The sequence below is a fragment of the Bicyclus anynana genome, chromosome 11 (genome assembly GCF_947172395.1).
Source record: "Bicyclus anynana chromosome 11, ilBicAnyn1.1, whole genome shotgun sequence".
NCBI classification, from domain to species: domain Eukaryota; kingdom Metazoa; phylum Arthropoda; class Insecta; order Lepidoptera; family Nymphalidae; genus Bicyclus; species Bicyclus anynana.
Window position 1 is genome coordinate 10,815,269 of NC_069093.1, and position 144,179 is coordinate 10,959,447.

Genomic DNA, 144,179 nt, shown 5'->3' on the forward strand with positions numbered 1-144,179 from the left:
GAATATATTGGACTGCAGTTTTGGACCAATGAGTTGTGTGTCATTTAACGAACGCCCATTATAATCCTTGGCCGATGCGTCAAAAACTACGCGCAGGCGTGTACTTTTAGATTCCGGGCGTAAAACGCAGTGATGAGGGATATAGTATTTTCCCATTTCCATTTCGTCTGTGGGAACTAGTGACATATGTCCGCTTTTGATGTAATCTGACATGAACTCGGCATATTGCTTGTGTAAATCAGGATCTTTTGAAAGTCTACGTTCTATTGAGTGAAATCTTCGAAGTGCAATGTCTCGCGAGCCAACAAAAGAGGGTTCCAAATCCTTAAAGGGCAGACGAACTATGTATCGCCCATTGTTATCACGCGTGTGATCTGACATAAACTTTTGTTCACACAATTTTTCATCTGGAGTCATAAGCACTGCTTTGGGCAAATTTTCTATTTCCCAAAAACGCTGTACGAGTGAATTTAGTTTCGCATCTGTTTCTAAGGAAGAATGTAGCATTGTGGTAGATGCCAACCTTGTTTTTCCCAACAGCAGCCAACCAAAAATAGAATTCAGAGCTGTGGGTTGATTTGGACCTCCTTTAATACGTTGATTGAGTAAGGACTCAGCGAATACGTCAGCGGCAAATAAAAGATCAATAGGACCCGGAATGTCGAAACCAGGATCAGCTAAGTTTAATGATTTAACATGAGACCATCCAGATGTATTCAAGCTCGCAATAGGTTGATCACCGCATATTTTTGGTAATACGTGTAAATCTAGCACAAACGCTGGTTTGTTATGAGTTCCAATCTTACAAGTAACGTCCCCTAATATGGAAGTTGCTGTTTCTCCAAGTCCACTAACGCTGGCATTGGTATGAGACCATTTTAAATTTAAGCGATCTACTGCTGTTTGGGTGATGAAATTGCTTTGGCTACCTGTGTCAAATAAAGCACGAAAAGAATGCATTGTTCCTGAAATATCCTGAACTTGCACAATAGCAGTTGCTAGCAGCACAGTTGTATTGACCTGTGACCTTGAAACTAAAGTTGCTGTAGATTGATTAGTTTCAATAGGTGCTTCACGGTGAAGTAAGGAATGATGTTTCCGTTTACAAGTTCGACAACAAAAAATGCTTGTGCAGTGCTTGAGCTGATGGGAACTCTTTAAACAGTTGAAGCACCAGTTTTTGTCAGTGGCAATTTTCATACGTTCGTCGACTGTTTTATTCAAAAATTCTGGACAAGATGAGATGGTATGGGAATCATTACAGAAGGGGCAGATAGCCGGGCGTGGAATTGTAACACTGCTGGCTACTGGGTGCTTTTCTTTAGACGCTATTAGGGTATGGGCGTTAGTCACGTGCTTAGGTTGGACAGGGTTAAAGGACACTTTGTGGAATGACTTGTTTTGTTTGACTTCGAAACTTCGAGACTCCGAAAAATGAGTATCTCGTAACAACGCTTCACATTTAGAGTGCAAAAAATCCTTTAATTGCGCATACGTGGGTAGTTCGGTATTCGAATGTTTTTCCTCGAAATCTCGTCGTATAGTTGTATCTAATTTCGATAAAATATGATAAACTAATATGAAGTCCCACTGATTTACCGGTAAATTCACAGATTTTAAAATACATAAATTTTCATCAAATAAGTCAAGGGACTTACGAAATTCGTGAGCATTTTTAAAATTAAAATTTATATTTAAAATGTCCTTCCAGCAAGTAAAGGCCAAATCACGTTTACCTTTATAACGTGTAACAAGAGCGTCGTATGCATCGCGGTAGTATTCGCTGCTTAACGGAAAAGTTTTTACTACCGTCAATGCATCGCCGCTAAGTGAGGACACCAAATAATGAAATTTCTCAGTATTATTAAGAAATGTGGAATTGTGAATTAATGCATTAAAAGTGTCTAAATATTCAGGAAAACGCTTAAGATCACCAGCAAAGTTAGGTAGCTGTATTTTGGGTAATCGTACATTTGAAAATCCGCTACATTGTGAATGAGAAACAGGTGACTCACTACTGTTTAAGCTACGATAAATCGCTATAATCTTATAATAAATCTCATCGAAACGCTCTTGAAGCTCACAATCATCGCTATCTGAGTCGTCTAAAATTTCTAAAATCATAAAATGTGCGCTTTCGAAATCAGACGAAATTTTTTTTATATCCTGGTGGTAGGAATAAAAAATGTCTTTTTGAGATGGATCGCTAGTCGCCGCGAGACCGATCTCCAATGTTTTACATATCCGCTTATAAGCAATCGTTCGTTGTCTGCGTAAAGATGGCAAGTCCTGGGATGTGTATCCGATATCGACAGACCTTGAACGCGATTTCTTAGAGGTGCTTCCCTTCCGAGCTGAATGTTTTGTTAAAAGAGACATTTTTGTACGTTGGATTGTGTTATGATCTTAAATCAAGCTACAATTTATATCTAATTCGGATATAAAACAAAATAATATTAAATATGCTCGCAAAGGGTGTTTGTGTTTGTTAGTGTTTGCATTCAAATGAACAGTACACCACACAAGTTTTGCTTCATTTGTATGAACAATGTAATTGATTTAGGGACAAACCTTGTGGTGAACTGTACTTACCAGAATAACTGAGACATGTATATAACCGCTATGTTATACACCGTAAAGTTGAATTTCGGCCTATTTAGTGATGAACGATGACGGTATAGACAGGCGGTTCACTACATTCAACTTACCCGATGTTTTTAGTAAAATACCGAATTAATTTCGGCTAAATACCTATGGCGCGTTACCGTGAATTATTATTACGTAAAGTGACTATTATGTTGAAGTTATGTGCCAATTATCGACTAATTACATCAAGATACTGAAAGGTTGATAAAATTAATTATGAATTTTCTTATTGTGACGATTCTGTTTTAGCTTTATGTGAAATAAATCCCTGTTCGATTGCGTTAATTTATGTAGGTACCATCGACGTTTATAGAAACTGAATGGAACAATGTGAGAACAAAATTAATTTGGTTAAACGTAAGTTCCGCGGATACGCTTAGCAGAAAATACCATACACAAACTTTGATAGTGGAGGTCCCGGGTTTCGGCACCATAAAATGTAGCAACTCGCATTAAATGGCCTGCTACTACATTGGGAAAATTCAAACTCCGCCTTGGGTGTTTGACGATATCGATGTTTTGCTGAGTTCTGTACAACAACAATTATAATGCACGTACGTACCTTTAATTGTGATGTACTCGTTGACTTCCACTACGCGTAGGGACAGGGAAATTTCGTAGTATAATTTGTAGTCTCGGTGATTGATGGTGATTTTCAAAGTTCAAAAAGGTCCACGCGACGCGGTCGATCCTTTTTGGCGGTTGATTTCGTTGACAGTATCTGTCACTGCGTTGAGTACCGTTCTTTCAAAAAACTTGAATACGACGCGCATGACAGCTGATTTAAGCTGCGTGTTGCCATTGTACAAAATCAGTGCCAACATCGATCATCGAATTGAGCGGAGATTGAATTTATTCTGACGTAACGAAACAGACTGTGAACACTTTTACTGTATTGTCAATGTTTAATTTGTAGACAATTAGTAGTTTTTCTAATTAATGCGGGTTCTAAAAATTCTGAAAATTATTTTCGCAACAGCAATTTGCATCTTCTATTCGTAAAAAAATACTATCGACCTGCTTTTAAACTGTAAATAATAAAGGCCCATTTTGGGGCAAGTCCTCTTTGATAGGCATTTATTTATACAGAGAACAAAAACTTTTCTGTTCTTAAAAAAAATATTGTTATAATGTTGTTAACACGAAACTGCTTTATGATTGTAAAAATTGTACTTTAGAATGGAAACGATAACGTATCTTGTGTAAGTACTATCTTAACGCAACATGTTAACTGTTGTCACTTCTCGTCGATAGATGTCGCTATGCCACGCTCAAAACGCGCTATTGATTGTTTTCTCGGCAGATATAATACGCACCGAACAGTAGTATGAAGTCAGCTATAGGTAACTGAAAAGTTACCGTGGTGGACTATTGAATTTTTGATACGCATTTGTAATGTTACAAAAGCGGTTATTATATATAAAATTAATCAAATAGAACTGGCTCGTTTCGTTTAAGTTTAATTTAATGATTTTAATAAAACCAAAAAGTAAAAACGAAACGCAACATTGTTTTAAATAGTTAAATACTTTTAAACGTGCAAAACTGTTACGAGAAACGGTTTAAAATATTTTTTTTTCCTTAACCTAAAAAATTCAATATGTTTTTTCATAATACAGAAAATAATCAAATCCATTTTATCAAATTTTATTTTTGTACACGTCTTTAGAGTTAGACAAGTCCTTAATTTTTAACATTTATATATTAATGAAATTATAAATCTATGTCCTTACAAATAAGATTCACTTTGGCTTAACCGCCACTCCAAACCTAAAAAAAACCCGGCCAAGTGCGTGTCGGGCCACGCAGAGTAGGGTTCCGTAGATTAGGTTAGCACTTTAATCCCTTAAGCAATGCACAAAAATACCGATAACCATATCCCACAGGCCCACACTATGGGACGATGGAAAATTCATCCTCAATTTGCATGTAAGGAAGGAACTCCAAAAAGCTTTCTTTTTTTTTCAAATCTTCTTTTTACCATTTAATAGACGAAATAGATACCCATACCAAATTTCATCTTTCTAGTTTTAACAAACCCTGAGTAATCTTACTGACAACTTTATCTTTTTATTTAACAACGGAATTAGTATGATAACCAACAACGTTTTTTAAGTTGGTCGACTATTACTCTATAAATAACAATAGTGAATAAGCCGTTATACCTAGTTTTGCTTGTAATGTTTAACCAGTAGAAGGTAGGGACAAGACTCTAACAAAAATTAGCTCATAAAAACTTAATATCTTACAAACGGATTCCTAAATTGAAATATATTGAAAGAAGACCCATCGTATATTAAAAAAAAACCAGTTGTGGGATGGGAATCGAACTCACGGCCATGGATGCAGACAGCAGGGTCCACTACCCACTTCGCCAAGCGATCGTCATAAATTATTATTATTACGTAATAAGCTCGCGAAGGGACGCTAGAGCACGAAACGTCTACTTTGTTTAGCGTGGCGTGCATACCTTATATGAAAAAACGCCCTGCCTACCCTGAGTACCTAAAAACCTTGTGTACGCCACTGACCCCAACTCTACTATACCCCTACCCCTACCTTCATCAGATCTTGACGTGAAAAAAATGGGACTATCCTGGATGTAGATATACTGTTTCAAACAAAAAAAGAATTTTCAAAATCGGTTCACAAATGACAGAAATATCGCTGGGCATACATAAAAAAACATACATACAGCCGAACGTAGAACCTCTTCCTTTTTGGAAGTCAGTTACTAATGTAATAAGAATACAACCGACTTCAAAACATTAACGAACCCACGAAACTAAAAAGGGACAAAAATAACATTCAAAACGTTAGAAGGAAAAAATCTTCGACCATTAATAACAGGATCTGCCTCGCTAACCGTTACCCCTCTGGCAAAGATCAATTCTGTGGATACTCTAGTGTTTGTGTAAAAAATACGCGTGTGTGTCAAATTTATAGTTGTGTTCAATGTATGGACACAGCACATTTAATGGTGTTAAATAGTTTCGATGTATGAATTTACATCGTCCCCTTCAAAAAACGACAGACTTTTTTGTTGGTGAATTTGGGTGCGAACAGGTTCATATTCTAAATAGTCAAACGAAAACGGACCACTTATTCATCTAATAACTTTGTGTTCCGTCAGTCTGTCTACCAGTCCAGACGAGTAGACGTATCGATATGGTATGGTATGGTTTTAATTTAACTAAAATTAACGTTCCTAATAAAAAAAAAAATTAAAAATATTGATTTATTTAAATTGATTTTTTGATTGATTTAAGATTCATTTAAATTGTCCCTTTTATTAACCGACTTCCAAAAAGGTTCATGTTGGACTTCCAAAGAGTTTATTTTCAAGTTTTTGACGTGACAACGTCTTATAAATTGGTTTGCAAATTAAAATTATTTTACCACTCAAAGTCGTTGTCACGTAAAACTTTCGCCCGTATACCGACTTTACAGGCAACCAATTTTAATTTTTTTTTTTTAAATTTTCCAACGTCAAAAACGCTGTCCTCTATTTTGTGACATAATGCTACTTAATGTTGTACTAAACGTCAAACTTTTTTTTTAAAGAATAATAAATTGTTAACAAATATTTTTGTCAAACGCTCAGTTTCGTAAAGGATTTGTAAACGTGACGTCATAAAACAGTTAACATAAAGATCATCAAGGCCGACAGCGTTTTGGGACGTACTGACAAAAAAAGTTTTAAAAACCAAAATTTTTATGCAACCACGTCACAAAAAATTTACTTAATAATGTTTTAATGTAGTAGAACGATAATTAACAATTTAGGACAATTTAAAAAATGTGTCAACTAGCGTATTTTTGACGCAAAATTTGTTAACAGTTGTCTCACCGCGTCGCTAGATGACGCCACACTACAGTTAGAACGCGCTTCAGAGTATCGCACTCGGAAGCATAATACGCGCCGAACGGATCACGGCGTTTGTCAAGTGGCTATTAAGCTACCATCTTAGATTGCATTAAGTATTTTTGATACGCATTTGTACATAGTACAAAAGCGGTAATTAATAATTATAAGTTAATGTTAATTGGTCTCAGAACTGGATAATGGATTTGATTTGATACTTGATAGTTCCAATTTCAATGTCGAACATTATTTATTGTAATTTGAAAGCTTATAGTATCGGAGTTTGTTACACTTGTATGTTATAAATCTATGCCCGACGACAGACTATACGACGTTTCACGTTTCAAAAGTGCTAATGAATGTGAACTAAGCCTAACTGAAATAAATGGATTTTGACTTTGACTATATGTATAGAGATTTTTAATTTTGTTTTATCATGGAGGATGGTTATTATTACATTATTCACTATTATTAGAAAATTCGCATTAGAAACGACCTTCACTCATCTGTTTAGTGAATGAAAGTGTTGTATATAAAATTTAGTAAGTGCGTTTATATATATTGCAAGTAGGTTGCCTAAAATTCCCAACCACAAGGTAGCTATTGTAAATCGTTGAGATGTTCCTGTACCTGTCTTTTGTCTTCATCATCAAACCCCTGATAACAGTCACAACCCAGCTAGGTGGAATGTCCTCATAAATACAAGTTAATCAAGCCCAGCCACAAGGTAGTTATTGTAAACCGTTGAGAAGTTCCATTGCCTGTCCTTTGTCTTCATCACCAGACCCATAATGACAGTCACAATATCAATACAAAATAATAAAACCCTATCATAAGGTAACTACTGAAAGCGTTGAGGAGTTATATTGTTCTATCTTTCAGCTTCATCATCAGATCGATTAAAACCTTCATTAAGTTTAGTGATTTAAAGTGCTTAATGAAAATGATAACAAACGCCATAGTCGCCCTTACGATTTTAGGAAGTTCCCCTCGATTTCTCCAGGATCCCGTCATCAGACCCTGACATGAAACAAATGGGATCACCTCAGGAGTATACCCAAACAAACAAAGCAAACAAAAAAAAAATATTTAAATTGGTCCAGCAGTCTTCGAGTAATCGAGTAACATACATACAAAAAAAAATTGAATCGAATTGCGAACCTCCTCCTTTTTTTGAAGACGGTTAAAAATTGTAATTATGATGTAATCGAAAACAGCGTAGCTTTGTGTTGTGATAGATCTTGTGTAAGTGCTATCTTGACCGCAACATTGGCAACATGGTAACTGTTGTGACTTGTCGTCGATAGATGTCACTATGCCATGCTCAGAGCGCGCTATGAAGTGTTATTCGCGGTAGTTATATAAGGCACCGAACGATGTGTAAAATCAGCTGCAATCCGCATGCTAGCGTGTTGGACTATTGGAATTTTTGATACGCATTTGTAAATGTTCTATTTACAAAAGCGGTAGTAAAACTAGTAAAGTAAAGTAACTAATTAATAATTATAGTATAGTAACTAATTAATAACTATAAGTTATTATAACTAATAATAAGACAATAAGTAATAATAATAACCTTTATTATCTAATAACCTTATAATAGGGATGTTGACCTAATTTAAAATATCGGATAAATTTTCGATATATCGATATTTTTAAATATATCGATATCGGACTTTGATAATTGATATATCGAAAAAAAAATATCGATATTTCGATATACCGATATTTTTTTAGATTTTTCGGCTCAGTATTAAAAAGTTTTTTAATTCAGTTTATTGAACAAATATCTAAAAAAAAATTTAAACAATTGAGTATTTATTAAATTTCAAAATTTTTCTATGTAACTTGATTTCAAATAAGTAAATTAATATGTTAAAACAAGTGATTTTCCCCTGCACTACATGGATATTAATTTTTCATAACCTTTATTTTTAACTTCGCTCATTGCTAATCAGACTTTCTTGATAGACCATAGCATCTCTTTTGCCGTCTATGGGGTTAGTTTTGCCTGAGAGTAAGGCACATATCTGCATATAGTATTTTGCTTATACAAAAGTACTTTTCATTTTAGTGATGTTAGTGTTATTTTCGATAATATGCAAATAAATAAACTAAAAGATGAAAACCATAATAAACATTCTAAATAAAATACAGTAGAGTATGTTTATGATGTTGTTTTATTTCAAATACTTATCGAAAAATATAAAAAAATTAAATTTGTAAAAAAATATCGATTTTATAGGTAGGTATACCTAACAGCAGTTTGCAAGTAGGTAATCGCTTTGATTAAATGGTAAACAATAAAAAACTTAGTGCATCTCCAACTTTTCAGATCTAACATAACAAAGTGAAAATGAGAAATGAGAATCTAACATAGTGAGGAAACCTGCATACCTGAGAATTTTCTTATTCTACGTGTGTAAAGTCTGTAAATCCGCATTGTGCCAGCGTGTTGGACTATTAACATCCATATCCATCTAAATCTGAGAGGAGACTTGTGCTCAACAGTGAACCGATTCGGGTTGTTAATGATGAAGCTAGATCATCATACTTATGGAGAATATATTCCAGCGTTTACCCATCACTGTCATATAACCATCCACAAAGAAAACATTACGCAATTTCAGCGCAAATTGGATCTACAAACATTTGAAGCAGTAATGACTTCCGAGTTTTTCTAAGCGCTAAGTATAAATTACTTAACGCTCCCTCAAGGCGCCGGCGATCGACAGGCTCATTATTATTTACCCTCAAACTGAGACCGAAGCGGCCGCGACCTCATTTTGAAGTTAATTAAACGGTTCTCGTCACAACATCTTCATTATTGCTTCAGTACTTCAAGGCACTACGTAGATTTACTTACGAACAACTTAGCTAGTCTGCCAGAGGCAGTTTGTATTAACATCCCTACATTCCTGGAATACATGATAGTAGTTTCTGCTCCGTAGTCTGATGTGGATAATACAACCCATTATAATTGGATAAGATAAATCTGTCTAACTAAATACGAGTATTATATAGGAGCGGATTTGTGCCGTGATAGCCCAATGGATCGTAATGTTAAGACATTCAGACAGGAATTACAGTGCTATAGTATCAAATATCAGGAGCAACTATCGATGCATGTCAATGACTTAAAGGAAAAAAAGAAAAAACGCCACACACCACAATGCCGAAGCACCGATGCAGCGTCCGATGCCTCAACCACCTGAGCAAGGCAAAACCAAAACCCAAGTAGTAAAAGCACCAAACACCACACTGTCATGTTTGGCACAACCTTGAAAAAGGTACCAGCTCAGCATTTTGCTGCATGATCCAACTAATTGCTGGAGCATACAGCACTGACTTTCAGTTGATACCCTCATCCAGGTGACACCACGGATAAACACAGCCACTTTGCGAACTTAAAAGTGCGAATATGGGTAATGATGAAAGTTTGATTTGACACCTGATAAATAATGTTAATATTAATAATTTTAACTTTTTATTTCTTAGACACTCGTAGAAAACCAAGACTGCACTTTTTTTGAGTTAAATAACAACCACACGTAGTCATAATAGCAGGTTTAAATAGTTCAAAACTTTAAATATAATCAAATTAAATCTCCATTTGCTTCATGTCCTGATTATCGGAAGCAAGACACCATATAAATGTTTCTTTTCTTCAGGTGTATAGTCCGCAAACTGGTTTATATCGTACGTCGCAGACTGTTGCAAATTTGCCCGATTGATTATAAACAACGTCTTGAAAAACTCTTCGAAATGCCTCTGTTTATCTTCTTCATTGTTATATCGTTTTTTGTAACGTATTATGAACAATTCGAACAATGAACGAGCTTCTTTTAAATTATAATACGGCTTGTTGTAGATATTGTATGCCATAGCGGCTGTAACTAATAAAGTTAAAGTAGTAAGAACACGCATAATGATAGACTTCTTAACACGTATGTAGAAGTCAACCGTCTTACTTTCAATAACGGAATGGTCATAGCTCTGAGATCTTTTTATAAAAACCATGGCAAGTGACAAGCATGTTTAAAATAAATGTAATTAAATAAAAAAAGGTTTTGATTTACTGAGATTAAATTTTAACACGCCAGTCACGTCTGTCGTCGAAAAACTTTACGGCTGTCTAAAAATTTCAATTACTTCCAAGTTTATTGAGAAGTTTCTTTCTGGAATCAGTGGCACTTTGACTCGAGCGAAAAATCCATTTTAGTTTCTGGGGACAAACTCAACCCACAGGGGCACAGGGCCCTATACTTTTACCGTCTTAGGCAAATTCTTAATTGCTCAATATAGACCAGGCTTCTCAGTTTATTTAAAAAGTCATTTAGAACTTAGGTTAGTAGACTTAAGGGCTATGAGTACCTATCAACTTTACAACTCTGTTGAGAATTTCTTGGAAGAAATAAAAACCCAATAGTCTTCCTTTAGACGAGTACGTTACTATCGTCACAAAAAATTAAATCGTCTGTGTGAAATTTGGTACTTATTTTTGCAGCTGACTTATACAACAATAAGATAAATTATTTTATTCGTCGCCACTATCAATTGTGAGTTTACCATTTAAAGTTTCATCACCAACTTCCTTGACCAATCAAGTCAAAGGGTTCAATACCACCAACTTTTCAACTACATGCTAAGTAAAAAGAAAATTTCTTGAAAGGAGAAAGAATTCGAACCGAGAATTTCATGATCCATAGCCGCTAACCGTAACAGAATACGCTAATGATTTGACCAACGAGGGTGTTAGCATTAAATAGATACAGTGTCAGAGACGGGTTGACCACAAAAGCGGATTTAAAGGGCGAAAACAATTATTGGGTCTTACAAGGATGTTACCGATAATCTCTCGAGTGGCATAAAAACCTTCAGCGAAGTCCCGGACTTGTGACCGACGGATGTAGGATTAATATATAATAGCTGAACAAATTTTCTCCAGATACATTCTACTTACAATAGTTAATCTGAACCGATGACGGTAATGCATGACGAGAGTCAAATTCACCGCGCTTGCCAGAATACAACGCATTGCCCAACCGCAGCTAATTACCAGTTAATGTGTGATTTTTTCGTTCGAATTCACCAGTCAGTTGGCCAAAGAGCATCTGAGAGCTAGACCTTCCCATTATAAACACACTTAAAGTTTGTCAGCTCTTGCTACTGCCTTATTTTATATAAGTAGGTTAGGTTATTTGGACAGTGGTGGCTTTGGGAGGTATAGTTTTTAAATAATATACCTTACTAGCAAACAACCGTGTCTGTTATGTTTCTTAAAGAATCCCGCGGAAACTATGGATTTTTCCGAGATAAAAAGTAGCGTTCTGCACCAACGTCAAATTTATGTTTATACCAAAAAACCATGAAAAGGTAATAGATAGACAGACAGACTTACTTTTGTAATTATAATATCAGTGTTATAAGTATTCATAAGTACACTTTGATCATAAAATCCACTATCTTAGTACCCATAACTCAAGTTGTACGTTTACTTTGGAACTAAATAGTAGTGTGTGTATTGTCTAAGTATAAGTAAGGAAAATATGCAAAATAATAGTCATAAACCATAATTTAACACAATGTTACATGCTTACATTGTAATTTTTATGCTACTTGAAGTTTTTAACGTTAAAAAAATATTTTCAATGCATGGATATAAATAATAATTGCCCGACATTTAGGTTATTGGCAAAACGTTTTTTTTAACGGTTAACACGAAGCTAACATTTTGAAATGAATTCCTGTGTTTTTTTTTTATTTTTAATACCAATAATACTAAGAAAATTGCACAAGGAATAGGAAATTTTTAGAAATCTTCACCACTATTTTATTGATATTTTTAATAGTGAAATATTGAAAGACCACCTGTCATTATGACCGCTGCTGTAGAGGAGCCATAAGTGTTTATTATTTCAGCAGAATTTATAAAATTGGTTCAGTAATTAATAAATTAAATCGGACATGTTGCCACCCTCCCATCAAAACAAATTATGCAATTTAGCTGTAAAGAGGTAACAAATTGATAATTAATAAACAATTATTATTGCATGTATGTAGTTTTCGTTAGTTATATAAATTATGTATATTTATATTGGATTAACAATAAATTGGTATACAATTTTCCAGATGAGCAATTGATTGGTTGGTTGGTAGTTGGTTTGCCTTTGTTTCTTTCAGTCGGTAAATCTGCAAAAAAATATGATTATTAAATTAAAAACGTACTCTTGTTTTAATTAATAATTTCAGTTATATATTTCATTTCGCCATAGAATCAACTAGGGTTGACTCTACGCATGTCCTTAACTTGGTCCAGTGAAATTCAGTTTTTCACAAATCCCTGTAGCTTTTAAGTTGCTCAATAACCTCTTCTATCTTCTAGTGAAAATCACATTAAAATCGGTTCAGCCGTTCCAAAGATTAGCCCGGACTAACAGAAAGATAGACAGACAAAAGTTAAAAAAAACATTGTTTGTGTTTTGGTATCGTGTAAAATGTAAATAACTGTAAGCACTTAAACACGGTTATCTATAAATCATAGACGGACACTATAATTTTATTTATATGTATGATGATGATTAATTTATCGGTACTCACAGCAGGCGATCCTACGAAGGTAGAAGGCCACGGTGTTTCTTTTTTTCTTCCTCCGTAAAGTCCGCAAAATTGTTAATATCAAACGTAGCATACTCGTTCGCCGAATTCAGTCTATTTATTTCATTCAACGAGTGCACAAATGCATCATAATGTATTCGTCTATCTTCCTCATTCTTGTAATGTCTCTGGTAATCTCTTATAAACTTTTCAAAGAGTGCCGGAGCATCGTTCACGTCATAAAAAGGCTTCGCCGACATACAAATACATGCCGTTACAAATAACGCTAAACAAATAACTAAACGCATGATGTTTAATAAAAAGCACTAGAAGTTAACCACACGACGTTCAATATTGGAATAGCCGTGACAACTGTTACTAACTCTTATATAAGGTGCATTCTTACTGATAACAGATTGGCTGATTGTTAATTAGTTGCAATACGTTAATATGCTATTGTGTAGATTGGAAATGGCTATTGTTTTTAGCTTAAAGCGTCACGGTGGTAATCTATCACTTTGAGGTTTAATACTGATGATTTATAGCGACCGAAGGAGTTTAAGTTCCGTTACGATTTTTTTTTTTTCGAATTGTAAAAAGAAGCACTTCTAACCTATCAACGTAGATTTTAAAACAATATTTTTGGTGTATTTGGCTAGCATTCCACTGCAGCTGCTAAACAGATTATTGGCTGAAATTTTAAATGGAAATAGATTTTACTCTGGTTTAAGAGTGTGCAATATGTAATTTGGTGGTTACAAATGGTTCTGGATCTCAGATTCTGGAAAAGTTAGGAGCCTGATATTTGGGTAAATGATATTTCAAAGTGTTAGCTTCGTTATGACTATACAAAATACACAATTTGTAAAACTTTACTCGATAGTTTATTTTATTGAAAAATACATGTTTTGCTGACATTTTGCTTTCAATCTCAGGAAAAGCAAACTTATTTTCTTAAATTTTTGTTTTGTATAGAAAATTAGGTATATATCTTGAACATGGCCATTTTGTTTTTCGTTAATTCGTATAATTTACTTGCAATTAGGTAAAAATGGTTTTGGCGCTCACGTCATAAAATTTGCGTCGCGCGTCAATCGCTCCGTGCTTTTCACTCACGTGAAAGTCATAATTCGGCGTCTCGTTTGCGCTTCGAAATTTATCCATATCGTACCGACGCGCTGCGCGCTCTTAACATAAAAGTGAGGAATATTATAAGGTCATTATGGTCTTTAAAAAGCACTGTTTTCAGCAGTGGACGATCATCGGCTGAAAATCATGATGATGAACTTGAAGATACTCATATTATTACTCGACAATACAAATATGTGGGAAGCATATGTATAATCATTTATCCTTAGCAGTATCCAATATTTAGCTGTGACATATTATGGTGGTGTCTATGAGCCATATTTAAAGTTTCTTCAGATTTCATAAAATTGGTTTAGCTAATAGAAATCTATCGGGCTACTACCATCTTACCCAAGATTGTATATATAAAGGTAACAAATAAATCATTAAACAAATAAATTATAATTAAAGGTAACAAATAAATTATTAATCATTTTAATTAATTAAAATATCTTGTCTTAAATTTTTCATTTTGATTAGATTACATATCTATGAATAATTTGGGTAATAACAATATTGAGAATTTCCCGTTAGTGAAATTTCCGCCGTTTTCTTTTTTTTTTCTTTCAAGTGTTCTTCATCATTCAGTTTTGAACTCTGCAATATATAATTTTATTTTCATTAATTTGAAAACGTAATTTTACTATAACTATAATCAGATTATGTTCAACATTGCTAGGAAAACATCGCTACGTAGCGATAAGACCGCCTTTTGTATCCCACTTCTATGCTATACTTTTTTCTATCTTATTATTCGTTTTTTCCTATGTTGTGGTGTATTGAATTTTTTATTTACAAATAAAGTATAAATAAATTATGAAACTGATCATAATTCCTCAATTTAGGTACTACTATTATAAACCACTTTAATGTTATACATTCTTAAATAGACCCATTTTGGGTATCATAACCTGGGTTTCCTAGTTATACCTTAACAAACGCACAATTGAACTAATTAAAAATTTTACTCCTAGCCCTTGACTACAATCTCATAAGTGATGATGCAATCTAAGATGGAAGCGGGCTAAATTGTTAGGAGGAGGATGAAAATCCACACCCCTTTCGGTTTCTACACGGCATCGTACCGGAACGCTAAATCGCTTGGCGGTACGTCTTTGCAGGTAGGGTGGTAACTAGCCACGGCGGAAGCCTCCCACCAGCCAAAATCTTTGAATATTCCAGCTTGAATACTCACTTATGTTGTTCATATCCAGGAGGAATTATAAGGCCTGTGTGGTGTTTAATAAATTCTTCCTTCGTAAGGTCTGCGAATTCTGTAATACCAAGCGTAATAGAATCCTCATCCTCATTTAGTCTATTGATTTCTTTCAATGTCTCAACAAATATTTCGTAACGTTTTTGTTTTTCTTCCTCAGTTTTGTAATCTTTGTGATAATCCCTTACAAACTTATCGAAGAGTTCCGGAGCATCTTCCAAGTCATAATGACGGGTCAACGCCGCACAGACCGCTACAAATAACGCTAAATTAATAAGTATACGCATGGTGACAATGATATTTAATATATACAAGTAGCACTAGAAGTCGACCAGACGACTTTCGGTTTTAGAATAATCGCGACCACTTTTCTAAGCTCATTTATAAAGTGCATTCTTACTGATAACAGATTTGCTATTAATTTGTAATTAGTTGCAATGTATTGTATTGTATTGTGTAGATTTAAAATGGCTGTTGTTTTAAGCTTAATTTTTATGGTCACGGTTGCGATAAATAATGAAAAATATTTAGCGTTCCGGTAGGATTGTATGTTTCTTAAAATTAAACCAAGTAATAAGTAAGGTAAGGTAAGTGGCAATCTACCACTAGAAAGCCACTAAATACGAGCATAACATCTTGAGGTTACAAGAACACAGGTTAGGTACAAAACGTAAAGCCCAAAACATTTTTATTAAGAGCGCGCAGCACGTCGGTACGTTATGGATAAAATTCGAAGCGCAAGCGAGACACCGAATTATGACTTTCACGTGAGTGAAAAGCACGGAGCGATTGACGCGCGACGCAAATTTTATGACGTGAACGCCAAAACCATTTTTACCTAGTTGAAAGTAAATTAAACAACATAAAGAAAAACAAAATGGCCATGTTCAAGATATATACCTAATTTTCTATATAAAACAAAAATTTAAGAAAATAAGTTTGCTTTTTCTGAGATTGAGAGCAAAATGTGAGCAAAACATGTATTTTTCAAAAAAAATAAACTATAGAGAAAAGTTTTACAAATTGTGTATTTTGTATCGTCATAACAAAGCTAACACTGAAATATCATTTACCCAAATATCAGGCTCCTAACTTTTCCAGAATCTGAGATCCAGAACCATTTGTAACCACCAAATTACATATTGCGTACTCTTAAATTATAGACCAAGGAGATGGACCATTTCAGGTCTACTCTTGTACCCCGTATCATTAAAATTAAAAAAAAAAAGGCATCTATCCGCCATTATTACCCTTATTAGTGTTGCATTTCTTGGGAGATAATTAATATTATTTCGAAAGAATTAAAGTAAATTGGTAGATTTGTATAATCAAATATAGTTAAAAAAATATCTTTTATTTCCGCTAGGGATGACAATGGTAGGGATAGGGAGATAATGTCTGATCCTGGGCTCCATACAATTTTGGACCATCACCTTTAATAAAACAGATCTTTTTTAATTTTAATTTAGCAAATACTATTTTTCTATCATCAACCTAAAATAATAATACTAGACGTAGATTAACCTATAATATGACTTTAAGTATAACCTAATAAGTAAAGTGGTTATGGTTTTAAAAGTTCAAGTTCTATAAAAAAGTCTACTTTGATTTACTCTCAGCTCAGTTAGCAAGTTTTATAACGCCAGTCACGTCTTTATCCCAAAAAGTTTAGGGCGTGTAAAAATTTCAATTACTTCTAAGTTGTAGAGAAGTTTGTCTAGTATCAGCCCCCACTTCGATGACACTTCTTAATCGACAAGTTCATTATTGCTTCTGGGAACAAACTCTATTCTCCGCTGCCTTATTTTGAAGCTAATTAAGCGACTCTCACAAGGCCCCCATAATTGCTTTAAGATTTTGCAAGACACTTTTAAGATTTAGGTAAGTTTCGCTTTAGTACAACTTATAAAAAAAAATTATGAAACCCTCCAAAGGTCATGAAATTATTATTATACTCTAAATTAAGTCAACAATGTTCTCTTTTAGTGAGCTTTCATTTAAGATCCCACTCGAGTATATTTGCAGACATTCGGTTTTTCTTCCCCACTTTCACCCACCAGAACTTTTAAACGGCTCAACCGATTTTAATCAAACATGTCTAACAAAACTCGCCCATAATTCACCGTTTATTAAAAAAAAATAATAATGATCGCTTCATCACAGACAGACATACACGTCAAACTTATAACACCCCTCTTTTTGCGTCGTGGGTTAAAAATAGTAATAGGGGGGTAATAAGTACATAACTAGGCGTTGTAGAACTGCTGAATGCCGGCGGCTCCAGACCGTGGTGTTTGGAAGTACATACAAGAGGCCCATGTCTAGCAGTGGACGTTCAACGGCTGATAATGATGATGATAAACGTAAAGATCCGCAAGTCAGTAAAGTCATTGCTCAAATGACGAACCCGCACCTGAAGCGTAGTCTTGGTCGACTCCCAATTGGTTGGATCGACAAAATTAAGAGCGTTGCAGGGAGCCGCTGGATGCAGCGGGTCAAAGACCGTGATCCTTAAAAGGTCCAGGTCCAGCAATGGACGACTCTGGTGATGATGATAATGATGGTGGTAGGTTTAGAAAAAACAGAAGGTGCCACTTATTTTACAGCGTTACGACCGGTCGTATCCTTAGCTGCTTTAGTGCGTTACTATCGCGTCCCAGGCATGACGTCCGGACGTATACGCTCTCTTATTCGATTTACAATTTAAGAAGGGAGCCTGGAACTGATGCCAGTGATTAAATAGTTGCAGAGTATAAAGCGAAAAATAATATCGTATATGTGTTACATTCTGATCAGTTTGAAGGCGGTACCAAGTTAGTGATGTATATTAATTCAAGCCGTTTTTAAATCATAAAGATTTTAACTGGATTTTCAGACAGTTCTTTCAGTTCAATTACGGCTTTAATTAACACAGCACTTTAAGTAACACATAGTACGGTGTTATTTTTCGCTTTTTAATTCAGTAAAAACATTTTTGTGATTTTGAAGTTGGTTGTATTTTTTTATTAAAATTGTTTATAGAAGTCTCTACTGCTTTAAACGCTTGAAATCCACCACAGGTTAGCTTGGGATTGTTTAGATGATTAAACACAATCTGAATTTCGACTGTTAAATTAAATCGAATACGTTTAACATTAAAACAAAGCCAGTGCTCGAGTGGATATACGTATAGAGGTAACCGCGACCGCAACGTCAGATTTCGTACATGTTGACATTGTGGCCTCAGCGCCAACGATTTCCATGTTTACCTTAAATAATACAATTTGGGAATTGGCTGTGATATCACAAAATATTTGCGTTATTAATAAGTTTTAGCCGTGATAGCCCAGTGGATACGACCTTTGCTTCAGATTTGAAGGACACCCTTCAAATCTGAAGCAAAGGTCGTATCCACTTTGTGGGACCGGATTCGGACCCACACGGGTAGGATTGTGTGTTTCTTAAAATTAAACCAATTGGTAAGGAGAGACGTGATAGCCCAGTGGATATGACCTCTGCCTCCAATTCCGGATGGTGTGGGTTCGAATCTGGTCCGGGGCATGCACCTCCAACTTTTCAGTTGTGTGCATTGTAAGAAAAAGAAAATTAAATATCACGTGTCTCAAGCGGTGAAGGAAAACCATCGTGAGAAAACCTGCATACCAGAGAATTTTCTTAATTCTCTGCGTGTGTGAAGTCTGCTAATTGGGCCAGCGTGGTGGACTATTGGCCTAATTAGAGGTCTTGGGTTCGATTTCTAGCTGAGAAGTCAGTTAAGTTAAGAAATTCCCGTGGCTCAGTCATCAGGCGGCGAGTCAAAACCACGGTGTTTTGACTGTCGGTGGGTTTTAGTCGCTTGAAGTCCGACATAACCTTCACATGCCTCCCCATGGCGAGAAGGTATCCATGAAAATTTCCCCACGTTAAATAAAAAAGAGAAGGTAGTCTTTAAGGCGTGGCTAGTTACTATCCTACCGACAAAGACGTACCGCCAAGCTTTTAGGTAATATTTTTAATAACATCAGTCATTAATTTTCCAACATGGCAACCATAGCTGAATGTAATCATTGCAATGAATACCACATGAGACAATGCTGGAATTTCACAAATGTTCCAGAATTCAGCTCCAGAAAATAAATATGATATACGTGACAAAATAACCGAAATAACGACTCGGCTAAATCCCATGGTGGATATTATAAGGCGCACTGAGAACAATGCCTCGGGCGGCGACTCGCTATCGTACGAGTAACATGAGGAGACATAATCGCTCCACAGAGATATGCGCACACTTTCCGATTATGATTCGTTTCTATTCCTTGAGAAATTCAGTAAGTCACATATAAGGTTGAGAGCCGTGATAGCTCAGTGTATATGACCTCTGCCTCCGATTACGGAGGGTGTGGGTTCGAATCCGGTCCGGGCATGCACCTCCAACTTTTCAGTTGTGTGCATTTTACGAAATTAAATATCACGTGTCTCAAACAGTGAAGGATACATCGTGAGGAAACCAGCACACCAGAGAATTTCTTAATTCTCTGAGTGTGTAAAGTCTGCTAATCCGCATTGGGCCAGCAGCGTGGTGGACTATTGGCCCAACCCCTCTCATTCTGAGAGGAGACTCGAGCTCAGCAGTGAGCCGTATATGGGTTGATAACGACATATAAGGTAAGTCCAAATTCACACAGCATTTTCCAGCGCGTTTTTTGACCTATAGGTAGGTGTTAACGAATAAATAAAGGCATTTTTTTAAAAGGATATTTGCTATATTTTTTACCAATATTCTCATTTCCCTCCAACTAGTCGGGAAAGACTCTGCTAGGAGTGGGTACGACAATAGACCAACAGGGTGAGGATTGGTCCAGTACATTAGGAGAAAACAGACAGACCTTAAAATGTGCGCGAAGGGAATTATAAGGGTTCCGTTTTTGTACTATGTATGTCGGAACCCTTAAAAAAAACAAAAAGACTTCTTCAACTTGATGTAAATTTTTTATTAAAATATTAGATATCATATCACAAAATCTCCTATCACTTAAAAAAATATATATTAACTTATAGTTACGTACTTACTTAGGTATAATAAAGACTGGGTACTAGGTACTCGTGAATACGTATATACTATACGAATATACTATACGTATATACTATACGTATATACTAACGCCGTTGCTTTATCACAAACTAGCTAACGCCGCGTGGTTACCCGTAGGATACGGGGATAATATATAGCCTTACTCAATAAATGGCCTATCTAACACTGAAAGAATTTTTCAAATCGGAAGTTCCTGAGATTAGCGCGTTCAATCAAACAAACAAAAAAACATACAAACTCTTCAGCTTTATAATATTATATATCAGAATATACATACATCGATCTCCTAGAACACATTCCTATTTGCGAGATTCAATTTTTTCAGATTCCACTTAAAATAATTTAATTACATTAATTACATTAATTTAATTACATTAATTACATTAATTCCTTTATCCAAAGGTTGTCTGGTAGATATTGCTATAAGCAATAAGACCGCCTTTGCACATACTTGTTTTCTATGTTTTCCTTTGTTATTGTTTTTGTTTTATTTTGTGCAATAAAGTATAAATAAATAAATAAATAAAAATAAATAATAAATAAGTTAAGTGAATCTTATATCAAATCGGAATATACCTAAATACGAAGATGAGGTAACTCAATATCGAAATATTCCTAACTTTGTATACAAAACAACAATAAAATCAAACAATCTACCAGTACAACAATAGCACCATAAAAATGAATAACAATAGGAATGTTACTTACAGTAAATATTTATTACCTTGTTATTTATAAAATTTAAAATTATTGCACCTAAAATCAAAACAATATGGTAACACAAAGAAAAGTACCTACTTATACATAAACTAAAATTTTTATTAAATGGAGTCAAAAATAACGTTTTTTTTTTTCTCAAAAATAATGTTTTAAAATACAATAAGGCAGCTATTTGCAGCCAGTTTAAATTTGTTATTAGTTAAATGCTTAAACAGGATATAAATTTTAACCTTAAACAAAAAAAAACTTAATTGTCTTACTAGAAACAAACAATGGCAAAATCAGCTTACCGTAGTAAAGGGTTTTAGACCTATCAAAGCTTTGCTTAAAAATAATGGCGAAATCTGACAAAAACATTACACTTTTCTAGTCAAGTCATTTATTTTAGAATTTAAACTATTGTGTTATTCATATTAATTTATTATGAAACACGTTACAGTTTAGATAGTGCCGCGTTGCAAGAACCAGCTCATGACTAAGGGTTCGATACTAATCTGGCATAATCCGACGTTGTGTCATTTGAATTTTAACCGTGTTTCATAATAAATTAATTATTATATTTTGTTTACCTAAGACAATTGCGTACTTAAAAATAAATATTACTGGAGATTTTATAATAAAAATCACAGTCTGTTGAATATGTTATGAACACTATAATTAATTACCTGTTTTAAAAAATTATATGTTGTCCTCACAATAATTTAAAATATAAGACACATTAATTTTAACATAAATAATATCTTCATTAGGTAAGTTATAAAGTATATTTAATATAATGTAATTTAGTTATAAGATTCTTTTTTAAAAATTGCATGTTATTTTGTAGCAAATTGTATGCCAATATTTAATATATTATGAAGATCTGTAAGTTAGGTTATGACCTCTGTCTCCGATTACGGAGGGTGTGGGTTCGAATCCGGTCCCGGGCATGCACCTCCAACTTTTCAGTTGTGTGCATTTTAAGAAATTAAATATAACGTGTCTCAAACGGTGAAGGAAAACACCGTGTGGAAACCTGCATACCAGAGAATTTTCTTAATTCTCTGCGTGTGTGAAGTCTGCCAATCCGCATTGGGCCAGCGTGGTGGACTAAGGCCTAATCCCTCTCATTCTGAGAGGAGACTCGAGCTCAGCAGTGAGCCGAATATGGGTTGATAACGACGTAAGTAGTTCACAATTTGCAAATGCAGAATTTTGAATTTGAATAGAAAGAAAAATTAATACAAACCACTAATACAATTTTATGCCGAAAACCACTCAGCCAATGTTCAGTTTTCAAAAGATCAGTACAACACTAGAACAAAAAAATGTAATCCATTTTGTACGTCGTAATCCTAAAGTCTTGTATCACTGGAATTAACCGTTTGCGTGGAGGTTGTTATTTCTGTAACAATTAAACTCAAATGAGCGGATAATATAATACCTATTAATTTTAGCGAAAGTTATTAAAATAATTAATAAACAGTAATTAACGTAAATGTTAATTTTCGAACAATAAACGAGATTTAATATTAGTCTGGTATTCTTGTCGGTATACCTTTCTGAGTTGTATTATTGCGTTTAGGAGTATTTCTGACCAGACCCTAGCCTAGTGGCACGTCGATTCTTTTTCTACGATCGCTAACGCTTCCGAAAACTAGAAAGATGTATGGGAAAGACATTTGCTATCGACAGGTCCACGAAAATTAACCTGGTTTCATACTGAATGGAGCTTTCTTGTGCAGTGAATAGATATCAAAAATTCAAGTTGGCTGAAAAACTTTAACCTGAACAAATTTACTTTTTGGCATCCACTCACAGCATAATCAATAATAAATAATTTAACTAAGTTATCAATGCTATTTTGAAAACTGTTATTTTGTGGTGACTGTTGATTCAGCTGCAACAAAAATTTCAATAGGTGAATCGTATCACATTTTTGTTGAGTTTTGAATAGAAATTTAGCTGGGTGTCCAACAAAACCAGTTAAATTAGAAAGTGGTCTGTGAAAAAAAAAAGTTTGGGAACCTCTGGTATAGATTCTTCTAGAAAGTCCTAGAAAATATCCTTCTTCTTCTTTGTCGTTACACCCTTGACAGAGTGGTCGTGGTCGTCATTTGGGCTCCTCGTAGCGTGGCTCTCCTAGCACATTCGTGGAGCGATCCATGGAGAGCGGTTTTTACTTGATCAGTCCAGCGCATTGGTGACCTGCCACGTGCTCTTGTGCTCTCCACCTTTCCTTGCACCACAAGTCTCTCTATGGACGTGTCATCTCTTCGTGTAATACCACCAAAGAAAGTCAGAATCCGACATTGGACTATGGAAGAAAGACGCTGTTTGATGCTCAGTTCTTGGAGGATTGAAATGTTGGATCGGAACTGTGTCCAGGATATGCCAAGCATTTTTCTCCAGCACCACATTTCTAGAGCCTCCTATCCTATCTAGGAAAATATCCTAAGTATGTGCAGCTCTAAGTCCCCCGACGGACATTACACGCCGAAACGGGATCAGCGCGTCACTTCGTTATTATATACGAACGGAACGTGGAGCGAAATAATCGCCCCGCTGAGATAGCTTGTGAAACTCCTTTATTTCTTTTCTTTTGCAAAATCTTTGTAAACTCCTCTTGAGAATGTTTCAAGTACCCACCCAGCTTCGTAAAGAAGAAGAGTATTTACTCGTACCTGGAGTAAAGGTCCTATGTAAATGAGAGTATACTTTTAAGATATTATTATGAGGCAACTTTCTTACTTTTACTTTTACTTTTAATATAATATTAAATAATGTATTAAATAAAGACATATTTTGTCCCTATGCTTCAAAGACTCGATGATCGCTATGTTCGCATGGCTCACGGAATTGACAGAAGATTATATGAAAACTTGTCAAATATTGCTCCCCACTTTTAGCATTGGGAACAACTATTGTGAGCCGTTTTGACGTGACAACGTCTTATAATTCGATGAAGCCAGCTGCACGCTCGAAAAAAGATGACGTCATGCGTCGTTCCCTCGCTCTAGGGTTGCCAACTTTATTTACAAGAAATAAAGTATATTCTGGTCTATGAAGATTATTAAACAGTATTTTAGAAAAACGAACATTTTCTCTTGAATAATGCAACCATTCCATCAGTATTTTCTTATGACGTAAACTCTCAGTAAAAAGACTTTACAGACTGTCTGTTTGTCTCTGATTACAAATAGGTTTATTACCATTTAAAAAAATACAATATTCTTTACATTACAAGCTGCCAAGGGTGCGAGTCGGTTACGCACTTGCACTTTCCTTAATATTCATTTTAATTTGTCTAGCAGAAACAGAAATGCATCATCTGCGAAAATTTCATCACGGATCCTGAGACAAAGCCTAAAGACAGACGGACGGATGGAAAGTGGAGACTAAATAATTCCCCTTTCCTATTTAGTCTTTTGGAACGGAACCCTAAAAATAGACTAGGTACCTACATAAAATGCAATTTACGATCATGTAGTCGAATTATCTAGATCAATGATTCCCAAAGTGGTAAGTAGGGGGTCTACCCAACACGGAAAAACATGGCAAGGGGTCTACGACACAAAAAAGTTTGGGAAACTCTGACCTAGATAATAGTAGGTACATTAGATCTTCTACACATAGAGTAAATATTTTATGACCATAGTAATCCACTCACCTACTAGGAAGACTGCTAAATCATCAGTATCACAAAACAAAGGGTCCTGTATGACACTTTTCAACTGCTCCTTGATAACAGTATTCGCGTCGCACCAGACCACGCGGCCGCTCTGAGACCACTCTTGCACCAGCATTTTCAAACTCTAGAAAAAATACCCAGTATTAGAAAGTCACACTAACCAGTATTATGTGCATTTTTTTTATTTTCTACAAGTTAGCCCTTGACTACAATTTCACCTGATGGTAAATGATGATGCAATCTAAGATGGAAGCGGGCTAACTTGTTAGGAGAAGGATGAAATCCACACTCCGTTCGATTTCTACACGACATCATGCCAGAACACTAAATCGCTTGGCGGTACGTCTTTATCGGTAGGGTCGTAACTAACAACGGCCGAAGCCTCTCACCAGCCAGACCTGGACCAATTAAGAAAGCCTCAATCGGCCCAGCCGGGGATCGAACCCAGGACCTCCGTCTAGTAAATCCACCGCGCATTCCACTGCGCTACGGAGGCCGTTGTATGTGAATCGTGATGTCTTACTGAAACGTAGCAAAACATTTCATAATTAGCCCGTGACTCCATTCGCGTGAATCTCTGTTTTTTACAAGTCTCGCTGGAAGAATAGATTTTTCCGGGATAAAAAGTGGAGTTCTGCTGCAATGTCTAATTTATATCTATACCAAATATCATCTAAATCGGTCCTGTTGCCGTGAATAGGTAACAGATAGAAAAACAGACTTACTTTCACAACATCCATTATTATCCATTATTATCCTTAGCGATAAGGCCGCCTTTTGTATGCTGATCTCTTCCTAATTTGTTTTTTATTTCACTTGTTTTTGTCTTTGTGGTGTGCAAATAAAGTATATTTATCTTATTTATCTTATCTTATCCATACAATTATCATATCCTATGTGATTGTTGTGTTATTTTTATGAAATGAAAAAATGAGAAAATCGCGAAGTGATTAGGAAATTATTTAATAACGAGTTCCTTATTGATATATGCTAATCGAACAATATTCCATTATTCTATCTATTAGTCTGATATATCATGATACTTTCTATTTCGATATTACTCAGAAATGGGATCTTCGCGAGAGGTGTTTGTGATTTTTAACTGTAAAAAATGCAATATTTCTCCACCACAGGGCCCTGGGCCTGTAGCTTTGTGGCACGTCGATTCTCTTTCTACGATCGCAAACGCTACGAAAATTAAAAATGTTACATGCGAAAATTAAATTTATGTGACATTCGTTATCGACAGGTCACGTAATTAAGTTATGTTATCGATCGGATCCGTCAATCCCATATTTATTTAGTTTTCGAAGCGACGAGATTCGACGTGTTATATGAATACAGGCCCTGGTTACTACATGTTTTTATCTATGAAATGCACGCCATGTGCTTGTGTCACGATGTGTTATGATGGGATATAGAAATGTTGGTAAATGTCTTCGGAATTTCCAATGCATCATTACAGAAGTATTACAATACAATCATTTTCTTGGTATCGATAAGCCGATATCGTAGAATGCTGTAAGTAGAGCCAACACAATTTATTTTTTAAACGTAAAAAGTTGAGTTATTTTCCATAGGTTTACTACGCTTATTAGTTTTCCAGTTTAAATTAACAGTTGGTATGCAGCATAATAAAGTTAAACATTTCGAATTTTTTTTTATGTAAATCGCTGTACGCGGCAAAATATAAATCACAGCTGTGAAATGAGTTCCCGTTTTGGGTTATTTTGTTGTTGTTTATTTTTACTGGCGTTCGTTCAGTGCATAGAGCAATTAACTATGGAGATGCATCGCACCCAAAGTCACCAACAAAATTATCTGTCGTTTTTTAAGGGTCACGAGGTAAACCCATAACATCAAAAATATGTAACACCACAAAACTTATGTATTTTGTATCCTTACACTACATACAACTTTAAATCTGATTCACAATACACACACATGTACCTAATTGTTACACAGAATATTCCATTACTTGATCGATGTTTTGCTGTTGCATCTGGAGACACGATTCTTATAAGATATTGTTCTTATAACTTTGATATAACTAAGTTAAAATTACTTACAATTTAAACATAACTTAGTCCTTTAGGTAACTAGAACCACTCAACTACACAAACCGGCAATTAGCTTGAGCTCTATAAACGACGAAAACAATTACAACAATGAAACATCGATTTTATAAACGCGTTAGATCGTTGATCTTATAGTTTGACAGAGGGCGAGGCATGTCCCTATATAATTCGTCTGAGGTCCACTGGCGTGCACTCCATAGATGAAAAAATACACTGAATACCCTGAGGACAAACCTGTGTTGGAGAAGGATTTTTTTTAAACCTGCACGCTACTACACTGCCTTAAGATTAACTCTAGAGCCATCTAGTTCTAAACTCAGATTTTCAGGACAGTCGGAGGAGAGACTTACAATCGAATGAATGGTTTCATCATCCTATATTACAAACGCAAAAGTTTGTATGAGTATCTGTTACTCTTTAACGCCGCAACGACTAAACCGATTTGGCTAAAATTTAAAATAAAGATAGATAGATAGAATACCCTGGATTAACCCTGGGCTTTTTGTCCCGAAAAATTTCAAGGTTTCCCGAGATTGTTATTATTTGACGCTACGACTACTTACTTAACCGATTTAGCTGAAAATTGGATTGCATCAGCTAGTAATCACCGTACTATAGGGTTCCCTCCTTAAACTCGTAAGAGAGGATATTATAGCGTATCCCCACCATGTTGTTCCAGTGCGGATTGGCAGGATTAGGATGATAAGTAATATTTTTTTTTATTGAAAATTATGTAGGAGAAGTACGAGTATAACAGAAGAAACAAAATTAATGATTTATTGTTCTAAAACAAGAAAAAAACATTCAAAACCAACTTTGATAGAAACCAAGCTATGCTTTTTTTCATTAAAACCAATAAATATTTTTCTACTGTTAATATTTTTTTATTCGAATTTTGAGGGTATTTTGTCATCTTCACAGAGATTAAAATCAGTTTTTCGTTGTGGTTTCGCGTCATATAGCAAAATAATATTGCCATCAATTTTTGAAATAAATTAGCTTTTATTTACCGCCTCTATAATCCAATATCAAAATCACACAATATTTTAATAATATTGCATAAACCAACATATTAATTAAATTATAGCACGGCGTTAAATCTATGAGCTACAATATGGATAGATAATAATTGCAGCGGACGCTCCCATCAGTTTATTTCCAGTGGTTACCACACGTCCGAATATCAGAGAAAATTATTGGATATTACATTATAACAAAACTAACGCAGGGGTGTTAGAATAAGTTTGTTTAGCTGGACAATGACATCCAATCAATAGGGTAATTGGCTCATATCTATTATAAACAATATTAATTTCGTGCAGTATATGGAATAAGGATCCGAAATATATTGATATCAATTAATAATTTAAAACGTATTTTTTTTAGTTTTCCAAACGTCGCTGTGGTCTATTTTTTGACGTCACTTGATGTACTTGGAACTTTATAATTACCTATATAGAGCAGGGCATTTAGAAGTGTTTGTAAAATCGGCTGGGATAGTTGAGCGGCTAAGGCACATCTGTAGGTAAGATACATCTATTTTAATAATCTGCAGATACCTATATTTATATACACTATTTTAGAGTTCTGTATCTAAAATCCTATGCTATTCCTTAAAGGAATCGCTTTGTTGTCCGTCTATCTGTCTGTCTATAAAGACCGTTTTAACAGAATTGCGACGAGGTATCAAGTTGAAATTAATACTGAAGTATCATATGGTATAAGCAGGTCTGCAATATCTTCGAGCTATGAATATTATGGGATTAAAGTTTTTAAACGAAAGCCCGGTAAAAATCTACCTTACAAAATCTATATGAACGCAGAGCTACACGTAAATACACTGCATTACTCCCCACTCAATTTGAACGCTATCATCCTATTCCATAATACACAAACACCGAATTAATAGCGACAATATGACAGGGGTTGTAGAGCAAATTGCAATAAAGCAGATAATAATTAGAGCTCGCTCGCGTCAGTTGTTCGCAGCACGCGACCGCACGCCGCCGCCCGCGTCACATCATATGCATGCTGCGTTACACCGCACCGAGCGCTATAACGATTGCTTTCGTTTCATTATTATCATTAAGTAACTTGACTAATAAATAACTATCAACTCCTTGGCATTAAGCTTCTAAATCATAAAGCCTCATCAAGTCAGACATTTATTACTATCATTAATATATCATATAATAGTACCTAATTATAATTAAGCGCCTACTGTATTAACCACATCTTAATAGGTTAGTTAAAGTATTTTTAAACTCTGTTAAGGGTTTTTGATCTAAAAAACGTAATCCTCAATGGTGATTATATTGTGTCTGTCTGTCTTTCCTTTTGTATGTCTGTTTTTCAAATGTCTGACTGTAATTGTTTATGCAATGACCATTTTCTCAGGAATGCGTGGATGTATCAATTTGAAATGGATATCAAATATACATGCCTGGAATCCCTTGGAGCTGTAAAAAATTCTGTGGAAAATTTTGGACTTTTTTATGTACTACAATGGACAGAATTGACATAACCAAACTTAAACTAGGGGAAAAGCTATATGTTAATACACTGCGTTACTCCCCAGTCAAGCGTTGTTGGGCGTTATAATCCTATTCCATAATACGCAGCTCTTTCTCAGAATTGCGATGAATATGCATGTCTGTAATATCTTCGATCTATAAATATAATCTAATTATATTTTTTAAACGAATTCCGGTATAAAAATAACTAACAAAATCTATACCATGGTCAAAGCTACATTTAAATACACTGCATTACTCCCCACTTAATTTGAACGCTATCATCCTATTCTATAATACACAAACACTGAATTAATAGCGACAATATGACAGGGGTTGTAGAGCAAATAGCAATAAAGCAGATAATAATTAGAGCTCGCTCGCGTCAGTTGTTCGCAGCACGCGACCGCACGCCGCCGCCCGCGTCACATCATATGCATGCTGCGTTACCGCACCGAGCGCTATAACGATTGCTTTCGTTTCATCATCGTTAAGTGAATCGACTAACAAATAACTTTTGAATTTATTGACAGTAAGTTAATTGACAAGGCATACAGCCTTACCAATTTACATCATCATGTACTTTCTTGTAAATATTTCTAACTTTATAAGACACATCTATAGGTATAAATTGGTAAGGCTGTATGTATATCATGTACTTTCTTGTAATTACGAGTATTATTACCTTTATTAGGCACATCTGCAGGTACATTTATTTTCATAGACAACCTGCAGCTACCTGAACATTTTTACACACTATTTTAGAGTTCTGTTTCTAAATTCCTATTGTAATCCTTAATGGAATCGCTTTGTTGTCCAATGTCCATCTATCTGTCTTTCATTTTGTAGGTCTGTAAAGACCATTTTTTTCAGAGTTGCAAAGAGGTATCAAGTTGAAATTAATCCTAAAGTAAATATACAAGTCTGCAATATCTAAGAGATATAAAGATAATGGAGTTACAAGTTTAAGTCGAGTGCCCAGCATAAAACGAACTTACAAAATCTAGATGAACGCATAAAAGCTACATGTAAATACACTGCATTACTCCCCACTTAATTTGAACGCTATCCTATTCTATAATACACAAACACTGAATTAATAGCGACAATATGACAGGGGTTGTAGAGCAAATAGCAATAAAGCAGATAATAATTAGAGCTCGCTCGCGTCAGTTGTTCGCAGCACGCGACCGCACGCCGCCGCCCGCGTCACATCATATGCATGCTGCGTTACACCGCACCGAGCGCTATAACTATTGCTTTCGTTTCATTATCGTTAAGTAACTTAACTAATAAATAACATTAACTCCTCAGGTAGTAAAGTTTTTGTAAAAAAATGCGACTTCGTTCGCATGGAATTTAGTTTTTCACAAATCCCTCCCTCGGGAACCATGGATTTTTCCGGGACAAAAAGTAGTATATGTGTTAATCCAGGCTATAATATATCTTAATACCAAATTTCAGCTAATTCGGTTCAGTAGTTGAGGCATGAAAGAGTAACAAACATTCATATCATCAAAATCATCAGTTTTCGCAAATCTCAGGAAACCATGGATTTTTTCGGGATAAAAAGCCTATGTGTTAATCTAAAGTAAAATCTATTTCCATTCCAAATTTCAGCTAAATCGCTTCAGTATAGAGTGACAAACATCCAAACATCCATACAAACTTTCGCGTTTATAATATTAGTAGGATTATTACTAAAACCTATATTATTGGTGTATTACTATTTACTACACCTGTGTCTCGGAGAGCATGTTAAGCGATTGGCAACGGTCATTATCAACATCTGATAGCGATTGAAAGTCAAACAATATCACCGTCAACTCGCATTGAAGCAAGGTGGTACAGATAGGACTAAGTCCAAATACACGCTCATTTAAAGATAGATAGATAGATAAATAGATAGATATTTATGGGGCTCTAGACGACGCCCCGCGATTTCACAGGCGTAGTGCCCCTTCCACTCACAAATTAAAAACGCTTCCTATTGGTAAGAGAATTTTCAAAATTGGTTTAGTAGATTCAGAGATTACCACCGACAAACTCACAAATTTTAGGTACCTTTTTATAATCCTTATACTAATGTTATAATTGCGATAAGTATGTATCTCTGTCTGTCTTTTTATTTCTTACCTGTTCACTGCTAAAAATAGGAACTTTGGCAGAACATAGTCTACTTATCCTGTAAATTGATTAGTTCCTGAGGGATTTGTAAAATCAGAATTTCACGCAAACAGAGTCATAGTTACAGTGGAGTTATGAGGCTTCATAGGATGTGATAAAGACAGGATGCATAAAAAGAACAACAATAAAACGAACTCACCTGTAGAAAAGTGTAATCTAATCTATAGAGCGATGCACAATGCATAACTAGTACATTCGTATTCACTATCTGAGGTATCGCCCCGTTTCCTACAGCGCCGTTTGGTACCGTCATATTCTCTATCCTCACATCAGGGCTGTTTATTGTATCACTTGGTTTAGAACTTTTCAGCGATGTCAATCTCGATCGAACTTTCTCCGCGCTTGCAAAATGAAGGCCGCCGATCGGACGCACGGAATGATGCGGCAAATGTATTCCATCCTGAAAAGAAGTTTGAGGTAAGAATAAGACTAGCGCCGGTTTCACCACATGAATAAGTCTAACCGTAAGTTCTGTTTTGTTCTCACTTTATGTGAAACTAACCAATAGTTCCCGTTCCGGTGAGAATATGAGGATAAAAAGCCTATGACACTCACAAATAACGTGGCTTTGTAGTAGTTAAAGAATTTTTTAATATCGGTTCAGTACATACAGAGATTACCCCCCTACAATATCACTAACTTTACCTCGTTATCGAACTTATCAGTGTGCCTAGTGGGAGTTTTGAATATTTTCATACTGTTACTATCGTGTTAACGTAAACGCGAATTTATATGGATTGAAACAGTTGTGCAGTAGTGCCAGTAGATGGCGCTGTTTCAATTCCTTCCAAATTCGCGTTTACGTTAACGCGATTATTAAACGATATAGAGTATTAAACTGTCACTAGGCCCACTGTCACGGTATTATATACAAATAAGATCAATTATGTAAAATTGTAACGTTAATAACTTTTGAAAATTCAGTTACAAAGATTAACCTAAACAAATATTGCTATTTAATTAAATAACAGCTTATAAACATTTATAGTTGTGTGACCGAAAACTATAACCGAGCGCACTGCCTCGTGCGATGCATTCACACAAAAGTAGGTACGTAACTTTTTGTTTGGCAACATTTGCTAAATAATAACATGTTACTTGGAATAACAAGCAACACAACGTTAAACAAAACACAGTTAAACCATACAAAGTTTTTGACAGTTTTATTAATGTTGCTCTTCAAAAAGTAACTCTGATGTGGAAGCACTCGAATAACCCTTTAGTTTTTAGTGTGAACAAGTGGTCGTGGTTGCAGCGATGAGCGATCCTTTCTGTGCAATGCTCAGGACTACTTTCGGCGATTGACTACAATAAGGGAACACGTCACCATGGATAATTCGTGGATTGCCTGGTCCTTCTCCATGGCCGGTAACCAATTTCAAATCCTGAGCCCCGGCAAACTCAGGGCGCCTCTCGTTACTTTTGTATCCATATTTGCAACTCTCATGGGATGAAATCGTAGCAGTGATCACTGTTCAGTGTTAAGAAACCAAGGTGCATGGCTATACCGCCGTTAATCGGTCGCCAGAGCCTCATCCATTGTCTACCAGGAAGCAGTAGCTAATTGTCCAATATCGTCATTAGACGCGTGCAGGTGAGGATGACAGTAGAGTCGATGGATCAAAGATGGTAAGCGCCGTTCTCCCCTTTTTTTCAGGAGGAAAAAAATCTTCATGGACATCCTGAACCGGATAGTGCCCGACTCTTACTGGCTAAAAATAACCCTATATCCGTACCTTGTGTAATAAGTTTTCTTTCTTATAGGTAAATAACTGTATAAGAATTGCGTAAATTTGTAAATACCTTTGTATATATGATATAATTATATTTTCTTCTCGCGTTGTTTTTTTTTTTAGTATTAGTTAATTGTAATGTATTATTTTAAGTTTAAGTTATTATTATTGTTCATTTTAGTTAATAAGGTTGTTGTGTGCTGTGTTTGTGGCGGCATCTGGTCAACGGTTCCAACTGAAAACCAGCGCTGCATGCTCTTTTTATTTAAAGAGTATGTAGCATTATGCTGAGTTAGATCCGTTTACTGGGTTGTGCCACACATCGCAGGATATTGTTAAAGAACAAATTGTGTTGTGTGGCATAATTCACTAATAAAGCTTTTTTTTTAATAACCTGATCCCAAGGTGTCCCTTTTCTCCCCTATATCAACATCTAATATAGTAATAGCTTCCCTGTATCATAATCCTTAAGTGTAGGTGTTAAGCCTCATGTGGCATTTAATACACCATACCAATTTAACACTTCTCCAGACTAATTTTATCACATCATGCCCTTTTACTATTAAATGAAAGAAAAAAGAAAATACCGTACACTTACGTCTACATAAGTGACCTCCAAGGGGGGTCGAGATTGGTAATACAGCAGCAACAGAATGTCGATCGCCACTCCACATCCCAGCCCAATCTCCACGCCGAGCACCAAGCAGCACAGGAATGTTCCCACCAATGGAATCAAATCCAATCCTGGAAGTATTTTATATAAATTACGGATCTACGTCTTAAAGGCAGCCTTAAATTTAAAAAGCGGACAACGGTAAGCCACGGCAAACGGGGGATGATTCCGACGAGGAAATAGTATAGTGGCCACGAGTGGGGACCTACTTACATGGTGGCCACTAATATTGATGCTAGGAGACGTGGCTGTCGCCGTACATACTGTCAACAATACTGGGAGCCAGACCACAAACTCTTAAATCCGTAGCTATTCGATAATATTTCGACATTTCGCACCCTGAGGGCCTAATAAGCGTATCACAGGGTCGTTTAGTACAGAAACGTATATTGTGGTAAGGCCAGTTATTTGCCTTATTTGACGCTATAGTTTTAATGTCTGGGCGGCCGAGCGGTGCTCAGCTTAGACCTGGCCCCCCGGTTCGGTCCCCCCACTAGGTGGACCGAAGACATCAAGCAGGTTGCCGGGAGCCGCTGGAAGTCCATAAAAGAGGCCTATGTCCAGCAGTGGACGTCCATCGGCTGACAATGATGAAATAGTGGATAAGTTTTTATAAGCATTTCGATACTAGATAAACAAAATGCAACCTTTAGTAAAACCAAAAAAGCCCACGATTACCTAAGCTAGAATTTTCCCACAAATGGCAAAATAACTTTAAGCCAATATTGCTCTATGGAAAATACCGCGTCGAGCGGCAAAAAGGTTTCGCCTCAGAACCAAAATCGTATTGAATACAGGAAAAGCTTACAAAGGGCTATGATTGGGACCCATAGAATCCGGCGTACAAAACTGTTTGATACCGACATTGATATACAATACATCCTAATCCAAGATATAACAATTATAATAATATATTTAGTCGTCATGAACAAAACCATTTTAATAGTGCCGGAGATGTTTGGCTATTTAATATTCATCAAAATAACTATACAGACAATACCTATCTAATTTAATAACATTAATGTTTACATTTTTTAATCAATTTTATATTTTGCTTTGCAAATTGTATAATTCGCTTACAGGCCTTAACTACATAACTTCTGTCAGGTTATTTAATAATAATTTATGATAATGAATCAGATTTTAGACAGAGTTTTATGTAAAAACAATTAATGTATTTTAGAATTATACTAGCGTAAAAATTTTCTGTAAGAATTTCCGTTAATGTTGAAAATACTGAATAATTTCAAAAGTAATTGGACATACTCTGACAACGCACATAGAACCATTGGACCAACAAGATCAGTTATCTATTTCATTTTAACAGCTATGTTATATTTTAGAATTTAAACTATCTGAGTATTTATTAGAGTACGACTCACGCCGCGTTGCAAGACCCAGCTCATGAGTAAGGGCCGTAGCAATTTTAGCCGTATTTTATAATAGACTAGCCGACGCCTCGTGGTTTCTTCCGCGTAGTTCTCGTTCCCGTGAGAAACATCGTCATCAACCCATATTCGGTTCACTGCTGAACTCGAGTCTCCTCTCAGAATGAGAGGGGTTAGGCCAATAGCCCACCACGCTGGCCCAATGGGGATTGCCAGACTTCACAAACGCAGAGAATTAAGAAAATTCTCTGGTATGCAGGTTTCCTTACGATGTTTTCCTTCACCGTTTGAAACACGTAATATTTAATTTCTTAAAATGCACACAACTGAAAAGTTGGAGGTGCATGGCCTGGACCGAATTCGAACCCACACCCTCCGGAAACGGAGGCAGAGGTCATATCCATTGGGCTATCACGTATTCCGTTACTGGGCTATTCCCGTGACAATAAGGGGATAAAATATAGACTATGACACGCAAAAAAAAGGTAAAATCAGAGTAGTAGTCTCAGAGATTACCCCCTACAATACCAAAAACTTTACCTATTTATAACATAAGTATTAGTTTGAATTAGCAATGTTATATCTTGCGTTTTCTTATATCATCGTCTCCAAACCGTCACTCGCTCAATGAAGTTATCTCTCCAAATCAGCGGGTAAATAGACACTGTTCCGTACATTGTGTCCCTTCTGTCGTCTTAATTTGAATCTCGAGGCATTTTAAAAGGCGGCAGCTAATTTTGTAACGAATTCGTCGTTTAACGCGAGTCTCAATTTCGATACTACAAGTATATCTAATTAAACCTACTTTCTTCTTAAAATCATTAACAACCCATATTCGGCCCAATATTGAGCTCGAGTCTCTCTCTCTATCTCTCGAGTAAGGCCGTCCACCACGCTAGCCCAACGCGGATTGGCAGATTTCAAATACATAGAGAGTTTAGAAAATTCTCAGGCATGCAGGCTCTATTTTTCCTTCACCATTTGACACACATAATATTTGATTTCTTAAAATGTACAAAACTGAAAATTTGGAGGCTTTTAAAATGTTTATGATAATTTATTCTCATGGCCAATTAGGTACGAGTACCTACTTTGTTATATTTACAAATCAGTATTTACTAAAAAAAATAATTGAATATAATAAATAGTACCGTTACCGTTACCGGTATAGTTCCGGTACGATGCCGTGTAAAAACCGAAAGGGGTGTGGATTTTCATCCTCCTCCTAACAAGTTAGCCCGCTTCCATCTTAGACTGCATCATCACCTACCATCAGGTGAGATTGTAGTCAAGGGCTAACTTGTAAAGAATAATAAAAAAAAAAAGCAGTAAATTGAGTACAAATCGAATCCAACCTCTTAATTACAAAACAAGGCATTACGCGTAAAGGCGAAATTATACACAACATCATTATAAAATCCAAAGTCAATCAGGTTAAACCAGAAACATCATCATATTCCTTCTATTTATATCCATTTGCAGATAATTCTTGAAATTGTAAAAGCAGTTACAATATTCTAGGAAAGCAACATGCATTATAAATCAGAATAATGTCAGGTGAAACTATTAAAGAGAGTGCTCGAGTCCATAATAATGAATTATTTATTGGAGGCTGAATATGAGGGTGGATGCGGCATACGCTCGCCGGCGACGCCGGAAGGGTGGGGGTGCATGCACTCGGACCGTTTGGAAATTACTAAATATGTGTTATTATGGTTTCTAGAAATTTGCCACTCACCTTTGATGTTGTGATTTTATTTAAATGAAAGCATTAAACTGTTACATAGTCTGTCCGTCTGTATTTTTTGGCGGCCTCCGTGGCGCAGTGGTACGCGCGGTGGATTTACAAAACGGAGGTCCTGGGTTCGATCCCCGGCTGGGCAGAGATTTTCTGAATTGGTCCATTCGGCCGTGGCTAGTAACCACCCTACCGGCAAAGACGTACCAAGCAATTTAGCTAATATAATTAACATTATTTTACAAGTTAATTATATAAATTTAAAAAGTTATATAATTAACTTGTAAAATAATGAAAAAAAAAGAAAAAAAAACGACTGCAAAATCTTTATCATAGAAAGGAAAATGCTAATAATGTTCCTTTTATATTAATCTATCGGTGTCTACACCTTCTCTGATAGCTCCCGGGGGGATTAGGTTGTACCCGCGGTAATCAAATAAGGCGACGAGACGCCAATCTGCGAGTACTCCGACAGAATTACCTGCTTACTTATGTATGTAGTAAAATTGAAGTCTTTTACACGACTCATTTTATACGGGACTGGTTACAATCCAATTATCTCTGATTGCGGAACACAGATTTTGTGTAAAAATATTTTTATAAAAATCCACGTGTTTTGGTGGTACTACGAAAGAATTTTTTTATAAAGTGTTTGTTACTAAACTCCTCTGAAACGGCTGGACCGATTTTTGTGCATATCAGCTATGTGTGAGAGATAGAGCCGTGATAGCCCAGTGGATATGACCTCTGCCTCCGATTCCGGAGGGTGTGGGTTCGAATCCGGTTCGGGGCATGCACCTCCAACTTTTCAGTTGTGTGCATTTTAAGAAATTAAATATCACGTGTCTCAATCGGTGAAAGAAAACATCGTGAGGAAACCTGCATACCAGAGAATTACCTTAATTCTCTGTGTGTGTGAAGTCTGCCAATCCTCATTGGGCCAGCGTGGTGGACTATTAGCCTAACCCCTCTCATTCTGAGTCTCACTCGAGCTCAGCAGTGAGCCGAATATGGGTTGATGACGAGTACGAGTGAGAATCGGCCAATATTGTATTACGTACTTCTAATTCTAAAAATTTAAAAGGCAAAACAATGTTTGCTGAGTCAGCTAGACCGGGATGCAAACTCTAGATCTCTCGGATGTAGCGAATGCGAAACAACTTCCAATATTATCTTTTCCCCTTTAGCTGATCGTAAAGACCACAAAACAAAGATAAAGCGCTAAATATAGTAAACACTACAGAACATAGACAAAACGCTAAAGCAATAGCTTAGCACTTAAAAAGTCTGTGCTACCCTATAGAGCGGAAGATAGAAGGCTTTAACCGACTTCAAAAAAGGGAGGAGGTTCTCAATTCAGTTTTAAGACTGTGCCAAAAAAAAATTAAATAAACTTCAAGAGCCTATTTGGAATAGAAAGGACATAGGACGATGTTATTTTTTGCTTTTTAGAGTAATGCATCTTTGAAATTGGTTATATTTTTTTGTTAAAAAAGATTTTATTGGAACAAACGGCTCCAAAATTAAATTAATTAATGAAGATACGAACATAAAAAAGATATTTTCATATATTTCGTAAGAAATATCAGATATTCATCAAACTCGGAGATTTGGTATCACACTCACTCCTCAGGGAATTAGATTGTATCCCGCCCGTGTAAATTGTAATCAAGTAAGACGAGGCGACAATATGCGAGGATTTCAGTAATAACTTACATATGCACATACTCATATTGAATTACAAATCCCATATCCGTAGAACTTCGTCAAGTACTGACGATCTTATATTTTTATTTTCGCGACATGAAGTATCTTATGAACTTCTTCTTACTACGAACTCAAATCGTGCCAAGTATTAAGTGAATTCATCGAGTAGTTTCGGAGTGATACATTTTAAAAAAATGCTTTTTTGTGTTTTTTTTTAATAGATTGGCCTGAATTGGAATATCATGATAAAGAAATGGATGTTCTTAATGAAATGAGCTATACAACTAATACTAAGCATTTATTCAGTCCATATCCTCGACTTGACACCAAAGAAGTTTTGTATAACAAAATAATCGACCAACAAACCTCCTGGCTACATGCAGAATCGTAATCTGCATGCTTTTCTGAGTTCGAAACTGTAAACAGAATGCGTCCCTTCAATTATGTACACTCAATATCTCATAGCACCTGGTCTCTATTATCTATCCTTTATGACATTTTTATGTCATAAAGGATCGTGCATTGTTAAATTTTATTAGAATGAAACAGAACCTCGAGAATTTTAAAAAGAGAATGCATTGAATTATAATGTAATATAATTTAAAGAGAAATATGGCAAAAGTTTAAAAAGAAAGCTAATAAATCAACGCCCACTAAAAGGGGAACATAAATTCCGTGGGAAGGCGATGAAGCCAATTACCAAATATAAATCTAATTAATGATCCTTAAGGAAATGAGAATGGTACCCGAAAATTTAAAGCAACTTTGTAAAGCAATTAATAAAACATATACAACCTTCAAAATTACTCGAAACCATTATAATATGCCATATTGATCAATTGATCCAAAATTAAAAGTTTAAGTGTTGTAACGAACTTAATTTTCATATTAAGCTCTCTTTTTAAGTTTCAAAATTGAGTATCTAACAAAAAATTGGTTCAATCTGGAAAAGCAAGCAAGAAAATGCCGGCATAAAATTGTACAATAAAAAACCTCTTCATAACAAAAGTTTTATACCAAAAAGACTTTCACTAAAAAGTTGAGCCCTAAAATCTGCCGTAAGCTAAAGTCCCCTAAAAGAGGTTTCCATTTATTTTTCAGTATGCAAAATTGCAAAATAAGCCGTAGCTAAAGCATCACATGTACTGACGTTATGTATGGCTACATTAAAGGATTCGCTTGCTGCGGAAGTCAACCTCGACAAACTCTAATAGAGTCATACAGCCAAAGTAATCGTCCCCTTCCTGCAGGCACGGAACATACGGCAGCGTAACACGACGAAAACTGCTAGAAAAGTTAATTTTCTATCCTTCAAGTACAATTTTTATCTAGATGAATGGTGCATTATATTTCTGTACCTTATGGAAAAGTTCGTAATAATCAATTGAATGCTTAATACGTATAAACGTAACAAACTAATTCACAATCGCATTTATTCGTCAGGATTTGCCGCGAAAATGTAGTAAATAATTACGTGCTATGAAACTTACATGCATGTAAGTGCATACTTTTGTTGCATGTAAGTTTCATACCCTATACCTTCGTTAATACATTAGAATATTTCATACTCCATACATACATATAAAAAATACAATTTTTCTTTGGCATGAACTTACGTAAAGTAGCGTCTGATTCTTTTTAATAACTACAAAGGCTTTCAGTGGATATCCTAATGATATTCAAAATAAAAAATATTATAAACCAGAAGAAAACTCTCATAGATCTACTAATGATTACATACTACTTACTTACTTAATAATTCTGACAACAGAAGCTTTATAACGGCGCCAATTTATAAATTTAAAAATATTTTCTAATAGGTTGACACTGAATATTATCAATTGAATACAGAAAAACAGTTGTCGTTTTGATTATAATAAAAGAGTGTGAGATTGATTTTGAATTTTCATATCAATAGAACACCTTCAGCCTAGCAAAATCTTTTAATTGTTTATGCACTGACATTGAAAGAGTAGTTCTAGAATAGACTAATTCCTGTATACTACTATATGTATAGTAAATAGTAATATGGACTAGGGCCCAGTAGATATAGTCTAGTCAATAAGTGCATTGCGTTTGCGATGTAGAGCCGCGGTCGATGCAGAATTCCCTGCACGTATGTTTCCATTGACAATCTAGAGGACCACACAAGGCCTCCGGGGGTTTATTCACAATGACAGGCGTCACGCAGACGGCACACTGATGCAAAATGAAACGCGGCACCCCCATGCTCGTCTCCCTTTATGTGCAATTATTTTTACGGAACCGCCATGATGCGAGGAATGACGCGCCCGTAGTTAAAGGAGGCTTTTTTACCCTTGAAAAGACTATAAGGAAATTGAATTGTTGGTAGCAGCATTTACAATTAAACGAAGAGTCTTTATTATTATTGGCGTATCCTTTTTATCTCCAATTAGTCGGTAAGACTGTATTATTAGTGGATATTTCATAATAATCCAGTGGGCAGGAACCAAACTTATATTGGTGTCAAGTAGACTTAATTGACGAGCACTTTAGAAACTTCAAGGATCTCTAATTCTCTCTAAATCAGTAGGTAGTCTTAAATTTACAATCTAAAGTTATATTGAGTAACCAGCTGACGCCGCGCGGTTTCACCCGCGTGGTTCCCGTTCCCGTAGGAATACAGGGATAATATAGCCTTCCTCAGTAAATGGGTATTAACACTGAAAGAAATTTTCAAATCGAACCAGTAGTTCCTGAGATTTGCGAGTACAAGCAAACAAACAAACAAACTCTTCAGCTCTACAATATTAGTATAATTATATGTAAATACTTACTGCTAGTGTTCCATAGTCTTTTTATTATTGCAATATCAACCATATGCAGAACAGCACAAACGATGACAGCTGCCAGCGCTGCACGGGGTATGAAATAGAAATACGGCGTCAGCAAACCCAGGGTCAGCAAAACTATGATTCCTGTTAAAAAAAATTAAAATTAAAGACTTTACATCTATTAGAAAGAAATCTATCAAGTAATTTTTGACGTGACAACGTCTTATAATTCGATGGAGCCGGCTGCACACTCGAAAAAAGATGACGTCATGCGTCGTTCCCACGCTCTAGGGTTGCCAACTTTTTTACAAGGAATAAAGTATATTCTGGTCTATGAAGATTATTACAAGGGCTAACTTGTAAAGAATAAAAAAAACGCCATGTGAAAATTAATTACAAAAATATAGTTAAAAAGAAACCGACCATTTTTCATACAATGCTTGGCTCAAGTATCCATACTTAATATTATAAATGTGAAATTGTGTGTCTGTTTGTTTTTCCGTCTTTCACGGCAAAATGGAGCGACGAATTGACGTGATTTTTTAAAAGGAGATAGCTGAAAGGATGGAGAGTGACATAGGCTACTTTTTGTCTTTTTCTGACCCACCACTTACCTAAAATGTGTGGTGGAAGTTTGTATGGAGTATTCCACAATTTCCAAGACAGAAAGCTAATAATTATTTTTTCACAATTTCCAAAACAGAAGACTAACTAACCATTCTGAGAGGAGACTTGAGCTCAGCAGTGAGCCGAATATAGATTGATATAGATATTGAGTATAAAGAATATATACAATGATAGCCAATATCCTTTTTTTGTTAAAACACTCGAAAGCTAACCATCTGTGAACATGCTAATAATAATAATCTTAACAGAAATGATCAAAACAAAGGATGTCTTTAGGCGTTTGGATCGTGTTTAAACTTATTAATCATCAAACTTGTTCGTAACAGAATGTTGTACAAATTATTACAAAATTAAAACGAAAATTGTAGGATAAGAGTCCACTGATATATCTTTATGACTTCTATACAATGAAATTAAAATTAATATTTAAGTAAATCATAAAATAAAATTCTATGATTGCTAATTTTATGATGATTATTTTCATTTTATTTTCTTAAAAAAAAAAGAAAAATTAAGTGACGTTATAGGTCAACTTCTAAAATGACGGCAGTGTTTTAAAATCGTAAATTTTGACAAATGTCAAATATAGTCAGTCATATTTTATGTGGGTATTATCTATATAATTCTTATTCCTATTCCTTATTACAATTATTAAAAAAAAATTTGTTAAATCAATAAAAAAACCTGTTATACTACTACACTACAGTACAGACTATACCAGATAAAGTTACTTAAGATAGACTTACAATAATCAATGAAAGCAAGCTAACATTTGACACAGTTTATAATAAAAGTGGCAAGTTCAAAAATATTCAAATAGACATAGATTTATACGACTCGACGTTACGTTTAGGAAGGAACACTGCAGTCTATAGATAAACATAATACCTACTGCTTACTTATTACATTTATCCATATTTATGACTTTTGTCAAGTGCTTACCAGTATCTATTATAAAACTATGTGCTCGCCACTACATACGTGAGCTGGCTCTACAATATAGGAAAACTAAGGTTTCCTCGCTACAACCTACGACTCACCACTTCAGTATAAATCGCGTCTCAAGATTTACTGTATGGTCTTCATCTATTATAAATACCCGTATAAAATCCCGCCGCAGGCGTCCTCACACCCGACGCGTCGCTTACAGCGCTTCGCGTGAACGAACCGTTCACTGGGAACGAATGGAAAAAAGCGCCGACAATGTTGCATGCGCCCAATGCTACTATTTCCTGAGTTGCGTCCAACGTTCTGCCTTTAGCTGAAATGTAATAAAGTTCGTTAAGTCATCGAGGTGGGGATTAATGTGTATTTGCCTTAAGGACAAATGGGAAACTATCCCTGAGGCAAATTAATATTTTTAAATTGAATTATGGGGACAAGAAAATACCACGCCAACATTTTAATACTTATTTATTTTTAACCGACTTCCAAAAAGGAGGAGGTTCTACGTTCGGCTGTATGTATGTCTTTTTTTTAAAATAACACTAGTTCATTAATAAAACAGTATAAATATCGTTCAAAAATGTCATAAACTACATTTCTCGTCAAGTACCTTTTCTCTTTTTATTTATTTTTGTTTTTTATTTGTTAGTTAAACTTAGTGTTTTTTTATTGTATTGTAATAGTTTTTTTTTTATTATTGTTTATGTACAGTAGATTTAATACAACATTGTCAACAGCGCAGGGTGCGCAGAGAAACTTTAATAAGTTAATCTATGCACCTTTTACTGTAACATTTAAATAAATTAAATAAATAAAAAAGTATGAAATATTTATTATAAATGGAACTAGAAAATATAAATATCCAGGAAATTTTGACTTAATTTTATTAACATTTCACATGACATTAATTCGAGTACATATTGATATTTCAATTTCGAACTCGTCTTTGAGCCAAATTGAACGAAAGTTGAGACGATACTTTCATAAGCTGTATTTTTTTAAAGATAACTTTGAAAAGGCTTAAGAAAGTGGCGTGTAAAAAACCCTTCAAGTAACTTATATCCAGCAGTGAACGTATTTGGACCATGTAATTTCCCTTACATTTACGTAAACGTCATTAAAATGAATGTTCCAAAATTACTGCAGCTAAGCAATTCTCTAGACGTAAGTAATTTGAAAAGAATTTTAACACGTTCATAGTCTAGTGAGCCCAAAATGGGCTTACATCTATTTCTCTTCACAAGTATGTGAGCCCAATGTGGGTTCATAGTACGAGTGACTATTTGTAGTGATTTCTATTAACCTATTGGGATTATATACGAATCAGCGATGGAGTGATTAGTATATATTTTATTTTTAATCCGCAGACGAACTAAAGTCACTGACATAGCTCAGCGAGTCGCGAAGCTGAAGTGGCCATTGGATGATGGGGTCTCAAGCTGCTAGAATGGCGACCCCGCACCGGAAAACGCAGTGTTGGTCGACCTCCCACTAGGTGGACCGAGGATATCATGCGGGTTGCAGGGAGCCGCTTGATGCTGGCGGCTTTAGACCGATGTTCTTAAAAAGTCCATGCAAAAGGCTTATGTCCTATAGTGGACGTCTACCAATCGTTATGATTATGCAGTGGACGTCTTCCTATCAGCTGATAATGATGATGATGATAATGACCCTATTGTGTTTTGTGGGGTGGTAAGATAACTTTCTACGGAGACTGTGAACGGGTTAAAGACTAAGATATTAAAAAAAACTGCTAACACTGACAAATGGCGTATATACCCATTAACGCGCTCCACACGGAGAGTGTGTAATGCATTTTAACCAAATTATTCCGCGCTCAATTTATGTATCTGGCTGCTGGCAACGTACACGTATAATGACAGTTTCCATAAAAGTAACACAGGTTCGCATAACGACGCTTTGTATGGGAACGGCTTTAATAACACCACACGTAAACGATACGACACCGGTTTCACTGACAAAGCACTTCTTTTAGTTTGGTTACGTCATGATACAAAACAAATTTTACTCGTGTGTAATAAATAAAAGTTAATTTGATTTTTGTAATATATTACGCAATAAAAATAACAATCTGTACCTATTTATTATATCTAACTAAACAATTGCAAAACTTTTATTTTATTCTAAAGCTTAATTTACATGTGATAACCTTCGAAACCAAAGCCAAAGTAATTTACTCAGGTCGATAAAAACCACAAAAAAAATATTGTCATTTCAGAAATTTTTAAAACTTGATTTACTGTTTTCTTTCAGTTACCCTTCTTTGTCTCTTTATTTTTGGGTAAAATTACCTATTCAATGTATTAAGGCAATAGATTACTTACTACTCTTATTAAAATCCATACTAATATTATAAAGCTGAAGAGTTTGTTTGTTTGTTTGATTGAACGCGCTAATCTTAGGAACTACTGGTCGGATTTGAAAAATTGTTTCAGTGTTAGACAGCCCATTTATCGAGGAAGGCTATAGGCTATATATTATCCCCATATTCCGACGGGACGGGAACCACGCGGATAAAACTGCGCCGCGTCAGCTAGTTTTAAATATACATAAATAACCGATGAATACCACATTTATTTGAACAAAATAATGTTACTAATGCAAAAGTTTGGTTGAATATAACAATGTATGAATATTGATCACGCCTGAAAAGCTGAACGAATCATAATAGATCAATTTTGTCTATAATAAAACATAGAGTATTTTTTATTAAAATTTTTTTTTTTATTAATTTCCTAATAGGAACGGGATGGGTATAGCTAATTTAATTGTCGTGTTCAATCGAGTAACTTCTAAGATAAAATGTATAACTGTTAGACACGTCGTGTAGTTCGATGAATCGTTCGTTGTAAACTGGTGTTTGGTGGGATTCTGTTATTTTCAATGAATAATGCACACAGCTTGACAAGACAAAATATAAATCGTACCTATTAACAGATGACACTGACCTGAATTTTCGGCTACATTTTTAGCATTGGAATTGTTGTTAAGTATGTGTGTACCAATGCAAAGAATCTTATTATTCGTGTTCCATTTTTATAATGTGTAGCTTTAGTGTGATATTCTTTTTTGTTACTAATAATAATAATAATAATAAAGCCTCTTTATTTCCCATAAACCTTAAACCTAGTTACAATATATTCTCTAGTTTTTACTTAACATATGTTAGAAATACTAAATAATGTTCATTAATTATTGTGTTAATTTTAATTTTTTTATTATTATAGGAATCCCTTTGATAGGGTATAGGCCTCCTCCAATTTCTTCCATTCATCTCTTTCCTGCGCTATTTTAATCCAGTTTTTCCCTGCTATCGAGATTATGTCATCTGACCATCGCTTCTGTGGTCTGCCCGCGTTTCTTTTTCCTTGTGGACCAGTCCATTTCGTGCTTTTAAGAGTCCAACGCTGGTCTGAACATCTCGCTACATGGCCGGCCCAGCTCCATTTTAGTTTCAGAGCTTGGTGTAATACATCTGTCAATTTTGTCTTTTTTCGTATTTCATGACTTCTTATCTTTTGGATTTTCCTTATATGTAGCATGCTTCTCTCCATTGCTCGCTGACATGTTCTAATTTTGTTACTTATCTTGTTTGTAAACGTCCATGTTTAAGAGCCATAGGTCTTTTTGTTACTATGTTGTGCCTATTTCTTAAGGGAATTGCAAAAGCTGAATCGTTTATATAACTTCTTACTTGAAATCAAAATATTATAAAAAAAAAATGCTGTAAAAACTACGATTTCTGAAGCACAAAGCTGCTATAAAATCTGTAAATTCAATAACTTTTATTTGCAATTAAAAAGTGTTGTTTTTATAATGTTTTAAAATCTTGCTCTAAAACGATTTATCCATTCGATTCTGGTGAGCATTCTAGCGAGCAGCTGCTGTAGCCAAGTGGCACGTCGATTCTATTACTACGATCGCTAACGCTTCAAAACTAGAATAATGTATGGGAATGACATTTGCTATCGACAAGTCACGTGATCAAGATCTGTCATTTCCATACATTTTACTAGTTTTCGAAGCGTTTGCGATTGAAGAAAGAGAATCGACGTGCCACTTGGCTACTTTATTTACTTTATATACACTGAATTTACAGGACGGAGGTCCTGGGTTCGATCCTCAACTAAGCCGATTGAGGTTCCCTTAATTGGTCCAGGTCTGGCTGGTTGGAGGCTTAGGTCGTGGCTAATTATTACCACTCTACAGGCAAAGGCGTACCGCCAAGCGATTTAGCTTTCCGGTATCATGTCGTGTAGAAACTGGAAGGGTGTGGATTTTCGTCCTCCTCCGAACAAGTTAGCCCGTTTCCATCTTAGGTTGCATCATCACTTACCATCAGGTGAGATTGAAGTCAAGGGCTAACATGTGAAGTTGTAGGTCTTTGGATCTACTAAACCTAAAAAATTCTTTTACCAATAAAAATCCACCTTGGTTTTGAATATCATAGGCCATATTTTATCCACGTTTTATGTTTTCTCAAATATACGCGCCATATTTATTTTTAAAAACTAAATTCTGTCACTAATCCAAACCGCAATCTGTGCTCCATTAATTCACGTATTTTTTTATTAAATATTAAAAACCCGCAAATTGGAGTCTTAATTACAAGCAGAATAAAGTCTACATTAGTATAACACGACCAAATGTTTGCTGTACGTCTCATTACTGCTGTTAATTAGTAAGCATAACCAAAGACCACTCAAGTCGTTCTGAGGGTTGCCATTACTACCCGGGACTTTTTAAAATGTTAAGAGTGTGCAATATGTAATTTGGTGGTTACAAATGGTTCTGGATCTCAGATTCTGGAAAAGTTAGGAGCCTGATATTTGGGTAAATGATATTTCAAAGTTAGTTCTTCGTTATGACTATACAAAATACACAATTTGTAAAACTTTTCTCGATAGTTTATTTTTTTGAAAAATACATGTTTTGCTCACATTTTGCTTTCAATCTCAGGAAAAGCAAACTTATTTTCTTAAATGTTTGTTTTGTATAAAAAATTAGGTATATATCTTGAACATGGCCATTTTGTTTTTCGTTATGTTGTTTAATTTACTTTCAATTAGGTAAAAATGGTTTTGGCGCTCACGTCATAAAATTTGCGTCGCGCGTCAATCGCTCCGTGCTTTTCACTCACGTGAAAGTCAAATTTCGGCGTCTCGTTTGCGCTTCGAATTTTATCCATATCGTACCGACGCGCTGCGCGCTTTTAATAGCAAAAAAAACTGACAAAAAAGTTATATATATTAAAACAATTTCTAAAACAAAATTTTGGATTTTATTTTATTATTACATTTATTTATATAATATGTATGGTGGATAATTAAATTTAAAAATTGTTAATTTATTAGTATGGCAACCCTATTCCGTCTTCAGTGTTTACTCTGCATTACGTTACGCTTTACTCTTTCAACCTAAGACGACTTTCATGTTAAAAGTGTTCTATATTCAAATGAAATTAAGAGCTTCGTGAGTTTATTTTGTAAAGGCAAAATTAATGGTGGCAAAGTGTGATTAGAAAGTGCGGTCTACTTTGCGACTTAATTCTGTAGGCACAAAAAAATAGTAAATAACTGGGTATAATTTTTAAAACTATATTATATGTAAATGAAGTTCTTATAAACTACATTTAAATTGAATTTCCCGCGCATTAATCAACGTCAAAGTATTATCTGTGGTGGCAGCACTTTTTTATTCTATGTTTAGTTTATAATTCATCTGTCAGAAAATTCTCGAAGTTATTTTGTACAAGTGAAGCGTTAACGATTTTATTGGAATTAATTCTATTGTAAAAGAATATTTGAAGCAATAGCTTTTAATGTTGTTTCTCTTTACAGGTTTGTAATTATTAGTTGTTTGTACCGTAAAAATAAGTTGTATTTGCAAGAATGACTTGATGTTCAAAACAAATAAATTTCTCTTTACAGAGCAACAACTTTACTTTTGTTTCAATAAGCAGCAATCAGCATATTACAAAACAACATTATTTATAGCTGTTGTAAACTATGGAGAAGTTAAAGTTCGAATTTGTTGTGAAAACTGGTGAAGATCCGAAGACAAATGTCATCTGCATAACCTCAATTATGGACGCAGACAAAAACAGGTTTTTAATTCCGGTAAAATTACAACCGGTAAAACTGCATACTGAGTTGATTAAAACTCAAACTTTTCAAAAAGTAAAGGCTACACTGCAAAAAAGACATGAAGAAAGACAAGTATGGATTTCATTAACACCAGAATTACGCGATACATATGCGGATGAAGATGGAAATATGCAGTTCAACGGATATTTACTAGAGGAGAGTACATCTAAAATTCAACAGGTTTCAACGAATGAAATGTCAACAGAAACTCTTACTAAAATCCTGGAAAGTTTTGCTGAATCAAACAAAGAGTCAAAGCAGTCTAGTTTAAAAAAGTTATCTGAAAAATTTGTAATAGAAAAATTCACAAAAAAAACATCAAGTGTAACACAGTGGATGGATATCTTCGAAGCTGAATGTAATCGTTTAGGTATAAAGGATAGTATTGAAAAGATACAAGTGTTTCGGTTATTTTTAGAGGATTCTTGTCAAGATTGGTATAATTCTATGCTTATAAAATATACAATCAATTCAGAATGGGATAATTGGAAAATTAAATTTTGTAAAACATATGAGGACAAAGGCTGGTCACCAATAAGGTATGCTTTTTTATTTAAATACAGGCAGGGTACATTACTGGAATATGCTTTAAAGAAAGAAAGGCTTTTGTTAGAGGTAAATAAATCTCTTGATACACGTACTTTAATAGATTTAATTGTAATTGGGTTACCTAATTTCATAGCAGATGAAATTGACAGAAATGCATTGAAAGATACTGAGGATTTATTTAGTAGTATCCGGGGCCTAGAACATTTAAGGGATAAAAAGATAGTGGGTAAAAAAGTAGTAGAATGGGAAAATAAGACAAAAGAAAAAAACTTAAATAGCTTGCATGACAAACGACCATGCAGAATCTGTGAAAAAGAAAAGAGAGGGACTCGATATCATTCAGAATCTGTATGTTGGTTTAAAAATAAAGTTGATGATCACTCTAAAAAAGAGCTAATTAGAAGTGTTAATAATTCTGAATTAGAAATGAGTTTAAATGAAATAGATCCAAAAAACTAATTATTCCACCATTAATCAAAACTAAGTTAATTATAAATGATTCCATAGAAACGCTCGGGGTTTATGATTCAGGATCAAATGTAAGCATAATTAATTCAAAATTATTATCCTTAAAAGACAAGCCCAACAACATGAATAGTAATCGAGCAAATTTAAAAACGATTAATGGTGTAAAAAAATCTATGGGAATAGTAACGTTAAAAATAAAGATTTTTGAAATAGAAAAAAAAATGAATATTTTTGTTATAGACAAACAAAATTTTGATTATGATTTTTTAATTGGATTGGATTGCATAAAATCTTTTCAACTGATTCAAAATGAAAACTTAGAGATCACACAAAAACTAGGCAAAGAAATAACACATAATAATGAAAATATACCTGGTTTTACAGTTAAAAATATTGAAAACAAACACTGTTTCATTGATGATAATAATGTTAAAGAATTAACAGTGAAACATAATTTCCATATGAGTGATAAGTTTAAGGTTAACTTTAATGAACACATAGAAGTAACAAACTTCAACATTACAGTAAATCATTTAGACAGTCAGCAACAAAAAAAAATAGGTGAACTAATAAGCAAATATAACTCCCTATTTGCAAAAGATAAATATGATGTAGGCTCAGTGAAAGGCTATGAGGCACATATTGATTTATTAGTAGATACATATTGTAGCAAAAGACCATATCGATGCAATTTTGAAGACAAAAAAGAAATAGAACAGCAAGTTTCAAAATTATTACAAAATAAATTAATTGAAGAATCTTACAGTCCTTTTGCAGCTCCTGTAACTTTAGCCTATAAAAAAGAAGAAGGAAGAAAATGTAGACTATGCATAGATTTCCGTGATTTAAATAAAATAGTGGTTCCTCAGTCGCAACCATTTCCACTTATAGAAGATTTAATGATAAAAACAAGAAATTGTAAATTTTTTTCAACGTTGGACATAAATTCTGCTTTCTGGTCTATACCTTTAAAAGTGGAAGACAGAAAAAAAACAGCTTTTGTTACTCAAGAAAATCATTTTCAGTGGACTTGTCTTCCATTTGGTTTAAAGACATCACCTGCAATATTTCAAAGAATACTAAGTAGCATTATTAGAAAACACAAATTATCCAATTTTACAGTAAATTTCATCGATGATATTTTAGTTTTTTCCCAGACATTCACGGAGCACATTAAACACTTATCTTTGCTATTGGAAGCTATTTCAAAAGAAGGTTTTAGATTGAAATTTTCTAAATGTAAATTTGCACAAGACTCTGTAAAATACTTAGGTCACATCATAAAAAATAATACAGTTACTCCACTAAAGGATAATTTAATAGCCATAAAAGATTTTCCTGTTCCAAAAACAAAGAAAAATGTCAGACAGTTTTTAGGCAAAATAAACTTCTATGGAAAATATATACAAAACATATCAATCATATTAGATCCTCTACACAATCTTTTAAGAAAAGACCAAAAATTTATTTGGACAGTAGAGTGTCAAAAATCTTTTGATAAAATAAAAAAACTACTTTGTTTAAAACCTATTTTAGAAATATTTGATCCAGATCTTCCTATTCATATATATACAGACGCTAGTATACAGGGTTTAGGGGCTATTTTAAAACAACCACAGGAAGACGGAGAAGAAAGGCCATGTGCATATTTTTCGAGAAAATTAAATGACAGTCAAAAAAGAAAAAAAGCTATTTATTTAGAATGTTTAGCGATAAAAGAGGCGGTAAAATACTGGCAACATTGGCTAATAGGAAAAAATTTAAAGTATTTTCAGACCATAAACCCCTAGAAAAACTGAATATTAAGGCTAGAACAGATGAGGAACTAGGAGACCTCACATACTATTTATCTCAATTTAATTTTGAGGTAATTTATTCACCCGGAAAGGACAATTTAGAAGCAGACAGTCTAAGTAGAAACCCAGTATTAGAATCACATATAAATCAGGAAGAAATCTTGAAAGTTGTGAATTTTATCAAACTAGAAGACATTCAAAACGATCAAGAGGAAAATGAGGAAATAAAACTATATAAAAATAAACTAATATTTAAAGATAAAATTTACTTCAAAAGGATAGGAAAGAAAAACAAAATTATACTTACGGAGGAATTTAGTAAAAAATTGATAAAGAATGTACATGATACTTATTGCCATATAGGAGTGATACAAACAGGAAATAAAATCAAACCATTCTTTGTGGCAAAGAATTTAACAATTAATATAAAAAGAATGTGTGAGAATTGTGAAATATGCATAAAAAATAAATCTAGAACTAAATTTAAATATGGTTTGATGTCCCATTTGGGTCCCGCTACTTATCCGTTTGAAATTGTCTCTATAGATACCATTGGTGGGTTTGGTGGCTCCCGCTCTACTAAAACATATCTACATCTTTTGGTAGACCATTTCACCAGATATGCCTACATATTGACATCAAAAACGCAAAACGCAGATGATTTTATAAAACTCATAAAAAAAGTTATTCCTCAAAATAAAATTGGTATGATTCTATCGGATCAATACCCAGGTATAAATTCTAAGGAATTTAAAAGCTTTTTAGGAAAAGAGAACATAAGTCTCATCTTCACTGCGGTAAATGCACCTTTCTCCAATGGATTAAACGAACGATTAAATCAAACATTAGTAAACAAGATAAGATGTACAATTAATGAAAAAAATTATAAAATAGCTTGGACAACTATCGCTCATAAATGTACCCAGAGTTATAACGATACCGAACACTCAGTAACAGGATTTTCCCCAACTTATTTAATGGAAGGAAAAGTTATTGATATCTTACCAGATGAGTTGAAAGAACATAAAACACAAAATGAATTATTAAGAGATAGGAAAATAGCTTTGCAGAGAACTATAAATTCACACAATTATAATAAACAACAGTTTGATAAAAATAGAATAAATAACCAATTAAATGTAGGAGACTTGGTATATGTGGAAAATGGTAACCGATTAAATAGAAAAAAACTAGATGAATTAAAAATTGGACCTTATAAAATATTAGAAAAGTTATCTAACTCAATTTATAAAATTAGTACGGGTTACAAAAAGTTAGAATCAAACTTGTTCCATATTACAAAACTAATACCAGTACCGGAGGAGTTTTGTAAACCTGGGGGAGGGAGATGTAAATGAAGTTCTTATAAACTACATTTAAATTGAATTTCCCGCGCATTAATCAACGTCAAAGTATTATCTGTGGTGGCAGCACTTTTTTATTCTATGTTTAGTTTATAATTCATCTGTCAGAAAATTCTCGAAGTTATTTTGTACAAGTGAAGCGTTAACGATTTTATTGGAATTAATTCTATTGTAAAAGAATATTTGAAGCAATAGCTTTTAATGTTGTTTCTCTTTACAGGTTTGTAATTATTAGTTGTTTGTACCGTAAAAATAAGTTGTATTTGCAAGAATGACTTGATGTTCAAAACAAATAAATTTCTCTTTACAGAGCAACAACTTTACTTTTGTTTCAATAAGCAGCAATCAGCATATTACATATATATAAATATTTAAGTATAATATATTAGTGAACGCCCTCGACTTCGTCCGCGTGGAATTCAGTTTATCACAAATCCCACGGGAAACATGGATTTTTCTGGGATTTTTTAATCCAAAGTAAACTATTTTCATTCCGCTTCTTAATGTCCGCTGTCCACCTAGTAGGGGGTGGACCAACACTGCGTTTTCCGGTGCGGGGTCGTCATTCCAGCACATTGGGTCCCAACGTCCATCGGCTCTTCGAACTATGTGGCCTGCCCATTGTCACTTCAACTTCGCGACCCGGTGAGCTATATCAGTGACTTTGGTTCGTCTGCGGATCTCCTCATTTCTGATTCGATCACGAAAAAGTGTGGCAGAACGAAATTTGTTGGGTCAGCTAGTAAATAAGAAAAAAGACCCGGATCTTAATAGCTACATTATGAGCTATTGTATATTTTCTCAATTCTAAGAGTCAAATCAGTTTGAAGCTATGTATGTAACTCTAATTCTGATGGAAGTATCTAATATAAATTATAATATACTTACAGAACGCCTTAGCAATGGCAACATTAGAAATGACTCCGACTAGAGGCACCACGAGTAGCCCAGAGCCGAGGTGCGCGAACATCTCCCCAGCGTAGTACGTAGTGTTGCCAACCGTCGTCTGGAACGGTGGAGGTTTTGGTGTTGGCAACCCTGGAGTTATGTCACCTGAAATAACAATTATGTTTGTACTCAGACCATTATTACGTACCTATATGGAGTTCTATCGCACCCAAATTCACGAACATAATTATTGTCTATCGTTTTTTGAGGGGGACGAGGTAAACTCACACATCGGAAACAGTTTTTTTTTATCGTTACACTATAAAAACTACAAACACAACAAACAATGCCCAATAAAAGGCATGCTCAGAAGGCAACATAAATGTTTTATTTAGAAACTAGCTGACGCCGCGCGGTTTCACCCGCGTGGTTCCCGTTCTCGTAGGAATATGGGGATAATATATAGCCTATAGCCTTCCTCGATAAATGGGCTATCTAACAGTGAAAGAATTTTTCAAATCGGACCAGTAGTTCCTGAGATTAGCGCGTTCAATCAAACAAACAAACAAACTCTTCAGCTTTATTATATTAGTATAGATTGACTATTTACACGTAAACCGTACAAATTAATTTATTTTCATTTAAACGATTGGCTTATTCTTTCATTAATAAATAATCTATATTTGTATTTTGACATAAGCACTACAGTACATGTGATGTAGCATGGTGCGGGTGACAGTTAGTTTCACTCTTGAAAGCTGGCTGCGAAGCACGGTAATAGTATTATGAACGTCATACAGGAAACTGTCACCCGCACCATACTACAGCGCACGAACTTTATTACGATTATTAATTCCATAATTTAATTTAATCTAATGGTGGTAATAATAGTCGAAAACTTAAAGTTAAAGTTACGAGGGTCCCAAACGCGCCTTCATCCGAGAAGAGCCCACAACAAACTCAGCCAAAAAAATCGATTATTCACGCTTATTCAAAAAATGTATAAAAGTAAAGACAAAATTACACTAACACTAGCATTAGTACATTTTCACAACAATAATATTATGTTCTATAGGGAATATTTCATCATCCCTAATGGAGCAAGGCCACATAAACTTAGTATCCAATCAGTAAGGCAAACACTAAAGCCTCAACTTATTCACTAGGGGACAAAGTCTCGAGACAAGATGAATCCGGCAGTCACTCCACTGTTTTGATTTACGTCAACCCCAATAACATGTAGTTATATTATGTATGTACTAACTCGTATCTAATGTTGTAGAGGTAAAATTTCTTAGTGAGGTTATAGAGGGTATAACCCTACTAACAAAGGAGATGGTCCAAAATTGTATGGAGCCCAGTCATAGTACCCTAGCGGAAATAAAATAAGGATATTTTTTTTTTTTGATTATACAAATCTATGAATTGACTTTAATTCTTTCCAAATTCGCTTGGCGGTACGTCTTTGCCAGTATGATAGTAACTAACCAAGGCCGAAATCTCCCACCAGCCGGAACAATTGAAAAAATCTCAATCGAACCCAGGACCTCCGTCTTGTAAATCCACCGCGCACACACTGCGCCACGGAGGCCGACAAAAGTTGCTCACTCAGTCTACTCCAGATTTCATCAAATTTGCCACAGAAATATACTAGGAATGTGAGAGACTTTAGGCCCATGGTCAACAGGTACTAAAAAAATTCTCAATGCTATATCTGACAAATAGGTCCATGCGTCAGGTAACCCAAGAGCTGGCGCTTATTGGCACAAAGGTTAAGCCTTGCTATCCAGAGGGGTAATACCGCTAGTGTATTGGGTACCTTGCCTCTGGGTGAACAATTAGATGGTGTGTATCTATACTAATATTATAAAGCTGAAGAGTTTGTTTGTTTGTTTGATTGAACGCGCTAATCTCAGGAACTACTGGTCCGATTTGAAAAAATCTTTCAGTGTTAGAGAGCCCATTTATCGAGGAAGGCTATATATTATCCACGTCCGTCCGGTCCGGTTAAACCACGCGGTGTCAGCTAGTTTATTATAATACTGTGTAATTCTTAGTTTTCAATCAATTAATCAATCAATCAATCAATTTATAGTCGGTAGATGTAGATGGTAAATGTATCATGCCAATTTGGCATGCAAATTATTTATTAAGTATTTAATGATTCAAATGACAATTTCACCATTTTAATTTGTATTGATGTTGAAATATGATAATAAAATAAGGTATATCTTCACGGAATGTGAGGAAAAACACAGAAACGTGATCTTTACAGGCGAAACTACGAAGCGAGTTTTTCAAAAAAAAACTTTAAATTGCACATTTTTAGTTTCCATGTGTCTTACCTTTATATTCTTTACTTTTACAGTTTCACGTTACAATTTACAGTTCGCGAAATTCGAGTTCAGTTCGCGTACAGTTCGCGTCATGGAGGCCGTTAAAAGTTGCTCATTCAGTCCCCTCCAGACTTCATCAAATTTGCCACAGAAATAGACTAGGAACGTCAGGAATAGCACAGAATTTACATTTTTACCCAAGGTATTCACACAGAAACAAGATCTACACAGGTGAAAACACAAAGCGAATTTTTCAAAAAAAAAAATTCAAATAGCGAATTTTTATTTTCCAGTTGTGTTACCTTTATATCCTTTACTTTAACAGTTTCACGTTACAATTTACGGTTCGCGAAATTCAAACAGCATAATATAGTCTTAAAGAGACAGCTTGGTGCAGTGCAACACCGTAAATAATACGCCGTATGGTTGCTCCGCGTCACGTATATTTCTCTCTACGCGACAAAAATGTAAACTAAATAAAACCGGCCAAGTGTGTGTCGACCCACGCGCATTAGAAGGTTCCGTAGATTGAATTAGCACTTTTAGCTTAACACAAATGGATCCGTGAGTTGAAAAATGGTGTCACACCCACTGACCCACAATGTTTTTCTGAAGACCTAACCCACATTATTAGATTAATTTCTAAAAAAAGAAAAAGAGGAGGAGTCGCAGGAGTCGAAAGATAAGAGTCGCAAGCCTTACTCTTCACTCGCGTACACACCACTGTACCGTTCAGAAATGACGGCATAGTGTTCAGAGTTATTTTCTGATATAGTAACAGCCTTCTAAGCGTTATTCACGTTGGTTCATTTCACAGGTAATTTTTGTTCAAGGGCTTGTAGTCTATATGTGATAGAGGAGAAAAAAATCACCTTCAATTTACACATAAGGAAGAAACCCCTATTTTTCATCAAATTTTCTTTTCACCACTTTTTAGGCGTGATTAATATAAATATAGACCCGTATAAAATTGTACTTTCTAATTTTAAGGGACTCTGAGCTTTGTTACTAGCTTTATCAAATTAATTTAAACAACGGAATTTATTTGAAATTTTCGTGCTCGCAGTACATTTTATAAGTTGGTCAACTGCAACTCTTTAATTGCATTTGCTACTTGGGTGCTGTAGTTTTCCTTGTAAAATTCCAATAAATAGCCCTCCTAATAGTAATAATCTCTGAGCTAAACTGAAACGGACGGAGAGATGGACAGACAGAGAGACATGGGGAAATTATAAGGTTTCATATTGACTACGGATCCCTAAAAATATAAACTAAGCAACTGCAAGTACTATACAACAAATCTTGTGTAACGCTTGAACAGGCTATACACATGCATGACCGTAAATTAAACACACTATCAAGCGTAGGCTTTTAGACTACATGTGAATAAAATTAAAAGTTATAAAGATCTATGCTTGAAAATACAGTATTTTAAGAAACATTTTTTTTATTCTTTACAAGTTAGCCATTGACTACAATCTCATGATAAGTGATGATGCAGGCTAAGATGGAAGCGAGCTGAGTTGTTAGTAGGATGAAAATCCACACCCCTTTCGATTTCTACACGACACCGTACCGGAACGCTAAATCGCATGGCGGTACGGCTTTGCCGTTTGGGTGGTAGCTAGCCACTTCCGAAGCCTCTCCACCAGCCAGACCTGAACCAATTAAGAAAACCTCAGTCGGCCCTGCTGGGGATCAAACCCAGGGCTGCGCCATAGAGGCGGGATTTTATTGTATTCTACAAGGGTACAAGTACATGCCGGAAAGTGAACTCGGGAACTATTAGATTTCATCCCTCCTTCATCGTTCTACGTTATGACTGCTAGGTGTCGCAGAATCGCACATACTGAGCGGTTTGGTGTCCCATTGCTTCTTCAATGCAAATATATGGAGTACCTACACTTCCAGCTTGTATTTTCCAGAAAAAATACAAAAGTCAAATACAGGGTAAAATCAAATTAAAGTCAAAAACTATTGCTTGGCAACTTTTTTCGTAACACACCCAATGTTCCACGCGGGCCGGGAGGCGTGTAGCGATTAATGAAAACCCCACGACTGATGCACGTCACTTCCCCGCACGCACGATTTCACATCCGCACAGTCTTTCCCCCTGTCACTCGCATATCATAGCTGTGTTATTAACGAACTAACCAGACTATAAACTTCTTTTACCTCACCACCTCACGTCACCACACGTCACCTCACGTGACCTCAACAGGACTAAGACCGAATTAAAAAAAACTGATAAAATAAAATGTTTTGACTTAACACCAAATAATCTTACTACTAACCCAACGAAACTATCACAGAGTCGCTCATGAAATTTTTTACTCATGAAGATTTCATAGATAGGAAATAATAATTTCAAAATGGTGCTGGTTTTTTTAACGGAATGGATTAATTCTTATTTCATCACTTTCTCTGCCTTATCACCTACGTTTTCAGCATTTAGTTCATTCTCTAAACTGTATAATAGTTTGACGGCCTCCGTGGCGCAGTGGTATGCGCGGTGTATTTACAAAACGGAGGTCCTGGCTTCGATCCCCGGCTGGGCCGATTGAGTTTATCTAAATTGGTCCGAGTCTGGCTGGTGGGAGGCTTCGGCCGTGACTAGCTACCACTCTACCGACAAAGACGTGCCCCCAAGCGATTTAGCGTATGAAATGAAGAAACCGAAAGGAGTGTGGATTTCAGCCCACTCCTAACAAGCCCACAACAAAAAAAAGAACCTAGGTTTCGTAACAATTTTATAATTAACTAACTCTGAGTAAGCCAATCTATATAAAGCTCCAATTTTCAACACACTGTCTCGAATAACAATGGTTAAAAACACTACTGCAACGGTGGCTAATAAATAATAATTCACAAATGACAAGTCTTTTTGTTGACAAATTGATATTTCCGTGTTATTATTGCACAAGTCTGTAATCGAGTTTATGTAATCTGCTTTCTTTAGATCGAGTTCATGGACGCTTTTATTAAATTTCCGGCCAAATTCAATACAGAGTTTCATAATGTTTTCGTCGTTTGATTTTGTATATATATCATTAGCAATATTTGAAAATTGTTTATGAAAAAAAGTTGCATTTTTGACATCGAATTTTCATGTTACTCAGCTGTAACTTTGAGCTGAAGCAGCGCCTTATTCAGCTTAATCCTTAGTTAGTTAATCCGTGACGAGAAAGGATCCATGAGGATTTCCCCACGTGAAAAAAAAAGGACGAGAGAGATCTCGTGTGGCCACGAGATCTCTTTCTACTTCCCTCGTTACTTCCCACGTCAATTCAAATGTGTGTAAACTCACCGGTAAGTATTAATGGATCATCCTTGTCTTGGTGCACGAAGTAAGCGATAATAGACGCCAAGACGACTACCACAGCATTTCTTGAGACACCCGCAAACCAGAAGCTCCTCTGTAGTATGACTGTATTGCGTCGTCCCTTTTCATCTTGGGAGTCTTTCAATTGGACGTCCTTTAGAGCCTGCAATGGAATTTCATTTTTTATTCCCACTAGTTATGCTTGACATCCAATCCACGTGACAATAATCTTGTACTAAGCTTAAGTGTTAGCAGTTTATTTAGATTTAGATGGGATGACCCGCTCAATCCATACGCAATTATTAAAATATTTTTCGCTGAGACACTACTCGTGGTAAGAAAATCCATGATTCCTGCGAACATGCTTGGATGGATTTTACGGTGAATTTCGCGCGTGTCTACTAGTAATAAATAAATATAACTTCATAAATTGACCCGAGTTTGAAAACTAATTAGTTGCAAATCTATATTCAGTGTTTTACCCAATGATATTAGATGTGTTACTAGCGCATGAAAAATAAGGCGTTCAAAAAAGGAAATTTATACACAACAACAATGTTAGTTGTGGTCAACAATGAACGTTATTTAAACAAATAATACCTAAATATCATCGACAATGTCGAGTTGTGTATTCAAGAAGTGTAAAAACTATATATACATAAATATATAATGGAATTAAAGACAAAATTGTGCATGTGTACGTTCATAGTTGTAGCCTATTATCCGGATCACTGCTTGCGGTGATTTTGTAGGGACGTAACCGATTTATAGTATAAAATTATCATTGACTAGCTGATGCCGCGCGGTTTCACCCGCGTGGTTCCCGTTCCCGTAGGAATATGGGGATATTATAGCCTTCCTCGTTAAATGAGCTATCTAACACTGTAAGAATTTTTCAAATCGGACCAGTAGTTCCTGAGATTAGCGCGTTCAATCAAACAAACAAACTCTTCAGCTTTATAATATTAGTATAGATTTTACCTATTAACACGTGTGTGTTAATAGGTAAAATACATGTACATAACCTTCATACATGTCTTACAATCTGACTCACAAATATTAAGCCACCATTATTATGCCTGTTCATTTTAAACATAAAACTTTTTCTTAAAGTGACGACTTACTCTTAAATCCTACTTCCTACTTTCAAACATCCATACAAACTTTCGCGTTTATATAGTATAAACGCGAAAGTTTGTATTGATGTTTGGATGTATGTTTGGATGTTTGTTACTCTTTAACGCCGCTACTACTGAAGCGATTTGGCTAAAATTTGGAATGGAAATGGATTTTATTCTGGATTAACACATAGGCTACTTTTTATCCCGAAAAAATCCATGGTTGGCGAGGGATTTGTGAAAAACTGAATTCCACGCGGACAATTGCGCGGACGTCCGCTAGTAAACAATAAATGATGAAAATTTCAATCCATCATTATAAAACAAACTTTTTATTTTTTGCAATTGTAGGTAACTCATAATTTTTCACAAAACTTTTGAATAATACAACTTCATTGCAGTAACACTAAAAGCATAGTTGTTACGTGTTCTCTGTTCAGTCAAAGTTGTAACTGTCGGCAATATAAGTTTCGCAAAGTTCGCCTCATAACAATAATTTGGAAGGAACAGGAGCGCAATTCTAGATACAAAATTGACCAATTGATGAAGTCATCTCAAACACAAAGAATTTCAAGTTGGTACAAGTATATTTTTTTTTGATATTTTTTTTATTCTTTACAAGTTAGCCCTTGACTACAATCTCACCTGATTGTAAGTGAAGATGCAATCTAAGACGGAAGCGGGCTGACTTGTTAGGAGTAGGATGGAAATCCACAGCCCTTTCGGTTTCTACACGACATCGTACCGGAACGCTAAATCGCTTGGCGGTGCGTCTTTGTCGGTAGGGTGGTAACTAGCCATAGCCGAAGCCTCACACCAGCCAGACCTGGACCAATTAAGAAAACGTCAATCGGCCTAGCCGAGGTTCGAACGCAAGACCTCCGTCTTGTAAATCCACCGCGCATACCACTGCGCCACGGTGGCCGTCACCGTCAAAAATAGAAGGAGTTATATAAACTCCGATATTGATTTATTTTCATAATCGCTTTAAGGTTTAGTTAGGCGACTATAGTTCGCTTGGTGTTTTATTCTCTAACCGACGCCCTGCGGTTTCGATAAATACGATAGTGGTCGTTAAAAAACTTAATATTATCACCCAGAGCACGCCAACCCACATTGAAGCAGCGTGGTGAATCTAGAGCTCCCAGAGATTTAGAGACCTACTGGCCATTAGGCTAATAGGCCAGCAGGTCTCTTAATCTCTAACCTGTTGGCCATTAGGCCAGTAGGCCAGCAGGTCTCTTATTCTCTGTATGGAGCTTAGATCCACCACGTTGCTTCAATGTAGGTTGGCGTGCTTTGGGTCTCTAAATCTCAGCAGGTCTCAAAATAGTATACACTATTTTGGTCTTTATTAACAACCTATTAAAATAAACACCAATCAACTGACAAATGTCATCTACCTACTGTATGAGAAAGGGCTGTCAGTAAGCACCGGTTAATATTTGTTACATAGAATCTCAATTTCGTATATGGCAACTAGCATACGTCATAGATATTGAACTATCCTGCTGGGCCTCTAGTGGGCTGTAAAAATAGAATGACAATGATTGTAACAATTAGACGAATGATTCGTTTAATAAATATGAAACAAATTCTTATTCATATTTTAACATTGTTTAACTGTACATGGCATTACAAAGTTGCGATGACGCCAAACTAGTTCAGAAAGTTGTTGATATTACAATATATTACATCCGGAGTAGAGGCAATAGTAGTTACTTTTTATTCGTATTGCAATACTACGAGATACTACAAGATTATCCACTTAGTAAAGTCGACTCAGTTGGAACAAGTTCTGGAACTAGTGTCTCCAAACAATACAACAGGCAATTGGTACGCTTTGACTTTAGTATAGGAACAGTGGGATTACTTTTAGTATATCTGAGACTTATCTATAAACTAGACTTCCGCGACTTCATAAATCCCACGAAAACTATGGATTTTTCCGGGATGAAAAGTAACCAATGTATTAATCCAGAGTAAAATCTATTACCATTTTATAGGAGATGTCCCAAAAATGCCCCAGTTCAAATGAAAAATACCAAGAAATCCAGTGATATAAATGTGCTGAAATGACCTTACAATTTTTATATTGAAAGATATAAACAGAAATCTCGGGAATAGCGGGGACTTTAATATAATTTTAATTATTACCTTCTAGATAGGTATTATGTAAGAAAGAAAGAAGAAAGAGATAAAAATGTGTTTATTTCGAAATTATGCCACACATCACAATATCTCCAGTACACCAGGTCATCCAGGACAATACCCTGCGATGTGTGGCATAACCCAGAAAATGGCCCCAGGAAATATGTGAGAAGTTATGATACTCAATACAAAATAACCAGGATCAAACATAAAATTATAGTTAACCAAGACATTACAATCAACACAAAGGTAAAAGTTTCATTGTGGCACAAAAACTTTTTTTGTCTGGGGCAAACAATGTATAGAGAGTGGGAAATCTCCTTTCAGCCAAATCGCTTCAGTAGCCGCAACGTCCAGGAGGAACAAACAGACAGAAAAACTTTCGCCTTTATAATATTAGTGTGATAGTGTGAAGTGTGGTGAACAATTTTAGAGTTGTTTCAAAACGTGAAGTTTCAATTTTGAGTGAATATTTTTAAATCAATATCACCTGAGAATACTAAAATAAGAATTGGGAATAGGTCAGATTTTCTCTAAAAAAATTACAATTTGTGTTTTAATTAGTTGTCCTTCCGATATAAATACGAGTGAGATTAACAGTCTATTTGATTGTATAGGTATTTGTTACTCTTTCGAGCTGCTATTCATACAATTAGCATACATATTGTCGCGTGTAAAAAACAGGGTTTTAAAAAAATTCCCTAAAAATAGTAATATCCTGAGAAATTGAAGAAAAAGAAAAGTATTTTGTTCCGTGGATACCCAATTAAAACGTATGGGTAATTTATCACATAAAATAAAATAAACTTAAAAATATTAATTGAAAGAGGCAACAGGCGACCCTCGGGCGGGCAGCTTTCTCGCGCAAAGAATTTCAATCGCAATTCAACGCGGGAATGCTGCCTGTGTGATGGGCACCCTACCAAGGGCGGCAAATTTTGATAAATATTTCTAGGTATTTAGTTTTAATTTTAATTTATTTTAATTTTGTAGTTGTAGTTATATTTCCTTATATTTTATTTTTATAATAAGTTTAGCCTATTTAAGTATTATCTTCATTAATAAAATAAATAATTTATTTTAATTGAAACATATCTAAGCATTTAAACATGCGTCAAAACTTTATATTTCAAGTGTAAGCTTACAAAATTACAATCTAAAAAAACCCAGTTCGCCATTTGAGAACTACACGACGTTACAACAGCACCAATTCACGAACTTCTACAACTAAAACTACACTCATAATTCGGAAGGAGGAGCAGTTACTTTTTATTTGAAACACAGAACAGAGGTATAGACTATAAAGATACGTGAGGATAATCTACATAATAAAGTGTTCTGGCACGGAGATCTTGCAAGTTGTGAAACTACTACAAACAATACTACGGGACAATTATATTCCTCAGGGGGTTCATTTGAAATGAGATTACCAGTGTTCTTAACTTAATTAGCTTTGTTCAAGTAGTATTAACTACCGTGGCGTTATCTTATAATTTGTCATCTTTAACGAATGATTTTAAAAAAGAATTGTGAAGGTAGATTGATTCTGCCCATGACGTTAACAACTACTCGCGACAGCCTGGTAGTAGTTTAGTCCGGTCGTCACCACGGTCGATGCCTCTGGATAGAGTAAAAAAGAAAAAAAAGAAGTATACTATATGTAGGAAATAGTAGTCTGAGACGGATATAACGTCACTCGATCTCGTGTTTGCTCGTACCTACGCTAGGTGGCGCGGCTTGTGATGTAAGGCGCTCGCCGTACGGTCATTCTTGTGGCGTTCTTCCACAAGCTTCTAGGACTGCTCAAGGTATTCTCTGTCATTCAATGGTTTTGGTTATATTACGATTTGTTAATTAAGTTGTCCTGACAAATATTGTAATAACCTTTATGTGGCGGCCGCATGGCGCAGTGGGTAGTGACCCTGCTTTCTGCATCCACGGCCGTGGGTTCGATTCCCACAACTGGAAAATATTTGTGTGATGAGCATGGGTGTTTTCCAGTGTCTGTGTGTATTTATACATTATACAAGTATTTATATGTAGTATATAAATGTATATGGATATTATAATATCAACTGTCTTTGTACCCATAACACAAGCTACTCTGCTTACTTTGGGGCTAGATAGTGATGTGTATTGTGTAAGTATATTTATATTTATTTATATTTAAAAAACATTGGTTTTTTTTTATTTTTAAAATCCCACTTGTGAGTTTTTTAAACTTTATTGTTAACATGACATAAAAACCACACAAACTACTGCAACTTTTGATATCGTAACACTGCCAAGTTTAAAATTGTTGATATTAAATGAAATACTCAGAAACTTTAAAAAAGAGATATTTATTAATCCATTTGGAGTAGTGATTTTAATAAATATATTTAAAGAGTCACGGGATTTATGAAAGTTAAAGGTAGATACATAATAAAATATATACATATATGAACGTGAAAAGTTAAAGACCTAAGTTTTAATGGGTAACTGAAAATTTGAATGTATATTCGCCTGCCATAACGATAATGTGCGAAGTTGTTTGAATGGTACCCTTAAACTGGTACTACAAGACTTTGGAAAGTATCGTACGGTAATTGTGATGGTAGATCAAATGAAAAAATATTTTAAACTAATTCTAAGTATAACGCATCTTAAGGTATTTTAACCGACTTCAAAAAAAGAGTTCTCAATTAGAAATGTATGTATTTTTTTAATGTTTTTTAACTCATAATTTCGTCATTTCTTAACCAATTTTAAAAATTCTTTTCTGAAAAAACTTTGAAGGCGGTGCCAACACAGTGATGCATTAACTTAAGCCGATTAAATCATATCGTTTTAGGATTTAATGACAGTTTTTTTTAAAATGGCCCTAATTAATATGTCACTGGCTTGGCCCCGCCTTCAAAGTGATCCATGGGTAGCACATACGATGTTATTTTTCGCTTTTTAGTTTAATTTTGTGACTTTGAAGTCGGTTAATTTTTTTGTTAAAAATATTTTATTTTGAAGTTGGTTCTTTGTATAAATTGGTTACTTTAGTTTTTAAAAATTGTTTATGAGCGTGATTGGGATGCACATATATTAATAGCATAACCAAGCCCAGAAAAATAAAAAACCTCGCAATTTGAAGATTAAAGGAACTAATTTCTTCCATTAGCATACTAAGCACAGACTACTCAAAATATATTCCGCCTCAATATGTTATATATTTCGCCTCAATTTATACCGAAATATATGTGGCGCTTCCAAATTCCAGGTTTGTTATATTTGTGATCGAGCCTCCTCAATGCCTCAGATATTTTCTCAAAAATATCGACCAGGTCTGTGACCATTATTAGTTTAGGTAACTAAAAGTGAAATTGTGGCGGCCTATATGACAGGAAACGAAATGACGTCATATTTGTTACAGTTACGACCATTATTTATATTTTAGGTAACATTGTGTATGACCGAACGCAAACTTTTTTCGTTATAATGCAACTAAAACTACTAGAAGTCAAATTGTGGCGGCCTTTAAGGCAGCAAACGAAATGACGTCATAATTGACCATTATTTATATTTTAGGTAACATTGTGTCAGCCTATGACCGAACGCAAACTTTTATCGTTATAATGCAACTAAAACTACTAGAAGTAAAGTTGTGGCAGCCTTTAAGGCAGCAAACGAAATGTCGTCATAATTATTATAGTTACGACCATTATTTATATTTTAGGTAACATTGTGTCAGCCTATGACCGAACGCGAACTTTTATCGTTATAATGCAACTAAAACTACAAGAAGTAAAATTGTGGCAGCCTTTAAGGCAGCAAACGAAATGACGTCATAATTGACCATTATTTATATTTAGGTAACATTGTGTCAGCCTATGACCGAACGCAAACTTTTATCGTTATAATGCAACTAAAACTACTAGAAGTAAAGTTGTGGCAGCCTTTAAGGCAGCAAACGAAATGTCGTCATAATTATTATAGTTACGACCATTATTTATATTTTAGGTAACATTGTGTCAGCCTATGACCGAACGCAAACTTTTATCGTTATAATGCAACTAAAACTACAAGAAGTAAAATTGTGGCGGCCTTTAAGGCAGCAAACGAAATGTCGTCATAATTATTATAGTTACGACCATTATTTATATTTTAGGTAACACTGTTCAACTAAAACTACTAGAAGTGAAATTGAGGCGGCCTATATGGGCCAGGCCACAACTGTGCGTTGCGGCGTCGCATCGCAAAAATCAACGACGCCGCACAACGCATCGTGGAAATTTCCGATGCGCTGCGCAACGTACAAATCTGCGATGCGACAACGCGTTGCCGTTTAGTCGGTGTCCATACTTTGAACGACCTGCACGTGTTTTTTAAGCGATATGGCGGAGTACGATGTCGACCACCTGATATCTTTAATTTACGAACGTCCCGTCCTTTGGGACAAAACTATATCACAATTCAAAGACAAAAATTTAAAAACAGAAGCATGGAGGGAAGTGTGTACAAGTTTATATTCAAATTTTGAGGAGTTAAATACTGTTGAAAAATCAAAAATCGGTAAGTACTTATAAACATTTATATTTTCGTTAACTGCCAACTTAGAGCTCCAATATTACTATTAAAATAATTACAAAATTCGTTTCTGATTATGTTAGCTTCTGTTCTACTTTCATGTGTTGTTTCGTGTAAAATTTGCAAAGAATCGTCAATAATCATTTCTTCAAACGTTTGTGCGCCATCTCGATTCAATACAAAGTTGTGTAATACACAGCATGCTTTTATAATGTCTATTGTGAAATCGTAAGAAACATTAATGGGTCGGTGAAATATGCGCCATTTATTTGCGAGTATGCCAAAAGCGCTCTCAACATATCGTCTGGCTCGGCTCAAACGATAATTAAAAACTCGTTTTTCTATCGATAAAAACTTCCCAGAATATGGGCGCATTATATTTTTTGTCAGTGGTAATCCTTCATCCGCCACGAAGACAAAAGGAATTTCTTTTTGAAAGCCAGGTAACGGTTTTGGCGGAGGTATAGATAATTGACCTTTTTTTAATAAGTCGTATAGTTTTGAATTTTGAAAAACAGTGGAGTCACATTCCTTACCATATGCACCTATATCGACATATATAAATTTGTAATTCGTATCAACAAGTGCTAATAGAACAATGGAATTATAATTTTTATAATTGAAAAATAGGGATCCACTGTGATCCGGGCTCAATATACGAATGTGTTTTCCATCTAGCGCTCCTATACAATTAGGAAAGTTGGTCTTTTTTTCATACTCTTGAGCAATTTGTTCCATCAGCTCTGTTGTAATTTTTGGTAATTCCAACCTTTTAAGAATGTTCCATAAAATACGACAAACAAATTTTACTATTTCTGTTATTGTAGATTTTCCACGATAATATGTGAAATGCATATCTTTAAAAGTATTTCCCGTCGCCAGGTACCTGAAAAAAAAAAAACAAAATAAATCATTATTCTTCATATTTTTTTAGGTAACGATGTCATAAAAAAATGGAGAGGAATCAAGGATAATTTTACAAAATACGAAAAAAAATTAAACGAGCAATGTAAATCCGGAGCTGGGGCCAAAAAAATTAAACAATATCATCTATACGACCAGCTCCTATTTCTGAAAAAGAATTTTCAAAATAAAACAACATCAAGTCTTGACGATGAAGAAATAAGACCAAGCACCTCAACCCAACAAAGCCAGCAACCTGTCATGCCACGTTACCAGCCTGCATCGCGTAAAAGAAAAATTGACGAAGACGAATTTGAGAAGAATATTATAGCTGCTTTAAAAACACCTGAAAGTAGACATTTATCTTTTTTTAAAGGAATTTTGCCATCATTGGAAAAATTGAATGATAATCAAACAATAATTTTCCAAAGTCGTGTCCTACAGATATTAACTGATTTACACCAACCATCATACTATCCCAGCCACTATCAAACTTCACAAACATCCGTCCAAGCAAACTATCAAACATCTCAAACAACTGTTCAGACTGGCTATCAAACAGCTCAAATGTCTATGCAGAGTGGCTACCAAACATCCATTCAACGCAGTGCCTTCCAAAGCGGATGCGAAACATCACCGGCACCTATGCAATCGTCTCCACAAACGCCAAGGAATGATGATGTAAATGAGCCAGAACAAATTAATTTCGATGAGGAACTAACAAATTTGACGAATGACACACAATCGGAATACGAGTTTTGAATAACACTAAATTGTGAAAATGATTAAACAGTATGATTATAGTATAAATAGTTTATTTTTTTCTTACCTTATAGTTAATCCCAGCATCTCCAGAGGTTCGATGGGTTTTCTAAATATGTATTTCTTTTGTAAATGAGGCTTTATCAAACTAAGAAGCTCTTCAAAACATCCTACACTCATCCTAAAGTAATCGAAAAATTTAACCTCGTCCACTTTTAGCGCCTCATATTTCCTTTTGAAGTGGTTTCCATCTTTATTCATAATTGTCAGTAATGGGTGCACCCAGTACTTTCTTTTCTGTTTCTTTTTCTTAATACGCCTTAACGCAAGCAGAAGTAGAACACGCGCAGTGCGATCCATGTCTCACTAGAAACTGAAACGTTGGTTAGCGTCTTTACGTACGATGTCGTATGCGATGAAATTTTTGCGTTGCGACATCGCATCGCATAGCTGTGCGATGTTGTTTTTACGATGCGACGCCGCAACGCACTGTTGTGGCCTGGCCCTTTAAGGCAGCAAACGAAATGTCGTCATAATTATTATAGTTACGACCATTATTTATATTTTAGGTAACACTGTTCAACTAAAACTACTAGAAGTGAAATTGAGGCGGCCTATATGGCAGCAAACGAAATGTCGTCATTATTATTAAAGTTACGACCATTATTTATATTTTAGGTAACACTGTGTCAGCCTATGACCGAACGCAAACTTTTGTCGTCATAATGCAGTTACGACGAGGTCACTTAGTGGATTGGGAGAGATGTAGCAAGTTGTGGAATTAGCGTCCACAAACAATAGAGCGAGCAATTAGACAGCTCGACAGAGTTTAATGTGCGCTGGGATTGTTCCACGCAAAATTAGTTGGCTACAACTGTGTTACGTGCGAACGTAAAAAATAATTTCTTGTTATCTAATGATTAAGTAATTTGGATGTTTGTAGTGTGGATTTTGACTATTTAATGTAAGTAAAATTCTTAATTTGAAACAGCTATATTATGTGGATATACATTGTTCTATCCATTCGTTGGCTTGTAATCATTCATAAAATTATTATACTTTAAATTATAAAGAAAATACTTCATTATTTTTTAAAATTTTGTGGTAATGGGAACTTGGAATGGTGCTGGGAACTTATTGCAAGATATTAGATAACATAGAGTAACGGCTCATTATATTTTGGTTAAAGCTCACGTGTCACTATAGTAAAACTAACTTTAAACTATTGGTATTTGGTATGGTAATAGTATAAAATACACTCACTAGTCTATTGGTATATATTGGTTAATACACTCACTACAGTCTATTGGTATATGTTGGTATGGTATTGGTATAAAATAAACTATGGTCATTTTATGATCGATTTGTCGTTGTCTATCGCTAATCTCAGGTTAGTTTAGTATGTAACTTTTTAGACCATGGAACATCAAACATTCTCTAAACTGTTGCGCCATCTTAGATCAAATCATCTTAGATTAAGATTCGACGGGTTATCAAACTTTATCACGAAGGTTGTCACAATGTCCTGCATATCCAAATAAATAAATTTCCAAATAAATTTCTGACCACGAAACTGTTACTATGCATTCCACCCTCTTTTATGACCAAGGTTTTACCGTGGCTATATCACAAATAACAGAAACCAGAACACTTCGTAAGGAACAATAACATTTTATTCTTATCCCAGAAGGCGCTAATACCGGAGTTCGTAGAGCCTTGAGTTGTAACAACTTGTGAAACTATAGAGCAAAGCAATAGAGGCAATAGAGTAAGGAAATTGAGCATGTTTTAACGAGCACTGTTATGTTATTAACTGGAGAAGACTCTATATAATTTAATGGGGATGATGACTAGGTTTGAATATATTGATTTTTATGATACATTCGGGTAAATAGGGTCAATGTTAACTAATTTATACATAAAAAGCAAAGATTGTCTGGATATTTGCAAAATAAATGAGATTATAAAATTTCAAAAACTATTAAAAATATTTCATCGTAATTAGATGAAAATTTATACAGTTTTAGCTTCCTTACATTAAATGTGACATTTTTTAATACATGAACTATAAGCATAAACGCACAAATAACAAAGATATTAGTAATTTTGTTTGAACGCGCATACAAATCTAACGATCATTACATTGCCTATGACGTCATTATTTCGAGCCATTTTGTATGGGGCGTTTTTCAGGGATCCGCGGTAGCGCTGGAAATCTGACTCTTTAAATCCCTGTAGCTCCGAAAGTAATGATCGCAGATACCCTGTTCCTTTTACAAAATTGCTTTACTATTAGTATACTCTTAATTTATATACAATTTAAAAAACTGTCATCATCCCTATTGTCTGAACAATAGATGCTATTGTTTACAAATCGGCTTTAATTAATTTACCTTATAGATACCTACATATAACTTACTTAACAAATTAATTCGAAAGCGAGTAAAATACGGAAATGAAATTAGTTCAACACAACATCGATATTCATGTTGACAAGCTTTCTAGACAATGGCCTAAGAATTTCTGTGCAATCGCAATGACCTCCGGCTTGTACATATGCTTTCTGTGCCTCCGGCATCCATGACTGGCAGACAGACAGACTTCAGTCTAGTTCGGTCTGGTACTACCAGTAGAGAATTACCGTCAGAAGGCGTTCCAGTACAATTCCCCATAGACCTCTTAATTAAACACCCACCCAGCGCGCACAGAAAATATTAATTAGATAAATGAGTCAAGCGTCGTTGAGAACCGTGATAACCCTGTGGATATGACCTCTGCCTCCGATTCCAGAGGGTGTGGGTTTGAATCCGGTTCGGTGCATTCACCTCCAACTTTTCAGTTGTTGGCATTTTAAGAAATTAAATATCACGTGTCTCAAACGGTGAAGGAAAAACATCGTGAGGAAACCTGCATACCAGAGAATTTTCCTAATTCTCTGAGTGTGTGAAGTATGCCAATCCGCATTGTGCCAGCGTAGTGGACTATTTGCCTAACCCCTCTCATTCTGAGAGGAGACTCGAGCTTAGCAATAGATTCAAGTGCAGATTTTTGTTCGCAATACAAACTAAAAAGATGTTTTTAGAAAAACGCAAAAATTTAACCTACATGAACATTTTTAGTAGAATTAGTTGCCTTTATGACATAACTCTTTCTAGGAAGTTCAGCCACTGTGGTTATTATATGACGTGTTTCCATAGAATCTCCTGTAAAGTGTTGATCAATATGTTGGCACAATATTTCCAACTTAACATCAAGTTCTTCCGTCAATTATTGTTAACCCAATAAAAAAGGCCTAATGAGTATTTTTAACCGACTTCCAAAAAGGACGAGGTTCTACGTTCGGCTGTATGTATGTTTTTTTTATGTATGTCCAGCGATATTTTCGTCATTTGTGGACGGATTTTAAAAATTATTTTTTTGTTTGAAAGGGTATACTTCCAGTGTGGTCCCAGGCGGTGCCAATCCAGTGCCGTGTTTTAATTAAAGCCGTTTCTGAAGGAACTACAGATACTGTAATTTCAACGGCGTGAATTGAAACATCACTGGCTTGGCACCGCCTTCAAACTGATCAGAAGGTAGCACATAAGTGCGATGTTGTTTTTTGCTTTTTAGTTTAGGTTATATTTTGTTTGTTGTTTTGTTGGAAAACGGTTGAATTTTTTTATTAAAATTTTTACACAAACGTCGTCAAAAACGAGTTACAAGACAATGTGAATCCGTCAAAATAAACAGTAAATGAGAAAAAATACGTCTGAGAAAAACGTTTACTTACTAACAAAGTACCGGTAGTGAACAATTGGTCGCAATTAGAGAGCCCAGCGATCATGAAGATAACGAGACACAAGTTGGAGCTAAGATTATTGTGACGCCATTGTATTATGTCACTTCTCGTATTTACTCAAATACGACTTTTTAGAACAATGTTTCTCCTAGCCACGCGGTATTGGTAACTACTTACTTGTTGGCATGTAAAAAATGCACTAAATAAAGTAGCTTCTTTGAACGTAATAATAGTTAAATACGCACCTAAATGTTCTAAATTGAATGCTCACAAAACCTAAAACTTTAATGAATTCTCTGGCTGAATAAAACTTTTAAGACTTAATTAATATTACTTCCTTTTCAATTTATCAAATATTCTAATCTTGAACTTTATTATTACTACTTTAAGTAGGAACCTACTACCTACTTGTGTTCTGTTTTATTTATTATCTGTTTGTATTTTTACAAACAAAAGTTTATAACTAAAGAATAAGAAATCCCATTTCAGGTAGATTTACAAATATTAATTACCCTGATATTTTAACAAATTATATTAGAAATCTGCCTAATATCCTTAATCTACTCAAAGGCTTTTATGCTCTACTCAAGTATTTCTTTTAGTTATTATAAGTTCATGAACAAAGTCTTCACCATCACGTAAACATCGAGGTAATCCAGCTACTCGACGTTACGAATACAATGAGAAGATTTAAACGGACCAAACCATTTGTTACTGTTTAGTGACTAGTGATAGTGTAGTGTTCATACAGGAAGTTCACGTGAAAAGTGACCTAAAGACGTAATAGTTAGTAAAAGACTAAGATTAAGTTATTGGACATTATCTTAGTATAATAATAATCTATTTTAAGTTTAGGTTGAAGTTAAATTATTAATTAGTCACATAAGTAGGCTAGACCGTAATCCTATGAAGTACCAAATTGGTACTTTAACAGAAAAAAATGCTTTAAAAACTGCATTTGAATATCGAGAACTAAACACATTAGTATTGTAAACACATATAAGCACTTGTAGTAAAAAGATAACTTACTTTCATTCCCATAAGGACGATACAGCAGGACAAACCAAGAAGCGTGTCTTCCAGTCTAGTTTGTCCAATGTGATGGAACACGCCACCCCAAGTGGATATGAAAGTCTCGGCACTAAACTTCAAGCCAAAGAGACCTTTGATCTGGGAAGAGGCGATTGTAATCGCCGCAGCGGATGTGAAACCAGACACCACTGGTAATGATACAAATTCGACGAGAAAACCTGAAATTTAAAACAATTTAGTTACAACATGTGATATAGTTTAAAATACAAGATATATTTCTACACAGAACATTACATAACAAGTCCCATGGCGTTGGGGAAAAGACTGCGCGGGTGTGAAATCGTACGTGCGGGGAAGTGAGGTGCATCAGACGTGGATTTTTCATTCATCGCTACACGCCCCCTGGCTCGCGCGGGCCATCGAGATTGTTACGAACGAAGTTGCCAAGCTATAGCTGTTATAACAAATCACATAAATATCATACTTGCTACCAACTCGTATATTATAAACATTTATTTAGGTAATTGTTATAAAAAAAATGAAACGGATGAAATTTGGGCAACATTTAAATAAAAGCGAAAGGTCTCATCTCGAAATTTCGAAAATCGTTTGACGTACAAAGATGAAATTTGGCAAGGAGATAGTTTAGAGTTAGTTAGGAATAACGAATATTGCGACAGGGCCGGATTAAGGAGGTCAAAGGGCGGACGAAGTCGCAGGCGTCTGCTAATAATTATATAATCATGGTTTACATGTTACCAATTTATATAATATTCTATAAACGTGAAAATTTGTATGGATTTTTGTTTGTTTCACGCAGAAACTACTGAAAGGATTTAAAACGATAAATTATATCCTAGTTTAATACATAGGCTACTTTTTATCTTGGAAAGTCCTTGGTTCACGGACGTAATTCTCATCAATGGTTCTAGTATAAATAATCTTATAAACCTATATAATGTTTTTCAGATAGCATGGGTACGGTGACAGTTCGTTTCACTCTTTTTGTTTGCCGCGATTTACGATAATAGTACGTATTATGAACGTCATAGAGGCGACTGTCACCGTACCCATGCTATACGAAAAACACTTTAGTTAACTATATTATGACCATATCTTAATAGATATAACATACTTTCTAAGATAGGTATTGAGAAGCCATAAGTTTTGGTCCATTTGGTCTTTATAAATAACCTATTAAAAAAACATCCAATCATCTGAGAAATGTCATCTACCTACTATGTAACATCCACGAAGGGATGTCAGTTGGCACCATATCATTAGATACTCAAAATCTCAATTTCGTATATGTCATCTAACTGTCAAAGTTAGTGAACTCAAACAAATTAAACAAATCGCAATACTTACCAAGTTGTACAATTCCAGCAATCAATTGTATAATGCCACCGATGAAACAGAGAAGTATCGCAAAATCAGGATTCGTTCCATTTGTGTACGTGAATGTTAGAAGTGAGAGTAAAGCCGTAGGGCCTATGTTGATTTGCGGGCAGGTTCCCATGACTGCGTAAACGAAACTGCCAGCAAAGGAAGCGTAGAGGCCATACTGAAAAAAAATAAAGGTTATTTAGGAATCGTTCGTTTTTGTTTGCTTTGAATCCTTTTTGATGGTTTTTTTTTCATGTTGAGTAAATGCCGTTTAGCTCCCTGGAACTACTGCGACGTCACCGGGAGGGGGGGGGGGGGGGGGGGCAAGCGCAGAAGCATCGCCTGTGCACGAAGTCTGAAATAAAAACAGAGGACGGAACGACTCTCTAAGGGCGTATTTTAGAAAAAAATATTTCAAACGCTGGAGGTATTTGAGCTTGTACCACCTGCGCACACGTTTATTTTTGTTCTTTGAAAGTTGCCCTTGACTACAATCTCACCTAAGGGCTAATAATTTTGACTGAAAATTTCTTAGAAAAACAATTTAAAAAAAATTCAACCGACTTCAAAAACATACTGACTAAATGAATCTTCTAAACTAATGATCAGTTTGAAGACGGTGCTAGCCCGATAATGTATTAATTCAATCCACGTAAGAATATCATAAATATTTAGGTTTGTAGTGCTTTAATGTTTTAACGGAAAAAATATAAAACGTTATAGTTGCGATTTTTGAAAGTTCCCCTCGATTTCTCCAGGATCCCATCATCAGATCCTGATACAGTGACAATGGGACCACTTCAGGAGTATACATTTTCAAACAAAAAAAATATTCAAATCGGTCCAGGCGTCATCGAGTAATCAGATAACACACACAAACAAAAATAAACATACAGTCGAAATGAGAACCTCCTCCTTTTTTGAAGTCGGTTAAAAAGATACGCTCAATATTACATAGCTGACCCAGGACTTGAACCAAGTTCCTTGAGTTCTGTACAAGGTTAACCACTTGACCAAGAGGCAGAAATTATGATAAAATGTTGGACCTTGACTTAACGTCTAGTGCAAACGCTATTATGCATTTTATCTAATAGAATCGAATAACAGGAAAATTTTGAATGCCACCTGTATAATAATAGTATACCTATCTACTTACATTCCATACAGTTAAAAAAACTAAATTTTATTTCGTAATTAATCTTAGTAAAAAACTGTTAAAATTCTAATCTACTCGCATTAAAAGATCTAATAAATCTACAACTAACTTACCTATATATTTCTGTTTTATTCTAACTCTATATTTCTGTCAAATTTTGACTCAAAGTCTTTAACGTTTTATAATATTTTGTATAAATTATTACAATTATTCTGCAAATTGTTTTACTTTTGTGTTCCTTATAAAACTATCTACCAGAAACAAACTTTTGTTTTAAACTCTATAAACTCATAGACCAGGATCCGTGGGACATTTTTACAATTGATTAATAAGAAGTTAATTTGTGTAGCTTCATCATCATCTAGATGAGACGCTTAACTTTTTTTATTTACTAAAATTCTTGATTCTGGTAGCTAACTGGGTTACCAAGTAATAAAAATTCTGAGCGTCAGAATGAGATAGTGTAATTTGTAGGACATTGTGGCTGTTAATTTGTTTAACTATTAATTAAGCAACAGACAACAAACGACTGCTTAGTAAAAATTTTTAATAAGTCATTGTGATACAAGTTGGGAGGAGTGGAGTTTAACTAACCATATGTTATTTTTTTACTGTTTACTTAATTACTGTTACTTAATTAATAGTTACACACAACTTGACAGCCAGAATGTCTTACAAATTGCGTGATACATTATCTCGTTCCGACGCTCAAAATTTTTTATTACCTAGTAACTCAGCTAGCTACCAGAATTCAGAATTTTCGTAAATAAAAATGTTGTGCGTCTCAAGCTACTCACGGAAAATACACTTGATAGCAATCAATTGTAAAAATATTCCACGGATCCTGGGCTATCATTTGGAAATCTAGAAAAAACAAATAAAGGAAGTGGAGCAACTTTTCTGTATTTCAACTAAGACTCTACACGCCTGATAAAAATCCATTAGAGGAACTTTACTGAAACTAAATGATTCAGCTTTTATAAAAGTTAAGAGTTTCGCATTTTACGTGTTCGTTTTCTTCGACTCACTCCAACTGGCGTTGCTTCATTTCCCATTGAAGTACAGAAAATCTTTTAGATGTTTTAAAAACATTTGAAATTCGAAATGATTTTTAAAATAATAGATTTTTAAAATAATTTTGTTTGAAGAAACTTTTAAGTTAAGTAGGTATAAATTCTTTTTTTGATGGAAAGGAGAACTTCCGAGGGTGGTACCATGAGGAGGAAACCAAGAGCTGATATTGGAATCGTTTTGTGATTGAAAAGTATAATTTTGTCAAATCTAAAGTTAGGTTAGGTTAGAACATTAAAGTTCTGGTAGAATTTTTTTTTATTGATAAGTTAGCCCTTGATTGCTATCTCACCTGATGTTAAGTGACATTGCAGCAGTCTCAGATGGTAGCGGCCTTACTTGAAAGATAGTAAATTAACAAAAAATATTTTACAAAACATCATGTTTTGCGAATTTACCAATTTTTTGTTTCGATTTTGACTGGGTTTTTTTTTGGAAAAAATAAACAAAAGAAGTTTGTCAAACAGTAAGAAACAACTTATTTGCGGCGAAGTTATTTACTTTAATATTATCACAATTCCACGGATTCACGGAAACACCATGTGTCATTAGAGACTGATCAGTATATATTTGCAAGTAAATCTTGTGGTTATAAAAACTTAGAAGCAGTTTCTTGATTTTATAGATAACTTTACACCTATACGCGACATCTGTTATCTTTAAATATATAAATTAATCCATATATCCCTTGGTCACGATATCACGCGTGAACGGCTGGACCGATTTCACAATTTAATTTTGATGTATTTGTTATTGTTAAGAGAAGGTTCTTGTGACAGAAAAAAATTAATGAATTGCGCAGAAAATTAGAAAAAGGGGTAGGGGTAGGGTTAGGATAGGGGTTAGGACGAAGTCGGTAATAAAAGTTATAGAAATACTAAAGAATACTGCCCGAATAACCGTCTTTAGAAATGATCTTATTTCCTTTCCAAGTAAGCGAATAGGCAGTGTTACGAGTGGACAATAGTCCAACGGGTAGGGATCAAATCTCTTGGCAGTGAAATCATTGAGATATAGGTATTCTATTTTCGGAAGAACGTTTAACGTTAGTCGTAGTGACAAAATGTATAGTGAAGACATGGGACAGGCGTGTTTGTGAACAACTAAGAAGCGTCAACAAAGTAGACAGCCAATCCGTGGAGCATTTTTAAGATTGATTACTATCAAGTTAATTTTCCGTGAGTAGCTTCTTCTTGATGAGACGTTAAATTTTTAAATTTACGGAAATTTTTGATTCTGGTAACTAACTGGGTTACTAGGTTATGGAAATTTCTGAGCGTCGTTACAAGATAATGTATGACGAAATTTGTAGGACATTGTGGCTGTTAAGTTGTATAACTATTAATTAAGCAACAGCTGGTTAGTAACAACTATGACGGCCTCCGTGGCGCAGTGGACTTACAAGACGGAGGTCCTGGGGTCGATCCCCGGCTGGGCTGATTGAGGTTTTCTTAATTGGTCCAGGTCTGGCTGGTGGGAGGCTTCGGCTTCGTGGCTAGTTACCACCCTACCGACAAAGACGTACCGCCAAGCGATTTAGCGTTCCGGTACGATGTCGTGTAGAAACTGAAAGGGGTGTGGATTGTCATCCTACTCCTAACAAGTTAGCCCACTTCCATCTTAGATTGTATCATCACTGACATCAGGTGAGATTGTAGTCAAGGGCTAACTTGTACAGAATAAAAAAAATAAAAAAACTTAATAACTGCCAAATTGATACAAGTTGGTAGTTTACCAAAAATTGATGACGAAGAATGATTTGTACAGAACCCTCGATGGGTGAATCCCACTCACACTTGTCCGGTTATTTTTACCTGTGGCTCGAATCCGGCGAGGGATGCGTAGGCGATAGACTGCGGAACCAAAGTAAGTGCCACAGTGATGCCAGCTATCAAATCTCCGACACCGGTCTCGGTGTTGTAGCTTTTAGACCAGTTCAGTATGGGGAAAACCCTCCCGACCAGTTGTCGGGGCTGTACCTTTAACATCATTCTGTAAAAAACACATACTTATTAACAAAACATACTATATTCATTAATATTTACAAACACAAAAACCTCTTTTTTTTAATTCTTTACAAGTTAGCCCTTGACTACAATCTCATGTAATGCGAATTGATGATAAAAATGGACTCGGGCTAACGTGTTAGGAGGAGAATGAAAATCCCCCCTCCTCCCCCCCCCCCCCTTCGGTTTATCTAACTTTTTTTCAGTTTATCTACCTTGTTTTTACCATAGGTCAGGTACTGACGGATTTAAACACTACACGGCATCATACCGGAACGCTAAATCGCTTGTATATGGGTATTTATTACCTCAATGGGTGTGAGTTAACTATATGAATCGAAATCAAAATTTCTAAATATTTTAAGTGGGAAATCGCCCACGCCCAATGAGACATGCTTTCGATTCCGCAATTTTTAATAATTATGTAACTACATAATGTGTTTCTAAAATTTAGAAAGCTTTAGGAAACTTTTAAAATTATACCTTTATAGTTTCTTGCATTTTTACTAAATGGTATGGACTGTATAAGTATAATAAATATAATAAATTGACTGAAAGAACTATGGGCTTTAAATCAGAATATCGGACGCCGCGTGGTTCCCGTTCCCGTAGGAATACGGTGATAAAATATAGCCTATAGCACTCGGGGATAGTATAGCTTCACAACAATGAAAGTCAGTTTAAATCGGTTCAGTAGTTTCAGAGCCTATTCTATTAGTCATCGACCCATATTCGGCTCAGTCTCCTCCGTCTCCTTAGTCAGAGTCTCCTCTAAGAATGAGAGGGGTTAGGCCTAATAGTTCACCACGCTGGCCTAATACGGATTGGCAGACTTCACACAACAAGAGAATTAAGAAAATTCTCTAGTGTGCAGGTTTCCTCTCGATGTTTTTCCTTACCTCTATTTAATTTCTTAAAATGCACACAACTGAAAAGTTGGAGGTGCATGTCCCGGACCGGATTCGAATCTACACCTCACCGGAATCGGAGACAGTTGTAAAGCTTTAATTTAAAATTTTAATTTATTCACCGTCAAAACAGGACTTTTGTATGTACTCATATTATACAAGATATGCTGGTGCAAAATGTTTATATCAGTTCCAGTAAACAATTTTGGTATTTATGTAAATTGTTTGTTTATATTACTATTTTCGTCAATTCCACACCAATTATAAAAACAAAAACAACATTTTATGCAAAAGAATATGCCAATTATCGTGCAAATAAGACGATAATTTGCATGTAATGCATATCATGGATAATTTGCATTTGAGTGCCTTTGTTATGTATTGTTGAATGTTATTGAGTGAATTTTACAAAATGTTCTTATTTTAATTTTAATTTTATATGCATGATTTATTAAGGTGGCCATATACCTACAATATGGTGATCTGCCTCATTCATTTATATATCTATACTTACGAGTAATATTATGTCAGCCACTGACGATCAAGTAATCTCACAAACTTGCAGCGCTAACGGACTGACAACCAACACACAATAACCTCTTTATTTCATCTGGTTATTAATTTGTTTTTTTGCAGTGCATATGTGAACAAATAAATCTATTCTATGTACCTAGTTCTAGATGCACGAAGCGATACGTTGCCTAATATTTATTGAAGAATACTTTTTTTTATATTATTCCTTTTTCTTTCAAATTATTCGTAAAGTTTGTTAGGAGTGACTATTTTGAATGATTACCACAATAGTCCAATGGACTTAAAATGTAGAGTAGTAGAGAAGTTATACTAACGAAAATCCTGTGCGAATCAGTTCAGTTCATTTAAAAAAAAAACCGTACCTACTCATATTATACATTTACAAACGGATCTAAAAAAAGAAGCTTCATATTTTTAATATTACTTTTTATCTACTTAGATAAAAACCGTAATACAGTTTAAATGTTGTTTAGTATAACTATTCTGTAAATTGTACCTCACGTAATAATTCCATGAAACCGATTTAATGGAAATAAAAACTTATAATCAAAAAAATTTTACAAGAATATAAAAAATTTACGTAGATAGCCATTTTTTAACCGCATTGTAATAGACCCAACAAAAAATATCTAAACGATAGGTTCGTTTAGATTTTTTTTGTTATAAGTATTACAAAAACCAATCCAATACAATAAAGTTAAAATACACTATAGACGAGAGCCTTCATGGTCTCAGCCATTTTATCTAAACAAATTCATTACCAGCTTTGTTTTTATTTGAATGTCTCACAAAACCTGCCGGTCAATTCACTAACGGCCTCCGTGGCGCAGTGGTATGCGCAATGGATTTACAAGACGGAGGTCCTGGGTTCGATCCCCGGCTGGGCCGATGGAGGTTTTCTTAATTGGTCTAGGTCTGGATGGTGGGAGGCTTCGGCCGTGGCTACCACCCTTCCGACAAAGACCAAGATTTAGCGTTCCGGTACGATAAAATGTAGAAACTGAAAAGGGTGTGGATTGTCTTCCTACTCCTAACAAGTTAGCCCGCTACCATCTTAGATTACATCATCACTTGCCATCAAGTGAGATTGTGGTCAAGGGCTAACTTGTAAAGAATAAAAAAAAAATTGACGTAAGTTAGCTACCATTTTTTTTTCGCTGGGAAATCAAATCAAAACCGCATTTTCTTATTCCGTAAACAAAATAATAATAATAAAAAATAGTAATATAGTTAACAAAAATCAAAATAAGCTTAATAGTAGACCCAGCCGGGAATCGAACCTAGGACCTCCGTCTTGTAAATCCACCGCGCATACCACTACGCCAAAATTTTGATCAGGTAGTATGAAATTGATGTAGGTAGAATCATTTGATAGGTAGCTATTGTTACTAATACTTAGGTCACGTGATTTCGTATTCACTAATATAAGTACTCATATTATATACAAATGGAAAACGGAAAAAAGAAGCTTTATATTTTTTAAAAACGACTAAAATATTACCCAGAATAAAATAAAATTTATTAAGTATTTCAAAGAATAATAAAAACTCAACTAAGTAGGTACTTCTTATCTGGTATTTTATCGTACATTCTTACTTAAGTAAATTAATTACCATTAAATTAAACATAATTTTCTTCAGGTTAATTTTATACACGTAAATGATAAAACCACGTACTTAGTAAGTATATATACCACCTACATTTTATATTTAGCAAGGCACCCATTCAACTTCCTGCCATTGACAAAACACAATGATTGCCCTTCCACGGTTTGAATGGCTCAATAAACACGAAGGTCCAAAATTCTATTCTCTTCTGGGGTCAAAATTTCTAAATTAATACAGCTGGCCTATTCACTATTTAGTCTTTATTATCAACTGACAAAACAACTGACAAAATGTCATCTACATACTGTATGATATCCACCATTCGGCACCGGATGACATTTGTTACATAGAATCTCAATTTAGTATAATGTGAACTAGCATACGTCAAAATTAGTGAATAGGCTACTCGCCTGCCTAAACTAAAAAGATTTTTTGCATATAGGCAGTTTAGATGCCTAGAAACTCTAATCACATTTTTATTTGTGACAATAATATCGTAATTGTAATATTTTTATAAAACAAAATTGTATTTTTATCACGTCACCACAAACTCCAATCATAAGCTGTGACGTCATTCGCTACAAGCCATCGGTTTGTGATTGGCGCTTGCGGTGACGTGATCTATCACAACACTGCAAATGCCAATCACGCTGTTATATCTATGAATGACGTCACTTGCTAATGTGTTTACGTAGATATTTTTTCATTTCTATTAAATTTTTTACTAGTTATTATTGACAGGACAAAATAAAATATAGCTTATAATACTTCCATAATTCAGTTTAAACAATGTTTACAAAAGAGGCAAGTAGCCTATTGCCTTGTTTTAAGAAAGGCCGATTCAAGATTAACGACTACTATCAGACTGATGTTAATAATAATGACCAGGACCGATTAAACGTGCTCTCTGAGGCACGAGGGTGTAACCAACGATATTTTTACTAGAGACATGGCACTAGCGCGTCGAAACTGAGACGGGCAAATGTGGCTAACTGTTTTATGTTCAAACTAGCGGACACCCGTGACTTCTTCCGCGTGGTATTCAGTTTTTCACAAATCCCGCAGAAACGATGGATTTTTCCGGGATGAAAAGTGTTAATCCAGAGTAAACAATATTTCCATTCCAAATTTCAGACAAATCGCTTCAGTTGCCGCAGCGTAAAAGAGGAACAAACATACTTACACACAAACTTACGCCTTTATAGTAGAGTGTGATAAATAAATATAGTCACAAAGAAAGTTATTTTAACAAATAGTACTGAAATATTGTCTACAATGATGAGTTCTGTGTTGAAGAAGTGTAAAATCTATGTATTATACATAAATATATAATGTAAGTAAACACAAAAATTGTGCGCTCAATGAAATAGCTGATTTCGGATTACTTTTTGGGATAATTTTTGCCTTAACATATCTAAAGTATAAAATATCGTTGGGTGTCACACCATCAATTTACCAACTCGAAGCTGAATAATCGTGCTAAAAAAATTCTTAAAAGAAATAATAGCTCAGGATTCGAACCCAGGACTTCGTTATTCAAAACCACATAGGCTAACCACTGGAGTAATGAGACAATTATACATTTTTCTAACTGCAAAATTCAAATACTACCCAGGCCAATAATATCATTGACCTAACCCGTCTACGGTTCAGGGAGTTGGACACAATCGAGAGGACGTGGGTTCGATTTCCGCCCGTTGGAAAAGTCGAAAAAATGGTCTATGCTTTTCATAGACCAGTTTTTCGACTTCGAATAATTAGAGTTAATAGATGATTTGGTAAAAATTAAAATAATAGTCACGTTTTTCGCTACTTAAATACTGCACAAGAGCAATGTTCACTTATATCATCATGTGTTATATAATTTGCATACAGATACAACAAATCATAATAATATACCCCATAAAGTTACACGTTACTTACTTAGCAAAATTGACGTCAAATAAAAAATAAAGATAAACACATTTAAAAAAAAAATATTACCTATTCAAATATAAACTATTCACAAGTAATTTTGTTCACCACACTTAAACATTTTTTGGCACATCAAAGACGTTTAACTTCCCGCGTTTTATCACCTGTCATTACGCACGCGCCGTTTACACTTTTTAACATGCGCGATAGGCAAAGGCTTAATGTAAACTGCCTGACTTGCACTGTACCAAGTACTTCGAGCATGCTGTAATCTATTTATTTTCCTCACGATTTTTTCATTAACAAATTCGATTATGAGTTAAAAAAGTTGCTTAAAAATTTTTTACTTGCAAAGACAAAGTGAAAAAATATTTTATTCAATTAAAAACTTACAGAATGTTATCAATATATATTTTTTTTCAATTAATTTTTGTTTTTACTAATTTTAATAACTATGGATTATTTAAAATAATAATTAATTAACAATGTTACTTTACACATTTTTTTTTTAACTTTATACATTCCCGTAGGGAACAGGCAAACGTATTATACCGTACAGCCAGTGTCTTCAGTGTTTAATAATTATTTTAATATTCATATTGTCACATTTGAAATTAGCGATTATACTTTTTTCCATTCTGAGCCCAGATGAAAGGGTCAATAGCCATACATAATATCTTACTACATGAGTATTTATAACTCCGAAAAACAGTCCTAAATATTTTACGAATAAACCTACAATTTAATGTATCAAATTTACTAAATTATTAATATTGTCATTGATAAAAAAAAAATCATGATTATTTTTTATCATTGTTAGTTTTATCTTGTCTCTTACAATAATTATTAAGTCAATATTAATTGTTGCTGTATTTTTATTTCAATTTGGCTTAATAAATTAATTTAAAAATGTGCCCTGTATGTCTGATGGACTTTAATCACTGGTATAATATTTTATGGCTATTTTTTGTGAGGAAAGGTGTAAGTAACAAACATTTATTTTACTTTACAAAAAATATCTATAGCACGCCCATATTTTACACCTTCTTAATTCAATTTCCTTAAGGAAAAGTCCTTCGAAATTTAACTTAAACAAGTTAAGGCAGCCAAGACTATAGATAGTATAGATCTCGTATTATTACGTGGCCGTTAAAGGATAATGTATAATGTATTGTAATCTTGTCATCAGAGTGTAATACTTTTCGACGGCCTCAGTCGAGTCGAGTCAGCCACTGCGGTATGCGCGGCGGATTTACAAGACGGAGGTCCCGGGTTCGATCCCCGGCAGAGCCGATTGATGTTTTCTTAATTGGTCCAGGTCTGGCTGGTGGAAGGTTTCGTGACTACTTGCCACCCTACCGGCAAAGACGTACCGCCAAGAGATGTAGCGTTCCGGTACGATGTCGTGTAGAAACCGTAATAAGAGTGAATTTTCATCCTCCTTCAAAGAAGGTATCTCGCTTCCATCTTAGATTGCATCACTTACCATCCGGTGAGATTGTAGTCAAGGACTGACTTGTAAAGAATAAAAAAATACACTGTAGTATTCCGGTACTACCGGAATCAAACTAAATAATTCTAACTATAATAAATGAACTAATCAGAAGTGCCGCCAGCTTGTCATCTATCTCTATCTATCTCTTGGCGGGTAAAAGAGATCACTAACGCTGGCAACATAATTAGGTCGCCAGTCGCGCGCTGACTTATCTTACACAACTCTGGTACAGATAATGTATAGGAAAGGAAAATTCACCCCTGCAGGCTAATTCACTATCTTTTGACTTAGGCCTGTTGGCAATACGAAATTGAAATTCTATGTAACAGATGTCATCCGGTGCCTACTGGTGGATATCATAAAGTGGATGACATTTCTCAATTGATTTGATGTTCATTTAAGCCAGTTGGACCAACTAGGCAGTTAACATTTAATAATTATTATTAACCTTTTAGATAAATTAATAATTTATAGATAGTTATAGTCACAATGAGGAAAATGAACGTGAAGGTTTTAGTACTTACAACCTTTACTATAATCAAGTTGACGGACGCCTTCGACTTCGTTCGAAATTTTGTTTTTACAAATTCCACGGAATTCATGGATATTTCCAACCTAAAAGCATATACGTTGTTCAATAACCACCCCTATCTTCCAGTGAAAGTTCCATTAAAATCGGTTCATCCGTTCCAAAGATAAGTCACCATTAGACAAACAGACAGACAGACAAGAAATTAAAAAGGTGTGTTTTTGTTTAGTGTTGTTTAAGTAAATAAAATGCGGATTGACAAACTTCGTACATGTAGAGAATTGATAAAATTCAAGGTATGCAGGTTTCGTCACGATGTTTTTCCTTTACCGTTTGAGACACGTGATATTTAATTTCTTTAAATGCACATAACTTTAAAGTTGAAAGTGCATGCCCCAGACCGGATTCGAACCTACGCCGTCCGGAGTCAGAGGCAGAAGTCATACCCACTGGGCTTTCACAGCTCTGACAGACAGACACTTTTTATATTGTATTATTTAGTATTGATAAGCTTAATTGATCAACACAATTAAGGGTATTGTTTACGTATATTAAAAATTATCTATACTTATAATAAATCTGTAGAGAGGTCAATTCTGTACATAAAATAATATATTTTCAAAATAACTATCAAGGGGTGATTAGTGATCGATACTGATGCCAAAAATGCAATCAGTAAAATTTTTGTCTGTCTATTTGTCTGAATGTCTGTATGTTCGTAATAGAAACAAAAACTACTTGACGGATTTTAACAAAACTTGGTACAATTGTTCTTCATACTCCTGGGCACGTTATAGTATACTTTTCATCACGCTACGATCAATAGGAGCAGATCAGTGAAGGGAAATGTTGGGATAAAGGGAATAGTTACTCCATTTTTTTAGCTTCCATCGCGTATGCAGCCTTAATGACTAGGGTACGGGTAGGGTAGGGTAGGGGTAGGGGTAGTTGAAAGTTTACACCGACTTTCACGCGAACGTAGTCGCGGGCTTCCGCTAGTATACAATGCTTTAATTCGTTTCTACACGCGTGGCGTACCGTTTCCAATAAACAAAAGTTATTCAGGTGTTGCAATTGATTCGTTACACGGACGAATAGATTTGAATTAACCATTGAAAATATTGACAATTGTTTATTTATTTGTTACGTACTTATATATAGGTGTCAAAGGTTACGTAATAATACATTGATCTAATAGCGGTATTGCATTTTATGTATAACCTTTACCTACCTATATATATTTATGAGAATCGTAAAATTAAATCTGGAAAAATGTTTTTTAGGGTACTCCCCTACATGTAAAGTGAGTATGATTTTACTCGTTTATTTTATAGTGTGGGGTATCGTTGGATAGGTCTTTGAAAGATATGAGGGGTCTCCTATCTCATTTTTTGATTTAAGGATTTGTTTGGTAAAATATTAAGCTTTTAAGAGATCATTTTTGTTAGAGTCAAGTGTGACTGGACAGTTAAGCCATATCTATAGGTAATATTATAAAGCTGAAGAGTTTGTTTGAGCTGAGATTAGCACGCTCAATCAAACAAACAAGTTTGATTGAGCGTGCTAATCTCAGGGACTACTGGTCCGATTTGAAAATTCTTTCAGTGTTAGAAAGCCCATTTATAGAGGAAGGCTATAGGCTATATATTATCCCCGTATTCCTACGGAAACGGGAACCACGCGGGTGAAATCGCGCGGCGTCAGCTAGTATTTTATAATTTTATAATGTTATGTGTTGCACATCAAAAAATAAAGATCTTTCTTTCTTTCTATAATTCTGTGCCCAGTGGCGTGCACAAGGTTTTTAACTAGGTTAGGCACTATACGCAAAAATTTTACAAAATGGAAGATTCCTCCTCCAATACAGGTTCATAGTTAATCCTCAGGGTATGCAGTGTATTTATGCATCTATGAAGTGCACGCCACTGCCAGGACCTATTAGAAAGCTATATGAAAAATATACACCAATTTTTCCAGCTGACATTGTCAGGTATCTACGCGAGTTTTCCACACACAGACAATTGGCCCTGGGCTAACTTTGCTGCAGGCTGTATCCGACGTGTAAACGGAAAAACCACACTCAAATCCATTCCGCACAAACAAATAAAAAACCTGCTATCGTATATGGCAGTTTTTGTGGCTGGATATATAAATTGTTTAACGTGTTGTTAGTGCTTGCTAAACATTCGGTAGCGCCTTATGACGTAAGCTACAGTTTAGGTAGATACACCACTATTACCTATGGTGCTTCTCCACCAAAGATGTGCTTCCCAGCTATGCTGCGAAGATGTGACATCTCATCATCATCATCATATCAGCCGATGGACGTCCACTGCAGAACTTTTGTAGGGACTTCCAAACATCACGATACTGAGCCACCTGCATCCAGCGAATCCCTGCGACTCGCTCTATGTCGTCAATCCACCTGGTCAGTGGGGGTCGACCGACACTGCGCTGTGTTATTTAGTCTCGCTCTATCAAAATTAGTGAAAACTGATCCATTTAAAATAGTATTCAAAGTTAGTAAGTAATTGTATGCCGGTATGTAATTCGGTCCGGGGCATGCACCTCCAACTTTTCAGTTGTGTGCATTTTAAGAAATTAAATAACAAGTGTCTCAAACGGTAAAGAAAAACATCGTGAGGAAACCTGCATACCAGATGATTTTCTTAATTCTCTGTATGTGTGAAGTCTGCCAATCCGCATTAGGTCAGCGTGGTGAACTATTGGCCTAAGCCCTCTCATTCTGAGAGGAGACTCGTGCTCAGCAGTGAGCCGAATATGGGTTGATAAAGAAACGATACGGGCTCTGCTGACAATTTCTGTAAGTTTAAAGAAGCCACATAAGCTAACCACGAAACCAACGAGACAGTAATAAATAATAAATATAAATACATAGTAACAACACAATTAAAAGATATTATTTTTCATGAATTTTATGACCAACAATAGGAGATGTTAAGGTCAATATACGCACCACTGCCTCTCATGTCTTGAGAGCACAACAAAAACTAAATCTTTTGATGACCAACAAAAAATATATAGTCACGGCTAAGTACACCTATTACGTAAATAAATTGTACAATAAAACACGAAGTTTTCGTTAATGGATTATGGGATAACGTTTACAAATCTTTTGTCTATTAGTGAAATACAAGACATACAATTTTACAAGACGAAGGTCCTGGGTTCGATCCCCGGCTGGGCAGATTGAGATTTTCTTAATTTCTCCAGGTCTGGCTGGTGGGAGGCTTCGGCCGTGGCTAGTTACCACCCTAACGGCAAAGACGTACCGCCAAGCGATTTAGCGTTCCGGTACGATGCCGTGTAGAAACCGAAAGGGGTGTGGATTTTCATCCTCCTCCTAACGAGTTAGCCCGCTTCCATTTTAGACTGCATCATCACTTACCATCAGGTGAGATTGTAGTCAAGGGCTAACTTGTAAAGAATAAAAAAAAAAAAAAAAAGAAATGAGCATTCTGTAAAAAATGTCTTATCTAAACTTGCAGTATTATAAACAAAGGCTCTGTTTACAGAATTAATCAGAATCTCTTGAAATATCTCAACAAATTACTCCAGTGTAAAGAAATTCTACAGACATTTCTTTATGTGTCACTATTTACCTACTCGTTCCTTTATCAATACTAATTTTAGAACGAGGTAAAGTTTGTCGTGTTGTAAGAGGTAATCTCTGGATTTACTGAAACAATTTTTTTTTCTACAAATTAGCCCTTGACGATGGTAAGTGATGTAGCCATCTGAGATGGAAGTGGGCAACTAGTTAGGATGGATGAAATCCACACTCCTTTCGGTTTCTACACGACATCGTACCGGAACGCTAAACCGCTTGGCGTCTTTGTCGGTAGGGTGGTAACTAACCAGACCTGGACCAATTAAGAAAACTTCAATCGGCCCAGCCGGGGATCGAACCCAAGACTCTTCTCTTCTTCTTGTAAATCCACCGCGCACACCACTGCGCCACGGACGCCGTCAAATTTTAAAATAGTTTGTTCTAATAACAAAACCTTAAAATCCAAACTACTAATATAACTACTAATAAACTAATATTATAAAGCTGAAGAGTTTGTTTGTTTGTTCGCTTGATTCAACGCGTTAATCTCAGGAACTGCTGGTCCGATTTGAGAATTTCTTCCAGTGTTAGATAGCCCATTTATCGAGGAAGGCTAAAGGCTATATATTATTCCCATATTCCTATGGGAACGGGAACCACGCGGGTAAAACCGCACGGCGTCAGCTAGTAAATAGATAAAATCAAAATATAACGCATAGTTTAGTGTGAACTATATGTTATTTAGTTAGCTACCTACTCCTTATGATAGTTACCTAACCAAGTTCTTTTTTGTCTTTAAATAATTTAATACCAGCCCAATATCGAGTTCTAAAAGCCCTCCCCGGCCTTTTTGTAAAGTACCCTCAAAGACGAACTGATAAGCATTTTCCACCGCTATTGAATTTCATCCCGACACGACTGTTCTTGACCTTACCCGTAAATCTGATACCTACTCAGACCCTCGTTACAAACTATATTTATAATGTAGGTTATCATTCTAATTGGAATATTTATTCATTAATGAATATATTGAAATTATTCAATATAATATTATGAAAATGATAATACTAATTTATTAATTTGTGTACAAGAATTACAACAGTACAAATAGCGATTGCAGACTTGAAAAACTATATTATTTACTATAGGACGCCCGCGACTTCGTCCGCCCTTAGACATCTTTAATTCAGTCCTTATCCATATATTACCAGTATCGCTGTAAAAATGGAGTAACTTCTCCCGTTTTCGAAACATTTCCCTTCACAGCTCTGCTCCTATTGATCGAAGCGTGATGAAAATTATACTATAACCTGCCCAGGAGTATGAAGAATAATTCTACCAAGTTTCGTTAGAGTCCGTCGAGTAGTTTTTTTCTATAACGAACATATAAATTTTACTAATTGGCATTTTTGGCATCAGTATCGATCACTAATCACCCCCTGAGAGTTATTTTGGAAATATATTTCATGTACACGTTCAGAATTGACCTCTCTACAGATTTATTATAAGTATAGTCTAGCCCATCATGTGACTATTATAATTTTTATATTATATAATGTAAAATAATATATGGTATTGCTTGAATGATAATAAATAAACAAAATAAATAAAAACACTCGCGTACCTCACTCCACGTGAAATTCAATATTTCGCGATTCGCGCGGGATTTCTCCGGGATAAAAATTAGGCGACATTTGTAAATAACCTCTCCTATCTTCCAGTGAAAGTCCCATTAAAATCGATTCAGTCGTTCCAAAGATTAACCCGGACAGACAGACAGACAGTGAAAATTTTATAGTATTTTAGTGTCGCGTTAGTGTTGAGTTAGTGTTGAGAAAAAGCAGTTCTTTTTAATCACAGACAAACTCTTTGATTTTTTTTTGATTGATAAATATTGGTACTGCGTAAAGTCTAAGTTTCTTAATGTTGCTTTTACTCGTAATTGTCATTACTTTTACAAAAGTTAGGACTGGATAAGGGGAATAAAAAACCAGAAGGTCGAACTGTCTTGAAAGTCTGCAGAGTTTAGGAAAATGGTCGGAATATTTTAAAAGTTTTTCATTAGTCCCTTCTAATCTCGATTCAATGAACGTTTATTACTATTTACAGCATCTCTTATCTGTCTTTGGGGTTCCCAAGGGATTAACGCCAAACTATTAACTTTAAGAACGTTTATCAGAAATCAAGAGGAAGGTCGGAATTTCCTTCCAACTGTTGTGTTAATAATAATCTAAACATTCGACATTACCTACTTTGTATTCAAGTAAGCAGTCACTACATCGTTTTTCATGGTATTTTCGTTTTTGTGATGATTTAAAATAGTTATATCAACGAAATAAGCTTGACTGCACTATTTTATATTAAGTGCTAATGTTTTTTTGTTTCTACGATCATCTAACATGATTATTTGAACGAATTTACATAAATAGCAGTTATTCGTTAAAAAAACGCTACTATCTGCCACTTTAATAATGTTATTATATGTAATATGACGATAATTGTGTCATTTCGTTGAAAACACAATGTTAGATGGTGCAGAAACGAAAATACGATGAAAAACGATGTAGCCACAGATTACTTGAATGGTACACCGAGGTACTTAACAACCCTGCTGGGCTAATTTAGAAAATATATAATTCTAAACTGAACCCCAGGGTCGATTCCAGGATAAAAATGTCCTCTGTTAAAAACAACACCAAACTACTTACCAAATGCGCCAAAGAGGTTGTCAAAACTTTGCTTATAACAACTTTTATAGGTTACCTAGAGCAAGATCGAAAATGAGCCACAGTGATAGTTGGTGTTCCAAATCCACGATGAAATGTACAATGGATTATACGGATATTGCCTGTCAACCGCGCACTGGACCACTGGACAGGAAGATCAGTGTGATGACGTATGCTCTCACCTACCTTGGAATTTATTTTTAGTGCATTTAATAATAAAAGCCGTGATAGCAGAGTGGGTATGACATACAATTTTACAAGACGGAGGTCCTGGGTTCGATCCCCGGCTGGGCAGATTGAGATTTTCTTAATTTCTCCAGGTCTGGCTGGTGGGAGGCTATTACGTCTTTGCCGTTAGGGTGGTAACTAGCCACGGCCGAAGCCTCCCACCAGCCAGACCTGGAGAAATTAAGAAAATCTCAATCTGCCCAGCCGGGGATCGAACCCAGGACCTCCGTCTTGTAAAATTGTATGTCTTGTATTTCTCTGCCTTCGATTCGAATTCGGTCTGGGGCATGCACCTCCAACTTTTCAGTTGTGTGCATTTTAAGAAATTAAATATAATGTGTCTCAAACGGTGAAGGGAAACATCGTGAGGAAACCTGCATACCAGAGAATTTTCTTCTTAAGGCAGTAGTTCACTTGTCTATATTTTTCTAGAGTTGTGTGTTAGAATCTATATCATATGGAGTAAAAAGACTACCATCAATAGATAGGTATTTCGTATTAAGACAGCCTCTCACACAGTTGGTTATTCAGTAGGTATCAATAGATTCTATCAATATACAGGTATGTCTCTATTTTTGCTCATTAGCGTTCGTGGCAATGCCAAGTTCAATAACAATTGTCAATTTGTTTTTATGCGAGTATTTCCTACTTACTTATGTACTCGACGAATTACAGAGTTGTTAAGATACATAACATCGGTAGGTACCAGTATTATAATAGGCACTAGAAGACTCTATTTAATAACTAGCGGAATCCGTCAAGCTTAACTTTAACTCATTCCCTACCCCTATCCTATTCTTCTCCCACTTTACAGCTACCGTACCCTACCCTACCCCTACCCAAGCTACCCCTACCCAACCCTACCTAGAGGTAATCTAATCTCAATCGGTTCAATATTTTCAGAGCCTATTCAATACATACAAACAAACAAAAATCAAACCTTTCCTCTTCATAATATTAGTATAGAGTAATATTTTTATTATAAGCAATATTTTTTAAATGATATACGATCGTTAATAAAAATAGTTTTAACCCACAAGTTCATAGACTTCGTCAAACAAATTTAATGCCGTAGTCATTTTTTTTAACCAGAACTTATTGAAAAGAAGGTCGGTTAAGAAGAAGGCGAACAACTCAAAGAAACAAATTCAAATTTGCATTTATAAAAAAAAAAAACAATAAATGAAATAAATTATATGAGGCTTAACACCTAAGTATGTCAGGAATACGTCCTACAAGTGCTACGTAGTATTTTGTTATTACTGGTAACAACTTCACATGACACGCCATGTGAAATTGTTACTCTGTTTATCTGGTATTCCACTTACCTACTATCATTTGGCCATCAAAAAATTAACTTAAGCACTGTACCTAGATAAATAATATAGATGCATATTATTTATCGAGGTACAGTGCATAAGTTAATAGCAGGCTATAATTAAAGTCCATGTTATCGATAATTTAACGTGAACGTTATAAACTTATTACGGGTTCCTATCATATTTCAGAACATAATAGTTTGAGGCAGCGGTGTTCTGAATCCGGAATGAAGTGAACAATGAATCCGGATATTGGATGTCAACCGCACGAGCGGATATTGGATCACAATGCACAGACACATGCCGGATAAACTACGTAGGTTGTAGGGACATTTATAAGCTTATATTATGTCACTAGCTCTTAATAACTACTTCTAAGTAAAAATATCGGAACGAAGTTTTTCTTTTTATCGGATAAGACCTACTAATTTATTGATCACTAAATTATTATGATTTTTAAATTATATTTATCGATCAATTATTGTAATTAGACAATTTTCTACTAAATGTAAACGTTTTGTAATATAACAAATTAATTTCTGTCACATTTCAGATCATAGTAATAGTCTGAGCCAGACTAGCGGTGTTCTGAATCCGGAATGAAGTGAACAATGAATCCGGATATTGGATGTCAACCGCACGAGCGGATATTGGATCACAATGCACAGACACATGCCGGATAAACTACGTAGGTTGTAGGGACATTTATAAGCTTATATAATGTCACTATCTCTTAGTAACTACTTCTAAGTAAAAATATCGCAACGAAGTTTTTCTTTCTAACGAAAAAGACCTACTAATTTATTGGTCACTAAATTATTTTGATTTCTAAATTATATTTATCGATCAATTATTGTAATTAGACAATAATTTTCTACTAAATGTTAAATAAATTAGTAAGTCATATCCGATAAAAAGAAAAACTTCGTTCAGATATTTTTACTTAGAAGTAGTTATTAAAAGCTAGTGACATATTATAAGCTTATAAATGTTCCTACTAACTACGTAGTTTATCCGGCATGTGTCTGTGCATTGTGGTCCAATCTCCGCTCGTGCGGTTGACATCCAATATCCGGATTCATTGTTCACTTCATTCCGAATTCAGAACATCGCTACTATGCCTCTGATTTTTATTATGAGTCACATTTCATGTGTCAGAAATTAATTTGTTATAATACATAACATTATAAAAATATTGCAACGAGGTATTTCTTTCTTACGTATAAGACTTCTAATTTATTGATCATTAAATTATTATGATTTTTAAATTATATTTATCGATCAATTACTGTAATTAGACTATTTTCTAAATGTGAACGTTATGTATTATAACAAATTAATTTCTAACACATTTCAGATCATAATAATAGTCTGAGGCAGGCCAGCGGTATTCTGAATGCGGAATTAAGTGAACAATGAATCCGGATGGCAGTCAACCGCGTGGACAGTGGATATTGGATAACATAGACTCATACCGGATAAACTACGCAGGTAGAAGGGACATTTATAAGTATATATTATTATTTTAATAGCTCTTAATCACTACTTCTTCCATGTTAAAATATTGGAACGAAGTTTTTCTTTTTATTGGATAAGCACTACCTACTAGATTTATCGATCAGTAAATTATAATGCTAATTATAATGATTAATTATTTTTTTAGACAAATTTCTTTTAATGTAATGTATTAATGTATTATAACAAATTAATTTCTATCACATTTCGGAACGTAATAATAGTTTGAGGGAGGCTAGCGTTGTTCTGACTCCGGAATGAAGTGAACAATGAATCCGGATATTGGGTGTCTACCGCGCGAGCGGATATTGGATCACAATGCACAGACACATGCCGGGTAAACTACGTAGACAGTAAATATCTTTTATAAGTTTAAAGTTTATATTTTAACTCATATCGACTACTTTGCTCACGTTGAATTTATTTTTCTACAGATCATCGTCATCATGATCATCCGTTAATACGTTAATGGTAATAATTTTGGAATCTGTTAATGTTTACTGTTACCATTAACCCATTAACGGAGCAGTGTTGTGGATCTAAGATGGGATAGTTATGGAAAGGTAAAAGGAGACATACCTGGTCTTCTAATGGATTAATAAAATATGCTGCGCGTCAAAACTGGACGGATATGACTTCACTCGATCTCGTGTTGGCTGGTGCCGGCGCTAGGAGGCGCGACTTGTTTCCATGGCGCAATTTGTTTTCGTGAAGTGATTAGTCAGTGGCGTTCTTGGGTGAGAACCACTGGTGTTAGGGAGATGCCACACGGTGCGGTGCGGCGCCGCGCCGGAGACGTTTTGCCGCATCGCTGTACACACAAGGCACCGTGTGGCATATCATTAATATTTGTATGCGAGACGCCACAGCGCACCGTGTGGCTTAACATTGCTATTTAAAGGCAGGGCGCCGCTGCGGCACCGCTCCGGCGCCGTGTGTCCTCCCCCTTACTAAGCGCTCGCCGTTTCAGTGTTCTCATGTTCTGGAGGTGGTCGATCCACCAACATCTCTCATGGAGTCCTTCTCGGATTATTCTGAGTTAGGCAGGGAAATTACTCTGTCTCGAGTAGTGAAATCTGTTTTATTTTGGTTACATTTCGACTTGATTTATTAATTAACCTATCAAATATTGTAAATCTTCGTTGAACATTGTTTTTTTTTATTTTTACAATCCACTTTTGAGTAGTTTGCTAACTATACCTACCTATTACCCCTGTTCTTTACGAGGTACAGAGATAATAGGTACCTACAATATCAGAAAAACCTACTCCAAATGTAAGACACTAAAATAAGACCAACGTCTCCATATTTTAAGCTCAGAGTACAAATATTATTTCAATGTTCAGCGAAATAATTTTATAAAATTGCTTCGCGATAATATTCAATTTCCATAAACCCGATTTCCGTCCGTTCCCACCAAACCGCAGCAACAAGAATGAAAATAAATACTTACTGGAGGTAGCATTTATTTAAATTTTATTTTTAACATATTCATATGTTTTTTAATTATTAAAAAAGTATTGGATTAAAAAGCATTTGTTATTGTAAGTAATGTGTTATGTGTTAAATTAAATTAGAGTCCTTTATACAGTTTTATACGAAGCTGTCGAAATAATAATCATCAATAAATAACACATGGGTACATTAATCAATAGTTACCTACATATAAGTATATGAAAATAAAGTGCCCGCTTGTGATTCCAAAATAACTGTGTTTACTCAAGTATTTAACTATAGTCAGTTGCACAACACTAAATAACAAACAAACTTTTTTAAAATGGTTCCCGCAGGATTTGCGAAAAACTGATTTTCAGAAACAGTCGCGGACATTCGTTAATAAATAATATTACAAAGAGATAATTTTTTTTTTTGGTTGTTTCGATTTAACTTAAAACGACCACAGAGTTTAAAAGTTCTTTCAACATTAGATAGCTACATCGTTGAGTAACGAATGCAAAGTTGCGTCCAACCTTACGTCCGCATAACGTATCAAACACAAGAAACTAGACCACTCAGATCGGTGGACGCAAGATGCTTACAACTGAAAACCAACTAGTCGATGCGTGCCTCGTAGGTACAACCCCGATCCCAACGCCGTTTATAGATCTAGACACAAAAAAATGTCCTTTACGATCCTGACGACGACACAACCACCGACGTTGCTTCCTAGGCAACCCAACACAAATCAGCGTCTACGCTGGCGAAAACGAAGTCCCCGATATCTGACGTCCTCCTGAAATGGGTTTTTAACTCACGATCTCGGGGGCGCCTGGACTGATATACTCAGGCCAAAACACCCTACCAGAACGGCCCTCTAAGCCGAGATCGCAGATGAGACGCCCATAGAGAGTCGTTTCGCCCATCTCTTTTCCTTCGGGCCCCATTAGGGGATGCTTCTGCGCTCGCCTAAAACCCTAGGTGACGTCGATGAGTTTACTACACTCAGACCAAAACACCCTTCCAGAACTGCCCTCTAAACCTAGGTCCGAATCTCAGAGTAGACACCCTTAGAGAGTCATTCCGACCTTCAGGCCCCAAAAGGCGATGCTTCTGCGCTGGCCAAAACCTCAGTTTACGCCGATACGGCCTACGATATCCCATTAATTATATAACTTTACCCGAAACTTATATCACTTTATAATATGCAAACATTTACGTGGCGTAAATTAATTTTGCATGCTATTAAATCGGATTTATACGGAGAGCTTTATAAAAGTTGCTCTTGTGATATTTAATTTTCACAAGCCTGGCAAATAATCGTTTTCACGCCGTGCTATTAACTGCAGAGAACAGCTAAAGTAACAGTATATAAATTTCAGTAAGGATATCTGCCTCTTTTAGAATAGAAAAGATTAGCCACCATGCTGCTACAATGTGGATTGGTGGGCTTCTGGTTTCTTTTAACGAACACTATCAGATGTTAATGAACGTGCGCTCCGAGGTACGGGGCTTAACCCAGGACCCGTAGCCACTCATAGGCTAACCATTAGACCAGCGAGGCAGTAAGCGGTATAGTTGCTATATAAGTTTTATATCTACTATATCTATCTATATATTATATTTATCTATATCTATCTATACTTATCTATATCTATATCTATACTTAAAATAAAACTGGTCGAATTCTATACATTTATTCGCAATTTGAGATTTTACTTATACCATAACACCATAATACCAAACAAAGCTCTAAAGTAAGCGTAGCTTGAGTTATTTTTATCATTTTAACCTACAGAAAATGTTTATAATTTAGTAACTATGAACGTTAATACAAAGTCCAATAATCCGAAAATTCACTTTTGAAACGTTGTTTGACTATTTGTAAAGACTACCACCGGTTCGGAAGGCAGTTTCTGCTGAGAAGAGCCGGCAAGAAACTCAGCAGTTGTACTTTTGAAAAATGATACAATATATAATGTGCAATTCAAATTTCTTGTAGTTTTATTTCTTGTACCTTTTTCCGTGGAGACCCTTGGGCCATGGAGTCGCAGTGCCAAAAAATTTTACCGAATCATTTCACCACGGCTAGTTGCCTCGACTGGTGACAGAAGGGCTGGCTCATTTTTTGCGCAAAGGATCAGCCTGGCTGTCCAGCGCGGAAATGCAGTATTCTTGCCACCTTGGGCATAATTTGTATAGTTATTGGGGTAAGTTAGCATAAGTTCCTTATTGTATTCTTTCTCAATAAAAAAAAAGTTTTATTTTATTCATTGATCAGTAGGTATCAGCAGTTGAAAAGACCCAGTTAAAATATGATAACGCATTTCCTCTGCAGGTAGGTAGTTGATTAAATAATGTAAATTATTGGATCCATCAATGTACCTGAATAAGTTTTTCCTTCATATATGCAAATATTGAAAATTAATTTTAAATATTTAACGGGAACATTTCCCTTTTCCATCGCATCAGAAGCCCAAAAATAATAATCATTTTCATCCATTCACGGGAACAGCAATAAAATGCAGATAGTAATGAAAATATTGGGATGAAAATTAAAGAAAAATTCGGATGTTTTAATTAATAGGTTTCTCCTGCTATTAATATTCTTTAACATTATTTTTTATTGAAATTAAATACCTGTAGGTACGTACGTACACAGAAGTAGTAATATAAGTACGTATGTATATATACGTAAAATAAGTACTTACATCAACGACCTAGATTGTACGTCGTTGACTTATACGTAGTCATAATTTTGTTTATTAGTAAAGTGATAGCACACACGCGTTTGCGTTTAATTAACATAAAGGGAGCACAGCAGAAACGCATTGTGAAATTATTACTGAGACATTGGAATGAAACAAGGGATGTGTGACATCGACACCCGTTTGCCTTAAAACCCATTGGTAACTATTGGATAGAAGCAGGCGTTACTTTGCGGAAGTTCATCATGATTATATAATGATTTATTTATTTTGCTATCATTCGCGAAAATTCGGCGAACCCATGCGACAACGTCACCCAGGTCCGACAAAATACTCTCTACGTACGTTTCACCCCGAAACCGGAGCATCCTCAGGAGATGTTGACTCTACAACGTGCAACTGCATTGTCGCATGGGTTCGCCGAATTTTCGCGGATGATAGCAAAATAAATAAATCATTATATAACCAATGGTAACTGTTTCTCCTTGATATCACTCCGTGGAGCAGTGGTATGCGTGGTGATCGCTACCACTCATTACGGACCGGCATTCGATGTTTTTGTACAATTTGTATGTATCTACATATAGGTAGTATGGTATAATATATAAGTATATCGGGGCATCGACTATATTCCACTTCTGATAAAGGAGAAGCGGACTAAATACTACTTCTGATAACGGAGAAGCCGTAGCCTCAGGGCAGGTTCTAAGCTTTCACGTGTCAAGGATGGCAGATACACAAAGTAACACTATCAATCATCACCGAATCGATCACTTAACTTACAACTACATTGTACCCTCTATATTGATCAATACAGCGCTGATACCATCACATATAAACCAGGGTTATCTATGATAGAGCAAGGAGTCAGCCATGCCAGCCAGCCAGCTGATGTCAGACTTGTAACTGATCCAGTTGGGTTAAAGACGTCTTCTACAGTTAACCAACACTCCCCATTCTCAGCTGGTGTTGGCTCCCAGCTAATTAATTAACAATGCAATGGCCTTACTTCTATTAACTTACCATTACTATTTAACAAATGAAAGACGAGTATCCATTTCAAGAACTTGATTACACTGAACTACTCAACCAACAGGCCACAGAGTGGCAAGGCAGCTCCACTCCGTAAAACGTACCGCCTAGGCGCCAATTTAACGCAATACAATTGGACGAGAGTCACGTAATCAATCTTTCACAGTCTTATTTATTTAAACAGTAAATAATTAAATCCCAATTCCATGAAACCTAATTATAATATTATCACAATAATTAACGTAGATTTTGCTAACTGTTCAAATATGCGACAAGTATAATAGGTGTAATCTACATATACTGCCTACCCTAGTGCAAAACCTTTTGCACACCACTGTTGTCTGTAGGTACACTTTACTATTCTCAAAGCTAAACCGTCTACCATGAATTGAAGCTGAATTTAATAAGCACCTAGACACGAATTTATCATGCAAGTAAACTCGCACATCAAACTTGCATCGCTTAGTTGCTATCTAATTCACTTACATTCCGTACCTAATAGACTAAGGGCCTGTGAACCCCATACCTTGGTCATTTTATAATAGCTGAAAGTTTTTCAGCTCATGCTCCTCTACGTCCTAATTGGCTTTTGTACCTATGTACGGAAGCCAATTACAACATTGAGGACTTTGGACCGTGCTGGCTTTGGGAGGTAGCAGGTTTTAAGGATCCAGACCCTCAACCGTCTAAGTATAAAGCGTAATGTTTTCGTGTTTTCCTTGGCATAATATTATGAGAAATTATATTCCCAATCGCCAGTCACTTAGCTTCGCGGCAACCCTTCGAGGAACACTATTTAATTTTAAACTTCAAGAGTTTCTAGCAAAGGGTTACCATGAAGCCAAGTGTCAAGGGGTACGGGCTCTTAGTCTATATATTTGATTGACGTCTACAGAGTCTGTACTACCCCTGTAGCACGTCGATTCTCTTTCTACGATCGCTAACGCTTCGAAAACTAGAAAAAAATATGGAAATTACATTTTCTATCGACAGGTCACGTGATCAAGATCTGTCATTCCCATACATTTTACTAGTTTTCGAAGCGTTTGCGATCGTAGAAACAGAATCGACGTGGCAATTGGCTACAGGGGCTGAACACGCGATCAGAATTACAGAATAGTATCTAAATTATGCAGTATACGTAGTAGTAATTATGTACTACGTACTCAGACCAACTATTGTATAGGACCTGCCTCGCTATACGTTAATTTTCTGTCAAAGTATATGATCAACGATCTAATGCGTAATCGTGTTCGTCGGTTAAAGAGCTCCGTAAAAATACCTTTTTGTGTAGTTGAGTAATGTAAAAAACGGGCAAAAACTTACAGTTTAGTAAAAGATGTATACCAAATCTAAGCTCGTTTTCCTTAGAAAATGACAGAAAATTTCGTTTGTGAATATGGGTGCGATACTGGTCCTTCTATAATTGGTCTGAGACTACGTAGGTAGGTCGTGCAAACCCGGGAAATGCAACCGTCTGCTTTGATTTTCAATTGCAGAATCGTAGCAACATACGATTCCCTTGAAGCAACATACGGAGATTGGTTTGACTTGCCGAATGCTAACAGATATGCCTGTAGGCAACGATTTTATACTAGGTACCTATTCTAATGTTATGTGCCTACAAAATTACTGCAAAAGTGTAAGGAGAATGCCAGATCCTGACCCAGTCCTAACTTAGAAATTTGCGGAAAATGTAAATGTACTAAAAATATCCAGCTTTTAAATAATTATTTATCAAAAAAACATTTTTTCTATTAAACTCCGAAATAGAAATCTGCCAAAAAAAGTAATTAAATCCATTTCGTTATTTCCTCGTAGCAGACATTGTCTACTTGTTTTTTAAAACCTTATTTCGTCTTTGGGTTCTAGCCCTTTAAAGCGTTTTTATTCCATTTTAGTCACTTTAAGTTCGAAATGGCTAGAATCCAGAGCTGCGAAGTCTGATCAAAATGTAAAAATAAACTGTCATAACATTGTCAAACTGTCACAACACGTAATAGACACCTCGAATTAATTTGAAAATAATAAAATCACGCTTGTTTTAATGTATTGCATGTGCTTGTGTATTTACAAAAAAAAACAATCGTCGTTATTGGTTTTTTGTAAATGCACAGGCACTTGGCTTTATATCTATCTGTTTCATAATAAACTGCGCATACTTAACCTTAAAATCAAACTTCAACTTAGATTTATTTATTTATTCGGAAGCCAACGTTGTATACAAAAAAAAACTTATGACTAATTAAACATAACATGCATTAAAATGTAATATGCTACATTGTACACCCCACTTATAGGCTAACTCAACATGCGTTTATTTTAATACAATTCTTAATTTACCATTAAAAACAAAAGAAACAAAAACTAAATCTACCTACCACTAAAAATAAAAAAAAAGAAACTAAATGAAAGAAAGAAAAAAAAAAAATGTAATTACAACAATAATAATGGGAATTAACAATAAGTAATTACATTTAAAACAAAAACAGAATGCATTTAAAGTACATTATTCTTCGACATATGTTTTTTAACTTTACTTTTAAAAGAATTAGAACCGCTATTGAAAATATCCAGATTTGCCATTTTAAAAATATTATTATACGATCTCACTATTCTTTCAATAGGAGCATTTCTCCCCAGATTAGTTTTTGTGATTCTTGGCCTAAAAGTTAGTTTATTTTTAATGTGAGATCTAGCATTTTTATTCGGCACAGCAAGTTTTACCCTATTCAGCAACTCCGAGTTATCTATTTTAAAATTAACAATTTTGTGCAAAAAACAAAGGTCTATCAAATCTCTACGGTTAGATAGTGAAGCCGTTTTATAAAATTTTAAGAGATCATCATACTTGGTTCTTTCCTTCAATATTTTATCTTTAAATGCTAAATGTCGTAAAAACTTTTTTTGTACTCTTTCAATTCTATCCTTATGTACTTGATAATACGGATTCCATGCTACTGAACAGTATTCAAGTCTACTTCTGATCATTGTATTAAATAAGGCTAATTTTGTTGATGAATTTTTAAATTCTTTTGTATTTCTAATAATAAAACCTAATAACTTGAGAGATTTCCCTACCAAACTATCTATGTGTGGTATGAAGCTCAATTTATTATCTAATGTAATCCCAAGATCTTTTATAATTTTAACATCTTCCAATATATTTCCATTTATACTGTAATTGAACTTGAAATTCTTAACCTTACGACTGAAAGTAATACTGAAACATTTTAAATGATTTAATTTTATATTATTATTATAACACCAATTAGAAAGTCTATCTAAATCTTTTTGCATGTTTTTAGAATCATTCATGTCTTTTATTTTCGTATAAATTTTGAGGTCATCAGCGTACAGCTGAAATTGGCAATATTGAAAACAAGTTATAATATCATTGATAAATATTCCAAATAATGTAGGCCCAAGGTTGGAACCCTGTGGCACTCCAGAAGTAGCAATAAATGTTTTTGATTGATAGCCTCCAATAACAACATTCATTTCACGATTCATTAGATATGATTCCATCCAATTGATAACATTTCCACAAACACCATAACCGATGAGCTTCTTTATCAATATACAGAGATCAACAACGTCAAACGCTTTAGAAAAATCTGTATAAACACAATCAAGTTGATCAGTATTATCTAGTGCTTCAGTAATGTCATCTATAAATAATGTTAAATTTGATATAGTTGATCTTTTTTTTATGAAGCCATGTTGATTATCTATTAACAGTGATTTAAAATGCCAACTTAGTCTCTCACAGATTATAGATTCAAATATTTTTGAAAATACCGATAATATACATATTGGTCTGTATTTTGTTATATCCTTCCGATCTCCACATTTAAAAACAGGCACTACTCTAGCCATTTTCCATATACTTGGAAAAATACCATCACATAAAGATTTATTATAAATAAGAAATAATGGTTTCGATAAACTTAATGCACAGCTATAAACAAAATGTGGTGGTATATTATCGGGGCCAGAACCTTTGTTTATATCTAAACATTTTAATTTCTGTAAAACTTCTTTCTCCTTTATACTTATGTTATTTAATTGTGAGCTATAACTAGAATTTACAGTACTAACAAATTGTGTTAATTGACTCTTAGACGATACAAAAATATTTGAGAAGTGGATTGCAAACTGATTACAAATATCTGACCCATTGGAAAATGAACAATTATTATTTGTCATTATCGCAGGATAATCACATTTATTATTACGCAAGTTTTTTACATACGAATGAAAAAATTTTGGATTCACCTTTATACTATACTCTACGTTTTCTAAATAGTTTTTATATTCCATATTTATAATAACTTCACACCTATCACGTAATAATTTAAACTCAATTTCGTCTAACGGATTGTGGTATTTCTTATATCTGATTCTATATTTGTTCTTCTCCTTCAATCTTTTAATTAGGTTTTTCGAATACCAAACCGGATATCGCGAGTTATTCTTAACTTTTTTCTTTGGAACATATTTTTCAATTATTTTACGTAGCTCAGCATAAAAAATATCTGTCATTACACTAACGTTATCACAATCCTTAAACAATGTCTCCCAATTAATGTTTGTAAGATACTCATTTATTTGCTCATAGTCTGCTTTCCCAAAGTTGTATCTTGTAATCGAATTTGGAGTTAATAAGGTATCTTTAAAATCAAATTCCAAATCAATGTCTAATGGCGGATGATATTTATCAATTGAGCATGCAGAAAAATCACTTTCATCTATTTTCACACAGCCAAAAGTACTGAATACAAGATCTAGAATCTTGCCAAATGCATTCTTTATGTTATTATACTGACCTAAATTTGTTAAAGCCGTAAAATTATTTATTAGAGTAATAGCTATACCAGTGTTAGTCGGAACCATTTTTTTTAAATCATTAATGTCACTATCCCATTTTATAGAGGGTACATTAAAATCCCCAATTATAATTGTTGGCAGCTGTTCGTTAATTATTATACGTTCAACATTTTGCGTAAATACTTCAAGTGTGTCATATCGCAGTGGTGAAGGAATATACACCGCACATATTGATATGGTTTTTGATCCAAATACCAAATTAACCCAAAGATCTTCATAATTTGTCTCCCAAGAATTAACTCTGTAACATCTAAACCTTTTTGATACCGCAATCAAAACTCCTCCACCATCTAACTTATTAGTAACACTAGACTCACGATCTCTACGAAAAACACTGTATCTGCTGTCAATAAATTCATTACTTGATACTCCACTGTTAAGCCAAGTTTCAGTCAACACTAAAATATCAAAATCTGTATTAAGGATAGCTAAATATATATCATTTGTCTTTGTCCTTATTCCTCTTACATTTTGATAGAAAATTTTTAAACTGAACATAAAAGCAAGATACTACTACACAGAATAATAATACTGCATAAAATAAATTAATGAGAATAAAAAATATAAATATTATGTTAATTTAGCTAAAGTTTCCTTTGACTTCACCAATACAATGGCACTCGAAATTGTTTTTCGCAAGAAAATATTACCGTTACGCGACCAAACAAAACGATATTGTTTTTCCTTGGCAAAAATACGCGCTGCAGCGAAAATATCTTTCGACAACGAAGATAAGTGCTCAGATATAAATACTGATTTTTTTTCACCAGAAATACCTAAATGTGCTGTGTTCAATTTGTCTTCCTTATTAGATTTGTTATAATTGATAACACCTGCCAGAAATCTATCTCTTTGAAAAGGGGAGCTGAATTTAACAATCACAGATCTAGGTCTTGGTGAATCTTTATTTATTTTTGCAACCCGAGTGCACTTAGCTATACTCCCTTCATGCACTGGCACGTTAATTATTCTCCCTATCTGTTCTATTTATTTTTATATCCCTAGTTTTGAAGGGTTAAAAGGTAATATTTGTTTAATAGTACAAAAAATCCAATAAAATGATATATAATATATTGTTGCAAATCATTTTTTTTAGTGGGTCAACCTTCTATACATTATCTGGCATTGTCCTTTAGCTACTCCATTGAGTGCGCATACATGCACAATCTTGTGTTTATTTATATATTATATATTTATGTATATATAGTTGGAACGAAGTTATCGCGCGTTATAAAAGGGGGCTAGTCGGAAAATATTAAGACCAAAAGTTGTAACGACACTTTTTGCTATAGTTGTAAGCCGTGATGCGCGTGTTTTTCTGTCTGTCTCTCTCTCGCTCATAGAACGCAAGCAGTTATTTTCGTTTCGTCTTTCTATTTCGCATTAAATAAATAGTGTGGTGTCGCGACGATTATTTTTGTTGAGTGGATACAGGTATTTTGTACAAAAAAATATAATAAAACTGATCGAATTCTATACATTTATTCGCAATTTGAGATTTTACTTATACCATTTGTAACACACACCAAACGTTACCGTGACATAACGGACGCCAGCGCCATCTAGAATCTATACCTACTTATGATACAAATTCTCTACATTTGGTACATTCTGTACATTGAAGATATTTTGAAAATGTTTGTTGTAAGGCATTAAACAATCGATACAGAATCCAAAATTTTTTTTATGATTTTTTGTCTGTGTGTCTGGCTGTCCGTGGTTTTTGTTATACTGGCATCACGCTGAAACTACTGAATGAATTCCAATGAAACTTGGCACGATTTAAGACCATAATAAAAGGCTATAGGATATTTTTATTGCGAAAATAAAATAATAAGGGGGTGAAATAGGGGTTGAAAGTTTGTATGGAAAATCCTTGATTTTTTGAGTTACATTTTTAAAACTTTTTTCATGAATCATGAAAAAAAAACGAACGGAAATATACTGTGATTCAAAAATTTTTAAAATTAAACCTGTGGTGAAATATGGCTTGAAAGTTTAGGTACATTGATTTCCACGCGCACGAAGTCGCGGGCGTTCGCTAGTAAAAAATAAAAACAACTTCGTTCCATCCCTTGTCTCGAGTTTTTTTTTTTACACTTCCTAAACACACAACTTGACATTGTAGTCAATATTTAGGCAGGTATTAGCTATTTGTTTACTTATATAATTTTCGTTGTTTAATATGCGACTAAATCTATGTTCACCTCAATTTCGATGCGGTAATGAAATATCTATTAGTATAAAATCTTTGAGTACAGCTACATATTGTTATCTTAAAGGATTACAAGACAAAGTCACAAATTCGGTGTAACCAGAATTAACAATGGCGCTTGTTAAACGTAGCACAATGGAACTGGAGCGGATAAAGGTAACTTTGTCACAGAATTTGTGACGAACTTTATGAACACAAACAGAAATTGAAAGAAAATGTATTTCTTTGAAAAGTGAGTCCAATTTGTTCATTAAATACTTATTATACGTTGCTTGTGAAAACGGTGCATCGTTTTTCGTAAATTCAAATTTAAAATTTAATTTATTTCATTTAAACTTAGTTTACAGGCACTTTCGAAATTTCAGGTAATAATATTAGTCGAAAACATAAAATTCAAGTTACGAGAATTCCAATGAGGAGAACCTTGGGGAGTGAAGCCACGTGAAGCCAGAAAGACAGAAACGAAAAAAAATTAAATACGTATTACGTACTTTAGTTTTTTTTTTATTATTCTTTACGAGTTAGCCCTTGATTACAATCTCACCTGATGGTAAGTGATGATGCAATCTAAGATTGAAGCGGGCTAACTTGTTAGAAGGAGGATGAAAATCCACACCCCTTTTAGTTTCTACACGACATCGTACCGGAACGTTAAATCAGATGGCGGTACGTCTTTTGTCGGTAAGTTTTGGTTCTGGCATCCCCTTATCATTATCAGTCTTCTTATAAGAGACCGGAACTAACACAAACCCACCACGCTGTTCCAATGCGGATTAGCGGGCTTAAAATGTGATAATGTCAGCCATTCTGAGAGAAGGCTCGAGCTAAACAGTGAGCCGAATTTTTATTAATGATACTTTTGTAAAAGTTGTTAATGATATTTTTGTCCCACGTATTTCAAACCCACGGACTTTACACAACCAAAAACAAATATTTGACGAGTAAACATGGCATTTGTAGAATTTCCCCAAAAAAGTACCTGCATGTTACAAGTCATAATTAAGCCGCTGTTTATTTACGACCGACTTCAAACCTAAAATAACTTTATGCTTGCTCAGTCAAAATAAGCAATGACTAATGCTTAATATTAACTACTAGCGGATGCCCGCGACTTCGTCCGCCCTTAGACCTCTTAAATCCAGCCCTTACAGTAAAAATGGAATAACTTATCCCGTTTTCCCAACATTTTCCTACACTGCTCTGCTCCTATTGATCGTAGCGTGATGAAAAGTATACTATAACCTGCCCAGGAGTATGGAGAATAATATAATATGTACCAAATTTCGTCAAAACCGGTCGAGTAGTTTTTGTTTTTATAAAGAACATACAGACAGACGAAAATTTTACTGATTGCATTTTTGGCATCAGTATCGATCACTAATCACCCCCTGATAGTTATTTTGGAAATATATTTCATGTACAGAATTGACCTCTCTACAGATTTATTATACTTAAATATAGATAACGCCCGCTACTTCGTCCGCGAGAAAAATCGGTGTAAACTTTCATTGTACGTAACACTCTTTTAAACGATTAAATGGGTAATTTTTTCGATGAAAGCTCCCAGGCTTGATTTTTTCCGACACTTGCAACAATTATATTTCAATCGATTTACACAAAATCTTTACAAATTACATACGGAAACTTTCCTCATTAACCACTATATCTTTTGGTGAGAACCGCATGAAAATCCGTTTAGACTATGTGTTTAATAGGGAACAGACAGACAGACAGACGTGGCAGAGGCTTATAATATTGTGTACATATATATAGAAGATACCTTACCTTACCTTATCAGCCGATAGACGTCCACTACTGGCCCTTTTACATGGACGGTCTCGAGCTGCCAGCATCCAGCGGCTCCCTGCAACCCGCTTGATATCCTCGGTCCACCTCTGCGCTTCTGCGGTCGACCAACACTGCGCTTTCCAGTGCGGTGTCGCCATTCCAGCACCTTGGGACCCCAACGTCCATCGGCTCTTCGAACTATGTGGCCTGCATGGGCAGGCAATAGTGCCACTGCAGCTTCGCGATTCGCTGAGCTATGTCAGTGACTTTGGTTCGTCTGCGGATCTCCTCATTCCCAATTCGATCACGCAGAGAAACTCCAAGCATAGCTCGCTCCATCGCCCGCTGAGTGACTTTGAGCCTTCTAATAAGAATTCTTGAATTATCTTTTAATATGTAAAGAGAGATTTGTAAAGAGAGTATTATACTCTCTTATTATATATTAGACTTTTAATATGTAAAGAGAGTATGTGAGATTTTGCTTACGCACTCTTTTTTTGAATTTGATTAAATATTATTAATAAACCATCATACCTTCACGTCTCTATTTTCAGGCCATACCTACTCAAAGGACTCATTAAAATTAATAACACTTTATGTCAAAATTCGTAAGTACCTACCTAACAAAAACTTTTAATTACGTTCATAAATTGATATCAAACTACACAAAAGCTGTTTGTGGTACATTATTAAAAGCGTAATTTTAATATAAATTGTCTCGTACACAGCCAAGGATTGTGTATTACTTTATTAGGTACGAAACTTCGTAGACAGAGCTCTAGACATGTTATGTGAACAACTTAATTACGGTCTCATTTTGACGAGCAAAGTGGTTTCACCTCTTTAGGTTTAAATATTTAAAATGTTTGTGACGCGACAACACTTTCACTGAAACTTATTGTAGGTGTATACCGTTAACGTGTAGGAAGGCCATATTTATGGACTTTTTTTTTGTATTATCGTCAGAGTTAGCACGGAACTGCATGGCATTACATCGTGCTAACTGCCTCTAGGGTATTTCTCATTTCTTTTTCTCCTCTTTTTCCTTTTCTTCCTTTCTTATCATTATTTTCCGGAGCATTTGTGCATATTTCTGCCACTCGCCGGAGTCTACGTGGCCATCTACCCCATGTGTCGCCCTTATGGACTGCCCAGGACTTTTTTTTATTCTTTACAAGTTAGCCCTTGACTACACTCACTTGATGGCAAGTAATGATGCAATCTACTTGTAAGAACTAAAATGTAAGCTGGCTAACTTGTTAGGAGGGTGAAGGTCCATAACCCTTTCGGTTTTTACGCGATATTGTACCGGAACGCTAAATCGCTTGGCGGTAGGTACTCCTTTGTCGTAGGAACTAACCACGGACGAAGCCTCCCACCAGCCAGACCAGGACTAACGCCATACTACTGCGGCACGTCGGCAAAAATGTTTTTGTGTTAAATATGTTTGCTCTTGAATATAATGGAGCGAAAAGAAAAGATATGACATCATAGTTTTCGGCCCATTTTAACGGCCAATACAATGTTCTCTTTATACTAGCTACAAAAAAGTCCGCGATAGTATTTCCGTACTCACATTTATCTATTTTTTTATGGATAACTTATTAGTTTATACCTCAGACTAATTACATAAGTACCTGCCTCGCTAGACGTATATGATCAACGATCTAATACGATTATAAAAATACCTTTTAGTGTAGTTGAATGGTGTAAATAACGGTCAACAAGTTTAGGTTATATACCTAATCTAAGCTCATTTTCCTCACAAAATGACAAACAATTTTATTCGTGATTTTGGGTTGGATACTAATCCTTATGTAGGTAATTAGTCTGAGGCTTATACCCAAGTTATCTTCAAAAAAGTCATCAAATTAAAGTTTACCTATATCAATTTTTCTCGCGACTAAGACGAAGATTTTTATGAATCAAAAAAATTAAAATACATTAATTTGTGTGTTTTATTTATTAATGAAAGGCACTTTTTCTTATAATTATTTCCACTTATTGTAATTGTAAATAGTACTTAGTTAACAATTACGAGCAGTATCACAGAAACGGTCCCCAGCCCATATACATTTGGCAAAGATTGTGTATGCTTGTTGCTTCGACGATGAGATGTTCCACCTGCCCCTCCGGTGACAGCGATAGAGATAGTTGTTTGTTCTTGGTTTTTACCTGTAAATGAAAAAAAAATTACTTTCCATTTTCTAAATACTGGGTTGACTTTTCCTTCTCAAGCATGTGTTGCAATCCCTCGGAAATTAATAACAGAAACACCCTAAAATTCGGGTAATAAAATAAATAATAAATCACTTCAATAATTGAGGCAAATGTTAACCCTGGTCAAAATAGATTTAGACGCTAGCATAAATTCCTAAGGAGCTAAAAATTTACTTGAACATTAGGGACACCGTTAAAAGAGAACTGTTAACAGTCTCTATCGACCTCATGTGTGTGAAAAAATGTAAAAAAACGTCGTTTAGGCGAAGCAAGCTAACTACCTCGTTGGTCCTGGGAAAATTAATTAGAAATTGAAATCTTTCAAATATACGACGTGAAAAATATCGTATGCGCGACAGATGCTGCTGAGTCTGCTTGTAGATGCGACGGAGCGCGCGCGGCCTCACGACACCAGCGGGTCGTACACGAACGATATCTCACCATGCCGTTGAGACGTTGTCGTATGTGCGACAGATGCTGCAGCGCCTGCTCGTTGGTGCGCTCGCCGCAGTCGAGCGCGACGGAGCGCGCGCGGCCCCACGACACCAGCGGGTCGTACACGAACGATATCTCACCATGCCGTTGAGACGTTGTCGTATGTGCGACAGATGCTGCAGCGCCTGCTCGTTGGTGCGCTCGCCGCAGTCGAGCGCGACGGAGCGCGCGCGGCCCCACGACACCAGCGGGTCGTACACGAACGATATCTCACCATGCCGTTGAGACGTTGTCGTATGTGCGACAGATGCTGCAGCGCCTGCTCGTTGGTGCGCTCGCCGCAGTCGAGCGCGACGGAGCGCGCGCGGCCCCACGACACCAGCGGGTCGTACACGAACGATATCTCACCATGCCGTTGAGACGTTGTCGTATGTGCGACAGATGCTGCAGCGCCTGCTCGTTGGTGCGCTCGCCGCAGTCGAGCGCGACGGAGCGCGCGCGGCCCCACGACACCAGCGGGTCGTACACGAACGATATCTCACCATGCCGTTGAGACGTTGTCGTATGTGCGACAGATGCTGCAGCGTCTGCTCGTTGGTGCGCTCGCCGCAGTCGAGCGCGACGGAGCGCGCGCGGCCCCACGACACCAGCGGGTCGTACACGAACGATATCTCACCATGCCGTTGAGACGTTGTCGTATGTGCGACAGATGCTGCAGCGCCTGCTCGTTGGTGCGCTCGCCGCAGTCGAGCGCGACGGAGCGCGCGCGGCCCCACGACACCAGCGGGTCGTACACGAACGATATCTCACCATGCCGTTGAGACGTTGTCGTATGTGCGACAGATGCTGCAGCGTCTGCTCGTTGGTGCGCTCGCCGCAGTCGAGCGCGACGGAGCGCGCGCGGCCCCACGACACCAGCGGGTCGTACACGAACGATATCTCACCATGCCGTTGAGACGTTGTCGTATGTGCGACAGATGCTGCAGCGCCTGCTCGTTGGTGCGCTCGCCGCAGTCGAGCGCGACGGAGCGCGCGCGGCCCCACGACACCAGCGGGTCGTACACGAACGATATCTCACCATGCCGTTGAGACGTTGTCGTATGTGCGACAGATGCTGCAGCGTCTGCTCGTTGGTGCGCTCGCCGCAGTCGAGCGCGACGGAGCGCGCGCGGCCCCACGACACCAGCGGGTCGTACACGAACGATATCTCACCATGCCGTTGAGACGTTGTCGTATGTGCGACAGATGCTGCAGCGCCTGCTCGTTGGTGCGCTCGCCGCAGTCGAGCGCGACGGAGCGCGCGCGGCCCCACGACACCAGCGGGTCGTACACGAACGGTCCGATCACCGACATTAGGGCTGCGGTCTGAGCGCGCAACGCATGCATCACGGCTTCACAGCTTTTCCTATTTTAAAATCAATCAATCAATCGATCGAAGTAAATCAATCATCAATTATACGATTTAAGACTAAATCGATATAGTTGATCTTTAATTTTTCTCTGGCACGCAAAAAAACGATTATATCGAATGAAAACAACAACGATTTAACACTGACGACTGAAATAAGCACGGCGGTAGTACTCCCTAACGATATCGATATCGAATTACAAAGAGCTCTACTACTACTTGTACATACATACCTGTACATGCCCTCATGTTTGAGCGGGCCCATGGCTGCCTCCATGTTGTGCGTGAGTCTGAAGGGCACTCGCTCCGGCCACTCGAACGACTCGCCCCTGTTGAAGAGGCAGTTAAAGTCCACGTGGACCGTGTCGCCGTTCGTTGAATCGAATGATATGTTTTCACCGTGCCTGTCTCCTAGACCTGTAAGTTTAGTTAAAAGAAATCCTCAGACTAATTACCTTAGGACCTGCCTCGCTAAACGTTACACCTCTATCAAAAGTATATGATCACAATCTAACGAGTCTATCCTGAGTCTATAGAATCGATGTTTTATTGTGTGTGTATTACAATTTTAATTTATAGTTATGTGTTGTGTAGACACAGAATATATTTATTGGTGTTAAATATTTTCGATATTGTGAGTTTACCTCGTCTCTCTCCAAAATCACAGACAATCTTGTTCGTGAATTTGAGTGCGATACAAGTCCAATGGTAATTAGTCTAAGTGAAATCTCATATTTTAAATGTAAATAGGTCTAAGTCTTAGTAGGCTTAGTATGCGTAAACGACATATCTCGTGAAGAGAAAAAGTCCAATCGACCGATAGCAGCAGACTTGAAATATCGCTGTCACTTTCGCAACTAATGAGAGGGCGATATCTACAACTCTGTCGCTATTAGTTGACATCTTTCTCTCGTCTTGCGATATGTCCGTGGTTCACATCTCAGACCTACAGGTATCTATAGAAAAGGATATAACTGCCAATTTAGTTTTAGAGGTGTAATGTAACTATAGATCGATGTAAGATAACGTTCTAGTACCTAATCAAATCAAATCAAAAATCATTTATTTCAAGTAGGCTCAGTTTACAAGCACTTTTGACACGTCAGTTAACTATTTGTAAAGATTCTACCACCGGTTCGGAAGGCAGGTTCTGCTGAAAAGATACCGACAAGAAACTCAACAGTTGCTCTTTTGAAAAAGTCATACAGTATTATAATTTACAATTGATAACAATTACTGTTTACAATTGATCAGAATTACTGTTTGTGTTTCTTATAGTTTTACTTCCTGTGTGATGGTGGAAGCTGATCCAACGGCCTCCAAGCATCTTAGGTTACCTACTCGTAGGAACCAGTCAGGTCATTGGCAACTAGACCCTTTAGCTAGTAAAACGCATCATATTTAAGCAACCCCAAACCTACAAATAAACGTATGGATTATACTCCGCTAAATCTATATTTAACTTACCCAATATGTATCCAACCATGGACATTACAGCCGTTGTCCTGATATATGCAGATCTTGCTTGATACCTGCATGACAATAATAATATTAAGGGCCGATTCCTCCATCTTCTGATAAGACACAAGATTATTCACAAGTTTACAAAGACTAAAATTTGACATAAAGTATGAAAGCGACAATGGAAAATAGTTTCTTTTTAAATGCATTTAAAACCTACAAAATGCTAAAGTGGTACAGGGCATAATATGATAAGATAAAAGCATGAAAAATTAACCAGACTAATAACAGAATGGTATCCGAGACGATACGACGAGATGGCAAAAGAAACAGAGGTAGACAGACTAAAAAAATATGGGAGGACGTGATTAGGACTATAGCGTATCCAACTGCAAAAGACAGGACAGAGTACAATCTATAGAGGGGCTCCTCTATAGATTGTACTTTGATGGTAGACAAGCTGAACCAAATTAACGACCGCTTGCTAATATTTAACATTGGCGTATTCAAATTGTATCTAGAAAGTGACAAAACTTACGGTTAGACTATCGGATGCTTATTAGAAGATAATGAAACGGTACGATAAAAAATGATGGTTAGTCAATTTGGCAGAATCAATTTGCTAATTTGTTAAACTCACCATCCATAAGGATCAGAGAACACTCTGCGGAACCACTCTTGGAAGACGGGAGGGTGCCGGACCAAGAGTTGCTCCTCGTAAATTCGACGCTTCTTCTCCACCGGATCCCTACTCGAGCACATCATGTCTTTCAGTTCCCGATTAGTTGTATGGATACCTGTAAACGTTCGAAAGCTTTAAACTTGGAAGTTTGAAATTCAAACAGTTTTGAATCTTATTTAGTCCCGTATGAAGCATGTGTATGTTGATTTTCACAACTTGGGAATGTTTAAAAGAAAATTGCATAAGCATCAGTCTTCGAGAACACATCTTCATTTACTGTAAGTCTATCTAAAGCATAAATATCTCGAACTTGTGGTCGCAATCGAATTTAATGATTTTTTTGTATATTTTGTAAGTATTACTTACATGTTTTACCATCCTACCTTTCCCCTCTATGTGTTAATTGCGATTTTAGTACTTTTGTATGAAAGAAAATTTCAAAACATAACATTTGTTTATAATGATGTTGATGACTACTTATCATTCACCCGACGTTTCAAAAGTGCTTATAAACTAGGTCGTAAGTAAATGAATTTTGATACCTTTTTGTTTATAAATATTCATCAGCACAGGTCTCAAGCCCACCAGATTCGGCACCCACTCAATGACACCGCACTCCTCATTGAGAGGCAACACGGAGTACGTCCTGATGTACAGTCTTCTGCGGCGAGTTTCAGGCGCGTCCTGGAGGAATCTGTTCACGACCGCATTGAACTCCATCAAACGGTAGTCTTTGCGGAGATCGTCTCTGGGCTTCAGTATGATTATGTATGCTTTTCCATCCGAACCTGCAATAAATGAATAACTCTATTGAATAATGATTATTCTCTATTGAATATTGAATGATGAATAAATCTATCTTTTATTATGTGTATTAGACGGCCGCGTGGCGCAGTGGGTAGTGACCCTGCCTCTCTGCATCCACAGCCGTGGGTTCGATTCCCTCAACTGGAAAATATTTGTGTGATGAGCATGAGTGTTTTCCAGTGTCTGTGTGTATTTATACATTATATAAGTATTTATATGTAGTATATAATTGTATACTACATAATACAATTAATATTGATTACAATATCAACTATCTTAGCACCCATAACACAAGCTACTCTGTATGCTTACTTTGGGCTAGATAGTGATGTGTATTGTTTAAGTATATTTATTTATTATTTTATTATGTATGCGGAATTAAGTCAGCCTGTTATCTTTTCATAACTAAAGCGATTTAGATGAAATGGGAACTAGGACCTATTCTGGGCAATTTTGGTACAGTGACTTAGCAGATAGGCACATTTTATCTCACAAAAAAGAAGATTTTAGACAACGAGAAGAGCTTGATTGATTTGAGCTTAATTTGAGCCCATCCTAGACCTGCCGAAGTAGATAAGGCGAAAGCATTCTTAATATATAAATACGAAAAGTCACTCATCACGAAATCTCGAAAACCGCTTGACGTATAAAGATGAATTTTAACAGGGAGGTAGTTTATAGATAGTAGAGTCTGCTAAGAAGGGATTTTGCGACAGAACCGGATTAAGGATGTCTAAATGCGGAAGAAGTCACGGGCGTCCGCTAGTAGGCTTACTATGAATAAACTTGACGCCGCAACTAGATTTTAATCAATTTCAAATCACTAGCAACAAAAAGAGCCGTTACTCAATTTCCTACTCAAAGGTTACATTAGTTATTAGAAAAACATCGGCCTTGACTTCCAAATAGCGTTGATAATTGTTTGCATTGTTATAGACGCGGAATCGACTTCAGTTTAAATTACTAATAATAACACTAGTAGGTTTACGTTTGCTGTTAATGTATAGTTCCAGCACGACTAAGTCATTTCGTAAAAATAATATCATGCAAGTTATTATGGCCTGGCACGTCAATATTTGTGAATACAACCTATGTTATCCCTGTTTATAATAGGCTAATTTTATTTTATTCCTACGGGAACGGAAACTACGCGGGTGGAACTGCAGGGCGTCTGTTGTCTGTCTTTGTGATAAACTTTGAAGGTCAAAGACATTTGGAGTATGTGAAAGAGGATGTGTATGAAAAAGTAAATTGACTTAAATTACAGACCTCACTTTTATGAGATAAGATCAAGGAGATGATGAGTGTTGGAAAATGTATATGAAAATCCTTTAACGCGGAAAAGTTGCGCGAGTTCGATAGCTTATGTAATACAGCCTTGACACCTACCCGCACATTATATTGTATCCATTGGCGTATCTAGGATTATTTCTTAGGGTGGGCCTGGCCCCTGACATACCGCTGAGTAGAGTCGACACTCAATATAGAAATTACGTTTACTATGTTTGTGGACGCTGGCCCCTAAAACTGGTCTACTGATTATATTGATTTTTCTTTGTATATTTTGTATTTTGGTGTCCATCATAGAATTTAAAATCAGAAGCCCAGAATTCTAGGGTGGGCACTGGACCATTCTAGGGTGGGCACGGCTCACACGCCCAGCTATATGGTTGTTGTCCGCAGGTGGATGTTGGGGTAAACGCGTCTTTTAAAACTAGTTAACGCTCCACTTCTCAAATAATTCTCCCCGCCTATCCCAAAATAATCTATGAAAAATTATCCCACAAAAGGTTAAGGATAGACGGATCGAACATCACTACAAAAATGAGCTAGACCACACAAGCAGCCGCCCTCAGCCAGCCCTCGGCCTCTCACTACTCCTCACCTAACTCAAGGAAAACTTCGTACTATCTCGGCTCGTGACGACACGAGCTGACCTAGCGAATGACTTACAAGTGCCGACACGCGCTATTCGGTATGTTTGTAAGTACCAAAGTTGTATAGAAAGTCATACACGAGCGTCCACTGATCATAAAATAAAAAAATCCGTTCCATACGATTTGTCCGATACGAACAATGCGGATATGTGAACTTCTACGTTTAATAGACGTTACTCAACACCCATGTACGCACTTGTTACTTAGCGCGTACATGAGTGCAGTGTTGACTTGACCACACAAATGAAATTCACAATTATGACCTCAAGTAGCTTGAAATTCAAGTTCGATAATGAGGAACGTCTATTAATACGCAACGTCACTAGAGGAGAGGTCATCAAGTGCCAACTTGACATTAAATAAAAATGTGATAATTCTCAATCAAATAGACTATATTTGGTAGTGAACAAGACAAATGTAAAAAATATTTAAGTAATGATAAAACAGTTCTCCACTTTTGTTAGTCAACCTTTTAGACAAACAGCCTACGATAGCCAGACATAGGTACCACATTTTGTGACAGCTGAAGCTTTGTCAACCCCAGGTACCTAGACTTAGAAAATTGAAGAACCTGAACAAGGTTCTTCTTTTCCCAAAGCATCACAGTCAAAATCACGGTAGCCAATTCCTCAATAATCCAAGTATAAAAGTAATTTTTTGAAATTTTCAACGAGATATCTTGAGGATTCATGTGCAACCTTTCGTGCCTTTTCGTTAAAAAATGTTGGACACAAGCTAATTTGTTCTTTCAAATTAACTATAAAATCCACCCCAAACAATATTCGAAAAATACACGGTCGAATATTTGCAAAGCGTATTGTGTTACAAATTTTTAATAAATAATTTGAATCCTAATCCTATCCTAATCCTGAAATACTTACAACACATATTATAAAAATTGCGGTTTTCAAATAAATAGAATTAGGATTTTTGCTTTTTTTAATCTGCCAATCAGGTGGAATTACAACTATTGGATGAGCATTTTAAACATAAAATCTAATAAATAAATTTTATTATTATTATTATTATATACCTCTTAATGTGACCTTCCTCGGTTTCTGCAAAGACGGTATGATGTTGATCTGCTCCTCTATACCCGCGATGTAGACCGGCGGCTCTGTGGGTATGTTTAAGTCTATTCGCTCTTGTCGGGCCGCCTTTGAAGGGAGAACCACCTTACAAAACTCCTTTAACAAATATAACATTAAAATGTAAACGTGTTTCTAAAGTGGAGAAAGCCAAAAAAAAAAACAAAAGGCAGGTTAAAAAAAACATTTTACCTGAAAGGGCATCATGATGTGACTAAAATTCTCTCCAGCGAGCAGACGGGGCAGCGTACGCACGAGTGACGTCACCGTTGTGACCTGCGTTCAGAAAAAATATGATTGAAATCTACACTAATATTATAAATCTGTTTGTTTGTCTGTGATACTAGCTCCAAAATTACTGGACCATTTTAAAAAATATTTTATCAATCTTTCTCTCTTTTGTCACATCACAACGAAAGAAATAGCATAAAATCTCTCTTTCGTAACATCACAACGAAAGAGATAGCATGAAAACCTTCCTTCTTTTTAAGTATTAAAAATCGTTCTTTCTTTCATCCCTTTATAAAGAAAGATTAGCAAAAAACCGCTTTCTTTCGTACCATCGAAACGATAGATACCTATAGCAAAAAACCGCTCGCTGTCTTTCCTTGCTGTTGAAAAAGAGAGTTACATGTAGGACAAAATGTTCTTGTCATCTATTCCTATGAGCTCTTTCAGTAAGTGGAATACACTCACCGAACCACTCCCCGCAATGGGTTTATTGCACAGCTCAATCAACTTCTCGGCCAACTGGGTGAAGTCGCACACGAGCTTCAACATCTGCGGCTCCTTCAGCCGCGGGTCGGAGAACACCTCGGCGCAGCGCCTCATGCGCTGGGGGTAGCTGGACTTGATCACGCTCATTATATTCCACAGCGTGTGTTGGGGGTACGCCAGGATTAGTTTCACTATTATAGCTTTTAGCTGGAGGTAGACCTGGCGACAAATTTGGTATAAAACTCATTTTAATAACCTGCGGAACCCAGACATGGTTGCTAACTATTGGCCTGATAAGAGGGTTTAAAGTCACTCAGTAGCCGAGGCGAGTTATTTTTGAAGGTTCTCTGCGTGATCGAATCAGAAATGAGGAGATCTACAAAAGAATTAAAATCACTGACAGCCAACTGGCAATGTCTCAGCTGCTGCAGCTAGTCGCGAAGCTGTAAAAATCGGCTGATAATGCAGATTCGTTATTATGGCCTGGGTAACATAGGTTATGTTTTACTGTGACTTCTATATACACTTCTGTAATGAGAGTTCAGCTTATTCTTGCCTTTCAGATTTATTAGCTTTTCAAGTTATAGGTGTGTTAGTGGACGGTAAACTGTTTCGTGACGTAACGCGTTACGGCGCCACCCTGTCTGGCATCCCTTATTTTCACGCATCACGCGAGCGTCCCGAGACGCGACGTTTTTTATTCTTGTATATTTCTGCTAAAAACATTTAAAATAAATCACTAACCTCCTTGACAGGGTGACAAATTCTGGAGACAATTTGCGAGAATGCCGTCAAGTACAAGTATATAGGCAACCTTTCGGAGTAAGTCTTTATCACGTCGGTCATCTGAGCCAAAACTGCGTGGATGCTTGTGTCGGCTGAAGTGACTTCTACGTCCAACCTGAAAACATTTGAATTTATGAAAAAACACGTGTCCCTGAACTCGTACGAGAAAATTAAAAAAAAAATGAGAAGTCTTAAGTTTTTATTTCAAGGGCCAAAATTATAACATTAATAAATTATAACCTATGTATGGTCACTGGCCTATAGGCAAACAACTAAACAACGAGATATTGACTGTAAGTAAAAGTAAAAGTAAAAACGACATCAGATTTGGTATATATCTTATACTAACCTAGAAGTTTTTGCCCGATTTTTACACCATTCAACTACATAAAAAAGTATTTTTACGGAGCTCTCTAACCAACGAACACGATTACAACTATGAAACATCGATACTGTAGATATCTAATAATATCGATAATCGCATTAGATCATTGATCATATTCTTTGACAGAAAAGTAACGTCCAGCAATGCAGGGCCTATACTATAATTGGTCTAAGCCCTTAATCAGTGTCGTGCCTTAGAAGAACCCTGTATAAAGGCCAACAGACGACGGGCAATCCAGAAAAATCTCTTTAACTCAATATCACACACATCCTTATTCTTGTTCTTAATCATATTCTTATCCTAAACAAATATCTCACCATATAGACAGCATTCTCGGCATGCTCTGGTACAAATACTTGTGGCCATACTGCAACGCCTTGCCGTAGCTATTGAGCGCGTACAATCGCCGCGACCATAAGGTGCTGGTATTGTTCGGCGTCTCGGTTGTACTAACTTTTTCGTAGTAGGACCCCAGGCACACCTGTACAAAATATTTACAAATTCTTAATAAAACCATACTATACATATTAATAATCATTAAATAATAAAGTGAGTTTAAAAAAAAAACTATCACCAATAACATAGGCTATTCTTTAACCATGGGTTAAAGAATAGCCTATGTTGCTCGATGGGAACAGACTAAACCGCGAGGCACACGCTATTATACATATACCAACTATTTTTTGAAGTCGGTGCTAGCCTTCATATTTTGAAAAAAATTCATTATTGGCTGGCTATGACCTCAAAAATTTGTTCCTTTAATGGTTTTCAATTAATTTTCATTTTTGTAATTTTTGTTGTAGACATGGTAAAAAGCTAATGACGAATACATGCTTAACTATACGTAACTCTCTCTCAAAGTAAAAATGTAAAGTGCAAAAGTAGTGAGAACTGACCAAACTTTTCTCCCATTGTTGGAACACGTCAACAGACTCCTTGTAGTAGCCAATATTGACATCGACATCCACATTCGTCGTTTCGTCGTTGTATTTCGCTATCAGCAATCTTGCTTTAGCACAAATTTTTCTGAAATGAAGAAAAATGTATTATAAAATTATTGTATTAGCATCATCTCCTAAACGTCCTTGTTAACCCAACTCTATAATCCTTTCCCTAGCATCGCAGAGTCGGGTAAAACAGTGTGCTGAAAGCTTGTCAGGCTTTTTCTTCCTGATTGTGTAAGTGCTGTAGGCTCATTAATAAGACCTCAGCGACCGCAAAAGCATCGCCTGATGGGGCCCGAAGGCAGAAGCAGAAGATGAGGGCGAAAAGACTCTCTAAGGGCATCTCCTCTGAGACTCGGACCTCAGCTTAAAAAGGCCATTCTGGAAGGGTGTTTTGGCCTGAGTGTATCAATCAGAGCGTCCCAGAAAATGTGGGTTGAGAAACCCATATCCAGGTGACGTAAGATATCGGGGACCTCTTCTTCATCAGCGAAGACGCTGTGTGTGTAAGCTTGTGTTTGTGTTGCCTAGGAAGCATTGTCATCGTCTGGATCGTAAAAGACGCTTTTCGGGCGTCGGATCTACAATCGGCGTTAGGATCGGAGCTATAGTTGCAAGCCTCAACCACTAGTTGGTTGGGGTGGGTGTATAAGGCCTTGAGTATACCATAGGTGAGTACGGTAATCATTTATGGAGTGATCATTAGAGTTTTAGAAGGTAGCAGGTTTCAAGTATCCTCAATTGTCCAATAGACCCTCAATATTCAGACCCTCAATTGTCCAACTATAAAATGTATTTTTTTTATATTTTCAACAGGATACCATGAGGGATCATGTTTATAGTCACCCTTAGCTTTTTGGCAACCCTACGCTTGAGACCCTTAAAGTTCTCTTTAAAAAAAGTATTTAATGACGTTTTTCGAGGGTCCCAATTCGGCCCTCGGGAGCTATTCAAATTCTGAACCAGATGGTTCAGATCTTGAATCATCTGATTCAAATTTGAGATTAAAACATCCCTAAAATACCATTTTGTGACTTACACTTAAAACTTACTAAGCTTCTATAGATGAAATACTTCTAACATAGTAGTAATACCTCTGCTCCTGTGTAAGCTTCTCTATTTGTGGGTACGCTTCCTCGAGGCCTCTTCTTAGTGTTGTGAAGGACTGCTCCTGCTGACCGCGCGCCCAGTATATCTTGGCCTTCTCAATAAATAGCTCCTCGGGTTTGTACTCTTCGGCGTTTAGAATATACATATAGGACTGAAAAATTAAACCATACATATTAGATTAACTGATAATTTACGTTGGTCAGCTACAAAGATCTAGATGGGAAAAAAAGGAAACTGTAAATATCATTCAAGATAATAAGCGTTGTGGTTTCAGGATCCAGATGAAAATGAGATCTACTATCCAAAATTGCCTTGTTGGTACAATGGTAATATGTCTATGGTCTGTCCTATGTCGCTTTCAAAATATTCTATGTCAAAAATTCTTGGCCTGGAGTTGGGGGTGCTACACGCCCGTGCCTGGGAAAGCACGTTAAACTATTCCCAGTCACTCTCACTAACATCTGATATCAACCACCTCGTCAACATGCATTGGAGGGACTGAGAGTAATGGCTCTAAGCTTCATGTCCCAGGGCCATGCCTCCCTCCTTACAGGAGAGGTCCTTTTAATGGTCTACTGCAGTGGACCATTAAAAGGCTGACAATGATGATATAAAACTTCAACATACCTGTTGGAAAATGCCAGCTTTTCTAGCATGTTTTGCACTTTGCAGCCACAAATCTCCAATGCACGTCTTCAGTTGATTCGCAGTTGCAGGATGCGTGGGCTCCAACAGTTCCTGCAATATGTTAATCTTGACATTAGTACAGTAAGAGGCTACGTGGATACGTAATTGAGGAGGCAATTTACCAAGTTTTGTTGATTTTTTTAACATGGTCGTAGAAAAAATATTGTATGCCAATGAACTTAATTGGCCACTGTAGCACTCGCAATTGCGCAGAAATCACTTTTTCTACTATGTCCCTCATTACATGACAGTGACATAAATAACTATTACAGATTGAATTTGTTTATAAAACGCGCCATTTTTTTTCTTCCCGCTATAAAACGTAGACAATAGTATGTCACTGTAACCAGCGATTATGGCGCCATCTGCATTTAGCTTTCACCTGTCAACACTATTGATGGTGATTTCAATAGAGAATTAAAAATATATATACCAATGCTGCCCTGAGCGAATTTTCTTAAAATCTTCCCAGGAAACAAAGGTAGTATCGAATACGAGTCCGAAATATATCGATATCAAAGTTAAGGATTTCATAGAAAAATTAATTAAAAAATTATGTATTTAGTAAATTTTTTCAAACGTCAAAAACGCTGTCATCTATTTCGTGTCGTCACTATGTTACTTGATGTACTAAAAGAATAAACGTCAAACTAATTAATAACTAATAATTTTGACAAACTCTACACCGTTTGCTTAAGGTTTAGTGTTTATGTGATGTCATGAAACGATAAAATATAGACCACCATGGCCGACTTTAACTACTATTGTCAAAAAAATATTAATAAATTGAAATGTTTAGGTATTCAAGTCTCGAAAAAATGTGATGAAATTTTTTCAATCTAGTAGAGCGATAATGATCAATTTAAGACCATTTTATAAAAAGTGTCAACTACCCTATTAAAAGAGTTGTATTACCAACCTGCGTCTGCTGCAACAATATCCTTCTGATCCTCAACAGCGGCTCAACAGTGCGCACGTCCGACTGCACGACGGACAGGCGCTGTCGCCACTCACCTAGCAGCTGGTTCACTATATCGGTGCTGGTACTGTTACCGTCGTCTAAAACTTTCAGCCTGGAAACAACAACGATGTATCGTGGCTTTGATCCTTTAACAATAAATCTATTTAGGTAATATTATATAGCTGAAGACGTGTGTTTCGTGATTTATTTGTTTATGTTTGTTTTAAACGAGCAAATTTTGGAACTACCAGTTCTGTTTAAATTTCTTTATATGGTAACCAGACCCTTATGGACTTTAATACGCTTAATTTAAAGGTGAGGGGGAAGAGGTGGTGATTCCTAATTTTGACAGTAGACAATTCACAGTAGGTATCCTTGTTATTAGTTTGTTAGTCTTTAACTTCGCAACTACTGAACTGATTTGGCCGAACCCAAAAAATCCATGATTTCCCGAGATTTGTGAAAACTAATGATTATGATGGCATGAATGTTTGACGCCGCGCTAGTCAACCGAATTAGAAATGAAATTTGGAATAGGGATAGATTAAAATCTGGATTGACACGTAGACTGCTATCTAATAGTATTATCCCGAAAAAATTAAATAAATTACATACTTATTTTTCGCGAGTAACACCGCGGGGTGCAGCTAATGTATAATTAAAGTTCTCAACAAACATTAAATTTATACACACAAACCCGATCTGTTAACATACCACTACATCCATAACTAAACTGCTTTACCGGAACAAATTAACTATTTTTTGTTTGTGAGATGGACTAGCCATGAAAAGCGAATGGCAAAAATTGTACACACGCAGTATTTATGATTGTTTAAGGTGATATTCTCACAATTTGATGCCAACATTGATGCCTAGTAAAAAAATGTCGTTTATTTTTGATATAATCTGCTTACTTTCGAGGAGGTACGACGATTGACACTCGTAGATTATCAATATTTTGTTTGTTCGTTTGTTTTTTCCATTGAATAGGCTCTGAAACTACTGAACCGATTTGAAAAGTTCTTTCATTGGTGGAAAGCTACAATAGCCCGAGTGCTATATGTAATAATTTTCGTCTCTGTAGTGTTACGGGAACAGGAATCACGCGGGTGTAACTGCGTGGCGTCTGCTAGTTTAGTTAATAAACTACTAACCTTTGCAGTACATCCTGGGCATGTGACGCTTCAGTAATAATATGCAGTCCGAGTATACTCTGATATCCGCTGCGTAAGGCACTCTCGCCCCTACTCTCTCCGTCCATTTGAGAGAGCAGTCGGTTCATGGCACTGTCACAGGAGATCTTGAATACATCCTGATCTTGACTGCGGTATGCTAGAAGGATCCTGCCCATTAATAGGCCCCAGTTTTCGCGAGACGGCGGCTAAAAATTAATTGAGATATTAGTTTTACTAATAATATAACAGGCGGGTTAACAGTAATAAATAAGCCTCAATAGCTCAGTAAAGGGCCGTAATGTAGGGGAATTATTTTACAATTTTCTAATTTAAAAAGGCTTTGGCATCGTCAAAGGTTTTACTTGGAACGCGCGTGTCTAAAAATGCCTATTCTTGAAGGTGTTTCAATTATATTTGGCAGTAAATACAGTCGCCACTATTCCACAATTTTAGTATACCTAAGAATTAGGAACTTAAATGCAAGATGTTTTGTTCGAGTTGCTCGGATATCCACCACGTAAGGGTGTCCCCATTTCCGTCTTGGTTTTGTGGTAGACCAAATTCTCGCAAATCGTCGTACTTATGATAAATTATAAATAAATAGTGCGTATTAAACGGTGAGTTTCTCCTAACTAGTATCATATATACCTACAGAAAAGGATAAACTATCTCTCATCTTGGAAAAAGTATTTGGAAATACCTATACAATAGATAAAGAAGGAACTTACCACAGGTTTCTTTGCCAATTCATCCAACTGTTCGAACCGTCCCAACCTCCACAAAGGTTCTGCAGTGAATTCCATCATGTCATCTGAATCATGTTCGCTAAGCAATCGACATGCTGTGAAAGGCTGATCGAGACCAAGGTAACAATCTATCATACCCTAAAAAGATCACAATAACAAGTCAAAAAATGTACGAAAAACAAGGAAGCAAACTACAGATGTGGATATCTTGCATGTTCTTGAGTCCACAAAGTATGAGCTCTCAATATTGGTAAATAAGTACGTTTAGACTTTAGGGCAACCCAAAATTTACCACCCGAAATACTCAAGCAGCACGTCAGATAAGGGCAAGGTGAAATAAAAACTACTTTGTTTATAGATAAAATGTTTGCACTCCTGAAATCGGTCAATTTTAACGTTTATAATCCCTGAGATTCTCTGACGACTTCGGAAGTAATCAAATTTTGTTTATAAAGTCTGTAGTTTCAGTCGCTGAAAGCGGAAATTGTATTTAACCTATTCGTCTTCCAAATGTAGCATCGCGGGGCCCACACTCGAAGAATTAGGTACACGTTTAGCATCGGGCTCTCATTCCATTATTTTGATTTGCAGTTTGGCTGTGCTTTGCTGTACTAACTTCAAGAAAGTGATTAAACGTTGACGGCCGTGTTGCGCAGTGGGTAGTGACCCTGCTTTCTGCATCCACGGCCGTGGGTTCGATTCCCACAACTGGAAAATATTTATGTGATGAACATGGGTTTTTTCCAGTGTCTGTGTGTATTTATACATTATATAAGTATTTATATGTAGTATATAAATGTATATGAATATTATAATATCAACTATCTTAGTACCCATAATACAAGCTGCTCTGTATGCTTACTTTGGGGCTAGATAGTGATGTGTATTGTTTAAGTATATTTATTTATTTATTATTATTAAAATACATAATTCCTTAAACTATTGTACCTGTAAGCTATGCCGATCTAGTTGACCTTCTTGAGCCAATCTTTCATAGCACAAGGCGGCATCTTGCAGCCGTCCTGTCACGACTTGAGTCAATATCAACTCCTTGAGAGATGGCTCTGATCTCTTCAACGATTGAATTCCTAAAACACGTTATTTGATATTAAATGTTAATTGTTGACTACTACCTAAAACTGTGAGGATTTTCAACCGACTACAGTATTGTCCTGAATTGAAAGATAAACTTGTGCTTTTTTATATTTAGTCGTTAGATTTTTAAATCAATCTATCTTTGAGGCATATTTTGTCAAGATCGGTTCAGCAGTTATGCCTTCACTGAGTTTCGATAAAGCGCTTTAAGATCTCATTTAACTCATATACACATTTATATCAGACATATCAGAGACAGGGACACCTCAACGAGCCGTAAAGCTGAAGTGACAAAGGGTCACTTGAATCGAAGACCCGATAGACGTAAAAGTCCAAAATCATTTATTTCAAGTAGGCTCAGTTAACAAGCACTTTTGACACGTCAGTTGACTATTTGTAAAGATTCTACCACCGGTTCGGAAGGCAGGCAGGCTATCAAGATGGTTACAGGCAGCCACCATGACATGATATGGACAAGACCATGACGTTTTAAAGTTCATACAAGAGACATATATCCAAGAGTAGTCAGCCATCCATCATCTGATAATATTAATTATAGATCTCTCTCTCTCTTTTGGCAAGAATTTTTTTGATATACAATGCTCCTCTTGACCATTTGGTGTTTGGAAGTCCTCTATACTTAGAGGTGGACGGTGATGATAATGATTTCGTCCGCCCTTAGACCTCTTTAATCCAGCCCTTACAGTAGTATCGCTGTAAAAATTGAGAAACTTCTCCCATTTTCCCAACATTTCCTTTCACTGCTCCGCTCCTATTGATCGTAGCGTAATGAAAAATATACTATAACCTTGTACCGAAATGGTACCACATATTTAAAAATTGCAAGTAAATAACATAGAAGCGAGTAACGTTACAATCCTGCGTGAACGCAGCGATTGCGTCATTCCCTCCTTCCCCGCGCGGGCTCGGCTCGATGCCCGTCGGGTTTCGAACGACGAGCAGTGTGTCGCTCGCTATTAGAGTGGACGCACGTTCCGAATTATAAAAATTAAAACCCCGAATTATAAAAATTAAAACCTTTAAAGTGAACCCAAATTGTTCCTTAGTAAGTGCAGTGCGATTCCCCGCATTAGGGTAAGTTTTGAATGGCACATTAAAATACTTTATGCAACGTAATATCTCAATGTCACCTTCATCACGGCTTCTTTGTTCATTACTTCTTTGTGTGTGTATTTTATTTTTCTCTTACTTTTAGCTTACTTACATTATACTAGAAGAATTGTATCTCTTTTTATCATAATATTAGTGCAATAACCATGAACATTCGGTAAAATTAATTATTAGTCACATATTCTAGAATGTTCATACAACTTTTTCTTTGCTGACCCGCAATTCGAATAAATCTTCAATTTATTCGAATCATTTAGCCTTCAGCTTATTATACACTATTTTGTTTTAAATATTACTTCGTTCTGGTTGTTACCACCACACCGGCATTTCTTCTATGTGTAAGTACAAACCTGTTTCGCACATGCGCCGGTCAGTGGTCACCAGGACGAATTGATATAGCTACCGCTAATTAGGTACTGTATCGATTCCAGGGTTCGTCGCCTTCGACGCCTCCGTCGTCATTCTTCGTCGTCGTCGTCTTCGTCGTCGTCGCCGTTGCTCTTATTCTTCGAGGCACGGATTATACATCAGGATAATCAACGAATCGAATCATCTACGTGTACACGTGTCTACGCATCCGACGTGCCCTGAACCAAATCCCGTCGGGTTCTCCGCGTCCTGGTGCCACCTTACATTTCGGCATCACAACAGGGGAATACTTCATACAGCAACATCAAAGATTAGCAGATAAAATACGGACTACCACGACCCTACAAATTTCGTGTGCCTACCGCGAGCTAGTATTTTAGATTAAATTATTGAATACAAGTTATATTTTTTATCTCACCGGATTTTATTTAATAATATCTCCGACCAGCTCTTACCCGGTCCCGGTGCACTGGCGCCCAACGTGGTTTATCTGCTTTTCTTTTTTTTTTTGTTGCCTAGTAGTAGATTTGTACGGTGCATGGTTTTTTTTTTTGTAAAACGCTTGATTTTTTTTGGTTTGCAGTAACTGAGGTGAACGTAGTGTCCTTTTATTTGTAATCGTTGACGATTTTAATGAATTAGTGCATATTTTTTCTCAAAAAAAATATTAAATTTATTATCATTAATTTTTGTATATTTGACTGGAGGTACAGTCAACAAAAAAAAACTTAATACCATATTTTTTCTTATTGTTAAAATTTATTCAATGTTATAAGTATATTTGCGTACTTTAGCACTAGTTTACTAAAACTAAAGGTGCGTTCACACCAGTTGCAATTTATTTTCTGTTTTTTTTTTTTGTTTTTCATTTTTTTTTTTGTTGCAAATCATTATTTTATTTCATTCATTCATATTATCAAACCAAAGCGTTCTGTTAAATTGATTGTAACAGAACGAAGATTTCGTTTTTTTCATTTAATTTTTTTGTGCCATTCCATACATACCCTATCATATTAATTTTTGTTTGGTTTATTTAATTGTTTTTTTTTTTATTTTGTTTCAACCTATTAGTTTTTTTTTTTCTCTTATATTATTTGTTTACTTACTCATAATGTCGTATCCCATAAAATTTTTTTCACTGCAAAAATCCGAATTGGAGTATGAGGTAGCGGTAAGAGGTGAAGTTCCCGCCAACACAGTGTCTGACCTCAGAAAGCAAATAAATAAACTGGGTCAGTTATATCCTTCGGAGGACATACTGTGCACCCATCTCGAGCCCCAGGAGGATTTAGACAATTGTGTTGAATTATTAGAAAAAATAAATTTATCAATTACGACAGAGGTCACAGATAAGAATGTATTAGGTAGGCACGAAAATCTTTTGAATCATTTATATCATAGACTTAACAGAATAGAACCTGGCAAACAACAGCTAGATACTAAAACTCAATGCAATTCCTTATTTAAAGAATTATATGAGCAAATTATAAACTTAAAAAATAAAAGTATTGACCCGTTATCAATAACTACTTCAAACACGGATCCACAGTCTTCTTCAGCTCCACTAAATATTACTGTCACTTGTGAAGGCAATAATAGGTTCCCTACTGAAATAGGTAAATTAAAATATGACGGAAAATCATGCGTCCGTTCATTCATTGAGCGAGTCAATGAATTTAGTTTAGCTCGTAATATATCAGGCACTAAAATTTTAGCCTATGGTACTGATATTTTTACTGGTGATGCCATCCATTGGTATCGCAGCGTCAGAGACCAGGTTTCAACTTGGGAAGAGCTAGCCGTTCTTTTAAAGCAGGATTTTGACAGAACAGACTATGACTACCGCTTATTATCAGAGATTCGTGCTAGAACTCAGGGAAAGAGCGAAAATATAACTATATATTTATCAATTTTATCAGGCATGTTTGCTCGTCTGTCAAAAGCCCTGCCGGAGGAAGACCAGCTCGAGATAGTGTTGCACAATATTCGGCCATGTTACGCAAGTACTTTAGCATCCGCTACGAATATCGAATCAATAGAACACTTACGAACATTGTGTAAAAATTATGAAAATGTTCAGTCTCGATTATCCCAGTTTCATGAACCTATCGCCGCCACTTCAGATACTTTAGCACCTGAGTTTGCATATAAACAAGACGCAAATATTAGTAATAAAAATAATTATAATTCGAATTTTTACAAAAAGTTAACTCATCCTAGTAATAATAATAATCAAAGTAATTACGATAAGCCTACCACTAATAATATCGATATTAACAAAAAATATTTACATTCTATTAATAAAACTAACACTACTAACCCTACTAAAAATGTTTTCTGTCCCAGATGTCGAAATAATACACACAGCTTTCATAACTGTAAAAGCACCGAGGTCATTTGTTTCAAGTGTGGATTAAAAAACTTTAAAAAACCAGAATGTCCCACTTGCAATCCAAAAAACTAGAAAGGCAGAATTGTATGATTAAAGGTCACCTAGATAAACAGGAATGGAATGATTGGTTAAAAACTATTAAAAATTTCTTCGCCTGTTACAAAATTTCTACAATTCTGCCAAATAAGCCTCTAGGTGATATTAGACCTTACGTTAATGTAAAAATTAATGGCATCGAAGCGTCAGGACTTTTAGACTCTGGTGCAACAGTCACAATTATTGGAAACGGTTCTCACGATACATTGATACGCAGTGGTCTTAAACTTGTTGAGAACGGAACAAATATCTCAATAATTGCTGCTGGCGGAAACGTTTTTAAAAGCATAGGAACTATTAACTTACCTATAAGTTTTGAGGGTCAATTTAAAATAATTGGGGCTTTAGTTGTTCCCGAAATACAATTGTCACTTATATTAGGCATTGATTTTTGGAAATCGTTTAATTTATGTCCTAAATATTTAAGTACGCTTAGTTTTACTGCATCACTGGCAGACACTAGTGCTAAGTGTACATCGGAAAAATTGCTAAATTCTTATAATAATTTAAATAATACTCAAAGAGCTATTGCTGACAATGTCATCGAGCAATTTCATGACATTTCATTTACAAATCGTGGGTTAGGACGAACACATTTAATTACGCATCGCATCGATACGGGTGATTCTCCACCAATTAGGCAGAGATATTACAGGCTTTCTCCCGAAAAGCAAAAGATCCTTGTTGAGCAGGTGGATGAGATGTTAGGATTAGATGTGATCGAGCCCTGCGAGAGCCCTTGGCAGTCGCCAGTTCTTTTAGTAAATAAAAAAAACGGAGAGCCTCGATTCTGCCTCGATAGTAGGAAATTAAATTCAGTTACCAAACGCGACGCCTACAACCTTCCATATATATCGGAAATTTTAGATAATTTGCGAGATGCGCGGTTTTTAAGTAGCTTAGACTTGTCCAAGGCCTTCTGGCAAATTCCTATTGCTGAAGAACACAGAGATAAGACAGCGTTTTACGTGAATTCTCGTGGCACGTTTCGATTTAAAACTACACCATACGGACTAACCAACGCTCCGGCCACGCAACAACGCTTAGTTGACGCTTTATTAGGTGATGTTGACCACCGTATCTTCGTTTATTTAGACGATATAATTATTGTTAGTGAAACTTTTGATGATCACGTCTCTCTTTTAATTCGTGTTTTAGAAAAATTACGGAAGGCTAACTTAACTATAAATTTGAAGAAGTGCGAATTCTTTCGAAGCCAACTAAAATATTTAGGTTATGTTGTGGATGCTCACGGATTACGAACCGATCCTGATAAAGTGGAGGCCATACTTAATTTCCCAACTCCTACAAATCGTAAGGAGTTGAAACGTTTTTTAGGAACTGCAACATGGTATCGTCGTTTTGTCCCACAGTTTAGTACTATTGCAGGACCGCTTAATAAATTAACTTCTAGTAAAAAGAATGCACCACCCTTCCTATGGACAGACGAGGCTGACGTAGCTTTCAAAAAACTTAAAGAGTGCTTAGTTTCCGCTCCAGTTTTGTCATGTCCCAATTACGATTTACCATTCGATGTGCATACAGATGCAAGTAATTATGGAGTTGGCGCCATGCTTACTCAAACCATTAATGGCCAAGAACACCCGGTTGCATATATGAGTCGAACATTGACGGCAGCAGAAAAGAACTACAGCATTACTGAACGTGAAACTCTTGCAGTACTGACAGCATTAGAACATTGGAGATGTTACGTAGAGAACGGAAAAACATTTAACGTTTACACAGACCACAGTGCGTTAAAATGGTTTCTCTCAATCAACAATCCAACGGGTCGTCTTGCACGTTGGGGTCTACGTCTATCTGCATTTAATTTTGAAATTAAACACCGTCGTGGTGCCGACAATATTATTCCGGACGCCTTGTCTCGGGCTATCCATATCTCAGCAATTACTACTGCCAAATCTGTCACAACTACTACAGACGATTGGTACAAAAATATTTATAATAATTGTATAACTAATTCACAAAATTTTCCAAATTATAAAATTAAAAATGATTCTCTCTTTCGGTTAACTAAAAATAAATGCCACTTAACTGATGAATTTTCGTGGAAAGAAGTAGTTCCATCAGAACTCAGAGAAGCCATTATAAGCGAAAATCATAATGAGCCCACTTCTGGTCATTTAGGTATTTTTAAAACGTACAAACGCATTACACTTCGTTATTACTGGCCTGGCATGTTTCGTGACGTTTCAAGTTACGTTAGCTCATGCCAAACTTGCTTACAATATAAGGTGCAAAATCATGCCACGCTAGGTGAAATGGGTCGGCCCAAGCAATGTTCCCGTCCCTATCAAATGATATCAATCGACCTTGTCGGTCCTCTCCCGGTTACCCGAAAACAAAATTCTTATATTCTTGTAATTACCTGTTGTTTTTCAAAGTTTTGTCATATCTTCCCTCTTAAAAAAGCAACTTCTGAAATTATAGTTAAAATTTTAGAAGAACAAATATTTTTAGTTCACGGGGTTTGCCAAACTGTCTTCATGGACAATGGCCCTCAATTTATTAGTAGTGTCACTAACAATTTTTTCAAAAAATATAATGTCCCCAACGTATTTTACACACCCAAATATACCCCTCAAATTAACACTGTAGAAAGGTATAATAAAACTATTGTAACATGTCTCTCTACCTTCGTCGATAAGGATCATCGAACCTGGGATACATTTATACCAGCAGTACAATTCGCGATTAACAACTCCATCAACGAAGCTACTGGTTATACACCATCATTCCTAGTTTTCGGTCGCGAAGTTGTTATTTGTGGCTCACACTATCTCGACAATGACGTTGGAGACGAAATCGTATTTATGCCAAGAGATTTATACGCAGAAAATCGTGGTTGCTTGGGCAGCTTGTTTGATGAGGTGCAAAAGACATTATATCATGCCCATGCAAAAAACATTCGAAGGTATAATTTGCGCAGAAAAGCCCACGAATTCAAGGTAGGAGACATAGTGTACAAGAGAACTTATGTCTTGTCTGACAAAGACAAGTTTTTCAGTAAAAAGTTGGCCCCAAAATATATAAAGTGCCGAGTTCTAGAAAAACGCTCACCACTTGTATATGTCTTAGAAGACATGTTGGGTAACAGTCTAGGGACTTGGCATATTAAAGATTTAAAAATAAATCATAATTGATCCTTAATAATTAACAAATTTTTGAATTAAATACTATTATTAAATATAGCACATTTCATTAACTCAGTTATAATTATATTTTTTAGAATACACACAACTCAAATCTACATTAGTTACATTAACTCGCCCCATTATAATCATAACACATTCTTCCAATAAGTCAACTGCTGCCGCAATAAGCTTTGACTTTGACTTTTTAAATGAAAGATAGCGACTTGTAACGAATGCTTAGTTACAAATCGTTTTAATGAAAGGTGATGTATGAAAGGTTATTATGAAAGGTAATTGTGAAGAATTGATACTAGTATTTAACACGGATTTTATTTTTAAAATAAAACCCTTATAGGGAGCGGCGGGGTAATGTACCGAAATGGTACCACATATTTAAAAATTGCAAGTAAATAACATAGAAGCGAGTAACGTTACAATCCTGCGTGAACGCAGCGATTGCGTCATTCCCTCCTTCCCCGCGCGGGCTCGGCTCGATGCCCGTCGGGTTTCGAACGACGAGCAGTGTGTCGCTCGCTATTAGAGTGGACGCACGTTCCGAATTATAAAAATTAAAACCCCGAATTATAAAAATTAAAACCTTTAAAGTGAACCCAAATTGTTCCTTAGTAAGTGCAGTGCGATTCCCCGCATTAGGGTAAGTTTTGAATGGCACATTAAAATACTTTATGCAACGTAATATCTCAATGTCACCTTCATCACGGCTTCTTTGTTCATTACTTCTTTGTGTGTGTATTTTATTTTTCTCTTACTTTTAGCTTACTTACATTATACTAGAAGAATTGTATCTCTTTTTATCATAATATTAGTGCAATAACCATGAACATTCGGTAAAATTAATTATTAGTCACATATTCTAGAATGTTCATACAACTTTTTCTTTGCTGACCCGCAATTCGAATAAATCTTCAATTTATTCGAATCATTTAGCCTTCAGCTTATTATACACTATTTTGTTTTAAATATTACTTCGTTCTGGTTGTTACCACCACACCGGCATTTCTTCTATGTGTAAGTACAAACCTGTTTCGCACATGCGCCGGTCAGTGGTCACCAGGACGAATTGATATAGCTACCGCTAATTAGGTACTGTATCGATTCCAGGGTTCGTCGCCTTCGACGCCTCCGTCGTCATTCTTCGTCGTCGTCGTCTTCGTCGTCGTCGCCGTTGCTCTTATTCTTCGAGGCACGGATTATACATCAGGATAATCAACGAATCGAATCATCTACGTGTACACGTGTCTACGCATCCGACGTGCCCTGAACCAAATCCCGTCGGGTTCTCCGCGTCCTGGTGCCACCTTACATCTCGGCATCACAACAGGGGAGTACTTCATACAGCAACATCAAAGATTAGCAGATAAAATACGGACTACCACGACCCTACAAATTTCGTGTGCCTACCGCGAGCTAGTATTTTAGATTAAATTATTGAATACAAGTTATATTTTTTATCTCACCGGATTTTATTTAATAATATCTCCGACCAGCTCTTACCCGGTCCCGGTGCAACCTGCCCAGGAGTATGAAGTATAATTGTAACAAGTAGTTTTTATAAGGAACATACAGACAGACAAACAAAAATTTTACTGATTGCATTTCTGGCAAAAGTATCGATCACTAATCACCCCCTGATAGTTAATTTGAAAATATATTTCATGTACAGAATTGACCTATCTACAGATTTATTATATCATTATATGTATAGGTTTTTGTGCATAGTTGTTCTCTTACCAGCGACTGAATCTGGTTCATCCAATAGGGCATATATCTCTGCCAGCAGAGGTAATTGCTCTTGCATTCTGCCTTTTTGCTCATCCATATAAAGCTCCAAATACTGCAAGGCCCTTTCCAGCTCTCCACAGGAGAAGTTCCCGCGCGCTATAGCGAGCTTGTCGAATTTTTCCATAAATTTCTTAATAGACCTGTTACATAAATCGCAATATTTCTTTTACATTTAAATACAATATAATGTACCGAAAAATAACACGTTAAATTGTAAGCAGTATTTTCAGTTTACAATATGACGGTAGATTATAATATCACGAGTGAGATTATAAACTAACGTATTTTATAATTTAACGGTAGCACATACATAAGTTTGTTAAAGATTTTCTGCGCACCCTGCGCTGTAATTAAATCTACAACTTAAAAATAATGAAAAAGAAAAAAAATCTAATGTTACAATTAAAAATACACATAAAACATAAAGACACTAATTTTAACTTAGTAACATTAATTAGGAACAAAATCAGAAAAGGTACCCATCTGACCAGACAGCAAAATTAAAAAAAATATAGCAATAGCCATAATTTAACTTGTAATTTATTTCGTCTTTTTATCATGGTATGTACCCGTTTAAATAACATTCATTATTTCATTATTTTTTTTGACAAGCCTTACTTTAGCCCAAAAAATCACATTTACAAATCTTACTTGTAATTTTCATTCTCCAAAGGTTTTGGTTTCACGTGGCACCACTCTAGCAGCCATCGATTCAAAAAGTCCAACAAAGTGTACACTGTCTTGCTACATTTACCCTAAAAGAAAAATAACTTTTAAGTTTAAAGTAATCCAACGGATTATTTTCCGCATTTGTTAGGTATACAAAAAAAATGCTTAGCTTTAAAATATTTTCTAATGTTTTGCCCTTTTAATGGTTAGCAAAAAGTTAGTGCATAGCTAGGTCGTTTCACGCTAACTTTCACTTGAAAAAATGCTCATCCTAATTGATATATCAACAATATATTAAAACTGCTGGATCTTAAATTTGTGTTTGGCCGCTGGCCAATTTACTAATTTGGTATTTAATAACAACAAACCAAAATAAACATCAAATCAAATACCATCACCGCGTGTTTCGTATTCACTATATCTACTGGGCAATCTCATGTCATGGACAACTTTATTATATCTACTGGGCAATCTCATGTCATGGACAACTTTATTATATCTACTGGGCAATCTCATGTCATGGACAACTTTATTATATCTACTGGGCAATCTCATGTCATGGGCAACTTTATTATATCCACGAAGGGTTGTCATTGCACAGGCATCGGATGACATTTTTTACCTGTAATCTCAATTTTGATCAGTTAGCATTAAATAAATTGTGAATACAAAATCACGTGACTTAAGAATTACTAATAGCTAGTTGGTAAATATCGTATATGTCCACTAACACACATAGTTAGTGGACATATACGATACGATGACACACGTCATAGTTAGTGAATTGGTCTGCAGGTTAGAAGTATCCCAAGCCGACGAACTTTGAAAATGGAAGAAGCAAGTGGAAGCACGTGTCTCTGATTTATATATGTATCTACAAGATTTTTTAATACTTAGGGCTTTGACAAAACACCTCAGGGACAAACTAGCAAGATGTTAAAAAGGCATGGAAAGTAGTATGCTAGGTTTTAAATTAATGGACAAAGTCAGAAGTACAGATATCAGGCATAAAACTAAACTAGCAAACGTACTAACACATACAGATCAACAGAAATGGAGATGGACTGGACATATGCTCCGCTGCGCAAAGGAAATATAAAGCAAACAGGTGACAGTTTGGTGTCTATGGCATGGTAACTTACTTGGTTTCCTTCTTCTGTTTGAACTGAATTTATGTTCGGAGTCATTCGAATATGGCGCAACATTTTGTATTTGGATCTTTCCACTGAAGGTTGACAGTCGCTTTCCAAATTTTCTAAGCCTAAATAATAAAAACTCATTTATAATATGTATTTTTAATCTCTGATTTCCGAAATGTCGTAAAAACTCAAAGTAATAAAATGTAATTTAAACCTATTTTACACACACATTTACAATTGCCACTACTACTATCAAAATCGGACCACTTAATAAAAAGTTATGTCTGGTTTTATATTAAAATTAATTAGTAAACAATCAATTATCCCTTATTTTCCTACTCTTAAGATTTAAATTGTTTTTTCAAATTTATATGAGACTATTTTCGGAATATTCCCTATCCATTAGAAAGAGAATTATCAAAATCGAGCTAAAATAAAAAAATAATGCGTAAAATTTTGATAATTCTTTTTTTATTGTAAAGGGTATATATATTCCGAAGATGGTCTCATATAATCTGATTTTAAATAACATTCAAATCATGACTTTAAAAAAAAACATCATCAAAATCGGAGCTATTACTGAGGACTTCCTGAAAATGCTTGTTTTATGTATTCTTTTACTCCACTAAAGCTGGTATGGTGTAGACTAACATTAATACAAAAATAATATGATGTCGATTTGATAACGTAAGTTTTAGAAGTCATCCAAAAAGAGCTGTTATCTTTTTCCTTTGCGTGTGCTTCTAAAATACTTTCAAAACAAGTTTTTATAAACTTATTAACATTTTCATACAAACCTATAACAGCTAATATTTCCTCCTGTATGTACTCCATATTGTTTTTGGACATGATCGCGTGAAGCAACACATAGGGCAGAAAGAGGAACAGCGTGCGTACGTCACGACGCATACTCGGATGTACTGTACGCAGCAGTTCGCGGATGTTATCCGACTCGATAAGTGGTATCAATTGACTAGTCCAGCTGAAATATGTATTTGTTATTAAAATCTATTAATAGTAGGGGAGCCGAAGAGGGGATTTTTGCAGTTACTCGACCGCGGCAGATAAACATAAGGGTCTATACCTTGCACGTTGTTGAGTACCTCCACCAAATATGAGCCTTTAATATTGGAGGGTAAACAAAAAAAACTTATTTCAAAAATACTCAACCAGAACGTCAGATAAGGATATAATAGTTTAGTTAATTACTAAAAGGTGTGCAGTTCGAAAATCTAACAATTTGAGCGTAATGTAATGGAATGGGAGGCTCCCAAAGTTACAAAATAAAACCCTTATATTTTAGTTCTCGAGTTAGGAGCGCGCATAATTTTTTACTTATTTTGAAGGACATAATCTCATGATTAATCGCTAAAAATTTTTGACAATTTCAGTAAGCCAAAGTAATAAAAACTGCTTTTAAAGTCTGTAGTTTTTTTAAACTGATAAAAGCAAAAAATAATAAAAAAAATACAACCGACTTCAAAACCTAAAAACGCACCCACTAAACTAAAAAGCGAAAAATAACATCATAATATGTTCTACCTGCTGATCAGTATGAAGGCGGTGCTAAACCGGTGATGTATTAATTCAAGCCATGTGAGAATATCTTACAGATTTACATTTTGCAGACAGTGTTGTTTCATGTGGTGCTGTCAGAAATGGCTTAAATTAAGACAACACCGTCTAAGCACCGCCTTCATACTGATCAGCAGGTAGAACATATTATGATGTTATTTTTCGCTTTTTAGTTTAGTGGGTGCGTTTTTAGGTTTTGAAGTCGGTTGTATTTTTTTTATTAAAATTTTTATTATTTTTCCATTTTTAGTGTAAAATATCATCTCAAACGAATACATCAGACCCCTAATGACAGTCACAACCCATCTAAGTAGAAAGTTCTCAGCAATACGAATTAATCAAGTCCAAACACAAGGTAGTTACTGTAAACTGTTAAGGAGTTCCCTTAATTGACCTTGGTCTTCATCATCAGACCCCTAAATGACAGTCACAACCTATCTATGTGGAAAGTTCTCATTAATACAAATTAATCAAGCCCAAACACAAGGTAACTGCTGTAAATCGCCGAGGAGTTCCCTCGTCTATTTTATGGCTCCATCATCAGATCGATTTTAAACCTTCATGAAATTGTAGTGCTTAAAAGTACTAAATGGAAAAGTTTACGAACACACTAGACACCCATATAATTTTCGAAAGTTCCCCTCAATTTCTCCAGAATTCCATCATCAGATCTTGACATGATGGCAATGGGACCAAATGGGGACTATATCGTTTCAAACAAAAAAAGAATTTTTGAAATCGGTTTAGGCGTCTTTGAGTAATCGGTGTACATACATAAAAAAAAAAAAAAAAAAAAAAAAAAAAAAATACCGACCGAATTGAGAACCTCCTCCTTTTTGAAGTCGGTTAAAAAGTAAATAACCATTTATTCTTATTCTCCGAAACTACTGAACCTAAAATATTGGAAAAAAAAAACAAAAGATTGAAGATTTCCGGATAACTTCAGAAATATTAAATTTTTGAATATAACTTCTTTAAACTGCATCGTGTAACACATCAAACAAACGAGCTTGGTAAGAGAATCGTAAATATATATTTTTTGTAATTTCTGAGAGGAGACTCCCGCTCAGCAGTGAGCCGAATATGGGTTGATAATGATGATGTTAAGATATATGAACTTACTTATGTGCCCATTCCAAGAATGTGGTGGCATGGACAGATCCAAAAAGTGGGTGAACTTTTTTCGGCTGAGAAGGATAGGCTAATGTGTACCTTAAAATGATAAGAATAAGATTATAATAAATACATATTGTAAATGTTTAACAATATATATATTCTTATACAAAGAATAAGGTCCAGGGTTCAAAAAAATTTTGTTTGAAATTTCCTTTGAGAAAAATTTTCATGGAAAATTGGCGGTATTACTACCTACACCCCATGACTCCGTGGCGAAATGGTATGCGAGATGAATATACAAGACGGAGGTCCTGGGTTCGAACCCCAACTGGGCTGATTGAGGTTTCTTAAATGGTCCAGAACTGGCTGGTGAGTGGCTTCTACCGGCAAAGACGTACCGCCAAGCGGCTTAGCGTTCCGTTTCGATGTCGTGTAGATTTTCATCCTCTTCCTAATAAGTTAGCTCGCTTCCATCTTAGATTGTCAGTCTAGCGTGTCAGTTTGCCATCCCATCGGACTATGGAGGCAGCGAGGTTGATAATGTTTTATTTTGTAATTATTGTTCACAAATTATTTAGTGTGGGCATAGAGAAAATGTCGGGCATGAGAAGTGAGTGTTGATGCATTTTAAAGGGATCCCTTAAACCTACACCCAAGGTCACAAGTCCTGAAATCTGCTTGAGGTGTTTCCTCTGCCACAATATAATGGTATAATCACTGTCAACTTATACTGGTTAACCTTAATTCTTAACATGAGATTGACCGCTGTGGCCGAAAAATCAGTTGGATTATATTAATATTATCTATAGTTATCATAAATCTGTAAAGAGGTCAATTCTGTACATGAATGAAATACATTTCCAAAATAACTATCAGGGGGTGATTAGTGATCGATACTGATGCCAAAAATGCAATCAGTAAAATTATTGTCTGCCTGGCTGCAAGTTCGTTATAGAAACAAAAACTATTCGACGTATTTTAATGAAACTTGGTACAATTATTTTTCATACTCCTGGGCAGGTTACAGTATACTTTTTATCACACTACGATCAATAGGAGCAGAGCAGTGAAGAGAAATAGTGGGAAAACGGGAAAAGTTACTCCATTTTTACAGCAATACTACTGTAAGGGCTGGATTGAAGAGGTCAAGGGTGGACGGAGTCGCGGGCGTCCGCTAGTTAAATATACGTCACCTGGAACTCAAAAGTGGATACATAATTTGATGCATGTTCTCAGGGAAGCTATCCCACACGTCCTTCTTAGACCCTGTTGGTGATATGTCGTAGATTTTTAACATTTCCTGAATAGTGAGTGCATAGCAATCCATGTTCTGGAAATATACATAAACGTTGAAAGCGCTAAATTATTATGCAATACATATAAATAACATACATAACCTAAAAACCACATATCAATAAAATTACTTACAATAGTATCCTTTTCATATTGGAAGGCTCTAGTCAGTTCTACTAGGGCAGTTGCCGCGAAGCAGTTATCATTTATGAAGAAGGCGAATGGTGATCTATCCGGTTGTACATACTGTCTAGGAAGATGGCCGGCC

At 35.7% G+C, this 144,179-nt stretch overlaps 5 protein-coding genes and 1 long non-coding RNA gene across 7 annotated transcripts in view; 2 read left to right on the forward strand and 4 right to left on the reverse strand.

The window, feature by feature from the left end:
- Window positions 1-12,569: 12,569 nt before the first annotated feature.
- LOC128198531 (uncharacterized) lies at window positions 12,570-13,706 on the reverse strand. The gene is made up of 2 exons (XR_008251281.1): window positions 13,112-13,706; window positions 12,570-12,703 (listed from the first exon to the last, which is right to left on the reverse strand). It is a non-coding gene; the product is annotated as an uncharacterized LOC128198531 (long non-coding RNA).
- Window positions 13,707-20,400: 6,694 nt separating this feature from the next.
- On the reverse strand, window positions 20,401-85,316 carry LOC112049066 (sodium-independent sulfate anion transporter). The gene is made up of 12 exons (XM_024086823.2): window positions 85,146-85,316; window positions 79,922-80,099; window positions 75,863-76,058; window positions 74,492-74,712; window positions 60,176-60,353; window positions 54,533-54,697; window positions 43,455-43,616; window positions 41,732-41,872; window positions 34,026-34,171; window positions 31,834-32,094; window positions 24,896-25,040; window positions 20,401-22,630 (listed from the first exon to the last, which is right to left on the reverse strand). Exons 2-12 carry the CDS (start codon window positions 80,096-80,098, stop codon window positions 22,581-22,583), a joined length of 1,842 nt encoding a protein of 613 aa, XP_023942591.2. The 5' UTR covers window position 80,099; window positions 85,146-85,316; the 3' UTR covers window positions 20,401-22,580.
- On the forward strand, window positions 48,908-53,967 carry LOC128198502 (uncharacterized). Its single transcript, XM_052884324.1, has 2 exons — window positions 48,908-49,161; window positions 49,252-53,967. The coding sequence occupies exon 2, from the start codon at window positions 49,330-49,332 to the stop codon at window positions 50,473-50,475; it is 1,146 nt and encodes a 381-aa protein (XP_052740284.1). The 5' UTR covers window positions 48,908-49,161; window positions 49,252-49,329; the 3' UTR covers window positions 50,476-53,967.
- Window positions 67,636-69,729, forward strand: LOC128198503 (uncharacterized). The gene is made up of 2 exons (XM_052884325.1): window positions 67,636-68,001; window positions 68,951-69,729. The coding sequence occupies exons 1-2, from the start codon at window positions 67,824-67,826 to the stop codon at window positions 69,679-69,681; spliced, it is 909 nt and encodes a 302-aa protein (XP_052740285.1). The 5' UTR covers window positions 67,636-67,823; the 3' UTR covers window positions 69,682-69,729.
- LOC128198501 (uncharacterized) lies at window positions 68,007-70,200 on the reverse strand. The gene is made up of 2 exons (XM_052884323.1): window positions 69,749-70,200; window positions 68,007-68,902 (listed from the first exon to the last, which is right to left on the reverse strand). Exons 1-2 carry the CDS (start codon window positions 70,039-70,041, stop codon window positions 68,020-68,022), a joined length of 1,176 nt encoding a protein of 391 aa, XP_052740283.1. The 5' UTR covers window positions 70,042-70,200; the 3' UTR covers window positions 68,007-68,019.
- Window positions 85,317-112,477: 27,161 nt separating the features above from the next.
- Window positions 112,478-144,179, reverse strand: part of LOC112049059 (serine/threonine-protein kinase ATR) — a 37,645-nt gene continuing 5,943 nt past the window's right edge. The window contains exons 6-30 of one of the 2 annotated variants that reach the window (XM_052884318.1): window positions 144,047-144,179; window positions 143,812-143,948; window positions 142,625-142,714; window positions 140,725-140,909; window positions 139,931-140,049; window positions 138,771-138,874; window positions 138,069-138,259; window positions 129,027-129,166; window positions 128,061-128,216; window positions 127,312-127,538; window positions 126,116-126,269; window positions 125,137-125,247; window positions 124,494-124,660; window positions 123,352-123,481; window positions 122,773-122,936; window positions 122,029-122,185; window positions 121,264-121,503; window positions 120,760-120,843; window positions 120,513-120,666; window positions 117,278-117,523; window positions 116,694-116,850; window positions 116,060-116,124; window positions 114,826-115,009; window positions 113,191-114,589; window positions 112,478-112,704 (exon numbers count right to left, since the gene is read on the reverse strand). The exon at window positions 144,047-144,179 is cut by the window's right edge and continues 70 nt beyond it. In XM_052884318.1, the coding sequence (XP_052740278.1) occupies window positions 114,259-114,589; window positions 114,826-115,009; window positions 116,060-116,124; window positions 116,694-116,850; window positions 117,278-117,523; window positions 120,513-120,666; window positions 120,760-120,843; window positions 121,264-121,503; window positions 122,029-122,185; window positions 122,773-122,936; window positions 123,352-123,481; window positions 124,494-124,660; window positions 125,137-125,247; window positions 126,116-126,269; window positions 127,312-127,538; window positions 128,061-128,216; window positions 129,027-129,166; window positions 138,069-138,259; window positions 138,771-138,874; window positions 139,931-140,049; window positions 140,725-140,909; window positions 142,625-142,714; window positions 143,812-143,948; window positions 144,047-144,179 (3,826 nt within the window). In that variant the 3' untranslated portion in view covers window positions 112,478-112,704; window positions 113,191-114,258. The remainder of the gene's footprint in view (window positions 112,705-113,190; window positions 114,590-114,825; window positions 115,010-116,059; window positions 116,125-116,693; window positions 116,851-117,277; window positions 117,524-120,512; window positions 120,667-120,759; window positions 120,844-121,263; window positions 121,504-122,028; window positions 122,186-122,772; window positions 122,937-123,351; window positions 123,482-124,493; window positions 124,661-125,136; window positions 125,248-126,115; window positions 126,270-127,311; window positions 127,539-128,060; window positions 128,217-129,026; window positions 129,167-138,068; window positions 138,260-138,770; window positions 138,875-139,930; window positions 140,050-140,724; window positions 140,910-142,624; window positions 142,715-143,811; window positions 143,949-144,046) is intronic. The other variant, XM_052884319.1, reaches the window with a different exon arrangement.

Excerpts from the sequence above, each read along its gene's own strand:
- LOC128198502 (XM_052884324.1), top strand. The coding sequence starts at position 49,330 with ATGGAGAAGTTAAAGTTCGAATTTGTTGTGAAAACTGGTGAAGATCCG.
- LOC112049066 (XM_024086823.2), bottom strand. The coding sequence starts at position 80,098 with ATGATGTTAAAGGTACAGCCCCGACAACTGGTCGGGAGGGTTTTCCCC. Across the intron at positions 76,059-79,921 it reads TCGCCGGATTCGAGCCACAG|TATGGCCTCTACGCTTCCTT; the intron begins GTAAAAATAACC and ends ATTTTTTTTCAG. Across the intron at positions 43,617-54,532 it reads TGCCATTGCTAAGGCGTTCT|CTAAAGGCAGAACGTTGGAC; the intron begins GTAAGTATATTA and ends ATTACATTTCAG.
- LOC128198503 (XM_052884325.1), top strand. The coding sequence starts at position 67,824 with ATGGCGGAGTACGATGTCGACCACCTGATATCTTTAATTTACGAACGT. Across the intron at positions 68,002-68,950 it reads TGTTGAAAAATCAAAAATCG|GTAACGATGTCATAAAAAAA; the intron begins GTAAGTACTTAT and ends ATATTTTTTTAG.
- LOC128198501 (XM_052884323.1), bottom strand. The coding sequence starts at position 70,041 with ATGGATCGCACTGCGCGTGTTCTACTTCTGCTTGCGTTAAGGCGTATT. Across the intron at positions 68,903-69,748 it reads ATGCTGGGATTAACTATAAG|GTACCTGGCGACGGGAAATA; the intron begins GTAAGAAAAAAA and ends TTTTTTTTTCAG.